The sequence below is a fragment of the Hippocampus bargibanti genome, linkage group LG01 (genome assembly GCF_051943395.1).
Source record: "Hippocampus bargibanti isolate YZ-2025 linkage group LG01, ASM5194339v1, whole genome shotgun sequence".
NCBI lineage: Eukaryota > Metazoa > Chordata > Actinopteri > Syngnathiformes > Syngnathidae > Hippocampus > Hippocampus bargibanti.
In genome coordinates, this window is record NC_142734.1 from 13,501,157 (window position 1) to 13,616,362 (window position 115,206).

Consider the following 115,206-nt stretch of genomic DNA (forward strand, 5'->3'; position numbering starts at 1 on the left):
GGTTTTCACAGGGAAGTTGATGAGAAAGCTGCAAACAGCGGTGTCTACAAGCATACTGGAACCTACAAAAGGATTATAAGGAAGGAACACAAGAACTTTAAGAGACTGCTCATATGTGTCAGAGAGATTTTGCTCTGACAACTGAGCTGAACTTTTATCTGTTAAGATTGTGCATGGCACAACATAAAGTTAATGTTCTATGGCTTTTTGTCTATGAAAAAACACAGTTATTTAGTTATTATTTATTTTATAAACAGTGTTATGTATTTCCTGTTTTTTTCCTGTGAAGAACTCAGAGAGGGTTATTTAGTTCTTATTTATTTCATTAATAGTGTTATTTGTTTCCTGACATTTTTTTTTCTGTCAAGAACCTGGAATGGGTTATTTGGTTATGTGAGGCTTTCTGGAAAACAATTTTTTTAAGCTCCCCTGCGATCGTCACACTTCTTCTGTTGCAAACAGACATCGTCCCCCATCACAGAAGGGAAAAGTTATGTGGCCCTCACAGGAAAACGTTTCGGGACCCCTGCTCTTGTGTATTGTGGACATCACATTGTACACTTTGTGTCGACTCGTGAGTCATTATTTATAGTTGTATTTATTTTGCCAAATTGCAGTCGGGGAGCTGTATAAGAACACTGCTATAATTTTTAAAACAAGTTTAAAAAAAATGTACAAGCACTTTAAAAAGTTTCAAAGAAAAAATATATGTCCTTCAAGACCCCATGTAGATCCATCATGGTCGATAAATCAGCACCAATGTTTTTTTTAACATGCTATAAAATAAAACAAAAAAGAAGACAGCCTCACACTTCACATGGATAAAGGAAAAATAAATTGCATATTGTACAAAACGTATATTAATGGCCATGTAATAATAATGTATGTCTTTAAATCATTCCTGTGAACAACCTGGACAATTCTGTGACCACAAATTAGCATTTTGTGTGGACATTCTACATATGATTTGGAAATAACAATAGTTTCGCCCTGTAACATGTGTGGGGCTCCATAGAAATTTGATTATCAGGAGGAAAATTCCACAGAAGCACAGCCCCAGCACTTTGCTACTGAAGTACTGGCCAGAGTAGCTCGCAGGTTCACCAGCTGGGTGCCAACCAATTCAATCCCTTTAAGGCCACTTCAAAGCCCAAGAAACATGCCTGATAATGGGAGAGAAAAAGTTTTAGAAATATATTTTTTTCATCAAAAGAGTGAAAGAGGAAATGAGTCATACGGCATTGGCGGGGAAAGCTCGTAGGAACACGGCGATGAAGCCTTTGTAGAGCGCTTTTGGTCCTTCTTCTCGTAGCAGCGTTCTCAAGACGTCCACAAGACCTTTGTACTTGCCGTCTACAGCTGTGTACGTACATGTACACGCACGCGCACACACAAAAAAACAACAAAAAACACACCTTTGACTTGTCTTATGACATCATCGAATTGTTTTTTTTTCTTTCCCCAAAATCACTAGTGGGGGCTGCTTGGGATAGGTTCCCACTCAGTGATGTGTGCATGTAGGTGTGACTGGTTGTTTGTGTCTGTCATGATCTGGTTGGCGACCAACGGGTGGCGCTGTCGGCTCTGCTTGCACAGGTGCTGGTCGTCCCGATCAGTGGCAGACTGCCACGTTCGGATTGGCGACCAACGGGTAGCGCTGTCAGCCCTGCCTGCAGCCTTGCAGGTGCTGGTCGTTCCAATCAGTGGCAACCAAAAGGACTCCCGGCACGACCATTCGGCGTCGGGTCATTGTATGCAATTGTATGCATTGTGCATTGTCCTGGGTGACACTGGGTGTCTGGCAGTGCACGCCCACGTCCAGCCACGCGTCGTACATGTTAAATTGAGTCACATCCACGTCGAGCCGTGCAACGTCCGCATCCACATCAGTCCGAGACCCCAGTCACCGCTGGATCCCGCAGCTGCAAAGGACTGGTCTCGTTTCCCCTGTGCCGGGCAGTGCAAGCCGATGCTTCGTCCCATGATTGTGTGAAAAGGGTCACACTCACGTCCGTGACAAGCGGTGCCGCTTGCACGTCCACGTTCTGCCGAGACCTGTTCCCATACAGCCGTCCGGGGTGCCACTCTGCACCTGGCAGTGCAACGTCCACGTCGAGCCATGTGTCGTCACGTGATTGTGCGAGAAGGGTTGCACACACGTCCACGACGATCCGTGCCACGTCTTCGTCCCCGTCAGGCTGAGTCCCGTTCCCATCTGGCCGGCGCCCATCATATGCTGGAGAGGCAACGATTGCCGTCTCCACCTTTATTTCCTGGCGAGTTGAACCTTTTGGGAGACTGTTGGGACTTCTGGAAGCAGTCCTTTGAAGGGGGGTACTGTCATGATCTGGTTGGCGACCAACAGGCAGCGCTCTCGGCCTCGCCTGCACCTGCACAGGTGCTGGTTGTTCCAATCAGTGGCAGTCAAAAGGACTCCCGGCACGCCCATTCGGCGTCGGGTCATTGTATGCAATTGTATGCATCGTGCATTGTGTATGCATTGTATGCTGTGCATGTGTTTGTTTCACCTTGGTGGACTTTTACTCTTGGTTTTCTTTTGATACTTCATATTTTTTCTGTTCAGATGATTTGGATGTTTTAGATTTTGTTCCTGCTGACTTTATTTTAATACAAATTGTCAAACACAACCTCCTGATCCCTCCTGCCTGCTTTTTGGGATCCACAACCGTCATCAACACCTTGCAAACCGTGACAGTCTCTATATATGCCCTGTGACTGACTGGTGACTAGGTGACTAAAATTAAGTAAATACTGTAGATTAATTTGTTAACCTGGGAGTGCTTGTATACATCCATGCAGACGTGTTTGAAGCAAATGTTGCAGTGTTACCTGTCTGAAAATTGGACTTCAAAACATCCGGGGGTAGCGCAATGGTCCAATTCAAGAGTCCAGCCACGCCGCCAGCGAGTAGGATGGAGGCGACGCCTAGCTGAGAAACACTAACATGTACACACACATTACCAAACAGAGCCATACAAAGATTAGCTCGCATGAAGATTTCTTCATCTACAATCTATACTACATTTACCTTTGACCTTGCGGAGTCAAGAGGGTTTTCAGGTATTCATACGTCAGAAAGTAAAGACCATTGGAAGGTACATCTGGCAGACAGAAAACACAAGCGGAAATATCTATTAATATGATGAAAACCTGGTACAGCTGGTGAGAAACGATAATGCACAAAACAGTTAGATGGAGGACACTGATTCACTGTGATGACCCCTGAAGGGAAAAGCCGAAAAGAAAATAATATGATGAAAACGTTACAGTCAAAGTGCATGACCATTAAATATGAATTTACATATAAAATGGTAAATATATGTAAATATGTTACTATGGAGGTGTAAAGAACATAAAAAGTATACCTGCGTATGGAGTAAATCGTAGTGTTGCACCGATACTCATATCGTGGATGGCCTTGATACAGCAATAAAATGCTGCTAACAGTGTCTTAGTGCCTTGTATCTTGCACAGAACTCAATAGCATGAGATCACACATGTTGGGTGCATGTCCAACCAAGCTATTGCTGTAGAACGTTAACTCTCATGTCATTTCAGACACAATTCTTAGTTTCTAACAGCATATTCAAAGGCCCGCATACGGAAGGAAAACACAAAGTGAAGTGATCGATCTACTTATGTTTAGTTGGGTGAGGAAAAAAGAGTTGCTAAAGATATGGATATCCATTACATTGACATATTGAAAGCAGTCGCATCCTTTGTGTCCCGTTAAATACGTCTTGCTGTATCAAAGAATTTCACATTACCATTTCACTAGCTAGCTACTAACAATGATATGCTTTTCTTACGATGCTAAATCAGATACTTCACAAATGCAATTTAATTTTGAACTATGACGAATTTTACATTGAACAGAAAGTATGAACGTGACATCGGAGGTCTATAGAATTCTGTAAGTATGCTGCATTATAGGAGTATTGTTATTGAATGATGCTTCCTAAATATGCTTCCTAAGAACATTGACATCCTATTTAAAAATGTTCTGTACACCTGGAAAGTAGCACACATAATGTGTATCAAATTTGCAACAAATAATGAACGTCTGTGTAAGCTCTCAGTCGTACAGGAGTGGTCCATCGATGAGAAGGTTTCTTCAGCCGTCATCTGTACAAAAGTGAAGGTTTCGGACGTTTCGCCTCCTATCCAAGAGACTTCGTCAGCGAACTAAAGTCTGACTGGTCGTATCGGCCCCATTTATATATCCCTAATGTCCAGACCTAGTGGCGCCGGACACAGCTATGATAGGTCCCTACTCTCAGGTTGGGGGGGGGGCGCGGGACCCCCCCCTGTGGCCCCACTGATTGTTCCTACATTCCTGACTAACGATTGGCCTATTACCCCCACTCCCCCCGGTATCACCTCATCAGCATAACGACCCTCATCAGCATTGCGAAAGTTGCCTAACCTGTTTTGCCTGAGCAGGCTATTGTATGAACGATCCAAATTGAACCTCACACCACCAGACCGGTTTAATGAAGGATTTTGTTGTTTTATAAGAATCGCCTCTTTTACCCCCCTTTCAAACCATCTATGTTCTTTCGCTAAGATTTTAACCTCACTGTCGTCAAATGAGTGGTTAGTAGCTTTAGGCGTTAGGCAACTTTCGCAATGCTGATGAGGGTCGTTATGCTGATGAGGTGATACCGGGGGGAGTGGGGGTAATAGGCCAATCGTTAGTCAGGAATGTAGGAACAATCAGTGGGGCCACAGGGGGGGGTCCCGCGCCCCCCCAACCTGAGAGTAGGGACCTATCATAGCTGTGTCCGGCACCACTAGGTCTGGACATTAGGGATATATAAATGGGGCCGATACGACCAGTCAGACTTTAGTTCGCTGACGAAGTCTCTTGGATAGGAGGCGAAACGTCCGAAACCTTCACTTTTGTACAGATGACGGCTGAAGAAACCTTCTCATCAACAAATAATGAACAATAATTCATGCATACTCTACATATTGAGAGCCAGTGTACCTCTAATGAGTGTCAGCACCGTCCCTTTGTAGAGGCTCCTGATGCCCTCTTCCTTGTAGAGACGTGTGGCACAGTCAAGAGAACCCGAATATTTTGACATACCACCACCAGCCGGCACCTACATAGCTCAAACAAACACATTATTTGATTTTGGCTGAATTGAAATTATGACGTAAAGTGCCATTCCCGAATTTGTTCGGGTTCTGTTTTTTCATGCTTGGGTGCCGATAAAGCGCTGGTCATGGCCACTGACAATGTTTTTTTTTTCCAAAAGGAGGCAGCATTTCCCTTTTTTCCATGTTAGTGCTTTGTTCCAGCTTCAGCTATTGTTAAAGCGCTATATAAACCAATATGTATTAATACGTAATAATACATTTCATTAATAAGCGCCTTTTAAAACACAGTCGCCCTCATTTCAAGCTCATATAACTCCAGACCTGTATCATTTAGGAATTAACATTTTTATTCTGATGAAAGAAGAGAGTCTGTGGTTTCTAACACTGTATTGAATGTTTAAGTAGTCCCAAAACTCAGTATTCTGTGGGTCCTGGAATTCAAGTGACAATGACAAAAACCATTGGGTAGATCTTAGGAGCAGTATTGTATAAGGTGCGGGAAACATAGGCAAATGCCACATTCTATCATTTAAAGGACAACCGACGTCACTTTTTTGTTTTTTAACTGACACCAGAAAAACATTTTATAGCATCTAAAATACCCAAAACATGCAGTATGATATTTTTAGTCAAATGCAAAACACCATTAAAAATGACTTAAGGTGTCCAAAAGCTGCAAAATATTGAGCTGCGAATTGGGCATTTTCAGAAAATCCCGCCCCCCTTTCGTGACGTCATGCCAAGACGTCTTGCATTGCTTGTGAATCAAAACAATGGCTTCAGATTCGTAGAATCAGAATCAGAATCAGAATTTCGTCCCGCAATGGGGAAATTTGCAGTCCACAGCAGCAATTGAAGAGGGATGGGGTTGGGGTGGGAGTGAAAGGATAGAAAACAAGATATTCTAAGCATAACAAAATAAAAATGTCAACTGAATATGCTTTCTTGCAGTGATGTGCAGTCAGGAGAGGCAGGTGAGGCCTGTCATCATGGAAATATCAAATGAAAAAATAAATTAAAGTTATATGTATTTAGTGATGTGTACTTTAAAGTTATTTTCCATTTAACTTCACCATTTTTGGATTTTTTTTTCTAAATCGCTGAATTTTCACATTTACCGTTCAAATACTAAGTAGAGAAGAGCGGTGAGGCAGCAGCCGGGTGAGCCTCACCATGGATTGTGCAATGACTATGCTAACTGTGCTGGCTTGCTCTGCAGTGAGACCGCATTGCTGTTCCTCTGCATATCACTATTAAAGTGTTCAAACACTTTTAGTATATGAAGTAAAATTCTACAGTTTAGCTGGTGTATATAATGTAGAGCCACTTTACATTATATACTGTACTAGTGTTTATTTTATTTTAATCAAAACTGTGTGCATGGGTGAGGCACACAGTTCTCCTGCCTCATGACAGGGGGCGCTGGTGATGACAGAGATTCTTCTTGCGCCTCCTCGGCTGCAGAATAATAGAATTTGTGAGAGCAAGCTACAGTAAACAGTTAGCAAGTCAAGTGCAACCATCCAGTCATTTTTTCGTGTTGCTTGGCCTTATTTTCAGAATGGAGCATTACATATCTAAATTGAAAGAAATAGAGAGACTTTTAAAACTGAAGAAAGATAAGGAAGGCTTCTACAAAGAACGTATCGATGCCTTTCTTCAGAAGGAGCGTCGCATGGACTTCATTTATGAGTAAAGGTAACATGATAATGAGTTTTTTTTAATTATTTTTTTCTGTGCTACAGTTTATATAAAGAATGCTGACATGACATTTTAAACAAAACACGTTAACTGTTGTCAATCAAATGGTGAATAAGATACTCTGTAGAGTTCATATGTTTGTAAATCTGACTGTGATGACGTCAGTGCCTCACCAGCCATTAACCTCACCGCACGTCACTCCAGTTATGAATATGATTCAAATAGTCCTGATGAGCAAAGCATACATGTTTGCAAACGATTAAAGAATTTATTTGGGCCATTTTGAGGCAAACGGGCGGGGGGTAACGTCTCACCCAAAAAGAGGCAGAAAAATGGCGACCAGCTCCGGTGAGGAATGAATCAGCTCGTTTCCACAGGCTGATACTATCTTTCAATGGAGTTTGCCTCCCTCTGCTGGCGGCTTTTGGGTGTAAGACATGGTTTAAAAAACAGTACAGCAAAATACATTGACGTGATGGAAAGACGCTACAATGCGTCTTTTTTTACGGTGAGGAGGCGGTCCTTTTCTGACGTCATGTACGGACTCGTCACCAACTCAAAAACAAGACTTCCTGAATGTTCAGCGCGAGTCTTAAAACGTAATATATAGCTATATGCGGTGGAATCTTATTAAAATACCCCCAGTAGAAGTCATTTGAAGCCATTTTACAAATTATGGACACAACTTGTCCGGAGACGTCGGTTGTCCTTTAATGTTTAATCTGTCATTTGTGACCCACAAGTAACTGACAAATATTGGATTGGATTAACCTGTGGTATACCTGTGGAAGAAGTCCAAGATGGCGCCCGAGTAGGCAGCCTCAGCAAGTGCTCTCATGAGCCTTGCTTTTTTTGGTTGTTTTTGTCTTGTTTTGTGTTTTCTTTTGTCACTTTGTGTTGTTGTGCGTTGTGTGGATCGGATACGGATTGTTTTTCAGCATTTTTGACCATGACATTCATCAAGGAGGAGACTGTGCTGAGCGGTTGCGCCTTTTCGGCAGCATGAATATGCCAGTACTGTTTTTGAATGGGAGGAATGTCGGTGCCATTCGACTGCCATCGCTGGACACCAAAGGGGCCATTGTGCTTTTTTGCGCCTGTAATGGGCAGCATCTTCACAGCCCCGCTTTGTTTAGCGGAAAGGTCAGTGCTGTTGGACAGTCTGCGGCTGGATGGATGCATGGCTTGGGGAACCCGCGATAAGAAGAAAGGAGCGTCAGCGCAGAGCGCCGATGCGTATGTGGAACTGTTGCGGCTTGGAATTGAAGCAGATTTATGTGGAACAGGAGATGTGAGACAATCTCTTTTCGTCAATGGATGCTACAGCTGCGTGTTTGCTTTCAACATTTAGCTTGTAGTCGACGTGCACATTCCACCATGATGTCCCTGATCCACTGGTGGAAAGACGCTTTGATCCTCTCCTCTTTCATCTAGAACTGCTTCAGGTCATCACAAAGAGGGTACAACAAGTCCTGAAGAATGAATGTCTCTCTGTGTCTTTGTTTTGTCATATTGTCTCTATGCTGTCATATTATTTGTTATTTAGTTTTTTTTGTTCTTTTGACTTCAGGACGATGTTAGACAAGAATCTCCTTGGACCATGATGCTTGCAGATGACATTGTGATCTGTAGCGAGAACAAGGAACAGGTGGCGGAGAAACTAGAGATGTGGAGATATGCCCTGGAAAGGAGAGGAATGAAGATCAGTCACAGCAAGACGGAATATATGTGTGTGAATGAGAGGGATCCAAGTGCAAGACTGATGCTACAGGGAGAAGAGATCAAGAAGGTGGATGATTTTAAGTACTTGGGGTCAACTGTCCAGAGTAATGGAGAGTGTGGAAAAGAGGTGAAGAAGCGTGTCCAGACAGGCTGTAGCGGCTGGAGAAAAATATCAGGTGTGATGTGTGATAGGAGCGTTTCCGCTAGGATGAAAGGAAAAGTGTATAAAACAGTGGGGAGACCAGCCATGATGTTTGGACTGGAAACAGTGCCACTGACGAAAAGACAGGAAGCAGAGCTGGAGGTAGCAGAGCTGAAGATGTTGAGGTTTTCTTTGGGAGTGACCAGGTGGGATAGGATCAGGAATGAGTAAATTAGAGGGACAACTCATATTAGAGGCTTTGAAGAGATAGTCAGAGAGGCCAGACTGAGATGGTTTGGACATGTCCAGAGGAGAGAGAGTGACTATAACGGGAGAAGGATGCTGAGCCTTGAACTGCCAGGCAGGAGACCAAGAGGAAGACCGGAGGAGGTTAATGGATGTGGTCAAAGAGGATATGAAGGTAGCTGGTGTGACAGAAGAGGATGCACAAAACCGGGATAGATGGAGGACATTGATTCGCTGTGGCGACCCCTGAAGGGAAAAGCCGAAAGGAAAAGAAGGGTTTCTTGCAGTGGAGAAATGTACATTTCAGAGCTGCAAAGCATATCATTAATTTCTATTAGAATAATTACTAATTATAATTTGTGTTTCCATGCGGATCAAACCTCGAAAGATGGAGGACACTGATTTGCTGTGGCGACCCCTTGAAGGGAAAAGCCGAAAGGAAAAGATGCTTCCTCTTGGAAATATGACCCATTTGTTAACATCGGTATGAAAACATACCGCTTAAAGATGTTTTTCCCCATTTTGAATTAAATGGAAGCTTCAGGACAATGGAGGAAACATAAAGTTCCAAAAGGCACCCACATCTCAGGTCAAAGGTTTCCAAAATGAGGATAAATCACTGTTTCTGCAATGGGAGGTATGTTGAGAAAGGAACCAGGTGACTGTCGTTGCAAAGGCTGGTTAAACCAGATAGAAACACTTGGGGGCTTTGTCAATACGGTACAGACCTGGTGAAAAAAGGGATTCTCCTGTTTCAGCACTCTCAAATTCAAATTAAAAACACAATCCCGGGATCTTGTCGCAGTTTTGAATACTGATTGTTGCCTTAAAACCCTCAACATCATTCTGCACGTTTTACTTTTACATTGACTGATTAACCAAGACCACCCTCTCCAACGTGCTGTGTCACTAATCTGCAGTCCCTTTTAACATGTTCCAGTAGCGTCATGGTGTCACACTTTTAGTTGCTAAAGATATGGATATCCATTACATTGACATATTGAAAGCAGTCGCATCCTTTGTGTCCCGTTAAATACGTCTTGCTGTATCAAAGAATTTCACATTACCATTTCACTAGCTAGCTACTAACAATGATATGCTTTTCTTACGATGCTAAATCAGATACTTCACAAATGCAATTTAATTTTGAACTATGACGAATTTTACATTGAACAGAAAGTATGAACGTGACATCGGAGGTCTATAGAATTCTGTAAGTATGCTGCATTATAGGAGTATTGTTATTGAATGATGCTTCCTAAATATGCTTCCTAAGAACATTGACATCCTATTTAAAAATGTTCTGTACACCTGGAAAGTAGCACACATAATGTGTATCAAATTTGCAACAAATAATGAACGTCTGTGTAAGCTCTCAGTCGTACAGGAGTGGTCCATCGATGAGAAGGTTTCTTCAGCCGTCATCTGTACAAAAGTGAAGGTTTCGGACGTTTCGCCTCCTATCCAAGAGACTTCGTCAGCGAACTAAAGTCTGACTGGTCGTATCGGCCCCATTTATATATCCCTAATGTCCAGACCTAGTGGCGCCGGACACAGCTATGATAGGTCCCTACTCTCAGGTTGGGGGGGGGGCGCGGGACCCCCCCCTGTGGCCCCACTGATTGTTCCTACATTCCTGACTAACGATTGGCCTATTACCCCCACTCCCCCCGGTATCACCTCATCAGCATAACGACCCTCATCAGCATTGCGAAAGTTGCCTAACCTGTTTTGCCTGAGCAGGCTATTGTATGAACGATCCAAATTGAACCTCACACCACCAGACCGGTTTAATGAAGGATTTTGTTGTTTTATAAGAATCGCCTCTTTTACCCCCCTTTCAAACCATCTATGTTCTTTCGCTAAGATTTTAACCTCATTGTCGTCAAATGAGTGGTTAGTAGCTTTAGGCGTTAGGCAACTTTCGCAATGCTGATGAGGGTCGTTATGCTGATGAGGTGATACCGGGGGGAGTGGGGGTAATAGGCCAATCGTTAGTCAGGAATGTAGGAACAATCAGTGGGGCCACAGGGGGGGGTCCCGCGCCCCCCCCCCAACCTGAGAGTAGGGACCTATCATAGCTGTGTCCGGCGCCACTAGGTCTGGACATTAGGGATATATAAATGGGGCCGATACGACCAGTCAGACTTTAGTTCGCTGACGAAGTCTCTTGGATAGGAGGCGAAACGTCCGAAACCTTCACTTTTGTACAGATGACGGCTGAAGAAACCTTCTCATCAACAAATAATGAACAATAATTCATGCATACTCTACATATTGAGAGCCAGTGTACCTCTAATGAGTGTCAGCACCGTCCCTTTGTAGAGGCTCCTGATGCCCTCTTCCTTGTAGAGACGTGTGGCACAGTCAAGAGAACCCGAATATTTTGACATACCACCACCAGCCGGCACCTACATAGCTCAAACAAACACATTATTTGATTTTGGCTGAATTGAAATTATGACGTAAAGTGCCATTCCCGAATTTGTTCGGGTTCTGTTTTTTCATGCTTGGGTGCCGATAAAGCGCTGGTCATGGCCACTGACAATGTTTTTTTTTTCCAAAAGGAGGCAGCATTTCCCTTTTTTCCATGTTAGTGCTTTGTTCCAGCTTCAGCTATTGTTAAAGCGCTATATAAACCAATATGTATTAATACGTAATAATACATTTCATTAATAAGCGCCTTTTAAAACACAGTCGCCCTCATTTCAAGCTCATATAACTCCAGACCTGTATCATTTAGGAATTAACATTTTTATTCTGATGAAAGAAGAGAGTCTGTGGTTTCTAACACTGTATTGAATGTTTAAGTAGTCCCAAAACTCAGTATTCTGTGGGTCCTGGAATTCAAGTGACAATGACAAAAACCATTGGGTAGATCTTAGGAGCAGTATTGTATAAGGTGCGGGAAACATAGGCAAATGCCACATTCTATCATTTAAAGGACAACCGACGTCACTTTTTTGTTTTTTAACTGACACCAGAAAAACATTTTATAGCATCTAAAATACCCAAAACATGCAGTATGATATTTTTAGTCAAATGCAAAACACCATTAAAAATGACTTAAGGTGTCCAAAAGCTGCAAAATATTGAGCTGCGAATTGGGCATTTTCAGAAAATCCCGCCCCCCTTTCGTGACGTCATGCCAAGACGTCTTGCATTGCTTGTGAATCAAAACAATGGCTTCAGATTCGTAGAATCAGAATCAGAATCAGAATTTCGTCCCGCAATGGGGAAATTTGCAGTCCACAGCAGCAATTGAAGAGGGATGGGGTTGGGGTGGGAGTGAAAGGATAGAAAACAAGATATTCTAAGCATAACAAAATAAAAATGTCAACTGAATATGCTTTCTTGCAGTGATGTGCAGTCAGGAGAGGCAGGTGAGGCCTGTCATCATGGAAATATCAAATGAAAAAATAAATTAAAGTTATATGTATTTAGTGATGTGTACTTTAAAGTTATTTTCCATTTAACTTCACCATTTTTGGATTTTTTTTTCTAAATCGCTGAATTTTCACATTTACCGTTCAAATACTAAGTAGAGAAGAGCGGTGAGGCAGCAGCCGGGTGAGCCTCACCATGGATTGTGCAATGACTATGCTAACTGTGCTGGCTTGCTCTGCAGTGAGACCGCATTGCTGTTCCTCTGCATATCACTATTAAAGTGTTCAAACACTTTTAGTATATGAAGTAAAATTCTACAGTTTAGCTGGTGTATATAATGTAGAGCCACTTTACATTATATACTGTACTAGTGTTTATTTTATTTTAATCAAAACTGTGTGCATGGGTGAGGCACACAGTTCTCCTGCCTCATGACAGGGGGCGCTGGTGATGACAGAGATTCTTCTTGCGCCTCCTCGGCTGCAGAATAATAGAATTTGTGAGAGCAAGCTACAGTAAACAGTTAGCAAGTCAAGTGCAACCATCCAGTCATTTTTTCGTGTTGCTTGGCCTTATTTTCAGAATGGAGCATTACATATCTAAATTGAAAGAAATAGAGAGACTTTTAAAACTGAAGAAAGATAAGGAAGGCTTCTACAAAGAACGTATCGATGCCTTTCTTCAGAAGGAGCGTCGCATGGACTTCATTTATGAGTAAAGGTAACATGATAATGAGTTTTTTTTAATTATTTTTTTCTGTGCTACAGTTTATATAAAGAATGCTGACATGACATTTTAAACAAAACACGTTAACTGTTGTCAATCAAATGGTGAATAAGATACTCTGTAGAGTTCATATGTTTGTAAATCTGACTGTGATGACGTCAGTGCCTCACCAGCCATTAACCTCACCGCACGTCACTCCAGTTATGAATATGATTCAAATAGTCCTGATGAGCAAAGCATACATGTTTGCAAACGATTAAAGAATTTATTTGGGCCATTTTGAGGCAAACGGGCGGGGGGTAACGTCTCACCCAAAAAGAGGCAGAAAAATGGCGACCAGCTCCGGTGAGGAATGAATCAGCTCGTTTCCACAGGCTGATACTATCTTTCAATGGAGTTTGCCTCCCTCTGCTGGCGGCTTTTGGGTGTAAGACATGGTTTAAAAAACAGTACAGCAAAATACATTGACGTGATGGAAAGACGCTACAATGCGTCTTTTTTTACGGTGAGGAGGCGGTCCTTTTCTGACGTCATGTACGGACTCGTCACCAACTCAAAAACAAGACTTCCTGAATGTTCAGCGCGAGTCTTAAAACGTAATATATAGCTATATGCGGTGGAATCTTATTAAAATACCCCCAGTAGAAGTCATTTGAAGCCATTTTACAAATTATGGACACAACTTGTCCGGAGACGTCGGTTGTCCTTTAATGTTTAATCTGTCATTTGTGACCCACAAGTAACTGACAAATATTGGATTGGATTAACCTGTGGTATACCTGTGGAAGAAGTCCAAGATGGCGCCCGAGTAGGCAGCCTCAGCAAGTGCTCTCATGAGCCTTGCTTTTTTTGGTTGTTTTTGTCTTGTTTTGTGTTTTCTTTTGTCACTTTGTGTTGTTGTGCGTTGTGTGGATCGGATACGGATTGTTTTTCAGCATTTTTGACCATGACATTCATCAAGGAGGAGACTGTGCTGAGCGGTTGCGCCTTTTCGGCAGCATGAATATGCCAGTACTGTTTTTGAATGGGAGGAATGTCGGTGCCATTCGACTGCCATCGCTGGACACCAAAGGGGCCATTGTGCTTTTTTGCGCCTGTAATGGGCAGCATCTTCACAGCCCCGCTTTGTTTAGCGGAAAGGTCAGTGCTGTTGGACAGTCTGCGGCTGGATGGATGCATGGCTTGGGGAACCCGCGATAAGAAGAAAGGAGCGTCAGCGCAGAGCGCCGATGCGTATGTGGAACTGTTGCGGCTTGGAATTGAAGCAGATTTATGTGGAACAGGAGATGTGAGACAATCTCTTTTCGTCAATGGATGCTACAGCTGCGTGTTTGCTTTCAACATTTAGCTTGTAGTCGACGTGCACATTCCACCATGATGTCCCTGATCCACTGGTGGAAAGACGCTTTGATCCTCTCCTCTTTCATCTAGAACTGCTTCAGGTCATCACAAAGAGGGTACAACAAGTCCTGAAGAATGAATGTCTCTCTGTGTCTTTGTTTTGTCATATTGTCTCTATGCTGTCATATTATTTGTTATTTAGTTTTTTTTGTTCTTTTGACTTCAGGACTACCTTCATATCCTCTTTGACCACATCCATTAACCTCCTCCGGTCTTCCTCTTGGTCTCCTGCCTGGCAGTTCAAGGCTCAGATCCTGTTTCAGCACTCTCAAATTCAAATTAAAAACACAATCCCGGGATCTTGTCGCAGTTTTGAATACTGATTGTTGCCTTAAAACCCTCAACATCATTCTGCACGTTTTACTTTTACATTGACTGATTAACCAAGACCACCCTCTCCAACGTGCTGTGTCACTAATCTGCAGTCCCTTTTAACATGTTCCAGTAGCGTCATGGTGTCACACTTTTGACTTTACCTGCAGTAGGCATTTAATCCTCTCTGCCGGAGCCACAATCACTGTTGTGAAGACCCCGGCTAGACATCCTGACAGAAATAGCTGAGGGTGCCTGAACACAGCAACACAGCAGAAATAACTTTTATAACATACAGGTCACCTTGTCAAGGGCGGACCTAAAGCGTGGCCAGGGGTGACTGAGGCCAATTTAAGAACCAATGAAATGTAGGTTCAAAGACAACCTGTGTGTGGATCAGATACGTATAGTGTGGTGGCTTTTAAGGAGACAATGCATACAGACTGGTAACAGGTTTGCAGATTTCTTAACGTGGACCTATTATTGAAAACTGACTGTGATATTGCCTTCACAATCATCAAGTGTTGAAGAAAAAATAGTAAATATTTGGTTACAGTAATTACATTGAGTTTGCCAAGTGCTGTGAAAAAAGGCAAAAGAGTACAGCGATACCTCAGCTTACGAACTTAATTGGTTCCCAGAAAGTGTAAGGGCGATAATACCCTCCCTCACTGTCCCCTGCAAGCTGCTTTTCGTTAATCCAAATCAACAGAAGTTTTTCAATCTCTTATATTGCCTGAGACCGTTGCTTAGACAACACAGAAACACCCTTAGCCACACCTAGCAATGGTCAATTTAGCACACCTCGTTCATGTTTTTCGATGATCTCCTTCTTCTGCTCGACCATAATTTTCTTTTGTGTCTTCTTTGGCTTCACACTCGCCTGTGGTGGGGTCTTTTTCTATCCCAAAAACACAAAAGTATCCACTCTATAACAAACCACGTCTGCACTGAGTGCACTTAAAGAAAGTGGATGTGGAAAAGTAGTCCGGCAGCCACTGTGGCGCTGTTCAGGCGTGTGGTTTGGTGTTCTTCCGCCGAAAACTACTTCGCCAGCCATTGCGGCACTCCATGTGTTTCCCAAATACTAGTTCGTGTGCCAAGATTATATTCTCGCGTGTTTGATCTTCGTAAGGTGAAAATTTTGTTAGCTAAAGCGTTCGTAAGCCGAGGTATCACTGTTCTTTGAATCATCAATTCAAACATAAACTTACTTTCAACATCAAGTAATTAACGGTGTGTGCAAGTATAAAATGTAAAGAAAACACTGTATTGTATTATACGAGACACAAAAATGTGCCTTCAGACATGGGACCTGGTGGGTGCAATGTGATGTGGCGAACTGAAAGTTTGTTGGTTGGCTCAACGTCTGGCAGTTGTGCGTGTGAGAGTTTGGCTGTGAACTATGGCCGACAGAAGCTTCTGCTCATTGTGGTTAACTGTTGCACAAGAGCTGAATACTGTCGTGTGGCAAGTGCTTCAAAATTCAGATCTGACTTCAAGATGTCTACATGACTTTGACGTTTGGACTTGGCTTTAGTTTGGAGACAGCTAGAATGTTAGAGCTGGCTTCAGGGTTCGGTCTTGCATTAGGTCCCACTGGCGTGCTCTTATACTAACGTTAGGTCTTGACTGGGGTCCGTCTGTTGAAGCTGTTTCCCCAACCCAAAGCCAAAGAAACTGACGGCCATCATGGGAGCCACACTCACCAGTGGAGCACCCATTCCTTTGTACAGGCCCAGGATCCCCTACATACACAAACATACACACGCGCGCACACACACACACACACACAACACACACACACACACACACACACACACACGTGCCATTACTGTACAACCAAAAGCAGCAACTCTTGACATAACACCACAGTAGTGATGTTCCACTGTGATCTTTGGCCAGGTCAACAAAGGGCATACCAACATATGGTTTTGTGAGCGTGTGCGCGCACATGCATTGTGTGCGAATGTGTGCGTGTGTATGTGTGTGTCTTTGCGAGGACCTCTTTGGAGACAGTCTTGCGAAAGCAGTCAAAGGTGCCCGTGTAAATGACGTAGCTGGAGAGCGAGGAGGCTTTCGGCTGAGTCTGTAGTCTCACCTAAAAATACAGCAAAACACACACACGCACACGCAATACCATATGTGACATACAGGGTATTTGAATAATGGACTTGAAACTAGCTGATTATATCCCAGTTTATTTTATGAGAAAGACGTTTTGTGTCTGGTGTGCACTTGTCTAAACAATGAAAATAATGTTGAAACACGACAAAGCGCGCCCTCTTGGAGCCATGATGTTACCGACTTAACCTCAGACTTTCACCATGTTGTCACTGCTCACTCTTCAATCATATTTTTGTAAGAAAGAAAGAAACTGAACGGCAGATAATCGAACCCCCAACTGTTCGTGTGCGAGAGACGCGTAACCTGTGGCGTCACGCGGAAGTGCGCCTTTCAACCCTTTGATGTCCTTGATGTCTTTCAAGTGGGACTGACTCATTCCCACATAGGCCAAGGGTATATAAGTAGCCAGCGTGGGACAGAGAGATAGGGGGAATCACGGGGCAGAATCTGTCGTACTCACACGCACGATCAGAGACTCACAGAGTCGGACTGAGTTCACAGTACGACTTTCTCGACTCCACGCCACGATCAAGCTCTCGGATACATCTGCGTGTCACTTCCCTGGGACATCTGACAACGAACCTACTTTCGATTAAAGAGAGACATCAAACTCTTTAAACCCACTCTTGGATGACGCTGCCCCGTTTTCGTGTTTGAATTAACAGCAAAACACTGCATCACAAGCTAGTCAAGGTTCTCAAGTTAAATTGGCAACTTGGGGTGCGCCTCGTGCGTTTTTAAGCTGATTTGTGCAATAATCTCCACAAAGCCTGGGCAGAAAACCTGTCATGGACATAAATCGGATCGCCAAAGGAGTCACCTTGATGGTGTCCAGGGGGTGTCCGGCCAGCAGCAGACACGCTCCGCCGACCCCGCCGGCCACAAAGTTCTTGAGAGGAGAAACTCTTGGCTTTTCCCCCATGGGCTCCGACGCATGGTCCGCGCCGAGGAGCACATAGGGGGCTTGCGCTCCTCCGGCGTCTCGGTGGACGTCCAGTTTATCGGGTGTGCGGGGTCGCCTTTCCAGCTGGGAGTTCTGCACAACTTTTTTTTCGGTAGAGTACAGACTCGCGTCTCGGCCACGCCCCACATCTTGCCTCTTACGTTGCCTTTGTGTGCAAAAACGGGAATGGGAAACGTTTCGAAGATACACGTCCCGGATAGTTCCATTGAATAGCTCATCAAATACATACTACTAATGTAAGAAAGAAACAGGTCTGCATGATATAGAATACTTGGAATAACAATAATCCTTGAAACAGATTCAGATATCAATATAGACAATGAAAAATTCCTCTACTCTAAATTTACACCATGTAAATGTAACACGATAAATGAATGAGTTTAGTAGTACGAGTGACTAATGGTAGTCTTCTTTTCCTTTCGGCTTTTCCCTTCAAGGGGTCGCCACAGCAAATCAGTGTCCTCCATCTTTAGAGGTTTGATCCGCATGGCTGTTTTGGCCAAGCTTTTACGTCGGATGCCCTTCCTGACACAACCCTCTGTATAATGGTAGTAGTGATCATAAATCCCCAAAATACATGTATACATAAAAAGTACAATGTTAAAATCACCACTGGACACAGTCAGGCATTATACACAATAATAAATAAAATGAATCAACTGGTGGCATAATTGACAGCGAATTAAAAAGGTCTGCTATCGAACCTCTTTAACGTACCCTGTGTACCATGTTTCCACCCCGATAATGTTTCCATTTCAAAATATTGAGGAAAAAAAAACTCAAAAGTATCTGTTTGGTTCATAAAGCACCAGACGCCAGAGATTTACCAGATGCCAGAGATTTAGTTTTTATTGATTTTATTTTTCCATAGCTGACATTTTGGAATACTAGACAGTACTTGACAAATTCTTGCTCGCAATAACAAACATTTGAATAAATGACATACATCTTTACGACCAGACAAGAGGGGAAAAAACCTTGCAAAGGGGCATCATCCGAGTTATCATTATTGCACCACAACCCCGTTATGTGTTAATTACGCTACAAAGCTATGCAGTGCATAGACAATTCTGTAAGAATTTGGCATTCATGTCAGGCACGCAATGGCATTGAGTGCTTTTTCCAAGGAAGTGATGCCAGCTGCTAGCATTGCACTAACAGTCCTCACTGTTTGTATTTGGATTCCAATCTGACATTCAAATAACTGCTAACAGCAAGAATTCCTTGAGTTGTTTAATGCATAATACACTGCGCGTCAACCACCCTGCTCGACTAGTTGGCTTACTATTACTATACTCAACAGTCGACGTTGGTTGAAAGTGCACATCACGAAAAAGTAACAAAACTGCAGTGTAGATGACACAAAAATCCGAACACTGAATGACACTAACTATTATTGCAGTTATGCATTCCCTGAGCATCCATAAAGTACATCATTGAATATGATTCAATGACTCAAATTCTAAATTCTGTGCATTTTGTGACATGTCCTCATGTTTCTGAAATAATTTCCCTTAAAATATGTCTCCTCAATGTTAGTGAAGTGTGACATCTCAATTTAGAAACTTGACATAATTCAGCCCTCAAATTTATTTTCAGAGAGTTGGGTCAGGAGCGAACTCCATACAAATTCCAAAAGGCAAGCGGACCTACATTGGTGGTTGATTAAAAAAATTGCACATCATCTAATTGGTGAATCGTAGCACTAATTACAAATAATTATGGGGCAAAATACAATAAAATCCAAATGGCCATTTAAGTAATGGAGTGTCTAAAGGTTATATTAGCCAATAATGGCTTAGTTTGAAACAGTCACAGAGTGGTAAACATGTCTCATCTGTCTCCAAATGCAGTTTATTTCCACTCACTTTTTTATTTTAACTCATTCACTGCCATTCCCGAATGTATTCGGGAATTGAAAAGCTTGACGTGGAGCGCCATTCCCAAATTTGTTGAATTATGGTCTGGGGGGGCTGTCAATAAAGCGTTGGTGAGACCTCTGGAAATGTTTTCCCTCCCATGAAGGGGCAGCATTTGCCTTTAGTATAGCCGCCAGGACTTTCACTGCAGGTAACTCTAGAACAAAATAAGCTATACGTAAACTTTTTTTCTGATGAAAGCAGAGTCTGAGGTTCTTACGCTATATTGAATGTTTATGTCGTTCTAAAACTCAATCTTTGGTGTGAAATCTGAGTACAAATGACAAAAACCCGTGCACTGGAGTGGACACGTACTTGTACATCATCTGGCAGTGAATGGGTTAATTGACACACAAAGGTTCAGAAAGTCACTAAATACACAGAAATAAATGATGAATGATGAAGCCCTCGCTTCATAGCAATGAGCCAGCTCTACCCTCACCAAGTTTCACCACCCACAACTGGGCTGTTAAGATACATTTTAGCAGTAAGTAGAGCTGCAGTGTTATGATAGATTGGCGTATTCTGACATTTTAAATGTATACTGTACTTCTGTTATGTCAACAGAAGTGCAGAATGACACAATTTCAGCCAGAGGCAGATGACAATGCTTACTAAATTGTGTATGTTGAACATCCATCACATTTGATGGGTGGGCAGTAGGTGCAGAAAAAAAATGTTTAAAAAGTAAATTCTCAAATGGATGTCTCTTGTAAATGTTCTGTTGAGCTATGATTTTTCTTCAAAACACCCGATAAGATATCGATTAAATCATAATCACTTCCATGTGAGGTCTCAGGAATCAAACCTGCTCCCTGGTGTTTTTCTTGTTTTTTTGGTGGTCTAGATGTGCGCCGGGACAGTCTCCAGCGCCTCTTCCGGTTCTCTATCCACGTCCACGTTCTGACAAAGAGACCACAATGTCATGTCAGGCGGAAGTGTCCATGCTGAACTAAAACACGCTCACCAAATGGGCCCTACTTTTCAAGCAACCAAGGAAAAGATTCCAGACAAATTCAACATTGGCCTTGTAGAAATATTTAGGTCGCTCATGATTTATTAATTCACTCATTTAAAGGACAACCGACGTCTTCGGACAAGTTGTGTCCATAATTTGTAAAATGTCTTCAAATGACTTCTACTGAGCGTATTTTACAAAGATTCCACCGCATATAGCTATATTTTACGTTTTAAGACTCGCGCTGAATATTCCGGAAGTCTTGTTTTTGAGTTGGTGACGAGTCCGAAAAAAGGACACATTGTAGCAGTCCTTCCATCACTCAATGCATTTTTCTGTACGTACGTTGGTCTGAAAGTGTCGTGTAGGACCAAAAAGAGGCAGAAGAGGGCGACAAAGCTCCATGTAATGAATTAATCAGCCTGTGGAAATGGGCTGATTCATTCCTTACAGGGCTTTGTCGCCATGTTCTGCCTTTTTTGGGTGCAACATTTCCCATCCGTGATGCCTCAAAATGACACGGAATAAATTATTTAATCGATTGCAAAAATGTATGCTTTCTTCTTCAGAACTATTTGAATCATATTCATAACTGGATGAGTAACAAGAAAGCATATTCTCCGAATCTGAAGCCATTGTTTTGATTCTCGAGCAAGGCAAGACGTCTTGCCGTGGCGCCACGAACATGGGGGGCGGGACCTTCTGAAACTGGCCACTTCCGGTTTCAAATTGAAGTACTTTTTAGACACTTTAAGTCATTTTTATTGGTGTTTTGCATTTGACTAAAAATATCATACTGCGTGTTTTGGGTATTTTAGCTGTTATAAAACATTTTTGTGATGTCAGTTAGGAAACAAAAAAGTGATGTCGGTTGTCCTTTAAAGTCCCAAAGTAATGTACACACAAATGCCGCTACATTTTGATAATGATTGATCATAATTTTTTCAGGGAAATAGAACATTAAGCTTTTTGTGCATTTTAGACAGTCCCATAATACAGTAGCTCAACAATGAGTTGACATTGTGGAATCAAAATTACAATTGAGATCGCAAAATAACTTTACAGGACTATTTGTCTTGTCACTTATGATGCAAAGCTAAGACTGTTTTGCATTTCACGTGTTTGCACTCACTTCGGGTTTATCACGGTGTGTGTTTACAGCCTCGATGTTCAGGAAGACCGACTCCACTTTACATCCTATGCCGAAGCCGCAGCAAAAGTAAAATAAACAGAAATTAAAGCAGCAAGTACCAATCAAAGAACCATTGCAACCCCCCTTTAATAGAAAATCCTCCAAATGATACTCTGACACATGAAACGATTTAAGCAAAACATTTGCTAATTTACACCTTTTCTCATAAATTGTGGCTCATATTTATGATTTTTTGATTGGCCATGAAATCTGAAAAAAACACTGCTGCACATCAAAATGGACAACTTCCTGTTAAATTCAAGACTTACAAGTTTTACAGTTTTTTAAAACATTTTGTTGTAATACATAATGTTCACCCAATTTTATGACGATCACTTGAAGTCGTGATAAGGAGGGGGAAAAAGGAGTTTGTCATATTATGAACCCTGAATACACCAAAAATGTCTGGATTTAACCAAAATGGCTGAATTGCCGTTAAATGACATCTTGAGACTTTTTCATATATCCGATTATGAAAGGTGGCTCCGTCAGCCAGAGACTGTTACACCCGTGCTGCAAGAAGGAGAGATACCGCCGCTCATTCCTACCAACGGCTGTCAGGCTTCTTAATAAACACACGTGAGAAAAAAACTCATGCATTGTAAATAGCACAGTGACCTTATGTTGAGTCAATAGTGTTACATATATAAAATATGCTTTTTATAGTTTCCTATATTTTTATACTTTGCATTATGTACAGTTCTTTTGTATGATACGTTTTTTATGCAGTTGTACATTTCAGTCTCTTGGCATTTTAATTTTCTTATGCGTAGGATACTTTTTTATCTTTTAACCCCTGCCCCGACCACTTTCAATTTTGCTGCTGTCGATTGCAAATTTCTCCATTGTGGGAGTCTTAAAGGCTTCTAATTCTGATTCTGATACGAGCAGCCAGTTTCTGTAAATTGGGGACATTTTCCCAATTTGTAAAGGGGTCGCACCGCCTTCAAAAGGTGATTCATTGAATGAAACAGTAGTAGACAATGATACAAAGGGGACAAAATAGATCAAGTACTGTAAGGAACTCACAAATCAAACAGAAGGATGAAGGTAATAATCATATGAATAACAATATCAATAATAATAATAATAAGATGAGCAATAACTGTGACTGACCGTAGGCAACCGGGGTGAGTTTGAGGACTGTGTGAAGGGGACACTTGAGATAGGGCAGTTCCACTGAAAGACACAACACATAATATTAGTTTTTATTTGCACAAGTACAAGGATGATCGCGAGCAAGACATGATAAGATCTCACCTGCACTTTTGTCCAGGAAGTACGCCAGCAAACATCTCATGACGGCCTGGTGGCAGATAACCAACACGTTCTCCTGCCTCTCCAGCTCCATGATGACGGGCTCCAGACGCTGGACCAGGTCCTCGTAAGACTGGTGAACAAGAGGTGTGACAGGTTTGCATTACAGGGCATAGTTTGGGCAGGTGTGGGTTAAGGTTCATGCTCGGAGTTAGTGCAAGAGTGTCCAACTTATTTTTGTTGAAGGCTTTTATGTAGTTACGGCAAAACCAATTACATTTTGAGTTGTCCCTTTGTATAAAAAAAAAACGATAACAGGTGGGTTCGAACTAGTGTCCAATTCATTTGTGTTTTGTGTTCTGTCATTTATTTTGACTTCAACATGGGGCCGCAAATATGGCTGCCTTTACAGCGGCTCCTAAATGTTATTTTTCTACTTATTCTTTTTCCTTTCCTCTTCCTTTCATAACGTTGCTGCTGTGAATTGAGAATATCTCCAATGTGAGACGAATAAAGGTTAACTCAATTCATCTCACCTCATCAAATATCAGGGAAAAAAATATGAAGACAAAATTCACCTCTCCCTTTGGATAGCGGTATCGATACTTGTCTTGGTCTCGCAGTGCAAACTCTTCCGGATAATTCTCCTGAATTTCTTCATATGACATCTCTTCACACACGCCCTGAAAAACAACATAACCGTGCTATCAATCTAACAGGTAGTCATTTTAGTTTCGAGTGGTGGATTCTTCTAAGAGAAAAACTATACGTCACATGTGACCAGACTTGACCCACACACATATGACAGATAGGGGGCGCTAAAACTTGCATATGGGCAGAACTTGTGACCCAAGTTTAAAAGCTAGCCTGCCAAAACAATGTGTACTTCTTCAGAGCGTCTTCCGAGTAATGAGGACTTCACTGGATGAAATGGATGAATGCAATACCTCCTGTGCTAACAGGGCTTTGTTGACATGTGTAGCAACACATTGACAGCAGATAATAACATTAAAATGTTTGCCTGTCGACTTAGTATTGATTTAAGGAAATTCCTAAACCGGCAATGCACTCACAGCATCAATCTCATTGAGAGCCTTCCACTGTTCGTACGAGACACCAAGAGCTTCAGCTGTCTGGATGGTCCTCTTCATGTGGCTGGTCCACACCTTTAGCTCACTAATGTTCTGCTTGTGCACGTAGGTTCGCAAAGCGCTGGCAAACTAGGGACGACACATGATGCCGTGTTAATGAGGAGCCGAAGTTACCGTGCAACGGCGTTGCCCCCCCGCCACACAGCTCCTCACCTTGGTGCCGCGAGCTGACAAGCCAGAGTCCCCGCCGATGCGACCCACCAGGTTAAGCTCGCTCTCGCCGTGTCGACACAGGTAAATTGAGCGCGGTGTGACGTGGATGTTCATGAGGTAGTAAACGATTCTGCTTTGGATGTGATCCTGCACGCGGTTCACCAGGTACCTGCTGCCCACGTTGAAGATCTTGATGTAGGACAGGTTTCTATATATGGAGGAAGCAGGGAAACAGAGCGACATTTATATCGTCAGCAATAATGAAATGAAACAGCTGGGAACCTCGAAGAAAAATGTCTGAAAAGACACAACAAAACTTTAAGGTCAAACTCACATCAGGTATGTTCAAGGAATTTCTCCAATGTGAGACGAATATCTGGGCCTAACTTACTGTGATCCCGAACTGCAGATGTCAAATTGAGTGTTGGTAGCAGGTGTAAAAGTGGTGGAGATTTGAAAAGGGGTTTTACTCATTTTGAAAGTTGTTATCATGGAAAGTCTCATGTAACGCCATGTTGGTCAATGCAGGCTATGGAATGAGGGAGTGACACTACCTGTCCTTGTTATCGTCCAGCGCCACATATGTTAACTTGTAACATTCAATCCGCTTCAGAAAATCAGCTACAGCCTCGTCCTTGTCACAATCGATATAATCGGGACTGCTGAGCTTCACTTGCTAATTCAACAGGACGAAAAAAAGAAAAACAGTGGTCAATAGGTGTGGTTTTGAATTAACCTATAGTTTTGATTCAGATGACACGTGTACACACAACCTACCTTAATATTTTCAGCAATAATCTCTGGATCATCACAGATGGATTCCACAAAGAAAACCTGAACAGGCATGAGGTGATAAAGTGAAATATGGTTACGAATAAAATGCACAAAACATTCCTATGCACAGGTGTGCACATATTCAAAGGCTTGACATCCTCTCACTTCACTGAATGCACCGGGGAGGTGCAGACTGCTCATACATTTTTAACCACAATTTTTACTCTTTCAGCCACAGGATATGAACTTTTAAAGGACAACCGACACATTTTTTTTGGTTCCTGACATCAGAAAAACATTTTATAGCATGTAAAATACCCAAAACATGCAGGCTGATATTTTTAGTCAAACGCAAAACACCAATAAAAATGACTTAAGGTTGCCCACAACTGCCACGAATGAGCTCAAAACTGGAGAGATTCAGAAAGTCCTGCTCCCAGTTTGCGACGTCTCGTCAGGAGACTCCTTCACAAACTGTCTTGCTCCAGAATGAAAACAATGGCTTCAGAGAGTTCAGATTCCGAAAAATATCCTTTCTTGTTACTCATCCAGTTATTTAGAATTTAATCACGGGGTCAAGAAAAGCATTCGTGTTCGATTAAAAGAAGAGAATGACTCTCGGAATAATACTGTAACGTCCGGTGCTTGTGTTGTGCATGTCACGCAGAGGGGCATTACAATACATACCAGGTTTGACTGTCATCGAAGCATCCTTTCATCTACACCAAAGAGCTCTGTCCCCGTTCTGAAGAATGTAATCATCTTTGGCTTGGAATAGCTCCATTTTACTTATATACTACCTTCAACAAAATAATTCACAAGCTGGATGATCAGCTTCGAGAGAAGTTATCCATCGCTAACTCCGGTTAGCTCCTCATTGTCCTTTGGCTCTGGTCCATTGGAAATGGCTGGTCTGTCCGCTGGGAATCTGTGTAAACTTAAGCCTTCTTTATGCGTGTTACCGCAATTGGCTGCCACACAAGGATTCACCATTGCGTTATTTATGTAGTTTTCCCTCTAATTTTGTGATCAACACGGTGTTTTCAGACGAAAAAAGTACCCAAAATGCATTGTGTATCCCTTTCTCGGTCAGGGGCGTTCCCTCAGCGACGTCACTCTGGCATCATCATCAACTCGAAAACAAGACTTCATGAATATTCAGCGTGAGTTTTAAATCATTAAATACAGCTATATGCGGTGGAATCTTTGTAAAATGCGGTCAGTAGAAGTCATTTGAAGTGATTTTACAAATTATGGATGCAACTTGTCCGCAGGTGTCGGTTGTCCTTTAAATATGGTGGCAGTTTGTTGTAAAACCATACTTGTGAACCATATATTATATATACTGTATACTAGTGGGTGCATGGCTGTGTCTGACTATGCGCATGTGCGTTGTCACTCAATCCCTCCGTCTGATGATTGCCTTTTGCTAAGTTTCGCTGTCCACCAAAACAGGCATTGGATGTAGTTAGTTGGTTTGGACTGCGCATGAACTGTGAGCGTGGAAAGCCCCCAAGGGATATTGTCCTCAGTTTCAATAGTTAATAGTTTCAATCTTAAATGGAAATATTGATACAATCACGATATTTCGGCCAGGCCCAGTGCCACCATTGTGGAATGTCCTTTATGATGTCTCTCTCTGTTTTGCAACAGCATCAAAAAACAAACCTTGTAGCCATTTTCCTTTGCAAAGTTGAGAATGAGCTCTCTGCGTTGTGGCGTGGTGTTGGTGGCATCGAAAACCTGAAATGAACACATCATGATTTGCTGAAATTAATCCTTCTGACAATAGTCCATGTCGTCCAGGTGGTTGCTTCATTTGAAGATTTCTTATTGGTCTGAGGATTAAATTTCAGTCAGCATGTTGAATGACTTACCACCACTTGGCCCTGCTCGCTGGTGAAGTACTCGCACACGTCCTTGAGCGCAGCGATGGCGCACGCCCTGTTGGACAATGCAAGGACAGTGTGATCAACAGTGTGATCAATCACTGCTATTCACAAATTTATTTGGGAATTGAAAATATAACGTAGACCGCCATTCCCAAATTTGTTTGTTCATGCTAGGGTACCGATAAAGCACTGGCCATGCCCTCTGACACATTTTTGCACATGTCTGGCAGTGAATGAGTTCAGTGGTGGGACGGAGAGAAAAAATATTTTTGTTGACCATACTTGCGGATTTTCATTGCCTCGGCGTTGTCAGGTTTGAAGAACTCGAAGCTGTTGTAGGACCGTGTCGCGTCCCGACGGTACTGGCCCACATTGAACACTGTTGGAGAAAGATGGCAATGTGTTCATGTAACTACGAACCAATTAAGAAAATATATATAACACCAAAAATGTCCAACGAATTCCAGTACATCAGTTGTCGATCAATTTAAGTAGAGTTATGCATTTGAGAATATTCACATGCTTGAGCTGTGATGCGTTACCGACCTTTGGTGGTGACGCCAATCCAGTTGAGGTACCGTGTAAGTTTCTTGGAGATGTACGTTTTGCCTCGGGCGGGCAGTCCCACCATAACTATCATAGTGGGCGAGTTGGTAAACTGCGGAACGGATGCTGAAAAACAACAGCAAAAATGATTTCGTTACGGTCACGCAGCAAAGTGGTGAAGATGAAATGACAAACAGGACTGATAAAAGGAAATGTCTTCACGGTGAAGCTAGCACATCACAGAAAGTCAGCAAAACGCTGAGCTGACAGTTTTGATGTTATAAATAAACTCCAAAGTATATATATTATAAATTTATCAGTGTTAACTTGTTAAATGTTTTTTAATTTAACTCATCACTGCCAGACGTAAAAAAAATGTGTCCACACCAATGCCAGGGTTTTTGTCATTCTCACTTGAATTCCACGACCCACAGAATATTGAGTTTTAGGTCTACATAAACATTCAATACAGCGTAAGAAACCATGGACTCTCTTCTTTCATCAGAAAAAAAGAGTTAATTCCTAAATTATTTAGGTCTGGAGTTATATGAACTTGAAATGAGGGCGGCTGTCCAAAATACAATGCAATACATATACGTATATTGGTTTATATTGCGATTGAACAACAGCTGAAGTTGGAAAAAAGCGCTAACATGGAAAGGGGGAAATGCTGCCTCTTGTGGAAAAGAAAAAAAACATTGCCAGGGGCCATGGCCAGCGCTTTATCGGCACACAAGCATGAAAAAAAAAAAACTAGAACAAATTCAGGAATGGCACTCATATCTTTCAATTTCCAAATAAATTCGTGAATGGCAGTGAATGAGTTAAGATTGTCAAGGGCTGTTTCATCCAAGTTTTGAATGTTGTCATTTGCTTTTTTGATTTAATTGAAAGAGAAAACTAGGATTAAAATCAGAAATCTGATTTTGGGGAAATGTTTAGCAGCTCGCTAGCAGTGATCACCTTTGGGGTGAATGACCGGCAGGGTGCCCTGCTCGTGCGGCGGAACGCCATATACAACGATCTCGAATGCACATGACAAAAACATGCACACGAGCCGACAAGTTGCAGTACTCACATCCTCGACGCTTGCTTAGTCGGTTGTGCACCCACGGCACCCATGTCTTCTCAAGACGTGTTTGAGTGAGGGTGTTCTGACTGTGAGACATGGCTGTGGCTGTTAGCATACGTGTGTTTGGAGACACTGCACACTTTTAAAGTCTCTCATAAGAAGGGGCGGTGTCAAAAAAGCACATCTTTGGTTGGTGGCAGATGATGGAGTGGTCCTGATTGGACGATGACACAAGGTATAATAGCACAGCTACAGTATATCAGCCACAAGAGCTTGGTTTTAGGATAGTTCTTGTTTGTTTGTGGACCATTTGGCAGGCATTTTTAAGGGGAAGAAAATCACAGGTATTGTGGAAGAAAGTAAAATGACCTACAATTTTACAACTGCTTACAACTTAGCATGGGTGTGAACCTCATTTTTTGCTGTGGGCCACGTTGTAGTTACGATTTCCTCTTGGAGGCCGTTATGAATTTGGGAAAGCCATTAGAATGCTTAATCCCCTCCACATATGACATATAGAACGCACAAGATATTTATTAATGAAGAACTAGTTTTCAAATTTGAAGTCTAAAATAATAATAATAATAATAATAATAATAATAATAATAATAATAATAATAAGAAGAAGAAGAAGAAGAAGAAATTGTATTTTCAAGCGCCTTTCAAAGCTCTCAAGGACACTTTACAGCAGGGGTGTCAAAGTCATTTTTTGCCGCGGGCCACATTGTAGTTATGGTTTCCTCTCGAGGGCCGTTATGAATCAGAATCAGAATCAGAATCATCTTTATTGCCAAGTATGTAGGACACACAAGGAATTTGTTTCCGGTAGAACACGCTGCACTAGTATCGTTGTCAAAAAAACTGCTAAGTGGCACTATACAGTTCCATTTTGGCTACTGTTGAAAGAGTTCAAAGAGTTAATGGCTTGGGGGAAGAAGCTGTTTAAATGTCTGCTGGATTTGGTGCGCATGGATCGGTAGCGCCTGCCTGAGGGGAGTAGCTGGAAAAGGTGGTGGGCAGGGTGCGGAGGGTCCAGTAGGATTTTCCGCACCCTAGTTTGGATTCTTGCAGTGTGCAAGTCCTCGAGAGTGGGTAGGGCGGTGCCAATGATTTTTTCCGCCGTCCTAACTGTCCGTTGAAGTCGGATTTTGTCCATTTTTGTGGCGGCCCCGAACCAAACGGTGATGGAAGAACACAGGATGGATTCGATGAATTTGGGGAACCCATTAGAATGTTTAAATCCCTTCAAATATTACATATAGAGCACACAGCAAATTAATGAATAACTCGTTTTCAAATCTGAAGTCAAGAATAATGACTTTTATTGTGGTTGACATCCAAAAATATGAAATTTTGGCTCAGATTTTAGCAATCATCATGGAATTTCACAAGTTTGATTTGCTATCGCGGGCCGAAAAAAATGATGTGGCGGGCCGGATTTAGTCCGCGGGCCTTGACTTTGACACCTGTGCTTTACAGTCACAGACAAGCATAGAAAAAAGCAGATACAATAATAAATAAAATATAATTATAAATAGAAACAAGACATAAAGCCACACAGAAAATGTGATTTTAAATAGGTGCGTTTTGAGATAGAATTTGAAGGTGGGAAGAGAATCAATGTTACGAATGTAATGGCTGTTATTGTGGTTTACATGGGACAATGTGAAATTTTGGTTCTGACTTTAGCAAGCATCATGGCACTTGATGCTTGATTTGCTTTCGCCGGCCAAATAAAATGATGTGGCGGGCCAGATTTGGCCCCTGGGCCTTGACTTTGACACCTGTGTTTTATAGACAGCAATACCAAAGTGAACACATGTAAAATGAACTGTGAAAGATCAACTCTGATATTAATTGACAAAAAGTAAACATTTTTAATCATAAATTTGCTTCATGTTATGAATGTAAGGTCTTTTAAAGTGTCATTGAGAGTGTTGAAAGGCGCTTAGAAATTAAATGTATTATTATTATTATTATTATGTCTATTCTTGCATTCATTTTTTGATGAGTTTTAATCCTCACAGGGGTTGCGAGGGGTGCTGGAACCAATCCCAGCTGATTTAGGGCAGTCGGCAGGGGACACCCTAAATTGGTCACCAGCAAACAAAAAACTGTTGTGCCCACACTCACACGTACGGACAATTTGGAGGTTTTTTTTCAATCAGCCTGACATGCATGTTTTGGAATGTGAGGAAACCAAAGGACCCGGAGTAAATCCACACACACACTAAAATTGAACCTGGTACCTCTGATGAGGAGGTTTCCATTTTATTTAGTTGTTCAATGTGCAATGCTTTTGTTAGTTTACATTAACTAAAATGACTTTGGTTCCAAGTAAAAAAATAGGGATGGATTCCTGAGGATTTTCTGGATACCAAAAGAAATAAAGCATCAAACAATTGAAAGTCCATTGAACAGTTTGGACTCATGACTGATGTGCTGAAGAAAACTTACACTGCCAAATATGACGCTGGAATTTGTTGCTACGGTTTTTCTTATGATGATGAGAAAACTCTAAAAATGACAATTTTGCTAATGTCGTAAACCTTCATTTGTACATGCTTGTTGGTCACATCAGATCACAAGGATTCAAACCTCAATTGTGTTTAACCATTTGGCCCCAGCAGTTGTCCACATTCAAAAGGCAAGCCCCTATCACGTGATGTCATGCACAACGAGTGGACTTCCTTAGACATCACCTCAGGTTCACGCGAGTGTGTGTGCGTGTGCGCGCGCCCAAGTGTGTGTTTAGATAGACCCTCACCTGTGCTCGAGCAGCGCACGCTGCGCAGAGTAGTCACGTTTTTATTTCTCACGGGTTCCATGGGCAACCACAACCGTGGTCCAAGTGGGCGCGTGCTTGCTTCGAGGAGGCCAGGCAGCCCCTCACAATCCACGCCCCTGAAACCCAGCCCCCATCGTCACACCGCAGCGCACGCGCGGCATTCTACGCGTAGCCTTTCCGTGGGCCATGATGTCAACCAGTGACACTACACACTGCGCACGCGCACTCTCGACACCGGAAAGGCCAATTGGCGAGCGGCCACGTGTTTCCTGTTGCGCAACCGAGCGGAGAAGGATGACGTGTCCGCGTGCGCGTGACTGCCTCACCATATGGTCGTTGAAAACGGAGCCTTTTCCCTGCTGGCACGCCCCCGCAGTCCTGCGTCATCGCGGTGGGCTTCATCCTCTCCCAAAAGTGACTCCCTGACGGAGCTTGTGACCGTGCGCGCTTCGCAAGCGATAATTCGGAGCACCTTTTGTCCTGGCTGCATGCGTCGTCGACGAATGAGCATGGGATCGTTTCGCTTTTTTTCCTCGACTTTCCCGTCTTCCACCGCGCCATGTGTAGGGCGCGTGCGCGAGCATTCAAACAAACAAATAAATGAACAATTTGCATATCAACTGAACGTCACATTTTAAAAAAGGGAAACGACCCAATATGCCCTTATGATCTTCACACCAACTAAACGTAAGTATCATGGGTACACCTGCCATTCTATCGAAATTGAATTGTCTCATAATACCTCAAATTCATTAAGACATTTGAAAATATATCTTTCGTCTCTCAAGACTCAACTCTATTTTCTTTAAAAATATTCCTTTGTGTGAAAAGACATTCAACTTTATTCCGTTGCTGACAGGTGTTTTCCTGTATTCATGGCTGGATGAGTATATGCAGTGGTGGGCCATCACCACCAGACAAAGTGAAGGTTTTTGTCACAATGGTGGAATTTCAATTTTTTTCTTGTTCTGCACCAAGTGTTTTATTGCATCAATTACATTTTAAACTGATTTGTTTCAGCATCAAGCAGTTAACACTGACTCCAATACGTACTGATAGTCTACAAAGCCGAAAAAAATAATCAAAGTCACATTTCCAGGACACACACAGGATGGCAAGTCGTGATGATTATGCTAGTTGATGTTTATTAGTTGACAGACAGGAGTTAGTTAGCTAGTTTGAGCACAGCGCACAATTCAACAAGCGGCGCCAACATCAGCACATTTCATTCGTGCAGGACAGCCCTGCCCTTGCATTATCATCATCATCATATTCATCATCATATTCATCGTCATCGTCATCATCATCATCATCATTAACAAGCATTTTTGAGTGCCACTGTGTGATTGTTCCACTATTTTCTCATCTGCTGCATTGTTAGTAGTTGTTATTTACCTCATGTTGGGGGTTTTTCTCCATACTTTCTTTCCCCATATTTTATTTCATGTTATATAGTGTATACAGTATATGTATAGTCATATGCATATAAAAGAAGGCAGAGAAACTGTGTCAGAACAGGGAGCTGTCTGAATTATTTGAGGAATGCATGAAGGGTAGTTGCTCACTCTTTAGTGGCTAGGAAGTGGACCACCAAATGATGATGAAAGCAGAGCCATTTCCACAAGAGTACATATCCACATTAATTTTTTTCCAGCCTAACAGGCATGTCAACTCATTTGTTTAGATGGAGTTAAAAATCATAATTTCATGATTATGTCATCTCGTCTCACATTGTCACCATCAGCATATTCTCTGATAACCGTTTGTAATCTTGTATGCCAGACAAAATGAATGGCATCCAGATATTCAACAAACTATATCTTGATAACAAAAATATGAGTTTGAAATATCCCGCTTCACCGATTAAAACCGGTGGGTTACATATTTTGACACGACATACAGTGGGGCTTGGCTTACGAACTTAATTGCTTCCCAGTGTGTAATGCGAAAAGTGTCTATCCCCAAAAAATAATTTCCCATAGGAAACCATTAAAATGAGAATAATCTGTTCCCAGGTCTACATAAAATATAATTTTAAACTAAATAAGCTTTAAAACTACACACAATATACCTTATTCTATGTAAAATAAATGTGCTATTGTATTGTAATGAAATAAATACACTGCACTGTATAATAAAGTCACTTTATTTACATTTGTGATGGCCGTTGATGGCTCTTGATTGACACCTGTTGCTTTCTGACTTTTAAGGACTTATGAAACTGAGGCATCACATTATCATTCATCATGTTGATGATTCTCAAAGCCACAGTCTTTTCAGGATGGACCTGTTCAATAAAAGCCTGCATATCAACTCGTGAATGGCTTGCTTCTGCTTGTCCTCTTGAAGGCAAATCAAATCCTCTGTGTTGAGGACCTCATCATGGTCAGCAACAAGCTCCTCGATATCATCTGCATCCACTGCGAGTCCCGTAGGTGCTGGCAGAGATTTTATTACAACAAAAGGCGCGAGTCCGATGATTCCACGGACCCGGAATAAAACGCCACAAAAGAAGGCGGGCGGGGGTGATCTGTCCAGCCTATTAAGCTAGGCAAAATAAAATGGCACACTCGCGATCCCGGAAAGCAAGAAACTTACGCGATCGCGGCTAACAATCACCTCGGGCGAAGCAAACTCTTGTGTTCGCAAGTCCAAGACACTGGCGAGGCGCGAGGTGTCTTAATCATGTCACTGTTGATGTGACAGCGACTCGTTGAAATGTCCCAGTATCGGTGATTAGGGGATCAACACGCACACCTCGTTTGTGTTTCTCAATGATCTCCTTCTTCTCCTTGACTGTAATTTTGTTTTGTGTCTTCTTCGGCTGGCGGAGGTCGGGAGCGGCGGCCCCGCCCCAGCTGTCAACTTGCACGTGACAATTTCGGTGTTATTAGTCACGTGAAAGCATCGAGAAAATAACGCCTTTGTGTCAAGCTTTTTGCGAAGGAAGGTAGCAATGGTGGACGGTACCGGGCTCTTTATTTGTAGAATGGTAGTAGAAAGTTACTCTAAGGCACAGGTGTCAAAGTCAAGGCCCGCGGGCCAAATCCGGCCCGCCACATCATTTTTTTCGGCCCGCGAAAGCAAATCAAACTTGTTAAATTCCATGATGATTGCTAAAATCTGAGCCAAAATTTCATATTTTTGGATGTCAACCACAATAAAAGTCATTATTCTTGACTTCAGATTTGAAAACGAGTTATTCATTAATTTGCTGTGTGCTCTATATGTAATATTTGAAGGGATTTAAACATTCCAATGGGTTCCCCAAATTCATAACGGCCCTCGAGAGGAAACCATAACTACAATGTGGCCCGCGCCAAAAAATGACTTTGACACCCCTGCTCTAAGGGAAGTGACACACAGCGTGGTGACTGTGTCAGGCTGAGATTCACTTGAAAGCCGTGGTGTGCACCTGTCACGCCACAAACGTAAACCTCGTTCATGTTTTTCAATTATCTCCTTCTTCTCTACGGTGATTTTGTTTTGTGTCTTCTTCGGCTGAACACGAGCCTATAGTGGGGTCGTGTGCATTCAGAGAGAGGGGGTGTGGAAAGGTGCGCCGGCTGGAGCGCTGTTCGGTCATGTGCTTCCGCCGAAGATCACTCCGCCAGCCGTGGTGGGTGTGCATCCCGAAAAGTAGTCCTCATGGCAAGGTTTAATTGTCATTAATCGAATGTTCGGGAACCGAAAAGTTTGTAAGGCAAGGTGTTCTTAAACCGAGGCCCCAATGTATTCTGAAATCATTTTTTTCGGGATTAAAAATTGACCTGCTTAAAATTTGCTTTAAAAATCTGGATTGTATTCTTGTCATTATAAATTTTTGGATGTTGATAGGTTGATATCTAAAAATCATTTGATTTTTTTTCACTTCCATAGATTTTTGTGCTATAAAGAAATGAGTTGAACACATTATTTCAAAACTTTACCAAACATTGTGGCCTGTATGCTGTACAAATTAATTTCAATTAATCAAAATATTTTCAAAGAGGGTAGTAAAATCAATGGCTTATCTAATGTGGTTCACTCAGCCATTCTTGTTGGCTTTTCCTGCCTTTTCTTCATCTTTTGATGCTTTGTAGCAGAAACCTGAAGGTTTGGTGCGAACAGACTATTTTGAATTGTTGATAATGCCTTGGCATTATGATGCCAACTGTATGCCAAATAAACCTTTTAGATTAAAAAAAAAACAATCAACCATGATTTTGCAAAATATTGTCGCGCATGTGTTTCGGACAGTTTGTTTGGGTCTAAAAACATCAAGGCTGAACTTATCCCCCTTCTTTTCAATGCAATTGTCCAGGTTGTACGTCAGCTTAACGGTGGGAAATGTAAATTGTTTTTTCTGGTGTCATTTCTTTTCCTTATAAAAACTTGACATTTAGAACTGATTCACTGCCACTGATCGTGACAGAAGTCAAAAGGTCCATTATTTTAACCTGGGTTGGTGGTGAATGAGTTAAACAGGGGTGTTTCGTCGACTGATTATTGGATAATCACAGTTGTAAGTGAGATCAAAATTAGCAGTATTTAGTGCCGCAACCTCTGCCACAGTTGATGGAAAGCTTGATTGTTGTTACCCTTAAGAATGTTATCATTTTGTATACTCAGGGGTTTTTCCTGCGTTCAAAATTACGAGGCGGTTGCCTCCAGCCAGGTCGATCGATATCGCTCAACAGTGTAAAACATCAGATGTGCCGATTGGGTGAGTGGCGTCCCTCTGTGGCAGCGATGGATTTTAACTGCAGTTGCAGCTTTGCGCTACTCTGCAGGCGCTACATCAACAGCTGTGCACTGGAAAGATGTGAACCAACTACAAAAGAAGGAACAAATCAAATCATGCCCTATACCCCCTACCCCTGACAGTCAGTCAGTACACTTGGCGTCTTTATTTCCCCAGTGGATTTTACAAACTGGTCGATATTTCCTGTTTTTTGTTATCGAAGCATGGTATGTGTATGAAACGAAAAAAGCCCTCCTTCCTTCAAAGTAATATGTATGACTTTTAGCGTTGCTACATCGCAGGAAAAAAACAGCGACTTGTGAGGTTGTTAGCTGAGTCCAGTGCAGATAAATTAATGTAATGGGCAGTCAAAATGTGAATACCTGACAACATGTGGAAAATTAATCTGAATGCAAGGACAAGACAAATTGGCGAGACGAGACAACATACATCCGTTTCCACTTAGTTGCATAACAACGCAAAGTCAAAGTGTCTGTGATTGAAAGACAATGTTTTGATTTCTCTATATATCATCTTAAAATCTCAAAAGCTTGCAGCAAGTAGTTGCTAAATGCATTTATACGGCCCAGGTACTGAGTTAGACATGCACTGTTATTTCTGCCAAAAGCACTGTGCTTTTGTGCACACAACAGGCAATTGCTGTCTCTCTATGGACAGCCAGACAGGGTGGACATATTAAAACGACACAAGGTGATAACCATTCACAAAGCAGCAGAAGAGAAGCATTTTAAAGTACAAAGAACACACAATTAATCAAGTCATTAAAACTAAAAGAATTTAGTTTCCAAAATAATGTATGGTTCTCAAACAAAAGTGGCCCCATCACACAAGCTACAAGTCCACCATTCTGCTATGCAAGTTTTTCATTAATGTATGCTTGAACATGATACTAGTCATATTCTTATTGGAACTCTGACCTTATTGCATGTTTCATGTAAAAGAAAGTGAATACATTGAATTTACAGAACACATGCATGTCGTAGCACATGTTGAGGATGGTAAGATCTTTGTCTTTGTGAAAGCCAGGGAAAGCCCTGTCGTCACTTGTCTTGGAAATATTATCGTCAGTGTGTAATTTTTGGTCTTGTCTTGTAAATTGTGTTCTTGTGACTCATACAAATGTGAGTTGGTCCAGTGTGAGGAAACAAAACAAGCTTTATAAATGTCTACTTATTGTCATTAGCATTTGCTTAGTGGCTGAAAGTTTGAAAAACAAATAAACAGAATAATAATAATAGGTAAGGTGGAAAAGAAGTGCTATAATGATGATCTGCAGTAAATTTGTCTCATCTACAAAAGTGACACAAGGAAAGCGGTCACACACACACCGACTGAACATAGATAATAGCAGTTTCAACAATCCCCCAAAAAAATCAGACAGGCAAATCCAACAGTAAATCCTCAACTAACCTTAATCCTCACCTCAAACCTTAAATTCATCATAAATAATCAAATGGCTTCATGTCAAATGTTATCTTTACATCCAGTATTAAATTGAAAGCAGTTATATGGTACAAAAATTATATCCAAGAGAGAGAAAAAGAGAAATGACAAAAACGACAATCTTAAAGCGGTATTTACATTCAGAGAGCAATTATCAATTGATGAGCTTCCATGTGAGGTTTGCTACACAGACCCATGCTGTTTCCAGGGCCACCATTAATGTGTGATTTAATGTGTGTGTAGGGAGGGGGGGCTGATAGGCGGAGGCTGGGTGGGTCTCTCATAAGACAGAGTCAATGCAAAACAACATTCAGATCTTTCCACCTGGTAGGATGAATCATGATAATAGAGTGCACAACTGGAAAAAAAAACAATGTGCAAAGACACGGAATGGACATGCAGAGACTCATGCACACCACCACCACACTCATGCAAGTGTTTCAAAGTGGCCGCTTTCAACCAGACACAAATGTCACACTTCGCCCATGTGACTCCAACATCACCACTGTCCAATTCACATCGCGGTGGAATTAGTGTCAAGATGGAAATGAATTTTAAATGGGACACGTTAATGTGACTATTTAATATTTTGCATACAAAAAGTTGTGACTCTGGAGTGTGGGTCCACCCAACAAATTTGAAATTAAACAATCAGCTATTTCTATTAATCTCAACTGATTAGCTGGCGTAGCTAATATTTTATACAAGTGCAAAAAATGGTTAAGCACTGCTAATATAAAGGGTAAAGAAAACAGTGCAGCCAGTGGTGTGATTTTAAAAATATAGAATAAAGATAACACAAATTATAACCAATGCTATGAACTGATTGCTGCAATAATTCAGGGGTTCAAGGTAGCTGCGGTTGTCAAATTTCTGAATTTGAAACCACAGTGCAAAGAGACACTTTTTTTTGGGGGGGGGGGGGGTAGAAAAAAGTATAAGAAAGTTAGAAGTGTGTGCATGAGTGTCTCTAAATGTGGCATTGAAAAGGCGAAACGCGGTGTAAACAGCCTCTCTGCATAAACGAGTGGAATGTATTCAAACAGTGGGTGTGTGAGTGTGTGTTTAGCTGGGTCGGTTGATGATGCTCGACATTGAGGGTGCGATGGGAGGAGGTGGAGCCGTGTTGTCCGGGGAGGCCGGGCCGGAGCTCTCATTACCGGCAGGGGGTGGGGCGCGCCCACTGTATTGGCCGATAAAGGAGCCGTCCTCGTTGAATTGGATGTCAACGCTGTCGCCGTACTCAGCCAGAGAGTCATCGCTGCCCAGCTTGCTGTCGCCACAAAGCGACGGTTGGCTTTCTGAACGCTTCTCCTCAGTGTCGCTGGAAGGAGAATGGAGGGAAACTCAATGAAATGTGGAACTTGCACGCATCATCAAGATGTCATGTTTCCTCTCTCCATTTATCATTAAACACAAGGCAGTTACGTAAACCCACGACCATTTGTTTCAGGACAGCAGGCTGTGGTATGGTGTCAGGAAAGTGCATTTAAGAGACCATACTGCCAGACATTTGGGTTTAATATGATACATACTTGTCCCACTTAAAGCTCACTCTGTATAATATGTGATGACAGTCTCACGCATGAAGCAATGATGCCTTCAAAGCATGCTAAAAAACACGCACAGTGTAGCTTTGACATCAATTATCTTTGTGAAGTGGAATTTGCCCCTTTGATGTTCACCAAAACAAATGTGACCGTTGCACATAGAATAAAACAGCATTTGAACACACTGTGTTGAGTGAATCATAAGTTTTACGAATGCACATAGGAGATAAAATCAATGCAAGGAATTAACAGTGCTACATTGTGTCTTGAGGAGTTTCAATCGGACCATAACAATTTATCTTCCCAGTCATGCATAGGACCACGACATTCTCTCAATGGGCGGAACAATCATGCATCAAATTCCTCACCTCTCCAAAGATCTGGTAATGAAGCGTTTACAGGGGTAAAAATCAAGAGTGAGTTATAGAGGAAAGAGAGGAAGATCATCCTTTTGCACTCAGAAGACTCACCTGTACTCCCCGAAGGTTTCGTCCTTCATATGCCGCGCTTCTGAATCGACCTCTTTCTCTTCCTTATCCTTCACTGAATTAGGTGACAACAGTCATAATGACACACCATTGGGCGACACAGAAGCCAGCAATTCAGTGCGCACTCTCACCTGCGTATTTGCCGCCTTTTCTGCGCTTTACCAGACACAGGATGATCAGGATCAAGATAAGCAGCACGATGGCACTGATAAGTCCTATCAACCAGCCCTGAGTGGCAAATGCTCCGCTCACCTCCGATGGCCCTGACCGGCAAACGGTGCCGTTAGCATGTTAGCATTTTAATATGCTGCCATTTTCATGACTTCTCATGTAGCTATTGTTGATAAAAGAGAACTTTAATACCTGGTCCTAAGGTATAACTTGCAGATTTCCACTGCGTATAATTCCCATGCATGACAACTAGGTGGTATTCAGTTCCTGGCTGAAGACCTGTCAGCGTGTAGAAACCCTGCGACGTGTTCACTATTTCCGACTCTTCCCACTGACCCCCAGCTGCCCAAAAAAAAAAAATGTAGGTGTTATCCAAAAAGGAATTCTTACTTATGAGGAATGATTTTGCCATTTTCTCACTGACCACTCGTTTTACGGAAATCAATATGGAAGCCATGGTTCCTTTCTCGTTCCCCAGGCACCCAGGTCAGATTGAATGACATATTGTCGGGAAAGACGGTGATGTTTGTTGGAGGAACTGAATGGGGTAAAGAGGAAATTGAATAGAAATAAGCTCATTCGGGCTGCAATCCCAACAACAGAACAGTACTTGCAGTCAAGTTAGAGGAAATAACAAGAGAGGACAGAGAACCACAAAACTCAGCCCAAAAAGTAGATTCTCTCTTGTTATAGTTGGACATAACTTTGAACAGTATGCGATGAATTGAATGCCCATATGTTTAGAAATAAGCTTTCTGGTCAGGCCATCCATGGCCTTTAAGATGTCTGAAAGTCCCTCAGCTGGCTCATTATTATTGGAAATACCTGTAATACTTTTTGCACACAGCCTTCCCATCACTTTTTTCCTTACAGAAAATTTGCATCAATCTTGTGCATTGTACCTCCATCAAAAAGGGTCGCATTCCTCCTGGTGATGGGCTGCCCATCCCCGGCAGCGGTGCGAGCGATCACCTGGAAGGTGTAGTAGCTGTGGGGGTCCAAAGAATCCAGCATCAAGTGGGTCACGTTAGGGTCTCCGATGATTTCCATCCGCACTGGACTGTCTCGGCTTTTTACCTCTTTGTGTGCACCAAATACGGCATGATCAGTCCCATCACAAAAAATCGTTGATTGTTATTGCAGTGGATCTCAGTCATCACCATTGACAAATTCACTTTTTCATGTTGCTTACGGTACAAAATCGATAATAGCTCTCTATTTTTGTACATTTTCTGTCACACCAAATGATGACATACGTACTGCTGGTTGGGTTGCAAAGACAAACATGAAACACAAAGATGGCCGAGTCAACTTCCTTGAATTAATTCTTACCTTGTTGGTACTGCACCATGTACCCCAGGAGAATTCCATTCGTTTGGAGGGGCGGGGTCCAGTAGAGAAGCATCGAGGTCTCAGAGGGACTCTCAAAGAGCAGCGATGCTGGTGGGCCTGGCACTGAATGAAGGACACAAAATGTCAAAGTCTCATCTCTGGACAAATAGAGTTGAGCTCCTCCGTGAAACCCACCTCCTTCAGGGGTGCTGAAGTGAACAACCGGGGAAGCGGGGCTCTCTCCTTTACTGTTAAAGGCAGTAACGGAAACAGTGTAGCGGGAGAAGAGATGGAGATCTGTCACTTCCGCAGTTGTTTTTCTGCCTTCGACCTCCACGACCTTATCATCTTCCTTCTCTCGCTCCAATATTCCATCATTATCCTTTCCTTGTAGAAGGTGACGCACTTCCCCAAGGGACCGCCTATCTCGTGCCATCTCTGGACCCAGTCTCTTGATGTATATCTGCATCAGATGGGAGCCAGATTTATGGTTCTTATCAGTGATCAGCCAATGAAGGCCAACATACCAAATGAACAATCCCACCGCGGCTTATTTTTGATTCATGTGGAAGTCAACGCATTTGACTCAACCTTGAATATGAAGTGATAGACATGTAGTACCTTGTAGCCCAGAAGGAGACCCCGGACATTCTGGGCTTCGTTCCACCTCACGAGGACTGTGCGGTTCATTACCCGAACTGCCACATCACCGGGAAACTCCTCAGGAACTGACATAAGGAATTCAGGCTCATTTATAGCGGGAATGACGGTTGGCTAAATTTGTTAAACACTCATGTTAAACAAATTTTGTTATGTATTTATTCATTTTACCATCTTCGCCTGAGTGTCCGATCTCAGCCTCGGGTGCAGGTCCTTCTCCCAGTGAATTGACGGCTTGGACTTTGATCTCAAAAGGCTCATATGTCCCGGTGTTGTTGACTGAGAAGGGCGCAGACTTTGCATAAGCGTGGTTCCAGCGCTCAGTCTTGCCACCTGCCTTCCTCCATAACACCTTGTACTGGAAGTCTTGACCGTTATGTGATCGCCTGGGCATCTCCTGCAAGGAGGAATCAGAAGATATATTTTGGTCGTAGTTGTTTGTTTTATTACAAGTCATTGACCAAGCATCTGTTGCTAATGTTCTGAAAGAGCATGTCCTTGCGATATTACAAGTGGATGCTCAGACAGATCAACGTTTAGGAGAATGTCGGCAAAAGCCCCATTATTTCAGACAAAATGACTGAATATTTTTTCCTCTGAGATTTCCTTGTTAGCATCCATTTTATGAATTGCTTTATTCTCACGAGGTTGGCGGGATCAATATTTACAATGATAAAATCCCAACATGTAGGGTCAACACATTGAATGGAGCTTCATCTGAAAATTACTTTCCGACAATAACGGAGGCATCTGAAGCATATTTAATTGAGGCACCACTGGGTGAGTGATTGGATTTGAAAGACAAATGTTGGGGCAGCCCAGTGGTTTTGTAGTTAATATGTCTGCGTCACAGTCAAGAGGTTCAGGGATCAATCTTTCCTGTTGTAGGATTAAATGTTCCTGTCAACAAAAGTATCATGTTTACAATTATTTAAATGCAGAGAGATAATTGTAGACTTTCTCCTACTTACGTCCCATGTAATAGCCAGTGTTCCAGCATCGGAGGAGTCACTGCGAACACCAGTGGGGTTGTTGTATGGTACTGAATACATGAAAACACAGGTAGCACTTTGATGCCTTCTGCTATATACAGTATATGTTTAAAAATAGCAGAGTTCTGCACTGTACTGCATGTTTTTGATCAAGCTGTCTTTGTCTCAATGCATCGGCATTGTCGGCTCCTACCTGCTGGGGGTGTGCTGTGTAGAGGGGTGGGCTGGCTGGGCTCGCTGGGCCCAAGCTGGTTGACAGCAACAACGCGGAAAGCGTAGGTGCAGAAAGGGTGGAGACTGAGTTGCAGGTGGTTGAAGTCGGCGGGCACCCGTTTGAGTGCCTCCCACCTCCAGGTGTCACCGTCGTGCCTCCCTGAATGCTGCTCCTCCTTCGCTTGTACTATGAACTCTGCTCACATAATGGGCAGGGCAGGTTACATGACTTGAATGGACATTTGAAGGTGTGTGCATGTTACCTGTGATGGGGCTGTTGTGCGAGCGACCCGGGATCCAGCTAAGAGTCACAGTGTCGTCTTTCACGTCAGACAGGGTCACATCGAGAGGAGGGTCTGGACGAGCTGAAGGTCCAACATGAAATACTATGAGCCTCTTTTTTGTTTCACCATCCAAAACACTACAACAACTGACCTTTTCACAATTTTAGGGCTGCATGCCTAATTTAATCTCAGTTGTTTCCCTGGACCAGAGTAGCCTGGTTAAACTTTGGTTAGCATAGCAATAATTATATTTGCTGGGAATCAAATTATCTGATTTGGATACAATATTTTGAAGCTGTTTAAAAAAAACTGATAAAATGTTACTGCCATTGTGTATGAAAAGAGTATATGGTTGTCTCATTTTAAGAGTATCTGTATAGTTGTTTGGCTGGTGACCAGTTCACAGTTTAATTCGCCTACTGCCAGATGACAGTGGGGATGCCTGTGACCCTTGCGAGCATAAGTGGATTAGAAAATGGATGAATGGATGGAAAGTAAATATATTGTTTGAGATTTTTTAAACTTTGAAGTGGGTCATTTTGAACAGGAATAAAAAGATTAAAACGTATACTTACCCACAACTGTGATGGAGCCGACAGCTGTCACCTGGTCAAGTTCCGTGATAACCTCGCAGGAATATGCCGCATTGTCTTTTGTTTGGACATCAGTCACCTTCAATGTGCCATTTGCAAATATAGTGTACCTTAGAACACACACACACGCATGATGTTATAGCAATTATTCGACAGGGTAAATATTTAATGAAACACGTATTTTGCGCATATAATGTATCTGTAATGATTTACATTGACATTTCATTGAGAAATCCACAAGCAAACAAAAAGGCATTCGATTTTTCAGTTCACAATTTTGTGATAATTAACTTATCATAAAAACCATAACAACTCAAAGTGCGATGCTTCAAATGATAAGTAACACGAAGACATAGTTAGTGTTAGCATGCTAATGCATGAGGTGTACAGTTGGTCCATCAGAATTAAAGCCATAATTGTCATTACTTGTCATCTGGTGAGGATTCCTGCAGTTTTTGTCCGTCTTTCCTCCAGACGATTTGGTAACGCGGCAGTCGGGGGTCTTTGCAAAAATGGCAATCCAGCAAGGCCTTCCCGCCTCGGAGCGCACGCACGTTCTGCGGGCCGGTCACAAACTTTGTCTTGTCTAATGAGAAACAACGACACCACACAACACTGTGATATTATGTCAAACAATCAGGAATTTTGTTTGAATAATATTATTGTACTTTCTCTACTATTGAGCCTAAAGTGCTATGAGAGTATAAAAGGGAGAGAAGAAACTGGGAGCTTCACCCCAACATCCAAGTTCCTGAAGGCTCAGACCAGGAAGGAGAGCGCTTGGATTTCGCCAGTTGCGACCTCAAAACATTCCCGGTGGATGTAAACAACACACATTGTTGACTCCATTCAAGTGTTTTCGTTCTGGTTCATCACAACACATTTCGGACGCAAACAAACAACCTTCCTTCATTATTTCCTGTATTTATATACTTCTATACGAATACTTTTATTTTATTCTCAGAGTAACAATGCAAGGAAAATGGTCGTGTATGACTCTTTGTGTCTTTGTGTTGTCATTATGTCTTTGTGTTGTCACATTATTTGTTATTTAGTTTTTTTGTTCTTTTGACATGAAGACGGCGCCGCAAGAGTGGCTGCCTTTCCAGCAGCTCATGTATTTTGTTTTTCTACTTTCATTCCTTTCATCACTGCTGTGAAATGTAAATTTCTCCACTGCGAGACTAATAAAGGCAAATCCCATCCAATCCAATATCTTCATGAAGTCAACACAAATCAAAATGTCATGCATGAAGTTGTGTTGAGGCACTAAATTAATGTAACAATAAATCAAGGTAGAGAAATATATGTTTATAATCTTGTAAAGTACGTTTCGCCAATTTTCACAACAAACAGAGGGGCCATATAATCAGGTTAAAACATCCAATATTGTTTATTTTATCATAAAATCGTGAAATGATGTGATTTAGAATATATTTTAAAAATCTTTTTTTAATGACAGACTTTAGTCAATTAAATAAATATTTTAATCGAGTGGCACCCCTATGAATAATCCTCTCCTCTTTTGTGTCATTTTGATTTCCCACTTTGAACTGTCTCACATGGATGAAGATTAGCTTGGAGAGTTGCTGTTAACAGTGTGAAAAAAAGTGTATGCATCTCTGCTATCCTCGTTCAGTCTTATCACCTCCCGGATTGACTATTACAATTCACTTCTCTTTGGTCTCCCTCAGAAACTTCTCCACAAACTTCAACTCGTCCAGAATCCTTCAGCCCGGATCATCAACAGAACCTCATCCTTTCACCACATCACCCCCGTCCTCCAAGAGTTCCTCTGGTTCCTGGTCAAATATAGAATCAACTCTAAAATTCTTCTTTATACATTTAAAGCTATCCATAACCTTGCCCCCCATACCTATCTGACCTTCTTCAAATTTCTTTTCCCTCTCGTTCCCTCAGATCCTCTTTCTACCTCTGTGTGCCTGATTTGCTCTGCCCCTAAACTGTGGAACTGACTTCCTCCCCAACATTCGTAACATCGATTCTCTTCCCATCTTCAAGTCCCATCTCAAAACCCACCTATTTAAAATTGCATTTTCTGTGTAGCTCTCTCTCGTTTCTATTTATAATTGTATTTTATTTGTTGTATTCCATTTATGATTGTATTTTATTTATTATAGTACCTATGCTTGTCTGTGACAGTAAATTGTCCTTGAGAGCTTTGAAAGGCGCTTAAAATAAAATGTATTATTATTATTATTATTATTATTATTATTATCATCATCCTCATCATTTTATTGACATTTAATTTACATACAACATTCCAAAGTGCTGTTGTGTTATCTTGGGATGTGTGCGACAACTCACTGTACACTTCGAGGTGAGCATTGATGGAGATGTTGCTGTTTTTGATCAAGCAAGTGTACATGCCGCTGTCCCCAGGAACCACGTCAGACAACTCCAGCGTCCCGTTGGTCAACAGGGAAACACGAGGGTCTGACAGCAGGGGGGCCCAGTCCTCCCCCTCCCTAGAAAACGACAACCGCCATGAGTGTCACTTTGGGCATAGATTGGGGGTGCACACTCTGGAATGGTCCAGAAGCTTCAATCAATAACAGCAAAGTTGGAGCAAGAACATAAACAGTTTCAAACATTAACTCATTCACTGCCATTCATAAATTTATTCGGGAATTGAAAATATGACGTAGAGCGCCATTCCCAAATTTGTTTGGGTTTTGTTTTTTCTTATTTGGGTGTGCTGGCCATGGCCTATGGCAATGTTTTTCCCTTCCACAAGGGGCGCAGCATTTCCCTTTTTCCATGTTAGCGCTTTGTTCCTGATGGGTTAAAAATGATCCTTCCCTCTGGTTCATGGCTCTTCACTGTGTTAGAAGATGGTAGTAAAATCAGCAGGAACCAAGGTGTTGAACAAAAAAGATTATTTTAATCTTGTAGACAGCCGAGACATTGTGAGGTTGGTGGAGGAGGGCCAGAGAGAGAGAGATGGGGCGTGTTGGCAGAGGTTTTATAAAGACGGATAGGATGTGACGTCATGTCATGTTTGGTCATATCCATGTCATGAGTGCGACAAATATCTACGTATTGCATTGTATTGTACAGCCACCCTCATTTCCAGCTCATATAACTCAGTCCCATATAATTTAGGAATTAGCTCTTTATGAAAGAAGAGAGTCCAAGGATTCTTACGCTGCATTGAATGTTTATGTAGTCCTAAAAGTCAATATACTCTGGGTCTTGGAATTCGAGTGGCAATGACAAAAATGTCACGTCCGCTCGAGGAGTGGCGACAGGACTCGAGGGACGACGGAAGGTGGTTAAGGTCGGATCCGCAATACACGGTGGAGACAGTGATTCCAAAAAAAAGAGTCTTTACTGAGACACATATGGACACATAAACAGAAAATAAGGCAAGGTAGCGGGCGACGAAAAAAAACAGACCTGCGGGTTGATGGGGAACTTCCTGGAATACACCGACAACAATTGAACGGTAAGGGTGGCTTTTATAGTCAGAAGGCACAATTAAGGAAATGGGGATCAGGTGCGTAAGTCAGGAGAGCCAGGAAGGGAGGGGCCCGCTCCAATGTGGTGTGACAATGTGACAAAAAACCCTGGAACTGGAGTGGAGACATTTTTGCACATCGTCTGGCAGTGAATGAGTTAACAGATAAGTATATAGATATTCACATACCAGTAATATTTTGCTAACTTAAGAAGTATTTCAGTTGATCTAGTTTTTAGATAACTTTTAGGGAGGATTTCAATATATTAAGAATCAACAGAGTTAATCCCACAGTGCTTAGGTTAATATGGTGTGCACCCTAATGTTTACTGGTAACCAGTCAACCTGCAACCAACTGAGATAGGTACCAGAAATATACAGGGCTGGATGGAAGGATAGTTTTATCACCTTTTTATGTTTAGTGATTTGAGCTGAATGTACGCCGTTCATGTTTGTAATGTCTTTTATGGAAAATATTCTTCAGGCCTTGGGAAAGCTGAGTTTCCAGTGAGATCCTTGTGAGATGGATGTGTTGGTGGTTTTTGCATGGCACTTGAAAGCATCCTAATGTGTTTTCATGAGAACATTTTGCAATATTCATTTTGGTGTGGCAACCACCCATCAGCGGCTGGCTTCCTTGTGGCTTCCGCGTACTTTTTCTTTGCCTTTTGAATTGCAGATAACGTGAAGGCACTCACCATTTGACGTGAGGGCGCGGTGAGCCAAAAGTCTCGCAGGACATTTTGATCGTCCCGCCCTCTGTGATCCGATATACAATGCCGTCTGAGGATAGGATTTGAGGGGGAAGCTCTGTGGGGCACATAGAAGACCATGTTCAGCTCAGCCATTAAACACAACAACACAATGTTCGTCTGTGTAAGCTCTCAGTTGTACAGGAGTGGTCCATCATTGCTTTTTATCCAAGAGGCTTCGTCAGCGAACTAATTTTTTTGCTGGTAGTTTTGGCCCTATATGTATCCCTACTGTCCAGACATGGTGGTGCCAGACTCTGCTATGATTGGACCTTGCTCTCAGGTTGGGGGAAGCAGAGGACTACTCGCTGCGGCTACACTGATTACTTCTATTGTCCTCATTGATTACTTCTAATGTCCTGCCTGAGTATGGGGTCTACGACTGGCCTGATTGCACCATTTGCACTGGTATCGCCTCATCACCATAACTATGTTGTTGCCTAAGAAGTCAGTTGTAGGAACGGTCCAAATTGAACCTCACCCAACCATGGCGATTTAGAGAAGGATGTTGCTGTTTTATGAAAATAGCTCGTTTTACTCCCATTTCAAACCATCTATTTTCTTTCGCTAAAATTTTAGTTCGCTGACGGAGCCTCTTGGATAAAAAGGGAAACGGCCGACACCTTCAAAGAAGTACAGATGATGGCTGAAGAAACCTTCTTATCGAAACACAATGTTCGTCTATTAAATGAGTCTCGTGGAATACAATGTTCTTGAAAGACGCACCGACAACATGGAGGTAAGCGTTGAGCAGGATGGAGCCATGCTTGTTGGAGGCCTCACACTGATACACCGCCGTGTCACTCAGCAGGACGTCCTTGACTATCAACACACCACCCAACATGCTGCGGCGACTGTCCTGGTCCACCGCTGAGGAGAGGCAAGGAGGAGGCAAGACCAATTGCAGATGTTTTTTTTTGGTGGGGGGGCACATTTGTTGTAAAATTTGGATATATATATATATATATATATATATATACATACACACACACACACAGGGTGACATTTTCTTAGATAAAAGTATATTAGGTCAATAAAAGTTGCATGAGCAAGAATAACAATTATTTGTTACCTGAGAGTGGTTGACCGTTAATACTCCAGGTTATATTGGGCGTCGGGATGCCTTCTGCAAGACAGTCCAGTCGCACGGTTTCACCTGGAGCGTAAAGCAGGCTCTGGAGCTCCTTCACCCAGTAGGGAGCCGCTTTACAAATAAAAAAAATAAACCAGGGGGTCATTTTAGTGTGTTCATACATATGTTTTAAAAATGCCTTTAACACTGTGTATTAAATATTCACAGTCAACTTCAACTGGGAAAGGTACAGTATTAAATATACTATTATAGTATTATAGTATATATTTTGAGGCAACATCAACTACTTGCCCGATTGATGATTATTGTGAAGTGAGTGGAATTCAGTGTGTCACGATGACATGGCACTGGTATATCATATTTGCGTCTGTCAAATAAAATAGTCTGAATGATCGCTCATATATTTGAAGGCATCAATTTAATTAATACTAAGGACATGAGCTGAAGTATCACCACTGTAAGGTATGTCTGTGTAAGCTCTCAGTCGTACAGGAGTGGTCCACGCTGACGAAGCCTCTTGGATAGGAGGCGAAACGTCCGAAACCTTCACTTTTGTACAGATGACGGCTGAAGAAACCTTCTCATCCACTGTAAGGTATGCACGTGCTAGGTTTAGGCAGGGTCGTGAGTCGAAACTCTGGAGAGGCTTCGCCACACGTATGTTTTGGTATACTTTATTGAATTTATTTTTTCAAGACAGTGTAAAATAAGCTAAAAATGAGATGAGTGTGTGTTGGGTTTGATGGTGCATTTATGTCTAAGCAATTGGAACCCTTTTTTTTCAGGGGCGCATTTCAGCCCACTGACCTTCAACAGTGACAGTGAAGGAATGCACGCTCGACCCATGCACATTGAACGCTCTGCATTCGTATTCGCCATCGTCGCGCTGGTCAACGCTGTCAAAATAAAGCCAACGGTTGTGATTTTCTGGATGTCCGCCTGTCTCATCCAGGCTGCTATCCTTCTTTTTCCACTCCACCTTTGGAGTCGGACTGAGAAAAAGGAAAATATGAAAATGTTAGGCTGGTGGTATTCGTTTAAAACTGAAGGTTAAGTGAAAAAAAAATCCTTACAGGCCTTTGGGAATGCATTCTAAGGTCAGACTTTGGCCGCGAAGCGCCAGCACCGATGAGTGGGAACCGCTCGGGTGTAAGATGTGAGGCGACTTGCCATGAGCCACATCGTTGGCTGGACAAAAGATCATGTAATGCAATCACAACAATGACTGTCAATCAATCAATACCACCAACACCAACCAGCCCATTCGTCACTCAGTCTTTTTTTTGTGCACATGCACTCACTTGGCAGCACAGTGAGAGCAATGGCGGTATCGGGCAAGATGGTTCTGGCTTCAATGTAGTGGGAGTTGCAGATGTAATCTTCTCGGCTGTCGCTCTTGAGGAGATTAGCAAAGTACAAATTGCCGTTGAGGCCAACCATTACTCGATCACTCTGCTTTATGTGCACCAGTTCTGTGACAAATAAGCACATAAAGGACACTCATGAGTCCACACCAAAATGATATTAAACAAAAAAATGTTGCGCTATTTCTAAACCCTTTCTTCGCTTCTTGCCCTTGACTAACCATTAACACTAAATATGCTGAATCCTAACAAGTTTTACCATGCTCTGAACGACATACTCTGGGTATTAGAAAAAGGATCATTTTCTGTCGTGTTGCAGAAAACTGAGTGAAGAGAAATTGGCGGCAGAGTGATTTCAAAGTGACAACCACCAGAGATTTTGATGCATTTGCAAAATGAAAACAGAACAAAATTATTAATGTGGTGTCCCAGTTTGTCAGGCTTTGGAACACAAGATAGTTATTGCGCATTTAGCATACAGGTTTAAGAAGACAAAATGTGGGACGAATATCTCTGCTACTTTGAGTAAAAGCAGTTTATTTGAAAGGGATGGAAATCAGAATCAGAATCAGAATCATCAGAATCAGAATCATCTTTATTGCCAAGTATGTAGGACACACAAGGAATTTGTTTCCGGTAGAACACGCTGCACTAGTATCGTTGTCAAAAAAAACTGCTAAGTGGCACTATACAGTTCCATTTTGGCTACTGTTGAAAATGTCTGATGCATTTAAGCAAAAAATTCATTGAAAATGTTGCATAGTTAGTGCTTCACTTGTCCTTATTACAGTGATCCCTCGCCAATTTGCACTATAATGTATTCATTTATTTATTGTTATGTATCAGGCCGAACAAAAAGCACATATGACTTTGAGACTTTGCGCATGATTGTCCTATATGGGCTTCCTTTTGATGTTTTATTCATTTTATGACCATAAAAACCCCAAAATCAGAAATTCAACACTCACTCTTATCCATCCAATGGATTTGCGGCGGGGTGGAGCTTGGTGGGGGGTTGCAAGACAACACCATGCTTTCGCCCACGTACGCTTCACGACGCAACTTCTGCTGCTTCAGCAGAACTGGCTGGGCTGCAACACACACACACACGCACACACGCGCGCACACACACACACACACACACACACACACACACACACACACACACACACACACACACACACACACACACACACACACACACACGCACACGCACACACACACTCTGACATCACTGCTGTGGTTCCTGGAAATCGTTACCCGAGCAACAAGAGATGAGCATGCAGAAAAGGCGGCCCCAGTCAACCTTACTGAGTCATTTCAGCGTGTGTGATTCAAGCGCTTGTGTGTGTGCGTGTGTGTGTGTGTGTGTGTGCGTGCGTGTGTGTGTGCGTGCGTGCGTGCGTGTGTTACAGTATATTCCATCTATCATCAGTCATGTGACTTCTTTGAAGCTTGAATAATATATCTACTGTATAGTACAACAAATCCATAGATATTGTATCATGAAGGGACAGAGGCAGGATGGTTGATAAGTAGCAAGCTTGTTTATGTAAATAGGTACTTGTACATATGTTGTAGGAAGATACTGTTGGTAGATAGCTACGTACATAGCTGGGTAGGTCGGTTAGTTGGGTAGATCAGACAAGGGAGTGTTGCGTCACACATGTGTATGATTTTGAAGTGCGCCTTTCAACCCTTTCGTGTCTTTCAGTTCCTTGATCTCCTTGATGTGCGTAACACCCTGACGCATAGCACACGCTTGCAAATTGTATAAAAGGAGCTGTCGCGGGACAGAGAGATGGGGCGAACCATGGGGCAGAATCATATCAGACTCATCTCGGACTCACGCCCGGCTCACGCCGGGCGTCGGACGGACATCACGGCACGACTTGCTCAACTCCACGCCACGATCAAGCTCTGCGCGTCACCTGCCTGGGAGATCTGACAACGAACCTACTTACAAATAAAGAGAACCATCAAACTCTTTATTGGCGAGCTAGCCAGGAGGATTTTTTCCCTCCTCCTCAGCCCAATCAACTCTCCAAATGGAAAGATCCAGATTTCCCAGCCGCCCGTGAACCCGGCATCTTCACAGCAAGACCCCTCAAGCCGAGCTCCCGATGGGCCGCCACCACCCGTGGGCGCCCCGACCCCACCGTGAAACCTGCCGCACCCTGATGGCCGACATCGTCCAATTCGCCTGGCGACTCTGCAACTAGCTGCATCGTATATGTCCACGATCGCACATCGTCGGACATCGCTTATGTCCACGATCGGACATCATATATGTCCACGATCGGACATCGTCGGACATTGCTTATGTCCACGATCGGACTTCGGGAAGACGCTTCATGGCCGACACGGCCGCCGACGTCAGCGTTCTTCCTCAGCGTTCTGCAGAGCGCCATGGCAGCGCGATCATCGCCACCGTCGCCGATGACCGGCCTGTCCGTGCCCGGCAGCATGGCCAACCCCACGCACCTTCGTCCTCACAATCCCTCATCGATTCTCAGATTTGACCGATCCCAGCCGAACAACTCACGGTGAGAAGACCTTCCGGCATCGACTCGACGGCCGCGAGGAAAGTTTCCATCGATCGACTCAAACTGGCAGTCGTAGGGCACTCTTTGCCGTGCTCCCGTACAACGACTTCAGGCACCACGAAACCTCCTCGGAAACCACCCCACCGACGCCTGCCATGCCCGGTGACCGTCATCTTGCCTGGCTTCACCATGTCGCAGAATGACTTTTGTTTTTATTTATTTTTCCTTCATCGCTTTCACCGACTTCGGATCCAGGAGGGGAGCCCTGTTGCGTCACACGAGTGTATGATTTTGAAGTGCGCCTTTCAACCCTTTCGTGTCTTTCAGTTCCTTGATCTCCTTGATGTGCGTATCACCCTGACGCATAGCACACGCTTGCAAATTGTATAAAAGGAGCTGTCGCCGGGCGTGAGTCCGAGATGAGTCGGAGATTATTCTGCCCCGTGGTTCGCCCAATCTCTCTGTCCCGCGACAGCTCCTTTGATACAATTTGCAAGCGTGTGCTATGCGTCAGGGTGATACGCACATCAAGGAGATCAAGGACCTGAAAGACACGAAAGGGTTGAAAGGCGCACTTCAAAATCATACACACGTGTGACGCAACAGGAGTAAGAAGTTTGGTGGTTAATTTGTTAGTTTGGATTGAATTTGCCTTTAATACTTTCGCAGTGGAGAAATTTACATTTCACAGCAGCAAAGTTATGGAGGAAAGGAAAGGAAGATGTAGAAAGGCAGCCTCTCTCGCGACGCCATCTTGAAGTCAAAACAACAACAAAAAAACAAATAACAAAATATAACACAAAGACACAGTCATTCAATATTAAGCCCTTTCTGCACCCTCTTTTTTGTATGAAGCAGTTCTACATGAAAGAGGAGAGAATCTATCTAAGCGTCCTTTTTACCAGTGGATCAGGGACTTCATGGTGAAATGTGCACATCTGCTACAAGCTAAATGTTGAAAGCAAACATGAGGCTGGAGCATCCATTGACGAATGAGATTGTCTCACATCTTCTGTTCCACGTAAATCCGCTTCCATTACAAGCTGTGACAGTTTCACATATGTATCAGCGTTCTGCGATGACACCGCTTTCTTCTCATTTCTGTCTCCTGAAGCCATATATCCATCCAGCCTCAGATAGTCCAAAGGTTTCACAGCTCCACTGAACAAAGCGAGGCTGTTAAACTGCACATTCCCCCCAGAATTGTCCAGCAATGACAGTCAAATAGCACCGACATTCCTTCCAAATCAAAAACAGTGCTGGCATATTCGTGCTGCCAAAAGGCCCAACTGCTCATCAGAGACTCCTCCTTGATTAATGTTGTGGCCAAAAATGCTAAAAAAATATCTGTATCCATTCCACACGACACACAACAACATAAAGTGACAAAAGAAAACACAAAAATAACAACAAAAAATGTCCATTGTGGAACAATTAAAGGCTTTCTGATTCTTAAAAGCAAAGCTCGTGAAAGCACTTACTGACGGCCGCCTACTCGGGGAGCCATTTTAGACTTTAATTTAAATACAATAGGTAGGTTAGTACTTGTGGGTCATACTAAAATGAACTCAGGTAGCTCATGTACATTTCTCCACTGTGAGACTCATAAAGTGTAATCTAATCTAGTTGGTAAGTAAATAATTAGGTTGTGGGCAGGCTCGTAAATGAGATAGAAAGGCAGGTTACATAGGTACACGGGTAGGTTGATTGATGGGTTCGACAGGTAGGTTTGGATGGTAGGTACTTAGGGCAGATAGGTAGGAGGATTGGTAGTGCCTCACCCTCTACATTGATGTGCACTGTGTGCGTCATGGCGGTCCCTAGCGTGTTGGAGGCATAACATCGGAATGTTCCCTGGTACAATTCCAGCGCTTCATCTTCGCTGACCTCTAGCGTTCCACCTCCCACCCTCTCTGACCCGAACGTTCGGCCATCTTTCACCCAACGGAAACTAGCAAAGGAAAAAGAAGAAAAACGATCTCATTAGTGATGTCATTTAATTAGGTGAGGTAAAGTTGCTGTGCTAACAGAAAGAAACAGGAACAAGTAACCCAATGTAAGATTTAGATTTTGGTCTTGTATTGTCACTGTGTTTAATATTAGATGAAACTTGAAAAAAAATGGAATAAAGCCACAAATGTGGCCAAGCAATGTGAAAGTGGGTAGAAATGTTGATCATAACAGAGCACAAATTAAATGATGGGGTAAATAAACATGGACATGCATGAATAATCATAATCCATGTGAAAAAAAGAAGAATGTACATATTATTGCTTCATTGTTGTTTATATGATAGTTGCTCCATGTACAGCACTATTTATGCAGGAATGGCTTTTTGAAAGTACTCTATAAATACAGTTGTGTTGAGTTGAGAGAAAAAAATCAGGAACCCAATAATAATAATAATAATAATAATAATAATAATAATAATACATTTCATTTATAAGCGCCTTTCAAAACTCCCAAGGACACGATCAAGGTGAAAATGGATTCTTCTACTACGCAAACATTTGAGCATAATCATTACAGATGGATAAATGTATAACAAGAAATATTACAGTCAACAAGAAACATACGTGGGCGGCGGGTTGCCGGTAGCCTCGCACGGCAGAATTATGTCATCACGGGAAAAGGCAGTGTATGATGTCATCACCTCGAAAGGCTCCATGAGCACAGGTGGCTGTGAAACTGACAATCCACACACGTTAGACCCACATAGACATGGTGTGATTTAACACTTTTCAAATTTTAAGGTCGCAGCTGTCATAAAAATGTGATATAAAAATCATGCCTTTTACATCACAATGGCAAGGGGAGAGTCACTTACGGTTATTTGCTTTGTCTGTTTGTCCACATGAAAGCCAGAAAAGGTAAGAAGGCAAAAGTTCGTTGTGATAATAACATTTGGCCACAATCATCACATTTCACAATACTGTACAGTTAATTTGTTTCCACAGTGGTCCCTCGCTACTTTGCGGTTCATTTAGCGCGGTTTCAGTGCATCACATATTTTTTTTCTGGGAAAAATGTTCAGAATAAAAAGAATGCCAAATGGCTTAGTGGTTTTGTACATGGTGTAGCTTGATTGGTTCCCAGCACTGACATCGCCCAATAACAGCATGGTATCTCATGGTATACAGCCTTGTAGATTGGCTGTGCTTCTTCTCAGCCCAGCCCAGCGCCCCCTTCTGTCTTATCACGTGGGTTGTTATTTTATTACTCTACTTCGCGGATTTTCGTTGATCGCGGGTGGTCCTGGTCTCCATTAACAGCAAAAAACGAGGGATTACTGTAGTATTCTTGTTAGTGCTTTCCAATACATTACAAACAATTAATGCATTGAGATACCTTTTTTCATCCTATTTTTTATCTGGTACTGTATCATAGAAATAGTACATTGTATGCACTCCATTTTATGTCATGACGATGGTGCAATACTCACAGCCTTGTGGGATGACGAGGGCTCCTCGAGCCAACGGAAGTGTGGATGGGGAGAGGAAGGTCAAAGGGAAGAGGACGAACGGGAAGATGGGCAGGGAGGGAGCCATTGACACACACATGTCTCAATGTCCCATTGACGTGCATATATTAGTGAAGGCGCACACACATACACACACACACTGTACGCACACTCCCACACTCCTACGCCTGGGACCCTCCTGTCGAGGCAATGGTGTCACAGCGAGATTTACGAGGGCACTTTGGTGGTCTCGTCTTCTGGTACTGTGATGCAGAGGAAAGAAGAAAAAGGAGACGACAATGGAAAGATGGTTTAGGAGGGGGAGGGAGTAGGAAGTGGATAGGAGGGTGAGAAAGGCCATAGAAGTGAATCACATGATCATCACACACTGTCATGATTTTTTTTCGGTCAATCTCATATCTACGGAGCCCCTAAGGGGACATCGAAGAAAAAAAAAAAAAACTTTGCGAGATCTCGCAAAACTTTGCGTTCCCTCGCAAAACTTTGCGTTCCCTCGCAATACTTTGCGTTCCCTCGCAATACTTTTGCGAGATCTCGCATTCTTTGCGAGATCTCGCATTCTTTGCGAGATCTTGCAAAGAATGCGAGATCTCGCAATCTTTTTTTAAAAAAATACGCGTACATGTACTTCCGGTTCATCGTCAGCGTAACCGAAAACAACAAACATGGAGCCTTTTCACCCTTTCGTTCCTTTAATCCAGTTTTACTTTAAAATTGGCTTGAAATACAAAGATATAAAATCCGTTCTTGAGATTAAACACGGCTTACTAATAAGTGAAAGACATTTGAAGCTAGTGGTGAACAAAAGTGGACTATTTCGCCGAAAAACGTTCGATGACTTGGGCGTCTTGGTTGACTTTATTCACAACCAGTTGCAGAATTCCGGACAACTACACGGTTACAGGTGGATGTACAGTAAGTGCAGAGAACATGGGCTTCTTGTCAGGAAAGAGGATGTTCGTCTGGTCCTGAAAGAGTTGGATCCGAGAGGAGTGTCTTTAAGGCAAGCAAGACGTCTGAGACGACGAAACTACTTCTCGAAAGGGCCGAATTTTATTTGGCATATGGATTCATGACAAACTGAAACCGTTTGGAATTTGCATCAATGGGGCTATTGATGGCTTTTCAAGGAAAATAATGTGGCTCAATGCCTACACAACAAGTAGTGACCCGAAGTTAATTGGAGGTTACTACATTGAAGTTGTGCACCGTTTGGGAGGTTGTCCTCGAATCGTTCGAGCTGATTTGGGGACTGAAAATGGTCATGTTAAAGGCTTCCAGCGTTTCCTGGTGCCCATACCGCCAGGCAGCACCCTTGACAGTTACTTGGATGGAGCCAGCACCGCCAATCAAAGAATTGAATATTGGTGGGGGTTTCTTCGCAGCCAATGCATGGAATTCTGGTTATCACTCTTCAAAGACCTCAGAGACAATGGCTTCTTTGATGGTGGATTTCTGGACAAAAGCATCCTGCAATTTTGTTGCATCGGACTTATTCAGGTGAGTTCATATATTCTGTAGCTCCATTTATGAAATATGTATTTTTGTATTTGAGAGGGTGTTGATGGGACACAAAAGAAGGTAAATAATCGGATAGTGGAAAGAAGATAGTGGTCTGTGTGTGTGGGGACATAGGGTGAAGGTGAAATGATCAAGGAAAAGATGAAGGAAAAGTGGGGATGGGCAGAGTAGTAAACATGAGTGACGAGTTTAAGGTAGAAAGGAGGGAGCAGGGAGAGAAAAGCAGTCTAATTCTATAATTTCTTGCTCATAAGAGCTGCTATGACTGTGCAACTCTTCCTAAATCTGACTGTATATCACACCAAATCCAGCAGGCATTTAAACAACTTCTTCCCTCAAGCAATTAACTCTCTAAAAAGTAACCCCAATAGAACTGTATAGTGCCTCCATTTTTTGATGAGACTAGTGCAGCTACAGGAGACAATTTCCTTGTGTGTACTACATACTTGGCAAAAAAAGATGATTCTGATTCTGATATTATTCTCAACAGGATGAGTTGGATGATACTGCCCGTGTTTGGAACAGCCATCTCATCAGGCCCTCAAAGAACATAAATGTCCCCAGTGGTCGGCCCAACGTGATGTATTCTTTACCTGAACTTTATGGCACAAGGGACTTCCTCTCCACAGTTGACAATGAACAAGTTCAACTATGCAAAAGCCAGTGTGTCTTCCGTTTAACTATGCCTTGTGATCCGGATGTATTTGTATTGTGTGCTTCCTTAATGGCCCAGTCTGGTCTGATGCCACCAAAAGAGCCGTATCAGGCTGTGAACTTGTACTTGCACCTCAGAGAGGCCCTTACTGCAATTCTAAATTAGAAGCATGATGTTTTCAGGGGTCAGAGACATTAACCTTTGGTGAAAGCATTTTTGTTTCCGTATACCAGTCATACTGGAATTATATTACATTAAAATTTAAACATGAATTACTCAAAGCAATAACCATATATTTTTTGGTGTGTGTTTGGGTGAAACCATTTTATGGCTCCTCAACTGGTTCGAAGTAACATTTAATGAAGGCTGAATCCGACGACCATTGCCATTTCTTCAACCCTTTGTTCATAATTTCTTTTATCACTTCACTTTAAATGGATTATTGGGATACATTTGAGGACGAATAATATATAGCAATCACAATTTAAATCATTTTTTTGTCTGCTGTTTTTGTTACTGTATAAGGAAAGCATATTTGATCAATATGAAATGTTCATTTGTCAAATCATTCTGGGTGTCAATAAATATACTGTCTTGGTTGCTGATTTTAACCACAAATACTTAACCAATGTGGATCTGAATAGTATTCCTGCACCCCAGTACACAATCACTTGCCTGTAAATGATAACATAATTGTCACTCTTCAATTTCGTCAGCAGGTGGTGTCTTGTGTTTAAAAAAAACATGAATTATTTGGAACAAATTTTATTAACATTGACAAATTGGTATGAACAGCAATCACAAACATATAAATGGAATACAATATCAAGTACAAAAAGAATTGCTTTTGTTTGAACAGTGCAAATATTTGCAACATTACATGACATATCAACTTCAAACCTTTAGGTCAAACTGAAAGTGGCACCATATCCGAAACCATTAGGAGAATAAGTGATATGGAAAATTGAATGAATGAATAATAACCATGAAATCAATTGTAGACACAAAAGGAAAATACAACTGTAGACTGCCCTACGCAAGGTTGACCATGACAGATGTTTTACATCTCAAAGTACAAATAATGAAATGCTCCTAAACTGATGTGTGTGCATGTGTGTGTAGACATAAGAGAGTCAATCAATCAATTGCGCACTTTCTCCCACCATGTTGGTGACAGATGAATGAGCTTCACTGCATTCATCCAAATGAGATGTTGGAGTATTTTCTTTTGTGCCAATGTAAAATCTTAACAGTTTCAATTTGTTTTTTTCATAGAGTCTGCCAATTGTTTCATCTAAAGCAATGTGGTTTCTTTTGAAATCACAGACCTCAAAAGTAAAGTCTTCAACAGGTCCTTTGGTTTAGCTTCCATCTGGGAAAAATAGCCCTTTTTCCCAGCTCCAAAATTTGAGCGACAGTTGCTGTTTTTTTCCAGGATGGCATACCTTGTTCCTCCACTTTTGCTTGTCCTCACTTGATGGTAATCGTTGCCATAAATCTTCCTTTGAGTCTTTTCTGCAGAAACATTGTTATGTCTTGCCATCCCATCAACATGGTTTTGGAGTACTCCCGAAGTCTCAGCCAGTACACCTTTTTTCCTTGATCTTATTTTGCCTCTTAATTTTTGGAGGAGCAGTTCATTATCACCACTGGACATTTTCTGATGACAAAAGCAAAGGACAGCTATTCGATCACCATAAGAAGTGATATATTTGCCCATTTGCTCTTCGGTCATCATAGCAATTACTGCCATGTCAACCTGCAAAGATAAATTGTGAGAATAAATACTTGACATGTTTATTTAATTATCAATAACTTTTAATACATTTAACATATTCACATGAGTGATGGGACACTACAGTCATCATTATTTGTATTCAGTATTACACGAGAATAGTATATTAGGTAGCGGCAGCCCAATTACTAACTGTAATATCGATTTTAAATTGTGTTAATAACCTCATTATTAAAATAGAATTAACAGTACAGGTAGAGTAGATAGAAATGTTAGCTTCACTTTCACTTTATTGACCTACTACCAATACTACTTCGAAAAAAAATGTCCATGTTTCTCTTGTTTTGCTTATTACATCAGACTTTGTAGCTGTATGCCCACCTTGTCGCTTTTCATACGTGCAATGTCCACGTGAGGGACGTTTCTTGACTGCAAGAAGTGTTCCAAGTCTTCCTCCATGATGCGCCGAGTCGTTGCCTTCTCTCAATAAGCAGCGCGCGCGACCGTCTACCTGAGCCAAGCTGACCCGGAAGTACAGGAACGCACATTTTTTTAAAAAAGATTGCGAGATCTCGCAATCTTTGCGAGAGAACGCAAAGTATTGCGAGGGAACGCAAAGTTTTGCGAGGGAACGCAAAGTTTTGCGAGGGAATGCAAAGTATTGCGAGGGAACGCAAAGTTTTGCGAGGGAACGCAAAGTTTTGCGAGGGAACGCAAAGTTTTGCGAGATCTCGCAAAGTTTTTTTTTTTTTTCTTCGATGTCCCCTTACGGGCTCCGTACATATCCAATGTCCAATACCTACTAAAATCCGCCAACGTTTTTTTAAGAATGTTATTTATATTAACTCATTCACTGCCATTCACGAATTTATTTGGGAATTGAAAATATGACGTAAAGTGCCATTCTCGAATTTGTTTGAGTTTTGTTTTTTCATACTTGGCTGCCGATAAATACGGAGCCCCTAAGGGGACATCGAAGAAAAAAAAAAAAAACTTTGCGAGATCTCGCAAAACTTTGCGTTCCCTCGCAAAACTTTGCGTTCCCTCGCAAAACTTTGCGTTCCCTCGCAAAACTTTGCGTTCCCTCGCAATACTTTGCGTTCCCTCGCAATACTTTGCATTCTCTCGCAAAGATTGCGAGATCTCGCAATCTTTTTTAAAAAAATGTGCGTTCCTGTACTTCCGGGTCAGCTTGGCTCAGGTAGACGGTCGCGCGCGCTGCTTATTGAGAGAAGGTAACAACTCGGCGCATCATGGAGGAAGACTTGGAACACTTCTTGCAGTCAAGAAACGTCCCTCACGTGGACATTGCACGTATGAAAAGCGACAAGGTGGGCATACAGCTACAAAGTCTGATGTAATAAGCAAAACAAGAGAAACATGGACATTTTTTTTCGAAGTAGTATTGGTAGTAGGTCAATAAAGTGAAAGTGAAGCTAACATTTCTATCTACTCTACCTGTACTGTTAATTCTATTTTAATAATGAGGTTATTAACACAATTTAAAATCGATATTACAGTTAGTAATTGGGCTGCCGCTACCTAATATACTATTCTCGTGTAATACTGAATACAAATAATGATGACTGTAGTGTCCCATCACTCATGTGAATATGTTAAATGTATTAAAAGTTATTGATAATTAAATAAACATGTCAAGTATTTATCCTCACAATTTATCTTTGCAGGTTGACATGGCAGTAATTGCTATGATGACCGAAGAGCAAATGGGCAAATATATCACTTCTTATGGTGATCGAATAGCTGTCCTTTGCTTTTGTCATCAGAAAATGTCCAGTGGTGATAATGAACTGCTCCTCCAAAAATTAAGAGGCAAAATAAGATCAAGGAAAAAAGGTGTACTGGCTGAGACTTCGGGAGTACTCCAAAACCATGTTGATGGGATGGCAAGACATAATGTTTCTGCAGAAAAGACTCAAAGGAAGATTTATGGCAACGATTACCATCAAGTGAGGACAAGCAAAGGTGGAGGAACAAGGTATGCCATCCTGGAAAAAAACAGCAACTGTCGCTCAAATTTTGGAGCTGGGAAAAGGGCTATTTTTCCCAGATGGAAGCTAAACCAAAGGACCTGTTGAAGACTTTACTTTTGAGGTCTGTGATTTCAAAAGAAACCACATTGCTTTAGATGAAACAATTGGCAGACTCTATGAAAAAAAACAAATTGAAACTGTTAAGATTTTACATTGGCACAAAAGAAAATACTCCAACATCTCATTTGGATGAATGCAGTGAAGCTCATTCATCTGTCACCAACATGGTGGGAGAAAGTGCGCAATTGATTGATTGACTCTCTTATGTCTACACACACATGCACACACATCAGTTTAGGAGCATTTCATTATTTGTACTTTGAGATGTAAAACATCTGTCATGGTCAACCTTGCGTAGGGCAGTCTACAGTTGTATTTTCCTTTTGTGTCTACAATTGATTTCATGGTTATTATTCATTCATTCAATTTTCCATATCACTTATTCTCCTAATGGTTTCGGATATGGTGCCACTTTCAGTTTGACCTAAAGGTTTGAAGTTGATATGTCATGTAATGTTGCAAATATTTGCACTGTTCAAACAAAAGCAATTCTTTTTGTACTTGATATTGTATTCCATTTATATGTTTGTGATTGCTGTTCATACCAATTTGTCAATGTTAATAAAATTTGTTCCAAATAATTCATGTTTTTTTTAAACACAAGACACCACCTGCTGACGAAATTGAAGAGTGACAATTATGTTATCATTTACAGGCAAGTGATTGTGTACTGGGGTGCAGGAATAAATACTATTCAGATCCACATTGGTTAAGTATTTGTGGTTAAAATCAGCAACCAAGACAGTATATTTATTGACACCCAGAATGATTTGACAAATGAACATTTCATATTGATCAAATATGCTTTCCTTATACAGTAACAAAAACAGCAGACAAAAAATGATTTAAATTGTGATTGCTATATATTATTCGTCCTCAAATGTATCCCAATAATCCATTTAAAGTGAAGTGATAAAAGAAATGATGAACAAAGGGTTGAAGAAATGGCAATGGTCGTCGGATTCAGCCTTCATTAAATGTTACTTCGAACCAGTTGAGGAGCCATAAAATGGTTTCACCCAAACACACACCAAAAAATATATGGTTATTGCTTTGAGTAATTCATGTTTAAATTTTAATGTAATATAATTCCAGTATGACTGGTATACGGAAACAAAAATGCTTTCACCAAAGGTTAATGTCTCTGACCCCTGAAAACATCATGCTTCTAATTTAGAATTGCAGTAAGGGCCTCTCTGAGGTGCAAGTACAAGTTCACAGCCTGATACGGCTCTTTTGGTGGCATCAGACCAGACTGGGCCATTAAGGAAGCACACAATACAAATACATCCGGATCACAAGGCATAGTTAAACGGAAGACACACTGGCTTTTGCATAGTTGAACTTGTTCATTGTCAGCTGTGGAGAGGAAGTCCCTTGTGCCATAAAGTTCAGGTAAAGAATACATCACGTTGGGCCGACCACTGGGGACATTTATGTTCTTTGAGGGCCTGATGAGATGGCTGTTCCAAACACGGGCAGTATCATCCAACTCATCCTGTTGAGAATAATATCAGAATCAGAATCATCTTTTTTTGCCAAGTATGTAGTACACACAAGGAAATTGTCTCCTGTAGCTGCACTAGTCTCATCAAAAAATGGAGGCACTATACAGTTCTATTGGGGTTACTTTTTAGAGAGTTAATTGCTTGAGGGAAGAAGTTGTTTAAATGCCTGCTGGATTTGGTGTGATATACAGACAGATTTAGGAAGAGTTGCACAGTCATAGCAGCTCTTATGAGCAAGAAATTATAGAATTAGACTGCTTTTCTCTCCCTGCTCCCTCCTTTCTACCTTAAACTCGTCACTCATGTTTACTACTCTGCCCATCCCCACTTTTCCTTCATCTTTTCCTTGATCATTTCACCTTCACCCTATGTCCCCACACACACAGACCACTATCTTCTTTCCACTATCCGATTATTTACCTTCTTTTGTGTCCCATCAACACCCTCTCAAATACAAAAATACATATTTCATAAATGGAGCTACAGAATATATGAACTCACCTGAATAAGTCCCATGCAACAAAATTGCAGGATGCTTTTGTCCAGAAATCCACCATCAAAGAAGCCATTGTCTCTGAGGTCTTTGAAGAGTGATAACCAGAATTCCATGCATTGGCTGCGAAGAAACCCCCACCAATATTCAATTCTTTGATTGGCGGTGCTGGCTCCATCCAAGTAACTGTCAAGGGTGCTGCCTGGCGGTATGGGCACCAGGAAACGCTGGAAGCCTTTAACATGACCATTTTCAGTCCCCAAATCAGCTCGAACGATTCGAGGACAACCTCCCAAACGGTGCACAACTTCAATGTAGTAACCTCCAATTAACTTCGGGTCACTACTTGTTGTGTAGGCATCGAGCCACATTATTTTCCTTGAAAAGCCATCAATAGCCCCATTGATGCAAATTCCAAACGGTTTCAGTTTGTCATATGAATCCATATGCCAAATAAAATTCGGCCCTTTCGAGAAGTAGTTTCGTCGTCTCAGACGTCTTGCTTGCCTTAAAGACACTCCTCTCGGATCCAACTCTTTCAGGACCAGACGAACATCCTCTTTCCTGACAAGAAGCCCATGTTCTCTGCACTTACTGTACATCCACCTGTAACCGTGTAGTTGTCCGGAATTCTGCAACTGGTTGTGAATAAAGTCAACCAAGACGCCCAAGTCATCGAACGTTTTTCGGCGAAATAGTCCACTTTTGTTCACCACTCGCTTCAAATGTCTTTCACTTATTAGTAAGCCGTGTTTAATCTCAAGAACGGATTTTATATCTTTGTATTTCAAGCCAATTTTAAAGTAAAACTGGATTAAAGGAACGAAAGGGTGAAAAGGCTCCATGTTTGTTGTTTTCGGTTACACTGACGATGAACCGGAAGTACATGTACGCGTATTTTTTAAAAAAAGATTGCGAGATCTCGCATTCTTTGCAAGATCTCGCAAAGAATGCGAGATCTCGCAAAGAATGCGAGATCTCGCAAAAGTATTGCGAGGGAACGCAAAGTATTGCGAGGGAACGCAAAGTTTTGCGAGGGAACGCAAAGTTTTGCGAGATCTCGCAAAGTTTTTTTTTTTTTTCTTCGATGTCCCCTTAGGGGCTCCGTAGATAAAGGCTGGCCTTGGCCTCTGGCAATGTTTTTTGCTTTTCCACAAGGGGACAGCATATCCCTTTTTTCCATATTAGTGCTTTGTTCCAGCTTCGGCTGTTGTTAAACACCTATAGAAACAAATATCTACGTATTGCATTGTATTTTGGACAGCCACCCTCATTTCAAGTTCATATAACATCAGACCCATATAATTTAGGAATTAACTCTTTTTTCTGATGAAAGAAGTGAATCCATGGTTTCTTACGGTGCATTGAATATTTATGTAGTGCTAAAATTCTATATTCTGTGGGTCCTTGAGTTCAATTGATAATGACAAAAACCCTGGCACTGGAGTGGGTGGACACATTTTTGCACGCCTGGCAGTGAATGAGTTAAATGTATTTCAACTCAAGTATAGAAAACCACCAAAATAGCGACCAGCTTCCAATTTTAACCGTTTTTGCAGAGATTAAATAAACGATCCCGAAATTTATCAGAAAGGTAAAAAGTACCTAATTTTTTGGAAAAACCTGAAAAAAAATCTAATAACAAAATCACAGCTTTTTTCCCCGCAAATGTATTCTTTGATAAAACATCTAAGCGTAAAAACACTGGCTCGGTCTTTTTTGGGGTTGTAAAAATTGCTTGTCAATGTGAACATGAAAATCCCAAATGAAATGCCTTTAGAAGGAAATGTGCTTCTTTTGTGCATGTTGAATTGAAGTGCAGGATTAGCTGAACGCTCAACGTGCAAATCCATTTTGGAAAATACCTCCATGCACTTTGCTAAAAATAGAACGCAGGCGATTCAAAGTGGCCCATGGGTCCCTTCATAGAAATCCAGTCAAATAGAGAAGATCCTGCTCGTAAACATTCTTCTACCAATGGAAGTTTCCTACAAGGTTTGTTGCCTGGTTTGGAAGTCAATGCTTCATTTCAGACTGCTGAGATCTTAGAAGGTCTAACCTTACAGGGCAGAATTTTTATTTTTTTAATGTGTTTACCCCAACCATCTCCCTTTAAAATGTGAATTTCGCAAAATCTATGATGTCACGGTTTGACTCCCAGGGAAAACTGACTACCAAGTGGCCCATGACAAAAACGCTTGACACCACTGGCATAGAGTATTCTTTTCATGTTCAAATATGTTTAAAAAATGTTCTAGAGGTATGTTTCATTTAGTTTGACTGTTTTTAAATTTAGTTGGAGAGGCGAAAATGTTTTTTTTTTCTGTCAAAATTATGTGCTCTCTCTCTATACCTACAATGGGTCATTCTAGAACAGAGGTTCTCAACTGTCCCTGTCATAGAGAACAATGAAAGACAAAAGAGGGGTGGGGGGGGAGCATTTTTGTCCTTGAAAATGATTGCATCGTTCTAGTCAAGGTAATGAAGCAGACGCTTTTCTCTTAAAATGCTTGAAACCCCGCGGCAGGGCCCTCCACCCTGTTGGTGTCCTGGGACGTCCCACATTAGTAGGGGGGGACGGGTCGCTTGAAGGCCGGAGAAGAGAAGGCAGGGTGAGTGCAGGTGGAACAGTCTAATCAGGGAAGGGAGGTTGGGGTCTCGATTCTGTGTGTGTGTGTGTGTGTGTGTGTGTGTGTGTGTGTGTGTGTGCCTGTGTGTGTGCGCGTCTGTGCGTGTGTGTATGTGTGCGTGTGCGTGTGTGTTTGTGTGTGTGTGCGCGCGTGTGTGTGTGTATGTGTGTATGCGTGTGTGTGTGTGTGTGTGTGTGTGTGTGTGCATGTGTGTGTGTGTGTGTGTGTGTGTGTGTGTGTAATGAGGCTCAGGGGGACCTTATGGTCCAAGATTTAAAAAGGGGGTGCAGGTGGACAAATAGTGCTTGACAGAGCAATAAATTAATTCATTGATAGATTCTGATCTGTGAGAGGGAGATTTGGGGACTGGAGATACATACGCGCACATAAAAGCAAAAATAAAATAAAATGTCAGTGGCAAACAACAATGGCTGCACAATAGAATAAAATCTCATATTTTGCATTTCATTGTCTGTTTATCTATAGATTTTTACAACCATGGTTTAGGTGGAATGTCACTTTATTTTAGAATGAAAACATCCCATCATAAAGCAAACATAAATTTGTTAAATACATTCGACTCTTGGTCAGATAACATACATATGACATAGATTCATGTCCTTCTAACTTACCCGTTCTGGGAACGAAAAAGGAACATTATTTTATTTATTTCATTTTAACACTATATGTACAGTTGACAGCTTTACATGCTATAGGGAGCAGGCCGGCCAGCAAATGCATAAATAATCTGTGTGCAATTGTCGCTTGCTGAAATGTGCGGAATGATGGTGGACTGCAATTTATGCATGATATATTTCTTAAATTAATTGACCATCTGTATTTTTTTCTTGAATGGGCAATGTCTTAAAAAAATACACATTGGTCAGTTCCCAGAAGTGCGCAGAATAAAATCCATTTGAAACAATTTAATTTCCTGTTTTATCAATACCATCATGATTTTGTAGAACTAGAAGCTAGCATGCAGCTAAATTATGAATAAAAATGGTTGACATTATTTTTATGTAAATTATTGTTTGTCCCAATCCACCAATTCTGAACAGATGGGAGATGCCATACTGACTCTGGAAGGTGGACGGGTTTGCACTGGCGTTGGAGTGATGCCAACCGTAAAAAAATATATTTATGTAATTGTGGTTTTATCCAGATTAACCACTTTCTCTTTCTTTCATGACAAATGTTTGGTTTTGTTTTTTATCATGCTAAACATATTCATATGCATTTTCTTGATTTTATTTGAATAAAGATAATGACTAGGCTTTTGCAATGTACAGTGTGTTTGATAGTGATAAGGTAAGCTGCTGTCAAATAAACACAAACTACACTAAAATGAGGATGCGGAGAAAAGTGTATGTGGGTGTGTGTGTGCCAGTATGTTTGATAAACTGCTGATTTTGTCCAGACCAGACCTCATGAAAATTAAACAGAAGGGTAATTTTAATAAAGCACCTCAGAGATGAAAATGTCCGCCGAAATGCCTGTGTCTCCATGTGTGTGTTTGTGTGTGTGTGCAGATGCACGATATCTACTTCTGATTCTGATATTTATATATGTACCATATATGGTACAAAATCAAAATATTTCAAGTTGAGGTTTCAATCCAAGTATAGATTTTTACGTTTTAACGTATAATTAGTCTTTAAAGTCTGGATTATGGCTGATCCGATGAGAAGATGGGCCAATCAATCCAATCTATTGAAACAATTTGGTCATTCATGAAGGCACTTGTCAATTGGCTATTTATGACATTATGATCAATCACTGATTTTACACAAAGTACCAAAGAAATGCAAATCTGATCAAGCTTCGCCTCCACACAATGCTTTGTACAGTGTCGAGAGAAAGCATGATGACACCAAGAACACAAAAATAGTACTTGTACTGAAATGCATGTTCTTGAAATGCGCAAACTCTTCAAAATTCCATTTCAAACTATATCAAAATATATATTTTATGGGCATTTTTTCTGAGCTTGGCAACATCCCTGAGCATTCACAGTAATTTTGTGAGAGTATTAATATGAAAATGCTCTTCAACTTCAACCCCCCCCTCCAAAAAAAACCTTGTATTTCTCAGTACGACAAATGAAGCAGTGCAGAAGTCAGTCATTGGTGACACAATGTGGCTGCATAAACAATCGCAGAGTGGACCACGGTCTATTAGCCTCAGCCCCGGCAGGGGGGATATGGGTGGGCGGCTGCGGGGCTGGGGGTGTGGGGGGGGGGGGCACAATGGCAGCAGCTGGAGCCCCGTGGGCAGGGTGTCATTCGACATGTTTTCATGTTTTCTAAATGTTTTCATTTTGATACGTGACATCATGCCACCGTCACAATGTGGCATTGTCGTGGCAACCATCCATGTACACTGAACCAATGTCATTAACGCAACGCTAATCAGCACATTTGGATTGAGATTTAGCTGCCAAGGCTAATTTATTGATTTTTGATCACTCGCTTTATGATTTTGTTTTTTAGAAATTTAATTTCAACAGTGTTTTTAGTTTGAGTAATGTCAACGTTTGCTAATTATGGTTTTGACCAAAGGTTAAAATTTTAAATTAGAGTGTGAAACTGTTTTCTTCTGGCATTTGAAATTTAGGTTTCATGTCAGGTTTGGGTTTAAAATGAGAGTTTCAATCAGTTTGTGTTCTGCATTGGTATTTTAATTTATATCTAAAAGACAAAGTAAAGGTTTTAAATTGGGCTTTCAAACCTGGATTGGGATGTTTAATCATTTTTATTCAAGACAAAAATAGGGTTTCGGATAAAGGTTACGGTTTCAAATTAGAATTTGACATCAGCGATACATTTCTCAATTAGGATTTTAATCTGGGTTAAATGTTTTTTTTATTTTGGGGTTGGATGACAAAGGTTTTTATGTTTATTTTATTGTTTTCCACACAAAGTTTAGCCAACATTGAATTGGATTGGATTACATTTGCCTTTATTAGTCTCACAGTGGAGAAATGTACATTTTACAGCAGCAAAGTGATGAAAGGAATGCTTGCTTTAAATTGGAGTTTGAAGATAGGTTTTGTTTTTTTTGTGATTGGAGTCTAAATAAAGCTTTCAGACTAAGATTTGAAAGAAAAGTTGTATTTGAATACAAATTTACTACTTTAAACTGGTGCCAGCGTTTCAATTTATGGTTCAATCTGTGTTAGTTATTACCTTTCTAGGTATGGATACGTTTTCAAAAGGATTTCTAGATAATGTTTTAAGAGCGTTTTAGATTAGGCTAGATACGATTTCCAGTAATGTTAGGGTTTCAAATGAGGGTTTTGAATTTGATTTTTTTTTCATCAGGATTTCAGGTCAAAGTTTCCTTTTGCGTACCAAGCCTTGGTTGGTTTCAAGCCAAATTTACGGTTGCAAATTTTAGTTCCATTTCTGTTTCAACCCAAAATTGCACTGTAAAACCCAACAAGTTGAAAGTACTCAAAATTTTTATGGCAACTGATTACGTCAAAATTTTTTAGTAGTTTACTCAAAAATGTTGAGTAAACTGTAGTGTGAGTGTGTGAGTAGTGGAAATAAATTTTATGAGTTTGATTGAACTTAAATGTTATGAGTTTGAATGAACTTAAAAGATGTACTTTCAGTTTACTCTAATGTTTTCTTATTATCTTAATTTTTAAGTTAAAATTAGGTTTCATATTTAAGTGTAACCAACTCAAATTTATGTTACCTGAAAAAATATATTCATGTATACTGTACTTACATTTGCCTTCTATGTCTAAAAACAAAAACCCACCTGTCTGTTTTAGTGCACATTTTTTTATTAAGGTTTAAAACAACCTTTGATAAAACATTCATGATAACAGTATCAAATGCACAGCATGTCCACGTACCAAAACAACAAATAAACCCCTGAGCAGTTCTTTTTAAGTAATTAACACAACATCGTGATAAATATGTGAAATGTTCCAAATTGCTTAAAATAAAGGTTCAATACAGTCTTCACATATTTACTCTGGATGTTTCACAGTCGGGTGACTATTCATATTCATGGTTAACATCATAACATTTGTCAGACGGACTCAGCAAGACAGTGGCCAGGGAAAAAAAAAAAAAAAAAAACCCACCCAGACGTTATCTCATCCAATCGAGTGAACGCGCGCAACTGCCAGGAGCCAGGGTGACTTCCCGTCGTTAGCCCCCCCCCCTGTCACCAAGGTAACCACCGACTCCAGCACCATCAGCAGCAGCAGCGAGTGCCAGCCCATCCCCCAAGTGGCCCCTCCCTTTTCACCTCCCATCCCCCTACTCCGTCCCGCCGCAAGGCCACACCCTGTGTTGGCGCACGCACGCGCATGCTCACACGCACATGCGCACACACACTTTCGGCCAGTAGAAATATGAGAAATGAAGCGGGTACTGTTTGATTGTGAAATATTTTGATAGTTTAGATATTCAAATAAAAGATTGATGCCTGCGGTAGGGAGTCAATGATAGTTTAAAGCCAGTATTAGGCATTCATTTTACTGTAAGAGAGTTAGTTTTTTTTAGGGGGGGGGGGGAGTAAAACCAAGGTTAGGGGAGAAATTGTGACTTAATGTAAAAGTAACAGTCTCAATTTATGGACATGTAGTTTAAAATGAGATTTTAATGCAAGGATCCGGGTTCAAAACAAGAATTTGGGTTTCAAAAGAGAATAGAAATTACGGTTAATGCTTTAAATTAGCGAGAGCATTTTTAAAAAGCTGGTGTTTGGATTTCAAATTAGGGTTCTAGACCAATACTGTACTAAGTTTTTAAAAAGGGGGTTGGGTTGCTAATGAAACTAAAGATCACTTCAGTTTAAAGGAGTTTCAAATGAGGTTTTGAAACTAGGTGGGGAATTCAAATAAAGCACAAAGTCAAGGCCCGCGGGCCAAATCCGGCCCGCCACATCAGTTTTTTTGGCCCGCGAAAGCAAATCAAACTTGTTAAATTCCATGATGATTGCTAAAATCTGAGCCAAAATGTCATATTTTTGGATGTCAACCACAATAAAAGTCATTAATCTTGACTTCAGATTTGAAAACGAGTTATTCATTAATTTGCTGTGTGCTCCATATGTAATATTTGAAGGGATTTAAACATTCTAATGGGTTCCCCAAATTCATAACGGCCCTCGAGAGGAAACCATAACTGCAATGTGGCCCGCGGCAAAAAATGACTTTGACACCCTTAAAATAAAGGTTTCAAAACAGGATCAGAATCATCTTTCTTGTAGAACACACAACAAATTTGTCTCCGGTAGAACACGCTGCACTAGTATAATCATAAGAAAAATTGACCTTACAGTTCTATTTGGGTTACTGTTTAGAGAGTTAATGGCTTGGGGGAAGACGCTGTTTAAATGTCTGCTGGATTTGGTGCGCATGGATCGATAAATGTCTCATTTATGATTTCATGGCAGGTTTCAATTTTCACAGAAGAGTTTGAAACCCAAGTTTCAATTTCATACAAGAGTTGGGCCTTTCAAATTAGGATTTAAAGATAATGTTTTAAAGTCGTGTTATAGGTCAGGTATCAAGATGGCTTGGTTTTATGCCAAGGTAAATGCTTAATATTTAGGTTTAAAAGCAAGGATTATTTTTCAAATTACGGTTGAAAATTGGGTTTCAAAATCCAAGTGAGTGTTTCAAAAGACAGTTGGGATCTGAAACAGAGATAACAACAGCTGGCACAACAGCCAGTGCCAAAGTGTGGTTTCAAGCCCAGCGGTCTTCATTTATGATCCAGGTCCAATTTACCATGTTTATGAATTTTGGCAGACCTGAAATTTTGTGCCTGAGAGTAGACCAGACTTTAGACCAGGTGAAAATGCTTCTAAATTGTTGTGGAGATGCTGTAAAATGATTTGGGCGGATTTGGTTGGGGCACAAATTCTTCTCTCTGCTGTTTTGTGGTGAGGTTGTCACAAAAAATGTGTCATATGACAGGGATTTGAAGGCGGTGTCCAAGTTCGCATTTTACAGCGACCAACTTTACGTTGTCTGCTTGTGGTAATCTTGTTGGAGTTTCTTATAAATGTACGAGTACTTTGCCTGCACTAATTTTCTTTATGGACTTGAGTGAAGGGACTTCCAGACGGCTCTGTTCACTCCCACAACGATGCAAACACCATTTTTTACCTGCGACTCTCGATTAAAATCAAAAGACAGAAAAACTCCGCCCATGCACACAGTTAGACTGCACTCTGAGCTGGGTACAAAAATAGGGCCAATTGTCCTCAATGTCATGAGACATTAACACATTTTGAGACATTTCACAATCACCACAAAGACAGAAAGACATTTGTCAGTGTAACACGGTTCTATTTCACCCATTATTAGCAAATGAATTCCTGTCATAGCTCAGCGGTCTCATCACAAAAGTAGTCGTACTATTACAGTATGTAAGCGTGTGTGCGTGTGCGTGTGCTTGTGTGTGTGTGTGTGTGTGTGTGTGTGTGTGTGTGTGTTAAAACCATTCTATTGGGTGCATCTGAGTGTATTGGTGCAAATGGTGCAAAGGGGGCTGGATTAGCACTGAACTCGGCTAATGGGGTTAACAGCTGGATCAGGTCGGAAGAAGCAAACATTCCGCAAGGGCTTGCAACAAAGATGCCTTTCAACAGAGCATAAATGTTCTACACAAAAAGACTCAAAGAAGCACAAGATGAATCAGGGAGGAAACAGAGTGACATGGATGGACAGAGCTTGGAGATAATTTCATTTTCTCCAGCAATGCCTACATGTGAGAGTACGCATACACACACACACACACACACACACACACACACACACACACACACACACACACACACACACACACACACACACACACACACACACACACACACACACACACACACACACACACGAACATGTACACTGTTTCTCTCTCTCTCTCTATCTCTCTCTCAAGGCACATCTGGAGATGTTATCCTGAGAGAGCAGCAGATGCTTTTAACAAGCTCTACGCAAATGATTCTTAAATACTCCACAAGCTCTTCTCAGGCATGTCGCAAACTTTTCCCAAGCACTAATTGAAGCATTAGCCCAAACTCTTCCAGTATACTTCCCCATGCTCTTTTCAAGCTCTTCACGGACTCTTTCAAAGCTCTTCTCAGACTCATTCCAATCACACAGCTTCAAAAGATCCAAACACAGATGTTACCCAAAGCTCTTCACCAACTCATCTCAATCACATCACAAAATTCCTCCCAATCTCTTCACAAGCTCTTCTCAAAGCTCTTCACAAGCGCTACACCCAGTCATTCCCCAAGACGCTTTGGACGCCTATCTCAATAATGTCTCCAAACTCTTGAAAATCACTTTACAAAATACTTCCCAACCTCGATGCAAAGTGGTTCTCAAAGTCAAAATAATCTTCTGAAAACCCTTTACAAGCATTCGTAACTCATTTCAAAGACATTCCCAAAGTTCTTCTCAAGGTCTACACAAGTTCTTCACAATCTCTTGCCTAACTTTCCAAATGTTTTGTTCTAGATGTAGCTTTTACCTACAATACTTTATAAGCTTGTCTCAACAACCTCTCAAACCACTCCCTAGGTCTTTCAAAAAGTGCTTTCCAAGTTCTTCCCGAAATTATTAACAAACTCAACACAAGCTCCTCAAAAGGAGCTTCAATTTCCCAAACTCACAACACAAACAGAACATTTCCTAAACCACAAAGCTCTTCTCAAGTTCTCCGGTGTCATCACAAAGCCCTTCCCAAGTCACTCCATTTACACTTCACTAGCAATTCACAATGTCTTCACCAAGCACTGGACAAACTCTTCTTAAATCAGTTCACAAGCTCTTCTCAACGCATTAGCCAAGCTCTCCGCAAATGTTATCCAAAGCCCTTCATTTTTTTTCCTCTCCATTTTAACGAAAGCAGTCTCGAAGCTCCAGACCAGCTCTTCACAAACAACTCCAAGTGCTTGTCAAGACTCTTCATAACCTCTTCACAAACTACAGTGAGCATTTCTGGGAGCTACATTTAGGTTAGGTTAGTGGATACTATGGAGTCTATGGTATCCACTAACAACATAAACATAGTATGGAGAGCCTCAACTACAAGCGATTCCTGTTTTTTTAGTCAAATCATTGATGAGCCATTTGTGTGTAATGGTTGTATGAGATGAGTGAGAAATATTTTAGGGGTATAATTCTGTGAGATGAGTTAGAAATTAACGAGTATTCTGGGATGTGAGTTCTGTTGTCGCAGAAAGAGATAAAATGTCGCTGGGTGCAACTCAAGCTCAGAACACGGGCCTTAAATCGCTGCCAATCATTCAGCAGTACTGCCAAACTCGTCAAGTAATCCACAGAGCTGGTCCTCGATGCCAACCTCCCACCACAAAACCTGCCCCCACCCGCACCTCTTGAGCTCAACCTCATCCATCGAGTGACCTGCTTTCAGAACCATCTTGAAGTCGTCAAACAAATCCTCCTGATGGCTCACAGACCTCCCCTTTGACCTTCCCGAAAAGGAATTTGGCCCTCAAATAAAGTTACCCGGGAAGCATGGCAGAAATTCAGGACTAGAGACACTAGTGGGTAAATATGGTAGCTGGACAGTTCAACAAAGACAAAGATGTTGACACAGAAAACAAAATACAATGGACATCTTGGCTTTTTGGTGTCCACCAATCAACACACAGTATGATAACAGCATAACGTCCACATGGGCAGTAAGCATTTCCGCTTGTGCTCACGTTTTTTTTAATCATTTCAAATAATGTACGGCGTACTACAACTTTTATACGACAGTTTTAATCATTTATAAGGGCAGCTATTAGCCAACGTTGACACAGGTATGCTACAGTTTGAATGTTCAATTCAGTTATACTTTTGCGTGCCCCTAGAGGGAGCCTGGATACTGCGAGTGGTTCCAGGTTACAGCAACAAAGAAGTCAGTTGAAGTGACGTTTGTGTGTATGTAGCTAAGAGCATTTCCTTACCCCGCCAGCAGAGCAAAAACATGCTCATGTGGCAAGGATTCTCTTTAATGCTGGTATCAACCCCGGCAAGCAATGTAAGATGAATGGGTGAGTTCTTTATTGCTTTTGGCACTGCCTAGCCCAGTGACGTGCGGTGAGGTTCATGGCTGGTGAGGCACTGACGTCATCAATCACGTCACCGCTCGTCTCTACTTAGTATTTGAACGGTAAATTCAGCGATTTTGAAGAAAATCCTAAAACGATGAAGTTAAATGGACAAGAACTTTAAAGTACAAATCACTAAATACATCTGTTTAATTTATTTTTTCATTTGATATTTCCATGACAGCTTTCCATGATGACAGGTGAGGCACTGCCTCACCTGCCTCCACTGACTGCACGTCACTGGCCTAGCCACATCAACCCATGCCATTAGCATTGCCTAGCTCACGACCTTGTCCTGTCCTGTTCTATCCTAGCTGGTACTCATTGCGTCACAGTGTGTATGACTGCATTCAAAGTTTTCATCAAATCCACCCCCGTTTGTAAATTCATTGTCATCTGGTTGTATTGTTGGACGAAGGCGGAAGTAGAGGCCGAAACATGTCAGGTATTTGAACACCGACAATACACTGTCTGTAAGATAAGAATCTGTTTTAAATTCGTTGTCATCTATTGTTGATGTTTTCTGCTGTTTTTTCTCTGTTCCCTATTGTCTCTGTCTGGCCCATCTCAAGCCCAATTCTGTCAGTACACAAAACTCTCCTGTTGCATTGGAAAAATATTCCAGGACAGGTTCACTCACAGGAATAGATAACGATAATGTGTTGGAGTTCTGCTTTGAAAGTGCACTTGGCTATTTCCTAACGTGTTGTAAGACTGCTTGATTTTCCTGACTACACTATGGTCAACACATTTAAAACGTTTTTTTTTCAGCAGAAATGCAAATAAACTTTTTCCAAATTTGCACTCATCCGATCAGGTTTTCATAATAATTAAAATAATAATGGTCAACGTATATTTATCTCAATGCCACAACAACTTAATTCCCATCGGAGCACCATAAACATGATTGATGCTAAATTATGAAAGATACAGTGTTTGGAACAAAGTTGTTTTGCCATCATTGTTCCTCTTTTCAAATACATTTTCTGGATTTGTTTTATTAGTTTGTTAAAATTTTCTCACACACCCTAGGGCAGGGGTGGGCAAACTTTTTGACTCGCGGGGCGCATTGGGTTCTAAAATTTGACAGAGGGGCCGGGCCAGGAGCATTTGGAGGGAGTGTTTGGGCCGGAAATACTAAACCTAAAGCATTAAAGGACAACCGACGCCTCCTGACAAGTTATGTCCATAATTTATAAAACAAATTATGTCCATAATTTATAAAATCACTTGAAATGACTTCGACTGAGCGTATTTTACAAAGATTCCACAGCATATAGCTATAGTTTACGTTTTAAGACTTACACATAAATAACCCCATGGTGAATCGTTGTGTGTTGCACCAAGACAACTATTTGATATTCGCTGACACAAATTCCCAGCTGACAAATCAGCCCATTTCCAACGGGTGCTACATTGCTGTCATTGACGTCTCGAATTGATATGGGAGGACTCCTTGAATCAATTGCAAACATTTATGCTTTCCTCTTCAGAACTATTTGAATTATATTCATAACTGGATGAGTAACAAGAAAACATCTTCTCCGAATCTGAAGCCATTGTTTTGATTCTCGAGCAAGGCAAGACGTCTTGGCATGACGTCACGAACAAGGGGGTGGGACCATCTGAAACTGACCATTTCCGGATTCATTTTGAAGTCATTTTTATTGGTGTTTTTCATTTAACTAAAAATATCAGCCTGCCTGATTTGGGTATTTTAGATGCTATAAAACGTTTTTCTGATGTCAGTGGGAAACAAAAAAAATGGTGCCGGTTGTCCTTTAAATGTAGTGTGTACAAACCGCATAGCACAGTAAGAATACTACAACCCAATTTAGTAACTGTCTTTCAAATGTGAAAAATATCCCTGATCAGTTAATAAATTTGTCTCAAGGAATATGGCGTTTACATACTATTTCGCAGATACTTGGAGGAGGAAATGGAAATAGATTAAAATAACATGCACTGTGATTTATCAAGATTGCGTCTGTTTTTAATAAGTTTTCATTGAAGGAACAAAGTTAAAGAAATCAACATTTATTGAAAAATTTAATCACTTTCAACATTCAAAACATATTATTACACAACGAAATATTCAAGCTCAATAATACCTACTTGTGTTAAATTCCGCCAAATCATAGATGGTTTGTCCTGACCGCGCGCTCAACAAACTCTCCACTGACACCCTCGCCTTCACGCGCAAGCAATACACGTGTACCATCGCCGAGCACACAGACATAGGCTACCTGCAGTTGAAATTTGCATACTCGGCACGGCAGCCAATCAGAAGCCTGCTTCTTTCGTCCGGACTTTATCAAGCGTTATAAAGTCGTGCAATTGCATGTCATTTTCCAAAATAGATGCACCGAACCTCAGCCCAGAAGAAAGATTCAAAAGAAGCTAACAACATATGTGATGCTACAAAACGTAAATTTACATTAAACCGTGACTGTGAAGTGTACGTGAGACTTATGAAAGGGGCTTCGTGGCTCTTAGGAAGCAATGCAAACGTTGCATTGTGCACCTCAATGACAATCGACTACTGCAGCAAAAAATACGGCCATGCACATTTACCGTAAATTAAGCAAGGTAGCATTTGTAGTAGGTGCATTCTTCATTAAAAAAAAACTTCATGGTTGGTGGCAATGTTTTTTAATGTGATTGGTTGTCTCATTGTGCTTCAAGTTGTGAAAAAATGGGGCAGTCAACTTTTCAGTTAACTTCCCTGTTGTCCACTAACTTTTTGTCATGAGTTTCAGACACTGTTTTTACTATAATTTGGGCAAATTCGGCGGGCCGGATTAAAAAGCCTAACGGGCCGTATGTGGCCCGCGGGCCGTAGTTTGCCCATGATCTGCCCTAGGGACTAAAAGAAATGGCTGATGCCATTTCCTCATTTGCAAATATACACTCATATTAACGACAGTTCTGATTATATGCATGTGCAAATGCTTGCACAAACACACACACACAAACACACACACACACACACACACGCACACACACGCGCACACACACACACAGGCGCACACACACACACACACACACACACACACACACACACACACACACACACACACACACACACACACACACACACACACACACACACACACACACACGCACCCTTCATTGCACAGCAAATTTAACACAAATTTAACACATAGCATGAAGCTTTATAATCCAATAATAAAAAAACAGACTAAAGATGAACACTACTATTTTATCAATCCTCGCGGCTCTGTTTTAAGACCATAAGACATGTTTTCTTCTCTTGTGTCAATACATTTAACGTATGATTATTTTGTGAAATTGAAAACAATATATATATATTCTTGAAGTGTGTTCAGCTTGAAAATGGTTCCATTTAAAGGACAACCGACGTCTCCAGACAAGTTGTGTCCATAATTTGTAAAATGGCTTCAAATGACTTCTACTGAGCGTATTTTACAAAAATTCCACTGCATATAGCTATGTTTTACGTTTTAAGACTTGCGCTGAATATTCCGGAAGTCTTGTTTTTGAGTTGGTGACGAGTCCTCACCCTACGTCGTTGAAGGAACGCCCCTGACCGAAAAAAGGACACATTGTAGCAGTCCTTCCATTAAGTCAATGCATTTTGCTGTATTTGTTTGGTCTGAAAACTGAGGCAGAAGAGGGTGACAAAGCTCCGTGTAAGGAATTAATCAGCCTGTGGAAACGAGCTGATTAATTCCTTACACAGTGCTTTGTCGGCATTTTCTGCCTCTTTTTTGGTGCTACATTTCCCCCCTCCCTATTGCCTCAAAATGGCACGGAATAAATTCTTTAATCGATTGCAAACATGTATGCTTTCCTCTTCAGAACTATTTGAATCATATTCATAACTGGATGAGTAACAAGAAACCATCTTCTCCGAATCTGAAGCCATTGTTTTGATTATCCAGCAAGGCAAGACGTCTTGGGGTGACGCGACGAACAAGGGGGCGGGACCTTCTGAAACTGGCCACTTCCGGGTTCATTTTTTTGCAGATTTTGGACACTTTAAGTCATTTTTAATGAAGTTTTGCATTTGACTAAAAATATCATACTGCGTGTTTTGGGTATTTTAGATGCTATAAAATGTTTTTCTGATGTCAGTTAGGAAACAAAAAAGTGATGTCGGTTGTCCTTTAAACCTCAGAGCGTACAAATTCGCTCCTGCTTCAGCCCAAGGAAAGTGGAGCAGGACAGTGAGGAAGTGAGAGTGCACCCCTTATGTTCACACCTGCTATTGTATCATTGATGGGAGTAGTCAGCTTGCACCCACACCCACAACCCCCCACTCCCCACACACAAATGCATATGGTGTACAGTGTATACGGGTATACCCTCTCGCATATAATATACAAGACCTTTCAGTGTCATGTACATATAGAAATAGACAAAAAGATGCTTGCTCACCTCTCCAGCCCTTTGCTGAAGTCTTTCTTTGGCTTCCTCCGAGCTAGATGCTGCAGCGGCACATAAAACACGCCCGTCTGAGTGCTGCGTCTACTCCTTCCTCCTCCCCGCTCTCTCATTGGCCACCCCGTCCAGATGACATAAGCCTCGCTTTCTTTCTCCATCTCAATCGCTCCATGTATTCCCTGGCCACCTCCAGCTCCTCCCTGCCTGTTCACCTCCATTCCTCCTCGACTTTCATCTTCATCCATCCCGTCTGCTGCTTCTCTCTTGCTCTTTTTTTTCTGTTTACAAGCCAGTGGAGGTCATAGCCGTATCCTGTGATTCATGATGTCATTCTGTTGTCTACAAATTCAACGTATAGGTTGGAACACTGGCCAATAGGTTATGTTATGTCAAGTTTTTATGCAAGCGTAATTAATAAAAAAAGCAAAATAACAAATGATCATCACACCAAAAAGAAAAATACAATTTAAAAAATTAAAAAAAAAACACCCGCCCAAAACAAACAGGCCACAGTAAAAACTGATTTCGGTTTTTGCTAGCTTTTTGATTTGTTACCTATTGATTTGGTGCTATTCACTTATTAATTTAAGCCTTTTTCATGATTATTATTACTTTGATTGATTACTACGTGTGGCAAATGATCAAATATTATCCTTGCCTTATATCGGCATGAGTAGGCCGAATCTCACGGTTAATAGCTGATGGATAGGACAATAGTGAGTGGGACGGGGCGTTTTGGTTTGTGGGCAGTCCATTTCAGACGTGGGCCCTCAGTGGACTCTCAATAACCTAATCCTCCTCTTAACCACACCATTATCATTTTGCAAAACGTACAAAAACATATTATTACTGACGAATTTAAGGGTAAATATCATTGATAATAAAGCAAGAAACAAAGTTAATCTTTTGTCTTCCATTACACCAACTCCAAACTAACAGTTCACAATCAATGTCAATGTTCATCTAATAATGTGACAAAAAAAGAAATAATATACATTGTACTCATAAAAAAATGATTATTATATAGATATTATGCTTATGACTTTTACATTGACAGCTAGCTGGCTGCTAGCTACAGCGTTGGGCGGGATATACTCATAATCTCCAGGTTTCCTTGAAAAGTTTTGAAAATCAAACATTTGAAGCACATGAAAGAAAACCCCTTTGCGTGCTTGTAAAAGTAAGTACAGTACATCGAGGGGAAATATTGGGTTTGGGCATGTAGTCGAAATATCTTTTCACGAAGTTGCAGAGTATAAAATTGTCATGGGTTAGGGTGGTTTTATCATAGGAACTGTAGTTGAATTGATGTCTTTCATGAAGAGTAACTAGGCTCATCACCAGTGATTTATCTTCCTGCTCCTTGTTCCCGTCAGTTTGCCTTCCCCGCTCTTCCTCCCTCGTGAGCAGCACATTTCTGTCCTTCACTTCATCGAGAGAGCACAACAGTCCACTGTAATGGTCATTCAGAGCCATGTGCTACTCCACTGCTGTGTGCCAATCCAGTCAAAACACCCCCGCACTTTCTGTTCGCGTGTGTTCCAGGAAGTCAAGGACAAAGGAGAAAGAAAACCCTGTATTGATCTGTCTGTCTCTATCTCTCTCACATACAGATGCATAGAGCAAGTGATAGAAGGAAAGTGATTCTCGTAAGTGAGGAACAGTCTCTGACCAGCACGTAGAATTTTGTAAAAATGAATTCATAAATAAGCATAATAATATATAAACATTAATAAATACAGAAATAAACGAACAAATAAACAATCTTCTTCTTTTCCTTTCGGCTTTTCCCTGCAAGGGGTCGTCACAGCAAATCAGTTTTCTCCATCTTTGATCCAGGTTTGATCCGCATGTTTGTTTTGGCCAAGCTTTTACGTCGGATGCCCTTCCCGACACAACCCTCTGTATTTATCCGGGCTTGGGACCGGCACAAGAAGACATATGTCCCTTTGTGGCTACAGAACAAGCAACTCACTCAGTAAAAGGCTCCCAAACACAAAATGGTCATCGGCACGCAAGCAAATAAACAATACACATATTAAATAATAAATAATAAAAAACAAATGCAGAAATAAAAAGCTAAATAAACACACAAACAAACAAACAAACAAAAACACACAGAAATAAATAGATGAATACATAAATAGATAAATAAACAAATACATTCCCCTAAGATGGCTTCACCCATGCAGAGAGAGTTTTGGCCCCATCTGGTGGAAGGCAGCAATTCAAATCCCACACCTGTGGCTGATCACAGCTTGATTGGCAAGCAAGGCTTTTAAGGCGGAGAGCCTCTGAGTGTGGAGGCCGGGCGAGACAAGCTCCATTGCTGTGCGCTGTGGAGAAACTGATTGCTGCATGGAACTCATCGCCAGCTGGGACCATACGGCAGACCACTGGATTCGGACCCTTGCTAAAGGTGGCTAGGCTACCTGAGAATGACAGCAAGAGGAGTGAGGCCTAGAAACACATGGAAAAGAACTCTGTCTTCAGTTTCACCTCAGAAGAGACTTTATTATGATTTAAGTATTGGAAGAGACACTATTCTTGCCTTTGTTGCTTGTGAATTCCCCCTGAAACCCTTTATTAAAACCTTTGTTTGCATTCAAACCTGTCGCCCATTGCGCTCCTTGTCCTGTCCCGCTGAGAGCTAGCCTCTCATGACATTAGATATGGTGGAGAATGCAGGCACTGGACAAGCGTTAATAAGTGCATGGACGTAGATGGTTTGTGTTATGTTTTTTTCCAAATTGAAAATATCTTAAATTACAAAAAAAAAAAAAAAAAAAAAAAATGGAAGACATCTTGAAAACCCTTCTCGCAAGTCAGGAAGCCCAATATCAGGCCAATTTGGCTCTCCTAAAGGAGAAAAAGAGAGCAAATGAACTGAAGGCAGAGGAATTGCTCTTGCAAAAAAATAGCCGCCAAGAACATGCCCCGGGTGAAGGCGGGTGATTTTTTAGCCAAGATGGGGGTGACTGATGATATTGAGGCGTACCTGCATAAGTTTGAAGCAACAGCCACTAGAGAAAGGTTGCCCAAGCAGCAATGGGTGTGATTGCTAGCACCCTTCCTGACAGGAGAATCACTGAATGCTGTCCGAGACTTGACCGCAGACAGAGCAGAGGACTACGATTATCTAAAAGCTGAAATTCTCAGCAGACATGGGCTCACCAAGTTCGGGATGGCACAGCGCTTCCACACCTGGACGTTCCAGCCAGACCAACCTCCACGGGCACAGATGCACGAATTGGCCCGCATCGCCCGGAAGTGGCTGGAACCGGAAAGGAACACGGCAGCTGAGGTGATCGAGGCCTTTGTAGTGGATCGCTACTTACGGGCCCTGCCCTATGATGCAAAAAAAGATAATCAGTCAGCAGTCGCTGACTACTGCCTGTCAAACAGTGGCAGCAGTGGAACAGTACCAGGCCACAGCGGAGATGCTGCGAATGACCAGGAAGGAAACCAGCAACACATCCCCACCCCAGACCAGAAGGGCCCATCCAAAAATGCCTAAGCTTCCCAACGCCGCCAAGATGGCTCCAGGTGGTGTCAGAAGTCCACCCAGGCAGTGGCGGACGCCCAGAGGCACTGAACCCAAACAATGCTACAGATGCGGAGAGACAGGTACATCTCATGGCAGTGTGGAAAACCAACGGAAGAGTCCATGCCGTCCGTTGACTCTTCCAGTGCCCACCCTGCTCATTATGCTTCCCTACTGGGGGTGAGTGACTGCTCCCTAACAAGACCCCCCACCTGTCCAGTGACAGTGAATCAACAGGATGTTGAAGCCCTGCTGGACTCTGGAAGCCTGGTCACCTTGGTGCGCCAAACGCTGGTGGATCTAACCAAGTTGTCTCCGGAGAAAACCCTTCCGGTGTCCTGTGTCCACAGAGACACCAGAGAGTACCCCACCACAAACTCACCCTGACCACAACCAGGGGAATCATCCACGCGGTAGCTGGTGTGGTTGACTCTCTCCCTGTTCCCCTTCTAATTGGACGTGACTGCCCGGCCTTTCACCCACTGTGGAGAGAAACACAGGAAAGACTGGCCTGACTACCTCGGAAGGGGAGAGGTAAGGTAATTTTGCTGTTGACCAGGGGTTAATATACCAAGTAACAAAGCAAAATGATGAGGTACGTGAACAACTTCTCGTGCCACAGCCACACAGAGCTACAGTATTGGACTTGGCACAAACACACCTGCTCGGGGGACACTTAGGGGTAGAAAAAAACAAAAGAGAGAATCTTGCAACGGTTTTTCTGAGGCTGTGGCGCCGGGGCCTCACAGGTAATTGAACACCTAAAAAAAATTATATTATCAATATTACATTATTATGTATATACGTATGTATCATTATCATATTGTATCATAATAATAATTCTTATTATTGTTATTATGTACTTATTATAATAATAATTATTACAATTATAATAATTGTTATTTTTATTATTAATATTGTTAATGGCTATTGTTGTGAATATTATTATTAGTAGTAGTAGTGGTAGTGGTAGTAGTGGTAGTGGCAATAGCAGTAGTCAAGATATTTATGATGATAATAACTTTGTGTTACATCACAAACCTCACAGAAATGATCCTGTTTTCATGACCAAAACATACTGTACACTGTATGTCATGTTCTGACATTGGTGCCTTACGTGGTGCGGCATCTAAACAACTAGGTAATGACTTGAACCCGGAAAAAGTGTAATAATTAAGATTATTTTATTCTGCTTTATTCTCACAAGGGTTGGAGGGCATGCTGGATCCTATCTCAACTACCGCGCCACACGCACGCACGCACGCACGCGCGCGCGCACACACACACATACACACATGCACACGCACACACACACACACACACACACACACACACACACACACACACACACACACACACACACACACACACACACACACACACACACACACACACACACACACACACACACACTTCTGTTTAAAAAAAAAAAACAAAAAAACAATGACGATACCGATCATCATGACTTGTCTGCCATCAACGAGCTTCCAGTGTGTTCCACTGATGGCAAAGACTGCACCAGTGCTTACGGCAGCTGTGAGAGTTGCCACGGCATGCCTATAGTCAGCACCATCAAAATCTCACCTCTCAGGGATGACCAGGCACCCACCGTTCCACCTTTCCACTGAGAGAAACACCACTGCAAGCTTGGATGCAGTGGCTGCGATGGCGATGAGGTCAACAAGTCGCCCTCCAAGTTCAGCTCCAAAGATTAGTCACTGTAAAATCTGGATGGATGGATGGATGGATGGATGGATGGATGGATGGATGGATGGATGGATGGATGGATGGATGGATGGATGGATGGATGGATGGATGGATGGATGGATGGATGGATGGATGGATGGATGGATGGATGGATGGAATGACGGACGGATGGATGGACGGGCGGGCGGGTTTGGCGGCTGGGCTTGGATGGGCGGGTGGACGAGCTGATAGATGGATGGATAGATGCGAGGACACAGGTCACCACTCTGGAGTGAGACCTGCGGGCGGACAAAGCCCTTAATTTTCACTTTTAGCATTACAAACTGAATGATTTTAAGGTGTCAAAAATTACACTTTGTTTTCACTTCTGTAGCTGTAGAACTGTGTCCAGAGAATTGGGATCACCCTCTCGACGAGGCATGGCTCAAGGCGGACATGTTTCCAGAACAAGCAATGTGTCAAACACATGTTGATTCTTCAAATGTGAGCTAACTTCAAACAATGAAAAAGATGTACTGTCTATGTTAAGTCTCAAAGTCAGCTCAAAACTTGGTGGTGATGTGAATCTGAAAGTGGGTATAGGACATGATGAATGAACATTGGATGCAGGAATCACCCTCACTCGGCCCCCTGGAGGAAGCGCAGAGTCCAGCCCCTTCTTAGCCCAACGGCGCCAAAGCCGAGGCAACGCATTGGAGCGCTACCACAGTTGCATGGTGCTGCCCTCCGATGACCTTAAAAGCCTTGCTTCCCAATCTAGCCGTGATCAGCCACACCTGTGGCTGATCTTGTGTCATGACTTGACAGCTAGGCGAGGTGAAGGGTTATAATTATCAAGTGATTATGCAGAAGCAGTTGTGAGACAAAAGCTACAGTGTTAACACAGAGAATCATTAGCTGTAATTAGCCGCACTTATTAAAAAATATGAAATTCATCTTGGCCTGAGAGATCGCCGTTCCCACCAAACTGGTTTACTTCAAGCAAGTTTGAGATTAAGTGTGCTGGAATTCATTCTCGTTCAAGGATTTTGACCAAAGGATGACATAGAGCCTTTATAAGAAATGTGGCAAATCTTTTAAACTGTGTAGGCAAAAAGTGTAATACCCCTTTTACAGGAATCAATCTTGATCCCTGATTGATTCAACTTAATGGAATTTACCTTATGGTGTAGCTGTTTTTGCGTGGTACCTCCTTGAGTTATATCCAGGGCAGCGTGAGTGTCAGAAATATGCTGGAGGTGAGAAAACAGAGGTGAGGATTCTCCTCGGACATGCCCAGGGCTTGGGGTCATCTTGGGACTTGGTCCTGCTCCAGGACTGGGTCGTGAACTGAGCCTGTACCATGTGAAGGAGTCAAATGAAAGGTTAATCAACTCCCAAATGTACTTCTTTGAACTTCTCAGCACTTTTTCCACACTACATAACCAGCCTGACTGTCTTGTTCTTTCGCCAGCCCGGACAATCTATGCAGCTCCTTCTTTTTCCATTGTGTTTAACATCTTCCACACTATCTGCTCGGCTTTTGTCAATTTCCTCTTTACTTCCTCTTTAATTCCTAAAATGATCCTGATCATTTCTGGAAGTAAAGAATAATTTCAGTCTTTTACAGTGCTTGCTGATGAGCCGTTTATATGAAACTGGTGTGTTGGAAGAGGGGAACTTCGAAACAAGTAGGACTGAGGCTCTTTAGAACCATAATTGCCTACCTTGGCTTCAGTCCAATGGAACAAGTGCCAAACAGATTCTTAACCAGAGGGATTTTCTTCGCATCTTCAAAGCATACTTTTTTTTATAATTGTTTTGATCCTTCTCTGTACCTTCACTCTTTCTTTTCTCACCTCCAAAGGCATTGTCAATTGTGCTACTCCAACTACTACTACCCTAGACAACCACCAAACGTGAGGAATCAAGTAAAACAAGATTTTGCTTTGCAGTCTTTGGCAGTCCTGACCTCGGACTGAGACTCAAACAGAACTTGCGGCTGCTTCCGGGCGTGTTGGAGGTGTCTGTGTTGCAGGCAGTGCTCAGACCCCCGAGCAGGTTATGCTCCGAGGACTCATCGGTGTGCCCCAGTCCGCTGTCCAGATCCTGGCTGTTGTTGGAGAAGAGGGGGAAGCGGGACAGAGGGTTCCGCTGCGTTTTCTTGCTCCTCGTCATCTTTCTCAGCATCATATGATTCACCTTTGTCTCTTCTATCGTGGTGGTGGTGCAAGAAAGACTTTTGTCTGGTAGTGATACCATCACCAAGCTGCACTTCCTGAGAGAAAATGTACTTAATCATTTTAATGCAAAAGGGATTAATCAAAGTGAATATAGACATTGTCTATTTGCAAAAAAAGATTAACTAATTTCCATTGACTGTTCAGGAAAAGGAACAACAACAGCAGACAAGGACAACATTAGATCTTAATGTAGGCATAGCAGTTACTGTACAAATGTCAAGGAATCTATCTCTGGACAGGTAAGCTCAGGAGATGATTAAAACGGTGATTTGCTTGTGTTGAACAAGGACAAGACATGCATATGGAAAGAGCCTTTATCTGTGTTGTCTCTTCTGTGCAGTGTGGGATTAGGTTATTCTGAGGTTGCAAATCACCTCCATGTTGGGCCGGGCCAGGAATAAGGAGAATTTGCCGCAATCTTCTCTGCCCAACAGCGACAGCTGCACGCGAGGCATCAAAAGCGTATCATTGAAATTTGTCAAAAAACAATCATTGTTTAAAATCAAATTTTCTGAACACTATATGCAAGACTTTGTTTTCTTCTTACAACTGCATGTGGTGGATATCATACCAGGTGGAGAGTGCAAGTGAAGTGGAGACAAAATAAGAGCCAAGCAAAAGATGTGATATACCTGAATTATTCGGTCCCCTTCCCTGATGCATCCGTTCTTTGCAGCGATGCTGTTTGGATTCACCTTGGTCATGTGACAGAAGGAAGTCAACAACCACACTCGGGCATTCCCAGTTAAAAATTGTTTTTACATGTTTACCTCTCCGACATAAATGCCAATTTTATCCTCGTCATCTGTCCTGTAGCAGACCGTCAAGCCCAGCTTCTCCTGCTGACTGTTCTTAAGTGCGATCTCCTAATAATAATAATAAGAAGAAGAACAACAACAAGAATAATGACGCTGTTACTCGTATTGCTTCTGCCATGACTACTAATGTTTATTTAAATGTGCCTTCCAAGAAACACATGGGCACTCTACAACCAGGTTCAAAAGAAAGTTCAATGTGTATATCAAAAGGATGAAGACAAAAAAATAAATGGACATGTTTGAAGTTGCATGCAGAACGTGTCATGCCTTGGATGAGCTCCACACATATGGTCATTTTCAGGAAGACTGAGAAAAATGTGTCGCCACCCTTAACAAAACAGATTATAATTTAGTGACACAATGTGAAGTCAGATCTTGAGAAGGATTTGGATTTGCTGGCGAGATGGTCTCAATGAGCTATGAGATGAAGAGCAGGGGCACACCTTTGTTGACTGGTTTTGGCTGAGAAGTGAATTATTTTAATTGAGTGAGAATGTGTGTGAAATGTCAAAGAAGATGAGCCAATTGAGGATGGTATGGACCAGTGTTGCCCAAATCCAGTACTCAAGATTCCCGATCCAGCCTGTTTCAGATGTCTGCCACTTTGAATATGCCTGATTCAAAAGATCAAGGTCATTATCAGGCTTCTCTGAGCCTGATAACAACCCTGAGAATGAAATAGGGGCTCTTGAGGATGAGACTTGGGCACCTCTTGACTGAGAACTATTGTGTGAGTGTAGTCAACAAAAGAAACTTGGTAGGTGCCTTTACCTCATATTCCAGCTCATCTGGTCGGTTCACTTTGTGATGTGACACTTCCAAATAGTCGTCACCATCATCGAACACGCATTTGCTAGGGAAGGTGTTTAACAAATTGCAGTGCCTCTGTTTGTTCTCACTATGCTCATCATCAAAGATGTAAAACATACAATTCGTTAGCCAAAGATTGTCCCATCAGGCAAGGGAGTACGGGAGTGGTTGCTGGCCACCGGAACCTAACGTCAATCTGCGTGGCGTTGTCCTTTTGTTCAGGAGGAAGAGCAACTAAGGTGAAGGAGGAGACAGAAGTGCCACTGCTCTGATTTCTGGTATTCACTATTGCACCTGAAGGAAAGAGGTGGAGTCGTGTATTGTGATTAGCAGAGTTGGGAATAAGTCGTATTGCGTGCATGCTAAAAGTAATTCTGGGCGTGTTGGTGGCGTCTGTGTTGCAGGTGAAGTTTCAAGTACTGTAAATCCCCTATGTTCAGTCTCTACTAGATTTCAAGCAAGTCGTCAGACAAATCATACACATTTGTGCCCTCGGTACTCATTTTAGGCACTTTGCGGGAAGGATCTCTACTTGTGTATTATGAATTATGCTCATACTCTTTACTAAAAAAAAGTTTACTAAAAATATTATACTCCGATGTACAGTCACAGTCTGTGAGTTCTACATCAGTTGTTAAAATGTACAATTAGACCTTGTCATGACAACATTGAAGAGGGCTCTAAAATTTAATTGGTAAACATGTTACCTTTTCTTCTATGACTTTTGTGGTTGGGCACAGGTTGGGAATTAGATGGTCTGACCAGCGGGAGGTGAAAACGCCAGCTTCCTTTCATCTGACAGTGTGACAGATTGTACAAGATAAAGCGAGCATGGATCTGTCATGATTTTACTTTGTATTTCACATGACAGTGGAGCCTCTTTGCTTTTTCTTTGACCAAAGAATTAAGAAGGAGGTAAGAAATACAGATGATGAGATTCACAAAAAAAAAGACCTTGCTTAGTCGTGATGCAACAGAATACATCGTGAAAGGTAACAAAGCGCTGCACAAAACAGTCCAATAAAGGACCTGAGACTTTCAACCTCAAAGTAACTGGGCTGTACAACGATCAGAAGCATAAGTCTCTCATTGCTTGTGCTTCAGATTTCTTATAAATCTGGAAAATGGGACAGATTGCGTTATATCAATATCCAACACATTCCCTATTTGTGATCCTCTGTCAAATATACAGACAGTACATTTTTACATTTAATTTCCTAGGTTTCCTCTATATATGCAACCTACTGTACATACTGTATTTCGTGTTTGTTTTAATCGATAGGATGGAGGCTCAAAACAATTTCAAGAAAATTGGACGGCAGAGAATGTGAAATGGGATCGGTCATGTTTGCATGAAACACTTCAGTGAATTGAGAACAGCAAGACCAGAGACCATCCACCCATGTTGATCTTGAAGTCGATGAAACGTTCAAAGAAGTACAGATGACGGCTGAAGAAACCTTTTCATAGATGGACCACTCCTATACGACTGAGAGGTTACACAGACATATTAATTTTGAAGTGTTTCCATGATGACCTGGTTCGGAAGTAAAGTAGGACAAAGATGGTGGAATTCCTTCTTCCAACCCTTCCCCCATTTGTGATTATTGTGTCTGCACGCGGCATGCTGCCAATGACAAATTGCCCCGTCAACACCAGTGTGTGTGTGTATGTGTTTAAATGATGTCTATGATCGTATGTGTGTTTGTCACAATGTAAATTCACTATGCAAATGTATGGAGCAAAGTATGCGCTGTCTTGTCTGTAGGGAATTAATTGCCCCTACCCCAAATGGCTTCCAAGGTGTTAAGCTTTTTTTTCTAGATTGAGATGAGGGAGGTTGCTGGGATTGGAATAGAAGTGCTTTAAAAGGACGGGGATGGATGGGGGACAAGGATGATTCTCATATGAATAAGGATGGAGGGAGCACGATGGAAGTGCACATATAGGACAAATTGACAACATCATATCTGCACCTTTCCTTGAGCTTGGTTGGATGACATCATCAGGTTAAGAAAAACGAATATGTGCTTCCTTTCCAAAGTAGGAAAAGACAGCACTGCTTCAAAGACATTCTACAATGCTTTTTCAAACTGCTCTCATCGTGCAACAGTAAATATTGCTGGCCAAAAGGACACACAAAAGACTGTCTTGTAAAATTTCAAATGTTAGTGAAATAATTTACTGAAAAAGACAGATGTTCTTGTGAAAAAGACCAAATGTTCTTGTGAAATTATTTTTGCTAATATTTATCATTTATTTTGGACTTGCCCATGTTCCAATAAAGTTTAAGTGTGTTTATAATTTAATTTCTGTTTGTGTGGGTTCACATTTTTCCTTTAGTCATGACCTCAGTTACCGTTCACCTGTGAGAAAAGTATAACATTTGTCATCATTACTCTCATGTATTTGTTACACATTACCCCCAACACAGCAATGACTTTCGCCAAGTATAAATGCATATTTATTTATTTTTACTTGTTGATCCACACTGATTCTGGACATTTTTGTAGTCTCCTCATTGTTAGCCTTATTATATTATAAAAGAATACATGAAAAATAGCAACAAAAAATACATTCCATGCTTAGCTGACTCCCAAGCGAGACAGCATCACTATGGCTTCTTTAAAGAAGTCCAAGATGGCGCCCGAGTAGGCAGCCTCAGCAAGTGCTCTCATGAGCCTTGCTTTTTTTGGTTGTTTTTGTCTTGTCTTGTGTTTTCTTTTGTCACTTTGTGTTGTTGTACATCGTGTGGAACGGATACAGATTGTTTTTCAGCATTTTTGACCACGACATTCATCAAGGAGGAGACTGTGCTGAGCGGTTGCGCCGTTTCGGCAGCATGAATATGCCAGTACTGTTTTTGAATGGGAGGAATGTCGGAGCCATTCGACTGCCATCGCTGGACACCAAAGGGGCCATTGTGCTTTTTTTGCGCCCGTAATGGGCAGCATCTTCACAGCCCCGCTTTGTTTAGCGGAAAGGTCAGTGCCGTTGGACGGTCTGCGGCTGGATGGATGCATGGCTGGAGGAACCCGCAATAAGAAGAAAGGAGCGTCAGCGCAGAGCGCCGATGCGTATGTGGAACTGTTGCGGATTGGAATTGAAGCAGATTTATGTGGAACAGGAGATGTGAGACAATCTCTTTTCGTCAATGGATGCTACAGCTGCGTGTTTGCTTTCAACATTTAGCTTGTAGTCGACGTGCACATTCCACCATGATGTCCCTGATCCACTGGTGGAAAGACGCTTTGATCCTCTCCTCTTTCATCTAGAACTGTTTCATGTCATCACAAAGAGGGTACAGCAAGTCCTGAAGAATGAATGTCTCTCTGTGTCTTTGTTTTGTCATATTGTCTCTATGCTGTCATATTATTTGTTATTTAGTTTTTTTTTTTTTTTGTTCTTTTGACTTCAAGACGGCGCCGCGAGAGTGGCTGCCTTTCCAGCAGCTCATGTATTTCGTTTTTCTACTTTCATTCCTTTCATCACTTTGCTGCTGTGATATGTAAATTTCTCCACTGTGAGACTAATAAAGGCATATCCAATCCAATCCAATGGCAGCGGTTACCACGACGACATCTCACTGAGACACACTTAATAGCAGAGTGAAGATGACATGCTGCTGGTGGTGAAGGGAATTAGGGGGGTTGTCAGAGAAGCGGGTAGTGATTCATGCGCAATGTGGCATCATGTTCATGGTGTTGACACTGAAAAATTGAAAATCTTTCATCAGTATCCAGAAGCTTTGAGAAAATGACTAATATTCCCTTTCACACAAGTTTCGTCGATGATATGATTTGACCTACTGAAAGAAAAACAAACTTTCTTGGATAATTTTGGTTTGTATTTGGGAAAAAAATTGCTGCAAGTTACATCCCCAAAAAAAAAAGAAATCATGACTTGGTTGCATGAAATATTTTTATTAAATTAAAATACAATTAAATATTCATTTTCAAATTGTGTTTTTGGTTATATTGACCTATTTCACTCATTTCTTGTTCAACTTTCTCTTCCTCCCTTATAAAAGTGTTATATTATGAAAATAACTGAAGACACGTTTTCCAATTAGCTCTTTTGTTGTGTTCTGTGTCAAATCAACCTGCTCTATAAGTGTGAATATCCATTTTTTAAATGTCAAAAATGCCTTCTTTTTCATTTATTTATTTAAACAAATATGCAAATTTAAACAAATGCAAGGAAGAAATAGTCACTTTTCCACTGAAAAATAAACATAATTTTTGGTGACTTGTTTCAGTGATAGGAAATTCATGTTATTAATTTAATCATGAGATGTTTTTTTCTTTTCATGCCATGGGTCAGATTGACCCCGAAACATGTATGCATAACAAGGTTAAAAATATTCATACCACGTGAAGTCAGGTTTGATTTCCGGTTCCTCATGCACTTGATTCAAAATGTCATAATTGTTTTGACATTAGGACGGCATTTTGTGTTTTTCAAATTGTCCACAAGTACGCATACCTGGTACATGACCTTGTAGTGCTCCTCAGGACGTCTGACCACACACATGTTGCAGCCCATGATGCCCGATTTCAGCAGCTCATCGGCCCTTCCTCACCCGCACCTCGTCTGTTGCTTTATATGAAGTCTTTTGGCAAGGTTGGTCAAAATCGTGTCCCTCCGACATGAGCGTGTGATTGGAAGGGTTGTTCAAAATTGGTGTGAAAAGTCGCTTGACAATTGTAACGTTGAAGAAAAAAATGTTTCTCATTAATTAATGAATCCACATTGTGCATCATTTTGTGCTGCTTGCTTGTGTTACATTTAAATGTGAATGATGCAACCGGCAAATTTCTGCAGTGCTAACCAGACTTTGCCGAATCAGGAAGTTGAATTTGAGATTATTTCCTGACGTGGATGGAATGTCAACAAGAAGGTATTGCCGTCAATTTCCTTTTATATTCCGAATGCTGAAAAAAAGGCAAGTAATCATCCGTCCGATCGGTCGGTCCAGTGATCCAAAGGAGATCAGAAACTCACTCCAGTGAGGTTGACGGCATTGCTGAGCTTCACAGGTCAGGTTTTTGTAGTGGATAATGTGAAGAATGGGAAATTGTTCCTGGAGAGATGCTGGTCTAATTCCTGGTTGGACCGTCAATGTGCCATTGAGCCAGTCCTTTCATGCTCATGTGTGTGTGTGTGTGTGTGTGTGTGTGTGTGTGTGTGTGTGTGTGTGTGTGTGTGTGTGTGTGTGTGTGTGTGTGTGTGTGTGTGTGTGTGTGTGTGTGTGTGTGTGAGATTTGGTTATCTATGTGTGCTGTGCAATATAATTGTATTTGTAAAATTGAAGGGATTACTGTGAATATGAGCAATTCAATTCAGGGACTAATATAAATCTCGCCACCTATAAATATAAATATAAATATAAATATACCCATGATTTTATCAGTTGTGTTAAATGATCTAAAGCAAGTGATTTAATTCTAGTTGCAGACCGCCATTGATTCCTGCCACTCTGATTCAAGAGGTGGATTTAAATTCAGTGATGATACCATCAATCATTTGCAATCAAGCAAAAATTTTCACATCTCGCGCCAGTGTGTTAATTCAATGAACATTGGAAATCAACTCACCATCATTCGTTCTTCCTCTGGACAGTCATATCTTCCAAAATCAACTTGAATTTCTTCCCTCGTAAGTCAGCACGCTGATGGGACCATACACACAAACAATAATTTTAAATAATACTGCAACATCTCAAAAAACCCAAAAGAATATTTGAATGAATATTGAATGAATATTTTAATGTCATTAACTGTCTAAGTTGACTGGAATAGCCTCCACCACGCCCGCAACCCTTGTTTGGATGACACGCCTGAGATAATGATGATGGGATTCCAATTTATTTCTACTAATGACATCCGACCTATTGTCTCACTTTTTTACCAACAGAGTTCATAATTCACTGACTAATTTAATAGCCAAGAACATGTCAAACCAATGAACATGCAATGATTTATATATATTTTTTGTTTGTTTAAGAAACTGGAAACATGAGGACCAGAACAATCAATTCAAATATAATATTTGTTTAAATTGTTTTTTTTTTTTAGTTCAATTTTGTCAAAGAAGCCAATTGATAGAAAGCTTTAATACTTTGGTTCAGGCAATAAAAATGTTTAATACACTGTATTCAAAAACTTAAACAGGGGAGCCATCAGATGTTCCCACAATAGCAATTATATTAAGGTGATTTAGTTTCACCTGAACAATCCATACATTATCTGTACATACATAATCCATGAATTTTCTGTGTAGCTCTATTTCTTGTTTCTATTTGTAATTGTATTTTATTTATTGTATTCTAGTATTTGTAATTGTTCTATTCTATTCTATTTATTATAGTATCTACGCTTGTCTGTGACTGTAAAGTGTCCCTGGGAGCTTTGAAAGGTGCTTAAAATAAAATGTATTATTATTATTGTTATTATTATTATTATTATTATTATTATTATTATTATTATTGTCTCCATTCAGATGAAACTCAACGGCTTACAGAGCAGAGCACCTTTCCAGATGTTTCTGAGTCTCCTCCAGATGTTCAGTGGCAGGCGCCTCCGGTGGCTCCTACGCACGGTGATCCATCCCAGGGCAGCGCTTCCATGGTGAAATCCTGGTCTTTGTCACTCTCTCCAGAAATAAATGTGCAGTTAGCTGTGCTTGCGGCGCAGGCGGGCATGTGTCAGTCGTGATTTTGAGGTCTCCAATCAAGATGCTTCCGTTGCCAACAGTAATGAAGAAGAGGAGTGCATCTCCGATTCACGCTGCTCTCTCTTCTTCTGCAGCATCGGCAGCCAATCACGCACTGGAGACAATTTTCGCCATCGCTGGACCCACTCTTCCCTCGTCTTCCTCATCCCACCTGCTTCGAATTGCTGTTGCTTTGTCTCTAACATTTGTTGATCCAGGACCAGGACTTCTCTGAGGCGCCTAAAAAACAGATTTAAGTCCTTGGGGAGTTGGATCTGGACTTTATCAAGACATGACCACCTTCTCCAGATCCTGTCATGATCAAGAACTGGATTGCTCCAAGATCCAGGACTCCTCTAAGACTAATCCTTTACACCACATCCAGAGATACACCTTGAGCTGGACTCAATCAGAACCCATAACCTAACTTTTCCTGTGCAGGATTGTTGACTGATTCAAGACCAACAACACCATTAAGAATTGTCAGAACCTGATACTGAATTTACAGTATATAGATACCTACAAAATCACAGTACATGGCCCCAGTGAGATTGACAATATATTGAGTGAAAGTGGACCAGACCTTACACGAGCTGGAAGCAGGTCTAAATTGTGGTTCAGGTGGTGTAATGGAATGTTGGTGAAACTAGATTATAATAATAACAATACATTTTCTTTCTAAGAGCCTTTCAAAACTCTCATGGACACTTTACAATCACGGGCTGAGATTGTGTGCGTGTGCGTGTGCGTGTGCGCGCGCGTGTGTGTGTGTGTGTGTGTGTGTGTGTGTGTGTGTGTGTGTGTGTGTGTGTGTGTGTGTGTGTGTGTGTGTGTGTGTGTGTGTGTGTGTGTGTGTGTGTGTGGTTGAGCAGTGGCAGCCAATCACGCCAGCGTTCACTCTACCCGGAAGTAACACAGCAACAAACTTATGAAAGGAAGAGGAAAGGAAAGTAAGAAGTAGAAAAACAAAATACAAAACACATGAGCTGCTGGAAATGCAGCCACTCCATCTTGAAGTAAAAAAAAAAACAAAAAAACACTAAATAACAAATAATGTGACAACACATAGAGACATTCATTCATTATGAGCAAAGGGAACAAAAAGAAAAAGAAAACAAACAGCCAAAGGTTTTGACACACCTGTCATCAAGATGGCACTGGAAGTGGAGCAGAAAATGAGGCCTTGGTAAGTGGAGTGAAAAAGAAACTTGGGGGAGGGAAAATGGTCGATTGTTGCAACCAGTGCACAATGTTTAGTTTTTGTCACATTTGGAGACGGAATCCAAAAAGCAGGAGCCAGGAGCGGTCGGGTGGACTGAGCAAAATGTATTGACAACAATCACTTGGAGGGTACGCTGGAGAAAGTAACTGAAATACTCAAAGTCCTGAAAATTACAAGGAACCAAAGTAACAAACACTAATGACAAAAAAAAAAAAAAAACAAATACAACAAGGACGCACAAAGTGATTCAACAAAGATCAACAGAACCCAGGAAACTACATACAAGCAAAGTGACGAATCAACAAGAAACACCTGGATGAAAGAAAAAGGGTGGAGGGAGCTAATTGGTTCAGGATTAGGGACACGGATAATGACAACAAGGGAACAGGTACAGTCAAAAAGGGCAAAAAAATCAATTGCAATCTCAACAAAAGCATAAGAGTCTTGTGATTCGACTTATTTAGACATCAGTGTAATTCATGTACTGTAAGAACCACAGCAATTTTATTTAAAGGACAACCGACGTCTCTGGACAAGTTGTGTCCATAATTTGTAAAATGGCTTCAAATGACTTCTACTGAGCGTATTTTAATAAGATTCCACCGCATATAGCAATATTTTACGTTTTAAAACTCGCTCTGAATATTCAGGAAGTCTAATTTTTGAGTTGGTGACGAGTCCGTACGTGACGTCACTAAAGCAACGCCCCTAACCGGAAAAAAAGACGCATTGGAGCAGTCCATCACTTCAATGTATTTTGCTGTACATGTTTGGTCTGAAAACCGTGTTGCACCCAAAAGCCACCAGAAGAGGGCGTCCAAGCTCCATATAATTAATTTATCAGCCTGTGGAAACTGAGGTGGCCACAGGAGTTTGCCATTTTTGTGCCTCTTTTCTGGTGATCGATTTCCCCATCGATGTTGCCTCAAAATGGCATGGAATAAATTCTTTAATCGATTGCAAACATGTATGCTTTTCTCTTCAGAACTATTTTAATCATATTCATAACTGGAGGTGTAACAAGAAAGCATATTCTCCCAATCTGAAGCCATTGTTTGGATTCTCCAGCAATGCAAGACGTCTTGGCGGGACTTTCTGAAAATGCCCAATTCGCAGCTCAATTTTTTGCAGATTTTGGACACTTTAAGTCATCTTTATTGGTGTTTTGCATTTGAATAAAAATATCATACTGTGTGTTTTGGATATTTTAGATGCTATAAAACGTTTTTCTGATGTCAGTTAAGAAACAAAAAAGTGACGTCGGTTGTCCTTTAAATGTTTTTTTTGGGGGGAAACACAGGCTACAGAATACTACTTTAAAATTCAATGTTATTTGAGTTCATTTCAGTCCTTGTAAGTACTCTTTTCAATCGTGCATATTAACAAAACAAAATGTCAGCATTGTGTATGAAAGCATTTCATGCAGCATGCGTGAGAGGTAATTCTGAATCATGTGGGCAGAACTAGTTGCTGAAAACTGGTAGAACCTAGCACATTGTGACAGCTCAGTCAGTTTTGGTGCTTGGTTTGAGCCGGCCATAAAAATGTTTTTGAAATGTCTGTGATTTTTCTTGTATTTTTCCGGAGGAGAATAACAAGAACAATTATTCTGCACACCCAGAGTCCATGCCTTTCCTCATGTTACCAAATCCATATTACTTATGATTTATATTAAATAACCACACATTTTTACTCAGTTTCCAGTTGGGACATACTCTGTACGTTACAATATATCAAATGAAGGACAATCAAAATTGTAACTCATAACATGTGTATATAAAAAGCCACAAAATAAGAAGAATAGACTGCTTGGCAGAAATGAAAAAAATCATGACAACAAATAGTAGAATAGAGTTGTGTATGGATATCAATCAGTATTATAGAGGATGTTTAGGCCAACAGACCCTTTTTTGAGAGCTAGTGTTCAAACCAATGGCCTACTTTAATGGTCATTCTAAACGTGAAGCTGTTTTTTTTTCAAGTGCACATTTATTTGCTGTATCTTGAGCCTCTTGGTCGAGCAATCCGTTTCCTATCCATACTCCCCAGCCCCGTCCCCCCCAGAGCGCAGTGGAATTATATTTTTCATTTAACTCATTCACTGCTATTCCCGAATTTATTCAGGAATTGAAAAGCCTGACGGGGAGCGCCATTCCCTAATTTATTCGGGTTCTGGTTTTTCTTGCGGGGGGTGCCGATAAAGCGCTGGTTAGACCTCTGGCAATGATTTTTTTTCCCTTCCATGAGGGGGCATAATTTGCCTTTTGTCCATGTCAGCTGTTGTTAAAGCGCTATATAAATTAATATGTATTTATTGTAGTGTATTTAGTCAGATGTCTCCATTTCAATATCAGATAATTCCAGACCCATATAACTTAGGAATTAACTTCTTTTTGGGGGGATAAAAGAAGAGAGTCTAAGGTTTCTTACGCTGCATTGAATATTTATGTCGTCCTACAACTCAATATTCTGTGGGTCCTGGAATTTGAGTGAAAATGACAAAAACCCTGGCACTGGATTGGACACATTTTTGCACATCGTATGGCAGTGAATGAGTTAATATTCGTATAGGAACAAAACAAAGGACACATCGAAAGGTTGCAAATTCACAAATCACACAAGAATACCAGAATCAAACACAGATGCAGCAAAGTGGTTTGAATAATAAGGTAGAAAGAATAATGCTGATCAACATCAGCATCATTGTAAATTTCTCCACTGTGAGACTAATAAAGGCATATCCAATCCAATCCAACAAACAGATTGTGTTGGAAACAATGATCTTTAATTGACATGGAATGCAATTCATTGCTACAATGACATGTGAACACGGCAATCTCGTTGTTGTGGTTTCTGCCACAGAAGCCCACAATTAACTTGGAGTGCGTCATTGGCACACCCAACATCAGTCATCTGTAGGACCAAAATATTTCCTGCTCAAGTAATGACAAGGATCATTGTTTGGTCGCTATGCAATTAACGTTCCTCCTTCTGAAACCTTGATGTTGTTCATATTGGCAGAGAGATGGAGGCTATCCCGGCCGATTTCCAACCCATTGCGGACGATAACCTGGTCTTATCATCATTCAACGGTCGCACACGCATAGATAACCATTCACACTCTAATCACCCATCACTGGGTGGTTATTCACCCCCTCTGCGCATATGTCAAGCAAGTGAGCAATTAAGCTGTCAGGGACTGGTATGCAAAAGTTCCATGTTAATTCCCCGTTGCTTGTCCGTTTCACTCCTCCTTGTAAGACCTGCTACTTTTTAATTGTCTCGTGTTATTCAACTGCATGTGTTATTCATCTGAGCGGAATGCTACGTACTGTACTTTTCATATTTTTATGGCCGTCCTCGTGGAACCACTCAAATTGGATGCGCTGTAATGGTGACAGCCTAAGTACACCTGCTGAGTTGCTTCTCAAGAATGAGGAACTAATTAAAAAACTTGATTATACATTTCATGTCATAACTAACCAGGCTGTTCGACATTCCAAAACTGACACCCGATGTATATAAGGATCGCTTGTCGTAGTCAGCATCAAGCGTCACACACTGCGACAAAGGTAACGATGCAGTCTAACTCTATTTCAGGGGACTTTTACAAGATTTCACCCCATCTGCTTCACCACTTTGCAACGTAATGCTGCAATTTTATTGATAAAAATTTGACATGTTTTTTTGTGTCGTTGCACAGATGGAATTTGGTTTTCGCTCGTTGTTCCTCCTTTGCGGGATCGCTGGACTGTTGACTGGAGTCGTAAGTCAAAATCTCACCAACTGACCCTTAGTAAACACAAACGCATGGGTTATTATTGTCTTTATTCGTTTGCCTGTTGTGGAGTCTGTTTGTAAATATCTTTTTCTTCTTGGCAGCTGTCCAAACCTACTATTATTAAAAAAGGTCAGTAGCCAAGGCAAGAACACTCTTTAAAATACCGGTTATAAATATCGCTTATCGAAAGTGGAGTTTGTCTTTCGAAAAAAAAAAATAAATCAATACAAATTGTTTTGCAGGCAATAGCTGTCCTATTGGCTGGACTCAGTTGGACTGCTACTGTTACATCTATGAAGTTGAGGCCAGAACCTTTGCAGATGCTGAGGTAAGGAAGACTTTAGCACGCACACTGGATTTTTCTGTAAACCAATTGGCTGCCTTCCATGCAGTGAGCCATCACCCATTTTCTCTCGATTGCACCCTTTGTACCACATTTCTAATATTTTTTCTGATGGATCAAAAGAGTGAAATGACCCTTTTCCTTTTCCTTGCCTCCAATCAGAGCGTCTGCAACATTATTGGTGGCAATCTGGTCTCCATTCACAGCGCCCTGGAAAATGCTTTCGTTCTTGAACTGATCCGAGCGGGCGATAATGACGACCAAGCCTGGATTGGTTTCCATGATGCAATTCTGGTGAAGGATTCATAATTCAGCTTGAGTCATTTCAGTCGAACAATTTTTTTGTGAGCCCCCCAATCAAATTCTTATCACCAAAGATGCTCATTCAAATTTGATTTTGCCTCACAGGAAGGTGACTTTGTATGGACTGATGGCTCAGATTCTGATTTCACCAACTTTGATGTTAGTGGAGGACAGCCTGCTGACACTGGTGACTGCGTGCACATGGATGAAAGCAGTAGGTCAACTCATTGGTCAAAATTGGCTTTGACTATATTGTTGTGATAGGTAAATCAGAATTTCTTTCAGATGGACTATGGGAGGATGCGGCCTGCACAGATGAGAGCGCATACGTTTGCATCCGAGATATTCTCCATTTCTAAAACAGGATTTGTATACAGTAATCCATGATGCATGAGAATCTATGTAACTTTAGTGGTGCCTTTGTACTTGTGGGTTTTATTATCAAGTCTTCGTTTCATCTTCCTTCATGCTCTTTTTTACTGTGCAAACAAATGTGTGTCTTTTTTCTGAATGAAGAACTTATCAGCATCAAAATGCGTGTTTGTACATTATTTTTCTAACTTCTGATGCAATCACCAATCAGATCAGTTGATGTGATTGAAAAATAACCTCATTGCTCTCAACCTGAGCCCGCCACCTAAAAAAAAAAAAAAACATTGTGCGCCATATTTTACCATTCACTTTTCCAATAAAACAGATAACATGTACGTATGCATTAAAATGCATTCACCTTTCTCTCACTTGATGTTTTTTAAATAATATGCAATCGCAGATGAATCTACATGCATGTTTTGGTTATTAGAAAAAAAAACGTGCCCCTCGAAATTGCATATAAAATTGATTGATTTGAAAAAGCGCAAATCGTTTCTCTGGAGGCACAGGAGGTGAGCCTTTGTGTATTTGAAGGCTAAAAATAACAGTCTTAAAGGACAACCGACACCACTTTTTTGTTACCTAACTGACATCAGAAAAAACGTTTTATAGCATCTAAAATACCCAAAACACGCAGGATGATATTTTTAGTCAAATGCAAAACACCAATAAAAATGACTTAAAGTGTACAAAATCTGCAAAAAAATGATCCCGAAAGTGGCCAGTTTGAGAAGGTCCCGCCCCCTTGTTCGTGGCGTCACCCCAAGACGTCTTGCCTTGCTGGAGAATCAAAACAATGGCTTCAGATTCGGAGAAGATGGTTTCTTGTTACGACAATACTACTACATACATGTTTGCAATCGATAAAATAATTTATTCCGTGTCCTTTTGAGGCATCTGGAGAGAAGTCTAGCACCCACAAGATGGCAACAAAGCTCAGTGGAAATGGGCTGATTTTTTTCCTCTGAATTTTTGTCAGCGAATATCAAATAGTAGTCTTGGTGCAACACACAACGATTCACCATCGCGTTATTTATGTGTTTTCCTTCTAATTTCGCCATCAACACGGATCAACACGAGGTTTACAGACCAAACAAAGTACCGCAAAATGCAATGAGGTGCTCAGGTTGAAAATGAATAGCACCTTTGAACGGAACTTCTCCGTGGAGAAATGATATAAAAATGACCAGGGAGGTCACTGTCACGTTTTGCTAGGTGGTGATGGCGGGTGCGGATCCCAAAAAGCAGGCAGGAGTGAGTCGGAGGTTGTTTGACAAATTGTATTAAAATAAAGGTCAGCAGGAACAAAATTTAAAACATCAAAATCATCTGAACGGAAAAAATACAAAGTATCAAAAGAAAATCAAGTGTAAAAGTCCGCCAAGGTTAAACAAACACATGCACAGCATACAATGCATGCAATTGCAGACAAAGCATGCAACAAACAATGAACCGACACCGGATGGTCGTGCCGGGTGTCTTTTTAAGTGTCAGTGACTAAAACGACCAGCACCTGCGAGGCTGCAGGCAGGGCCGACAGCGCCTCCCGTTGGTCGCCAACCTGATCATGACAGTCACAACACTTAGTGAAGATTCATATCCATGGTGAATTCATTTGTATTTTATTTTATCTGATTGCTATTTTCATTGATGCTCTTATTTATTGTTTGTTGCTTTGCTGCTTGTTTACTGTTCAAATGATGAATGCCCTGGAAGGTCTAGATCCAAATGTAAACTGCAGTACTAAAAACCCAATGATTATGAACATTTACATTATTGATTTTTGTTATCCAGTGGCCCGGTTGTTGAGTGGTAAGCACATTGACCTCACAATGCAGAAACAGTTCAATGACAGCTTGTGCCTTCCTGTGTGGTATTAAAATGAAAAAAAGAAACATTTGAGTTGTTCTCCCTTCCTCCAGACAGTTTTGCTCCCATCGTGTGTCCAAATCAAGCGGCTGCGACGTGGTGGTCTCTTCTTTTACCAACTCAGTCACATGGATGAGTTGGACCTTCAGTCTGGGTACAAAATGAAGTTGATAGCACATGCGGGAGTGAACACACAATCACGCAAGCGAACACGCACGCGGCATCCTCACATTAATCCTCTCAATCTATACACATCGAGGAGAATGACGTCGTCATGGTTACTGCAGCAATACATGGGCATGTGCTTTGTGCTATGCTACTCAATTGAAGTGATTGATTAGTTGGTTTATTGATTGATTGGTTGATTGACTGATGGACAGTTTGGTTGGTTGATTGATTAATTGATTGGTTGTTTGATTAATAGATCGAACGAACGAACGAACACAACAAAACAACACTTCTTTTCCTTTCGGCTTTTCCCTTCGAGGGGTCGCCAGAGCAAATCAGACTCCTCCATCTTCAAAGGTTTGATTCACATGTTTGTTTTGGCCAAGCTATTACGTCAGATGCCCTTTCCGACACAACCCTCTGTATTTACCCGGGCTTGGGACCGGCACAACAAAATAACACGAAAGACCCCAAAAAAAAAAAACAAATTAAAGAAAAACATCAACCTGACAACTTGTGTATACATGATGCTTATCAATATCATATACAGTGATTTTATTTTTACAGAGGACACCATCAATCGACCTCTCAACTTGTGTGTTTTGTCGTACATAAAAAACTGCCCACAATGTACGTATATGTGAGCGTATGTGAGTGTGTGTGTGCGCGTGTGTGTGTGTGGGTGTGTGTATGTGTGTATGTCTGGATGGATGGATGGATGGATGGATGGATGGATGGATGGATGGATGGATGGTGAAAAAGGAAGTGTCAACAAAATAAGAGGAAGCATGCCAGACGCAGATTAAGAGTGGGAAACGAAAAGAGCACTCACTGTGCAGAGTCTTGGGCTCTTTAATTTGGTGAAAATGCCACTTTAAATTGTTAATACTACGAGAATGACATCTAATAATACTATTAAGAAATATTAGTAATAATAATGAAGACAAAATCATCATAATCATAATGAGAGGCTCCTGCTGTGTTCTGCAGCAGAGCTTGAGAATCCCCATTGGCAGATGGGTGATGACAGATAACAATAATAGCACTATTATTAGCAGTAACAGTATGATGATAATTAATACAACAACAAATGATAATAGCAGTAATAATAAGAATATGAACACATACATGATCTTCTTTTCCTTTTGGCTTTTCCTCTCAGGAGTCATCACAGCGAATCAATGTCCTCCATCTATCCCGGTTTTGTGCATCCTCTTCCCTCACACCAGGTACCTTCATGTCCTCTTTGACCACATCCATAAACCTCCTCTTCGGTCTTCCTCTCGGTCTCCTGCTTGGCTGTCCAAGGCTCAGCATCATTCTCCCGATATAGTCACTGTCTCTCCTCTGGACATGTCCAAACCATCTCAGTCTGGCCTCTCTGACTTTCTCTCCAAAGCCTCTAATATGAGTTGTCCCTCGAATGTACTCATTCCTGATCTTATTCAACCTGCTCACTCCTAAAGAAAACCTCAACATCTTCAGCTCTGCTACCTCCAGCTCTGCTTCCTGTCTTTTCTTCAGTGGCACTGTCTCCAGTCCAAACATCATGGCTGGTCTGACCACTGTTTTATACACTTTTCCTTTCATCCTAGCTGAAATCCTTCTATCACACATCACACCTGACATTTTTCTCCAGCCGCTCCAGCCTGCCTGGACACGCTTCTTCACCTCTTTTCCACACTCTCCATTGCACTGGACAGTTGCCCCCAAGTACTTAAAATCCTCCACCTTCTTTATCTCGTTTCCCTGTAGCATCACTCTTGCACTTGGATCCCTCTCATTCACACACATGTATTGCATCTTGCTGCAACTGATCTTCATTCCTCTCCTTTCCAGGGCATATCTCCACATCTCTAGTTTCTCCGCCACCTGTTCCCTGTTCTCGCTACATATCACAATGTCATCTGCAAACTTCATGGTCCAAGGAGATTCTTGTCTAACATCGTCTGTCAGCCTGTCCATCACCATAGCAAACAAGAAGGGGCTCAGAGCTGACCCCTGGTGGAGTCCCACCTCCACCTTGAATTCCTCAGTCATACCGACAGCGCACCTCGTAACTGTCTTACAGTCCTGATACATGTCTTGCATCGCTCTGACATACTTTTCTGTCACTCCAGACTTCCTCATGCAATGCCACAGCTCTTCTCTGGGCACGCTGTCATACGCTTTCTCCAGATCTACAAAGACACAATGCAATTCCTTCTGACCTTCTTTGTACTTCTCTATCAGCATTCTTAAAGCAAACACTGCATCTGCCGTACTCTTTTTTTTTTGCATGAAGCCATACTGCTGCTCACAAATGTTCACTTCTGCTCTTGGTCTCGCTTCAACTACTCTTTCCCAGAGTTTCGTTGTATGGCTCATCAACTTTATTCCTCTGTAGTTAGTACAACTCTGCACATCTCCTTTGTTCTTAAAGATGGGCACGAGTACACTTCGTCTCCATTCTTCAGACATCTGGTCACCATCTAAGATCTTGTTGAATAACCCAGTCAGGAACACCACCGCCACCTCTCCAAGACACTTCCATACCTCGATTGGTAAATCATCAGGCCCGAGTGCCTTTCCCCCCTTCATCTTCATCAGCTCCCTCCTCACTTCATCATTGCTAATGTTTGCTACGTCTTGGTCCACAACAGTCACGTCTTCTACTCTTTGTTCCTTCTCATTTTCCTCATTCATCAATTCTTCAAAGTACTCTTTCCATCTTGCCATCACACAACTGGCACCTGTTAATACATTGCCATCTCTATCCTTAATCACCCGAACCTGCTGCAGGTCCTTACCATCTTTGTCTCTCTGTCTCGCCAGCCTGTAAAGATCAGTCTCACCTTCCTTGCTGTCTAGCTGAGCATACAAGTCATCATAGGCCTCTTGTTTGGCCTTTGCCACGTTTACTTTAACCGTGTGCTGCATCTCCTTGTACTGCTGTCTACTCTCGTCCGTCCTCTCAGTGTCCCACTTCTTCTTTGCTAACCTCTTTCTCTGTATACACTCCTGCACCTCCCCATTCCACCACCAAGTCTCCGTATCTACCTTTCTTCCACTCGATACACCAAGTACTTTCCGACCCGTGTCTCTGATTATGTTCGCTGTAGTTTGCCAGTCATCTGGAAGGACCTCTTGACTTACCTCCTTCCTAAATGTCATTCAACACTCTTCCTTTTTCAACTTCCACCATTTTGTCTTCACTTCAGCCTTTGGTTTCTTCATCTTCCTCACTGCCAGCATCATCCTACACACCACCAACCTATGCTGTCTGGCTACACTCTCACTAACCATTACTTTGCAGTCACTGATTTCCTTTAAATGGCGCCGTTGACACAAAATGTAGTCTACCTGTGTACTTCTGCCTCCACTCTTATAGGTCACCCTATGTTCCTGTCTCTTCTGAAAGAAAGTATTCACAATAGCCATTTCCATTCTCTTAGCAAAGTCAACCACCATCTGTCCTTCAGCGTTCCTCATCTGGAGTCCAAACCTGCCCATCACCTCCTCATCATCTTTGTTTCCTGCGCCAACATGTCCATTGAAGTCTCCACCAATTACAACCCTCTCACTTCTCGGGATGTTCTGTATGACTTCATCAAAGTCCAACCAAAATTTCTCCTTCTCCACCAGCTCACATCCTACTTGTGGGGCATACCCACAAACAACATTGAACATCACACCTTCAATTTCTAGCTTCAGACTCATCATTCTATCTGATACTCTTTTTACGACATTCCTAACAAACTCCTCTTTTAAGATAACCTCAACTCAATTTCTCTTTCTGTCTTCACCATGATAGAAACACTTAAACCCTGACCCTAAGCTTCTAGCCTTGCTCCATTCCCACCTGTTCTCCTGGACACACAGTATGTCTACCTTCGTTCTCTCCATCATGTCAACCAGCTCTCGACCTTTACCTGTTATTGTTCCTACATTCAAAGTTCCTACTCTTAGTTCTATACTCTTGGCGTTCCATTTCTCTCTTTTCCTCCGGGCACACCTCCCTCCTCTCCTTCTTCGACCAACAGTAGTCCATTTTCCACTGGCACCCTGAAGGTCAACAGTACCAATGGCGGCCATTGTTAACCCGGGCCTCGACCGATCCGGTATGGGATTCAGAGGTGTGATTCGCATATTTGTTTTGGCAATTTTTTTTACGTCGGGTGCCCTTCCTGACACAACCCTCTGTATTTATCCGGGCTTGGGACCGGCACAACAAGCCACTGGCTTGTGCCCCCTTGTGGCTACATTATGAACACATACATGATGATAATAATAACAACAATAATAATAATAATAATAATAATAATAATAATAATGTAACGTCCGGGGCTTGTGAGTTGCATGTTTGGGGGCTGGGCTAGTCGGGAGAGATTACGTCACGGAGAGAAGGGAGGACCTGAAGGAGAAGTCCGCGAGAGAGCAGGACTGCGCGTGAGTTGTGGTGTAACAACAACTCCGGTATGATTGTGCTCACTGCAACGTTTGCTTAATAAAAGCCTGACCAGCTGTGCCAACGACGGTGCGCATCCTTTCTCACGCCGGGGGCATTTCAGTTGTGTCAGAAGCTCCAGATTCACCCGTTGCACTTCGAACTTTTGAGGGAAGATGTTCCGCGACGACGCTACTCGGCAGAAGGTAAAGGGGGAGGCCTTGCCAGGTGGAATTGACGTGTCGGAGTCAAGTGGCATGGAGCGCGGTCGTCTTTACGCTGGCAATCCGCACCAGAATGGGCATGAGCCCGCCATTACGACAAGTGCAGCCGTCGCCACGAGGAGCGATGAAAGCATTAATGGCGGCGCCCTTGGTCTCGCGTGGCCCTCCATGAAGGCGCCGAAATTCTCCGGGAAGGGAAGTTGGGAGGCGTATTTGGCACAGTTCGAATTGGTGGCCCACCCATCGAACTGGCCGGACAAGGTGAAGGCGGTGCAGTTAGCGCTTTCACTGACTGAGGAGGCTACGTCCTGTCTGCTGCTACTGAGCCCTGGACAGAGACTTGATTACAGCGCGCTGGTGGGCGCTCTGCAGCGGCGCTTTGGGGAGTTGAATTTGAAAGACTCTTTGCGCTGCGAGTTCAAGCAGCGTGATCGACATCCCGGTGAGCCACTACGTTGTCTAGCCCATGCGATCGAGAGCCTGGGTCGACGCGCATATGCTGGGATGCCAGAGGAAGTCCGAGATGAACTGATTCGTGACCAGTTCATCCAAGCTCTCAGACCGGATGAACTGCGGCTGCACGTCCAGCTTGCCCACCCAGCAGCGCTTGGAGAAGCACTTGCCCTTGCGACAGAGAGGGAGATCGCAGTCAAGGGATTACTGCAGACAGCAGCTTGCCCCGATTCGGTGACATCGTTGTCGAAAGGTGAGGCGTGCCGGCCGGCGTGGGTGGAAGAGCTGGTGTGTGCGTTGAATATCCAGCCAGCACAACAGGAGGAAGGGAGTGGTCGACGTGCACGCCCTGCTGTCTGCTGGGGGTGTGGAAAGCCAGGTCATCTGCTGCGGCGCTGCTCAAAGATGAAACGGCGAAGGCCGGGCAGCGCAGACCCTCCAGTGGTCAACCGGGAACTGCAGTCCACATGCGGAGCGGTGACAGTGGGTTGGACAGACATGGGGGACCCCAGTCATGTCCGCATGCAGATTGGAGACGTGTCCTGGACAGCCTTGGTGGACACTGGGTCTTCAGTCACGATCGTGAGGCCTGACGTTGTTCCAGCAGGAACCGTCTTAAAGTCGACACACACAAAACTGAGGACAGTGACCGGTGAAACGGCCAAGATGAAGGGCAAAGGGACATTTGTTTTTTGCCTGGGGGGTTCCCCAACAACCTACTCAGCTTGGGTAGCTGACGTGAGTGACCCCTGTATTCTAGGACGGGACTTTTTAAAAGCCACAAATTGTGTGGTGGACTTGAGGGCCGGGGTGCTCACCCTGCCAGGTGGCCAGCATGTCGAGCTGATCACGGCATCTCAACAGGATTCCCCAGGGGTGGCCATCAACACAGTCGACCCTTCAGCAGTGCTGTCCACTCTGCCCTCGACAGGCGATCGGGTAGAGGTTACTCGCCCTGTGATGGAATGCCCACCAGAGGGGGCAATAACATCAAAAGAGATGGAAATCCATGGAGACGCTGCTGCTGCCGGGCCAACATGCTGCACCTTAGAGGCTGTGGACACTGCAGAGTGGGCTGCAAAGCAAGAAGCGGACCACGACCTCAACCCAGTGCGGCAGTGGGTCCAGAGTGGCAGGAGGCCACCCTGGAGAGACGTGATGGGACTCTCTGCTGCTTCCAAAGGCCTTTGGAGCAAGTTTGCTGTGCTACGCATAAAGGATGCTGTGCTGCAGCATGCTTGGAGAGAACCTGCTGCTGGGGAAGAGAGATGGCAGGTGGTCGTGCCGAAAGCTCTTTGAGAGACTGTGCTGAGAGCCTGTCATAAGGGCACTGGCTCAGGACACCTTGGCTGCGCAAAGACTCTCCGACGGCTCCGCCAAGTGTTCTAATGGGGACACCATCGACACGACGTGGATGACTTCTGCCGGCGCTGTGAGGAGTGTGTGGCCGGCAAGAGACTTCAAGCCCAGTCGCACGCACCACTTGAGGCGTTTTCACACAGACGGCGGGGTCGGCTGCAGAAAGCCGGTGCGCGTCGAAAGCGAGATTGTGACGTGTGGCGCGAGGGGCGGAACTTCCAGGCGGGGGATCCGCCTTCCACCAGTCGTGTCCCGGGTGAGCCAGCGCGAGGCAGAATTGACTCAGAGCCAGGTCGACCGCAGAGACGGACACAAGGGCCACAACAGCTACGGCTGGAGGATTTTTTTGTTGACCCATCGAGGCGAGGGTTTCATAAAGGGGAGGGGAGTGTAACGTCCGGGGCTTGTGAGTTGCATGTTTGCGGGCTGGGCTAGTCGGGAGAGATTACGTCACGGAGAGAAGGGAGGACCTGAAGGAGAAGTCCGCGAGAGAGCAAGAGAGCAGGACTGCGCGTGAGTTGTGGCGTAACAACAACTCGGGTATGATTGTGCTAACTGCAACGTTTGCTTAATAAAAGCCTGACCAGCTGTGCCAACGACGGTGCGCATCCTTTATCACGCCGAGGGGCATTACAATAATAATACATTTAATTCCAAGAGTCTTTCAGAACACTCAAGGACACTTTACAATCAAAAAACAACACACAAAACAATAAAACCATAAATAAAATGATAAATAATAAAATAGCTGATTGAACTAAACCATGAATGCAATTTTAAACAGAGGGGTTTTGAAGTACGATTTGAAAGTAGGGAGGGAGTCAATATTACGGATGTTGGGTGGAAGTGAATTCCAGAGTTTGGGAACAGAGCGGCTGGAAGCTCTGCCTCCCATCGTGGTGAGAAGGGCAGAAGGCACATAGAGGTGAAGAGAGGATGAGGATCTGAGGGACCGAGATGGAACGGAGATTTGAAGCAGGTCAGACAGATGGGGGGCAAGGTTATGGATGGCTTTGAATGTAAACAGAAGTATTTTGAATTCACTACGAAATTTAACAGGGAGTCAGTGGAGCTGCTGGAGGACAGGAGTGATGTGGTGAAAGGAGGGGGTTTTAGTGATGATCTGGGCTGAGAAATTTTGGGCGAGTTGGAGTTTATGGAGAAATTTTTATTGACACCAAAAAGGAGTGAGTTACAATAGTCGATGTGGGAGGTGACGAGGCTGTGGATAAGGATAGCGGTGTGAGGGGTGAGAGGGGGACGGAGACGATTGATATCATGGAGGTGGAAATATGCAGACCGAGTTATGTTATTTATATGGGAGTGAAAAGACAGTGACCTATCGAGGATGACACCCACGCTCTTGACCTGATGGGATAGGGACAGTGTCAATGGTGAGAGAGAAAATGTGTGCTTTGTGTAGGGTGGATTTGGTACCGACAAGGAGCAGTTCAGTTTTTTCACTGTTAAGCTTGAGAAAGTTATGGGAAAACCAAGATTTAGGCAAAGTGAAAGGGATGAAGGTGGAAGTGAAGCGAGTGTCCGTGAAGTAGTGAAAGTGAATACCAAATTTGCGGAAAATATTGCCAAGAGGAAGAAGGTAGGTAATAAAGAGAAGGGGCCCTGGGACAGACCCTTGAGGCACACCAGACGACACAGGAGAGGACCATGAGGTGAAGGAGTTAATTTGGATAAACTGTGAGCGGCCAGATAGATAGGAGTGAAACCAGCGAAGTGGGGTGTGCGTGATGCCTAGGGTGGAAAGTCTGTTGAGCAGAATGGGGTGGTAAATGGTGTCAAAAGCTGCGGTCAGGTCGAGAAGGATGAGAATGGAGAGTGAACCGGCATCTGCTGCCAAGAGAAGATCATTCGTGATTTTTATGAGGGCCGATTCAGTACTGTGGCAGGGACAGAAAACATCATCATTATCGGTCAGTGTGGAATCTTCAGCTCCTCTGCAGAGCATCTTTGCACGGGGGTGGAGAGCGAGAGAGACCAAGAGAGAGAGAGAGAGAGCGAGAGAGAGCGAGAGAGCGAGAGAGAGAGCGAGAGAGCGAGAGAGAGAGCGAGAGAGAGAGAGAGAGAGAGAGTCAGAGAGAGAGAGAAAGAGGAAAAGAAATAGAGAGAGAGACAGAGAGAAATATCTTGCACCTTGAGCGAAAGGATCTTGGGACCGTCCGCCGCAGCATGTCTGTCATGCGTTGTTGAGGATGATGTTGGTGGTGGCCGTCTTTTTCGTTTTCTTCTTTATTTTCTTCATCAATATGGAGGTGGGCATACCGCAGAGAAGCGCTTCCGCCACGGTGCTGAGATGAATCATCATCATCACTCGTGAGTATTTCTCCAACACACAGGCACCCAAACAAGAAATGCAATCCAGCACGCAGATAAGACATAATTTTCCACATTGAAATATTTTTGTTTTGGATACATTTGAAACAGTAAAAACATCCGATTCCAATCAACACACACACACACACACACACACACACACACACACACACACACACACACACACACACACACACACACACACACACACACACACACACACACACACACACACACACACACACACACACACACACACACACACACACACACACACACTAAACGCACCACTTAGATTCCATCAGATTGCAGTCTTGCTCGATGTTTATAAGTGTAAAGATGGCTTGTGCGAGTTATTTGTGGAGCCCGATGGATGGGATATTTTAACCTTGCAGGCTACACTCTGCCTTTGAACTATCAATAAAGTTGAAACGAGTCCAAATTTCACTGTTTTCCATCGTTTTTCTCACTCTCTGTCGTCTGCCTATCTATTTTAATTTGCAGCTCTGTGTTACTGTAACCCCCCCCCCCCTCACTGCTGCGTTCTTGACCAATCATGTGCGGCTTTAACCAAAGACTGGGGGCGGGGAATAGAGGACAAAAAAAAAAGGCTGCTGCCATTTCCTTGTTTGGAGAACGGGCTCGTTCACGAACGACACATCACTCATTGTTGCGCTCCATGTGTATCCCGAAATATAGTTTGTATGCCAAGATTAAATTCTCGTGAATTTAATGTTCGTAAGCCGAAAAGTTCGTTAGCCAAGATGTTCGTAAGCCAAGGTATCACTGTATATATAAAAAACTAAATAAATCCTCGTCTCACCCACCCTTGGGTGGTGTCTGTCCCACATTTTAGCTCGGGTCCTCTACGAGAGGCCAGGAAGCTTGAGGGTTCTGCGCAGTATCCGTGCTGTTCCCAGCAATGCGCTTTTCTGGACCGAGATATCCGATGTTGTTCCTGGGATCTGTTGCAACCACTCGTCTAGTTTGGCCCCGAGTGCTCCGACCACCACAGGCACGACTGTCACCTTTATCTTCCAGGCTCTCTCCAGCTCCTCTCTGAGCCCTTGGTATTTCTCGAGTTTCTCATGTTCCTTCTTTCTGATGTTTCCATCACTCGGGACCGCTACATCCACGACAACAGCTTTCCTTTGCCCTTTATCTATGACCACGATATCTGGTTGGTTGGCCATTACCATCTTGTTGGTCTGTATCTGGAAGTCCCACAGTATCTTTGCTCGGTCATTCTCTACCACCTTGGGAGGTGTTTCCCATTTTGAACTTGGGGGTTCCAGTCCATACTCCGCACAGATGTTTCGGTAGACGATACCAGCCACCTGGTTATGGCGCTCCATGTAGGCTTTCCCTTCCTGCATCTTACACCCTGCAGTTATGTGTTGGATTGTCTCAGGTGCCTTTTTGCACAACCTACACCTTGGGTCTTGCCTGGTGTAGGATATCAGTGCTTCTATGGCTCTGGTGTTCAGGGCCTGCTCTTGAGCAGCCAGGATGAGTGCCTTTGTGCTGTCCTTTAGGTCAGCCCTCTCTAGCCACTGATAGAACTTCTTGAGATCAGCCACTTCAGTTATGGTCCAGTGTTACGTCCCATG

At 42.1% G+C, this 115,206-nt stretch overlaps 6 protein-coding genes and 3 long non-coding RNA genes across 19 annotated transcripts in view; 4 read left to right on the forward strand and 5 right to left on the reverse strand.

The window, feature by feature from the left end:
- Positions 1-350: 350 nt before the first annotated feature.
- On the reverse strand, positions 351-17,962 carry LOC148903191 (mitochondrial carnitine/acylcarnitine carrier protein-like). The gene is made up of 9 exons (XM_088997722.1): positions 17,712-17,962; positions 16,770-16,865; positions 16,385-16,512; positions 14,929-15,019; positions 11,232-11,349; positions 3,050-3,122; positions 2,851-2,960; positions 1,238-1,359; positions 351-1,163 (listed from the first exon to the last, which is right to left on the reverse strand). The coding sequence occupies exons 1-9, from the start codon at positions 17,811-17,813 to the stop codon at positions 1,101-1,103; spliced, it is 903 nt and encodes a 300-aa protein (XP_088853848.1). The 5' UTR covers positions 17,814-17,962; the 3' UTR covers positions 351-1,100.
- Positions 17,963-19,688: 1,726 nt separating this feature from the next.
- Positions 19,689-32,208, reverse strand: LOC148903192 (6-phosphofructo-2-kinase/fructose-2,6-bisphosphatase 1-like). 4 transcript variants are annotated; one of them, XM_088997686.1, is made up of 14 exons: positions 31,884-32,208; positions 27,698-27,823; positions 27,434-27,530; positions 27,137-27,203; positions 26,928-27,002; positions 25,263-25,319; positions 25,040-25,161; positions 24,486-24,693; positions 24,255-24,401; positions 23,760-23,864; positions 23,185-23,314; positions 23,041-23,103; positions 21,865-21,929; positions 19,689-20,677 (listed from the first exon to the last, which is right to left on the reverse strand). In XM_088997686.1, exons 1-14 carry the CDS (start codon positions 32,170-32,172, stop codon positions 20,618-20,620), a joined length of 1,611 nt encoding a protein of 536 aa, XP_088853812.1. In that variant the 5' UTR covers positions 32,173-32,208; the 3' UTR covers positions 19,689-20,617. The 4 variants fall into 4 exon arrangements, with proteins under 4 accessions (XP_088853812.1, XP_088853826.1, XP_088853835.1 ...); XM_088997700.1 differs by lacking the exon at positions 31,884-32,208 and adding an exon at positions 31,537-31,759; XM_088997709.1 differs by lacking the exon at positions 31,884-32,208 and adding an exon at positions 28,776-28,908 and having other exon boundaries at positions 23,185-23,316; positions 23,767-23,893; positions 24,249-24,401.
- On the forward strand, positions 32,112-46,247 carry LOC148903193 (uncharacterized). The gene is made up of 2 exons (XR_016115170.1): positions 32,112-32,244; positions 45,722-46,247. It is a non-coding gene; the product is annotated as an uncharacterized LOC148903193 (long non-coding RNA).
- Positions 32,683-81,037, reverse strand: LOC148903194 (neural cell adhesion molecule L1.1-like). Of its 3 annotated transcripts, none has more exons than XM_088997680.1 (28): positions 80,925-81,037; positions 56,894-56,986; positions 56,091-56,105; positions 55,840-55,951; positions 55,045-55,214; positions 51,686-51,808; positions 50,655-50,825; positions 50,427-50,541; positions 50,161-50,345; positions 49,333-49,464; positions 48,987-49,130; positions 48,207-48,318; positions 46,356-46,516; positions 44,454-44,613; positions 44,010-44,137; positions 43,414-43,515; positions 43,131-43,346; positions 42,917-42,987; positions 42,117-42,342; positions 41,907-42,013; positions 41,481-41,748; positions 41,286-41,408; positions 40,856-41,032; positions 40,378-40,491; positions 40,146-40,295; positions 39,914-40,045; positions 39,765-39,837; positions 32,683-39,068 (listed from the first exon to the last, which is right to left on the reverse strand). In XM_088997680.1, the coding sequence occupies exons 4-28, from the start codon at positions 55,929-55,931 to the stop codon at positions 38,810-38,812; spliced, it is 3,711 nt and encodes a 1,236-aa protein (XP_088853806.1). In that variant the 5' UTR covers positions 55,932-55,951; positions 56,091-56,105; positions 56,894-56,986; positions 80,925-81,037; the 3' UTR covers positions 32,683-38,809. The 3 variants fall into 3 exon arrangements, with proteins under 3 accessions (XP_088853806.1, XP_088853804.1, XP_088853805.1); XM_088997678.1 differs by having other exon boundaries at positions 56,706-56,986; XM_088997679.1 differs by lacking the exon at positions 56,091-56,105 and having other exon boundaries at positions 56,706-56,986.
- On the forward strand, positions 47,112-49,187 carry LOC148903195 (uncharacterized). 2 transcript variants are annotated; one of them, XR_016115174.1, is made up of 3 exons: positions 47,112-47,496; positions 48,840-48,999; positions 49,072-49,187. It is a non-coding gene; the product is annotated as an uncharacterized LOC148903195 (long non-coding RNA). The 2 variants fall into 2 exon arrangements; XR_016115173.1 differs by having other exon boundaries at positions 49,069-49,145.
- On the reverse strand, positions 63,479-65,838 carry LOC148903196 (uncharacterized). Its single transcript, XR_016115161.1, has 2 exons — positions 64,779-65,838; positions 63,479-64,267 (listed from the first exon to the last, which is right to left on the reverse strand). It is a non-coding gene; the product is annotated as an uncharacterized LOC148903196 (long non-coding RNA).
- A 4,873-nt stretch (positions 81,038-85,910) lies between the features above and the next one.
- Positions 85,911-95,650, reverse strand: LOC148903197 (PDZ domain-containing protein 4-like). 3 transcript variants are annotated; one of them, XR_016114733.1, is made up of 7 exons: positions 95,629-95,650; positions 89,174-89,269; positions 89,036-89,098; positions 88,778-88,843; positions 88,133-88,438; positions 86,534-87,516; positions 85,911-86,459 (listed from the first exon to the last, which is right to left on the reverse strand). XR_016114733.1 is itself a non-coding variant. In XM_088994617.1 (5 exons), exons 1-5 carry the CDS (start codon positions 90,146-90,148, stop codon positions 88,238-88,240), a joined length of 582 nt encoding a protein of 193 aa, XP_088850743.1. In that variant the 3' UTR covers positions 87,533-88,237. The 3 variants fall into 3 exon arrangements, 1 of the variants encoding a protein (XP_088850743.1); XR_016114721.1 differs by lacking the exon at positions 95,629-95,650 and adding an exon at positions 89,993-90,148; XM_088994617.1 differs by lacking the exons at positions 85,911-86,459; positions 86,534-87,516; positions 95,629-95,650 and adding an exon at positions 89,993-90,148 and having other exon boundaries at positions 87,533-88,438.
- Positions 95,651-101,467: 5,817 nt separating this feature from the next.
- LOC148903198 (galactose-specific lectin nattectin-like) lies at positions 101,468-102,928 on the forward strand. Its single transcript, XM_088997755.1, has 7 exons — positions 101,468-101,539; positions 101,671-101,733; positions 101,850-101,877; positions 101,991-102,076; positions 102,254-102,385; positions 102,500-102,608; positions 102,680-102,928. The coding sequence occupies exons 1-7, from the start codon at positions 101,483-101,485 to the stop codon at positions 102,751-102,753; spliced, it is 549 nt and encodes a 182-aa protein (XP_088853881.1). The 5' UTR covers positions 101,468-101,482; the 3' UTR covers positions 102,754-102,928.
- An 8,311-nt stretch (positions 102,929-111,239) lies between these two features.
- The window catches only part of LOC148903199 (uncharacterized), a 31,751-nt gene continuing 27,784 nt past the window's right edge, over positions 111,240-115,206 (forward strand). For 2 of the 3 annotated variants that reach the window (XM_088997792.1, XM_088997818.1), the window contains exon 1: positions 111,240-113,596. The gene's annotated coding sequence lies outside the window, so the exon portion shown is untranslated. The remainder of the gene's footprint in view (positions 113,597-115,206) is intronic. The other variant, XM_088997809.1, reaches the window with a different exon arrangement.

What these genes read in the sequence shown, in the direction of transcription:
- LOC148903191 (XM_088997722.1), bottom strand. Translation starts at nt 17,813, where the DNA reads ATGGGGGAAAAGCCAAGAGTTTCTCCTCTCAAGAACTTTGTGGCCGGC. An exon ending in GCAAGACTGTCTCCAAAGAG is followed by an intron (nt 16,513 to 16,769) that starts GTCCTCGCAAAG and finishes TTGTGTATGTAG; the next exon opens with GGGATCCTGGGCCTGTACAA. An exon ending in TTGACTCCGCAAGGTCAAAG is followed by an intron (nt 2,961 to 3,049) that starts GTAAATGTAGTA and finishes TGTACATGTTAG; the next exon opens with TGTTTCTCAGCTAGGCGTCG.
- LOC148903192 (XM_088997686.1), bottom strand. Translation starts at nt 32,172, where the DNA reads ATGCAAATTGTTCATTTATTTGTTTGTTTGAATGCTCGCGCACGCGCC. An exon ending in TGTCAGCTCGCGGCACCAAG is followed by an intron (nt 24,402 to 24,485) that starts GTGAGGAGCTGT and finishes TGTCGTCCCTAG; the next exon opens with TTTGCCAGCGCTTTGCGAAC. An exon ending in CACACCGTGATAAACCCGAA is followed by an intron (nt 20,678 to 21,864) that starts GTGAGTGCAAAC and finishes TCTCTTTGTCAG; the next exon opens with AACGTGGACGTGGATAGAGA.
- LOC148903194 (XM_088997678.1), bottom strand. Translation starts at nt 56,823, where the DNA reads ATGTGTGTGTCAATGGCTCCCTCCCTGCCCATCTTCCCGTTCGTCCTC. An exon ending in TAACGGTCAACCACTCTCAG is followed by an intron (nt 49,131 to 49,332) that starts GTAACAAATAAT and finishes GCCTCTCCTCAG; the next exon opens with CGGTGGACCAGGACAGTCGC. An exon ending in TGATTTCCGTAAAACGAGTG is followed by an intron (nt 40,296 to 40,377) that starts GTCAGTGAGAAA and finishes TTTTTTGGGCAG; the next exon opens with CTGGGGGTCAGTGGGAAGAG.
- LOC148903197 (XM_088994617.1), bottom strand. Translation starts at nt 90,148, where the DNA reads ATGTTTTACATCTTTGATGATGAGCATAGTGAGAACAAACAGAGGCAC. An exon ending in CAGATGAGCTGGAATATGAG is followed by an intron (nt 89,270 to 89,992) that starts GTAAAGGCACCT and finishes TATTATTATTAG; the next exon opens with GAGATCGCACTTAAGAACAG. An exon ending in TGGCCCGGCCCAACATGGAG is followed by an intron (nt 88,439 to 88,777) that starts GTGATTTGCAAC and finishes ATTTTCTCTCAG; the next exon opens with GAAGTGCAGCTTGGTGATGG.
- LOC148903198 (XM_088997755.1), top strand. Translation starts at nt 101,483, where the DNA reads ATGTATATAAGGATCGCTTGTCGTAGTCAGCATCAAGCGTCACACACT. An exon ending in CGTCACACACTGCGACAAAG is followed by an intron (nt 101,540 to 101,670) that starts GTAACGATGCAG and finishes GTCGTTGCACAG; the next exon opens with ATGGAATTTGGTTTTCGCTC. An exon ending in ACCTACTATTATTAAAAAAG is followed by an intron (nt 101,878 to 101,990) that starts GTCAGTAGCCAA and finishes ATTGTTTTGCAG; the next exon opens with GCAATAGCTGTCCTATTGGC.